Source organism: Myotis daubentonii, chromosome 2 (assembly GCF_963259705.1).
Source record: "Myotis daubentonii chromosome 2, mMyoDau2.1, whole genome shotgun sequence".
NCBI lineage: Eukaryota > Metazoa > Chordata > Mammalia > Chiroptera > Vespertilionidae > Myotis > Myotis daubentonii.
Genome location: NC_081841.1, coordinates 139,017,567 through 139,161,745, shown reverse-complemented (window position 1 = coordinate 139,161,745; position 144,179 = coordinate 139,017,567). Strand labels below are relative to the sequence as shown.

The window sequence follows — 144,179 nt, the reverse complement described above, 5'->3', positions numbered from 1 at the left end:
CTGCTGGAGAGAAAGAGAGAGGCAAATGCTGATCAACAGCTGCCACAGAGGCTATGGATCAGACCTTGCTTCTCAGGCCTCTCTCCAGGCCTGATTCACAGCCCCCTCAGCGGTCAGTGCTGGGTCACCGCGCCTGCAGCCACAGCAGTCAGTGCTGGGTCGCCATGGCATCCCAGCGGTGACTGTAAGACTGACTTCCGGTTGGTCGAGCCTCCGGTTGTGACGGACTCAGGGTTTTTATATATTAGCATTAATGGGTTATTGCTAGAAAGTAGATTACTTTTTTCTTTTTACTTTTTCATTGAGTATATTTGACAAACATTGTATAAATTTAAGGTGTACAATGTGTTACTGTGATACTAATCCCATATAATAAAAGGCTAATTTGCAAATTGTCCCCTCGGGAGTTCAGTGGACCGGGAGTTCGACCACTCGTTATGATGTGCACTGACCACCAGGGGGCAGCGCCGAATGAAGGAAGGCCCCGGCTGGCAGTTGGGGAAAGGAAGGAAGGCCCTGATCAGCCCTGATGGCCGGCCAGGCCTAGAGACCCTACCCGTGCCCAAATTTTGTGCACCGGGCCTCTAGTACAGTGATGGCGAACCTATGACATGTGTGTCAGAGGTGACACACAAACTCATTTTTTTGGTTGATTTTTCTTTGTTAAATGGCATTTAAATATATAAAATAAATATCAAAAATATAAGTCTTTGTTTTACTATGGTTGCAAATATCAAAAAATTTCTATATGTGACATGGCACCAGAGTTAAGTTAGGGTTTTTCAAAATGCTGACACACTGAGCTCAAAAGGTTTGCCATCACTGCTCTAGCATATCATAGTCCCACTAGAGGCCCGGTGCATGAATTCATGCACAGTGGGGTCCAGCTGGCCCCACAATCTGGGTTGCGGGGGCCGATCGAAGCAGGGGCGGGGGGGGGGGCTCAAGGGGAGGGGCCACGGGAAGTTGGCTGGCTAGCCCCACGGGCACTTGGCAGGGCCTGATCGGGGGAATGGGCTGCAGTCTGTTGGCCAGCCAGCTCCAATCCCTGGTCAAACTCCCGGTCGAGGGGACAGTTTGCATATAAGCCTTTTATTGTATAGAGTGCCATTGTAGTGATATTTATCGCATTACTTAATTGTAGTACAATATTTTTATCTATATTCATTACTCTATGCCGGCAATTTTCAACTGTTTTTATCTCACGGCACACATAAACTAATTACTAAAATACTGCAGCACACCAAAAATATATTCTATTATTTTGTCAACCTGACAAAAACCATAGGTATAATTTTGATTCATTTACACCAGACAGTTACTGTGTTGGCTGTTGTCATTTTTTATTTGGCACTCTAAGGGCAAAGAGGTCAGGTTTTGCATGTTTTAAAAATTCTTTGGGCACACAGGTTGAAAATCACTGCTCTGTGCATTGCAGCCATCACCAACCGGTGGTCCGCTGACCACTGGTGGTCTTTGAAGTCAGAAAGGTTGGTGACCTCTGCATTAGAGCTCTGTGGATTATTTACTACTCATTGCAAGTTTGTATCCTTCAACAGCAGCTGTCTTACTCTCCCACCCCCCCATTTCCTGGTAACCACCATTTTACTCTGTTTTTTATAAGTTTGACTATTTATTCTGTTGTTTATTTATTCTGCTGCTGTAACCAGAGAGCCACACCAACAAGGGCTAAATTTGACTTTTTTAAGATTCCACAAAGGAGATAGACAGAACTTGTCTTTCTCTTTCTGACTTATCTTACTTAACACAGTGTGCTGAGGGTCCATTCATGTTGTCACAAATTGCAGGATATCCTCCTTTTCCATGCTTGAATACTATTCCATACTACATGTTTTTTAATTCATTCATCTGTTGATGGGCATTTAGGTTTCCACATTTTGGTAATTGTGAATAATACTGCAATAAACGCAGGAGTGCATATATCTCTTGGAGATCCTGTTTTTATTTTTAATTTTTTTGAAGAACTTCCATATTGTTTTCCATAGTGATTAGACCAATTTTCAGTCACACCAAGAGTGTATAAGGGTTTCCTTTTCATCACACCAAGAGTGTATAAGGGTTTCCTTTTCATCACATCTTTGCCAGCAACAAAGTAAATAATTTGAGGGTTTGAAGATACTCAGTTCCAGATAAAAAGCATTTATCTAGCCCGGCCAGCGTGGCTCGGGTTGAGCATCGACCTATGAACCAGGAAATCACAGTTTGATTCCGGTCGGCACCAATGCCTGGGTTGGGAGCTCTGTCCCCAGTAGGGGGCATATAGGAAGCAGCTGATCAATGATTTTCTGTCATTGATGTTTCTGTCTCCCTCTCCCTTCCTCTCTAAAATCAATAAAAAAATATAAAAATATTTTTTTAAAGCATTCATCTATCTTGTTATTAAATTTAGGCTTTAAGTGGGGAACTTTTTTTCCATGACATATCTATTGTCCATAAACCAGGCATATTGCAAGTCACAGTTGTTGATCTTACATAATGGTGTGGTCGTCGGCATGGATTGGTATTTTTACCCTAATAAAAACTGCTTTCAGTTAAGTTTTTAAACAGAATAGCAGTTAGTTGACATTGCCCTCATCAAATAAAAACAGTTATAACCAGACTTTAAAAATATTATCCTGGATATTGCTAGTTAAAATGGGGAAAGCATTATTTTACAAAGATAAAGCTACATGTTTATAAGATGTATAAGATGTTTATAAGGGAGAAAAGATGTTGGCATCAGGAAGGCCGGGGAGGGCTTGGGGGGGTGGGGGGGGTAAGAGATCAACCAAAGGACTTGTATGCATGCATATAAGCATAACCATTGGACACAAGTCCCTGTGGGGTAGGGGAGGCTGGGGGAAGGTCAAGGGGGGGGGGGAGGGGGAAAGAGACATATGAACTACTCTTTGTAATATTTTAAGCAGTAAAACAAAATTAAAAAAAGAAGATGTTGGCATTCCTGCAGAATTAAAGAGTAGTAGTCATCTCATCAAATATATGCCTTGGGAGAATTCATAATTTTTGTAGCATTTTCCTGAATGAGATATATATTCCTTTATTAAAAGTACAACAATTCAGTATAAAGAATTTTTAAAATAAAGTTATACATTTTATGTTATGGTCTATTTGGAGATTGTTTTATTTTTTCTTACACTATGTCAAGTACGTCTTTTCTTTTGAATAAGGATATACAGAGTGGTTAGGAGCACAGGTTTCAAGTCAACCAGAATTATCTCTTGTTAGCTATACAACCTTCAGTTTTTATTAAAATTTAAGTAATAAGCCCTAACCGGTTTGGCTCAGTGGATAGAGCATCGGCCTGCGGACTGAAGGGTCCCAGGTTCGTTTCCAGTCAAGGGCATGTACCTTGGTTGCAGGCACTTCCCCAGTAGTGTGTGTGCAGGAGGCAGCTCATCGATGTTTCTCACTCTCTTTGCCTCTCCCTTCTTCTCTGTAAAAAATCAATAAAATATATTTTAAAAATTAAAATAAAATAATAAAATAAAATTAAGTAATAAAGTAATAGTATAAATTGCTTATTAAAAGCGTGACACTTGTAACAGTTTTTAATAAAGGGTATAAAATGCCATAAAAATGCCACCATTTATTTCATTTCTTTCCAGTTGACATTTAGGTTGCTTAGAGTTTTTCATTGTTAGAATGCTTCAGTGAGCTTCCTTATGTGTGAGTGTTTTTGCATTTATCCCTGTAAGTTTACTTTCTAGAAGTAAGATTGCCAAAACCAAGCCTGAATATATTTTGTAGATTGATAGTTAATACTCCAGCAATGTCTCCAAGATTAATACTTTTGCTAGAAATAAAGTTAATTTATTAATTGATGTTGGGAATGACTGGCTAATCTTTAGAAAAAAGTAAAACCATAAAAACTGCCTGTTTTTTCATACCCATAGATTAGGCAGACCAACACTGGATTCAGTCATTCTTTTCAGTACTTATTGATCTAATACCAAAAAAATTACATTTCTTTGAATATTAGTGAAGGTAAATGTTAATTTTCTGAATTACCTCTATACTTTTTGCCCATTTTTCTGTTACAGTATTGGATTTGTAAGGGATTTTTGTTAGGAACATTAATCCTCTGTCATATTTGTTATAAATATTTGTCATTTGTTTTTCCTGTGTATATGTTTGTTTTTGTTTTTTGCCATATGCAATAATTCTAATTTGTATGTAGTTAAATTTAACATTATTTTACTTTGTGGGGTTTTTTAAAATATATTTTTATTGCTTTCAGAGAGGAAGGGAGAGAGAGAAAGGAACATCAATGATGAGAGAGAATCATTGATTGGCTGCCTCCTGAATGCCCCCTGCCGGGGGTCGAGCCCACAACACGGGCATGTGCCCTTGACTGGAATGAAACCTGGGGCCCTTGAGTCCGCAGGCTACGCTCTATCCACCGAGCCAAACCAGCTAGGGCAGGGGTTTTTGTTTTTGTTTTGTTTTTAATATCTTTCATCTGAAATTTATATTGATATAAAAACATGAGAGATACTGAGGAGAGGTGAACAGCTTAACTTTTTTCCAAATAATTAGCCAGTCCGTCCAACATCATTTATTAAATGATTTCTCTTCCCCTATAATAGGAAACACCAGGAATCTTGCAGTTGGATCTATTTCTGTACTGTTCTGTTTCAGTCATTTATTTCCCTATCCCTGGATCAGTTGTATACTGTCTTTTTTACCATAGTTATAGAATAAATTTTAATACCTGATAGTACTAGATTCCTCTTTCACTTCTATTTTGTAATTCCCCTGGATATTGGTGCATGTTTAGTTTTCCATATAAGCTTTATAATGATGTGTCAAGTTCCCAAAAGAATCTTAGCAGGTTTTTTATTTTAATAATATTATTTATGTTTTATCGGGTGCGGGGGTTGTATTGTCTACTTCACCCTTCTCTCATCTTTCCTCTAGAAATTTCAGAGCCAAGCATATCACCAAAAACCAGCACTGTCCCACCCATCTCTGCATCAAATCAGCAGAAAGAAAAGAAGAAAAAGAAAAAAGACCCTTCAAAGGGCAGATGGGTAGAAGGCATAACCTCTGAAGGTTACCATTACTATTATGATCTTATCACTGGAGGTAAGCCACGTGTTCATAGAGCTGCGGAGAATGATAACTGACAGTTTATTTTGTCTTTAGACATCTAGTTAATATTGGAATATTTAAACAGTGAAATACTATAACTATACATTTTTGCCACTAAATAGTAAAAAAATTATGTGCCCTTTAAAAAGGTGCCCTTCTCAGAGTGACTCAGTGTCTTAGTTAGTTAAAGCCTTAATATTGGGTTCCTTACAAATTAAAGCTTTATATTTTTCCAATAGAACCTTCTAAAACAATGAGCTACATGTAAATAAAGCATTTCTTGTGGAATAAAGGTATTTCAGATCCACTTCACAAATTGCAGGAGTTTTATTCTGTGGAGGAGATTTTCAATCCAAGAGCATACTGAGAACCAGAAACTGATTTCTTTTTTGTGTAGCTATCTTGATTGACTTAGTAAATTACCCCTCCCCATGAATGTTTTGGATATCAATTTCTAATAAAATGCACAATGGTATCCTACATAATAAAAAGGTAATATGCCAATAGACTGAACAGCAGAACAACCAAACAACCAATCAAATTTAATATGCTAATGATATGCTAAGGCTGTTAAACAGCTCACTGTGATGTGCACTGACCACCAGAGGGCAGACAGTCAACTGGTCAACCAGTTGCTATGACGTGCACTGACCACCAGGGGGCAGATGCTCCAACCAATAGGAGCATCTGGGGTCCGGCTGATCAGGACTGAGTGAGATGAGCGGGACACCCCTGGAGCCCTCCCATGGTTCCTCCCCGGGCCTATCTCACAGGCCACTCCCCTTGGGAGGGTGCCAGACACAGGGCTCATGGAACTGATTGGGTGCGAGCCCGAGGCAGGCACAGTGGGGCCAGGGTGAGTGGGAGTGGCAGGTAGGAGCCGTAGGCAGCGTTGGAATGCGGGTTTCTGCCCAATCCCTGCAGGCCACCCAGAGGGACCCCACCCATGCATGAATTCATGCACTGGGCCTCTAGTTTCGTAATAAAACTATCAAAAACATCTTTCTATTTTTTCTTTAAAATGAAATATATTTGGTATTTTTTATTCCATGTAAATCTGGCATAAATAAATGAATTTGTTATACATTTACTCTTCAAAACCATAAAATTTAGTACCAGAAATAAACAATTAAGTGAGATACAAGGAAGAATTTTAAAGAGCTATAATGTAAGAAAGATGTGATTAAGATTATGTGGGAGCCAGAATAGGAATAAATTGTGATTATGTGGATCTGAGAGATCACCACTGAAATTACTTATGAGCTGATCTACAAGTTAAAATGAGGATGTCAGGAATGATGTCATCATACCGTTTGTATTCCTAGCACTTAACGCAGTGTGCCTGGCATTGTGCAGATACTCCATTGGTATTTTCTTTTAATATATTTTATTGAATTTTTTTTACAGAGAGGAAGGGAGAGGAATAGAGAGTTAGAAACATCGATGAGAGAAATATCGATCAGCTGCCTCCTGCACACCCCATATTGGGGATGTGCCCACAACCAAGGTACATGCCCTTGACCGGAATCAAACCTGTGACCCTTCAGTCCACAAGCCGACGCTATATCCACTGAGCCAAACCGGTTAGGGCTCCATTGGTATTTTGATTGAAAAAGATTGCAGTAGCTTATTATGAGGCTACAGCAGGTATTCCACATAGATAGAACAATATCTATAATAATAAAAGCATAATATGCAAATTGACCAAACGGCCGAACAGCGGAATGACCTTACGGACAAAGCTGGGGCTGCGAAGGCCTCCTCTTGCATGAATTTCGTGCATTGGGCCTCTAGTGACTCTATAAAGGTTTGAGCCCCGACCGGGTGGCTCAGTTGATTGGAGCATTGTCCCTTGCAACCAAACGTGATTTCAGGTTCGACTTCCATTCAGGGCACATACCTAAGTTTCCAGTCTGATCCCCGGTCAGGGGTGTACAGGAGGCAACCAATTGATGTTTCTTTCTCTCCCTCTCTTTCTCCCTCCTTTAAAAATTCAATTAAAGAAACCTTTGGGTGAGGATTTTTAAAATAAAGAAGGCTTGAAAGTTTGGGAAATAGTTATCTGGTAGAGGTAAAGCATAAGGTTCTTTGAAGATAACATGGTAGAAGAGCCTGGAAAAATAGATTTGGGCCATATCATAGAGGACTCAGAAAATGATGGATCCCTTTACTGAGATATGAAATATGGAAACATACTAAGTTTAAGTGGGGTGGTTAATTCATATTTGGATATGTTGAGATTGAGGTATCTATAGAATATTCATGTGGCAATTTTCCTAACTCCCAACTCTAATTCATAATTAGAGTTGGGAGTTAGGAAGATAAATTGAGTCTGGGAGTATAGATAATACAGTAACTTTTAGGAGTATGTGAGACCACAAGAAAAAAAAAAGATAACAAAAGGTAACATGGTGGGTAGTACATATATTAAAGGGATGGATAGAAGAAAGCCAGGGGGAAAAAAGTTAAGACTAGAAGGCAGGAAATGAGATCAGAAAATTAATCATGAAGAAAACCTTGGACTATAAGTAGTAGTAGTATGATCTTTAGAACCATGATCAGTTTCAAACTACATAGAAATATAATGACTCAGTTTTCACTGAGCTGTAAGTGAAGTGCACGTTGTAGTTTAGCAGTGAATCATAGATTATTATATGCTAAGGATTATATGTCTTTCAAATTTATATAGAAACTATTATATCTTTTCTCCCTTCTAGTGTCTATTGCTTGCTTCCTTTTTTCACCATCCTTCTTTATATACTCTTTCTCAGCATACTTGTTTTTAATTCCTGCATACTTCATCTTGTTCATCTTTTGAGTCATTTGTTCTATATCTCACTCTCCCCTCCAAAGATGTCAAAAGGCTATGTCATTCCTTCCAGATTTTTCAAGCCTGAATTTCATGAAGTTTTTAAGAGAAGCCCTACCTGGCTCTAATAATTCCTGTGGAAGTACCAGTAACTTGTAATGATTCTGTCCTTCCTTGGTCATGTAGCATTTATATGTATTGTTCTGCACAATGCTACTGGATGCATGTTGGTTCTTTTTATTTTTCAATTATGTTTTTATCTCTAGACCTTAGTGTTTTGTACACATTGAATAGCTTATAAATTTTTGCCAAAGTGAATTTTTGGAAACTTTTTTAAAAGTAAAAGGATTTTATAAATGCAATGTATTTTTGTTTTAAGCATCTCAATGGGAGAAACCTGAAGGATTCCAAGGAAACTTAAAAAAGGTAACTGAAGTACATTAATAGTGTCTTTGATTTATTCTTTAAAGTGATTGGCTTCTGGGGTTTTGGTAGCATTTTATTAAGCAAATTTACTTTCAAATAAGCCCCTCCTCCCCCAAACTCTTTGTTCCTTTTCTTCTATAATCCTTTCATTAGTAGGCTGGGTAGAGGTTAAAAGTGATGTCTATTCAAAAACTCCATACAGGGTAAATATTACTAGTTGCCGTTCACATGTCCCCTGTCCATCTGTGAAAAATTGTTCCTAGCTTTCAGAGGTGAACATAAACCAAGCTTTCTGGCCATGATCTGTACCACCGCCCCTAACTCCCAGGTTTCGAGAGAAAAGGAAAGAGTGGCTAATTCTGCCTTAGTTATCCAATATATAACTACATTGTTTTCCATCTATGCTGTTTTTTTCGTCTCATTAGGCAGCAGGGAAGGCTGTTTGGGTAGAAGGTTTAAGTGAAGATGGTTACACCTATTATTATAATACAGAAACAGGAGGTAAGTATTACCTTTGATCATCTTAAGAATCTAAAATTATACCTGAAACTGCTTCTTAGCCTGCTAATGAATCATCTAAACTAGGGAATTTTAGTACATACAGTGATAAGCATATTTTCATAAAATGTATTATTTTTTTGTAATTTAGAAAAACACATTAATTCTCATGGAAAAACAAAAGGATTTCTATATATAATATACTGCACTATGCTATGTAATTCTCAATTAATACTGCATTCATAAATTTTAAAAATTGAGTCATTTTTACTTTCTCTACCATTACTGATTTTTATTATGATTATTTTAGAAATATAATCATTACCTTGGAAAGTACCTTAAAGATCAGTCAATTTGCCTTTTCCTTTTTCAAAAAACAAAACTGATGGTGTATTTGCAGTGGCTGAGGTGTCAAATTTTCACTTTTATCAGTTTAATAATGTTCCAGTTATATAAGTATTTACAAAATATGCCTAATTATTAACTAATTATTACATTTTTAAAATTAAAAATTTAATTTCATAAAACTGCCTTTCAAGTAATGGTACTTGATTTCTCTGCAGCTAATATCAAAATAACTATAATATCAGTGTAACTTTGACAAGTATGTGTTTTGTTTAATTCATACTAACCAAAGCCTTCTGCATAGCATTAAATCTTGTAGGAGGAAAAGAAAAGGTCTTTTAACCTTTAAATGGATACCTAGCCTGCCCAATGATAGCAATGGTTTTATCTCAGTTAAGTTGAGATACTGAATCTTTATAGAGATTAAGGAATATATAATGTAACTCTAGAGTAAGAGCTGAATTTAACACACAACTTCTTTCCTTACCAGGTATATGATTGTGGGCAAGTCGTTGAGCCTATAGGTCCTCTTAAGTAAAATAGAGACAATCACTTATTCTGTGGGGTCATGAGAGTCAGGTGTCTATCTAAAATTCCCAGAACAGTGCCTGGTATCTATTTTATATATATATATATACATACACACACACACACACACAAATTACTGTTTATTTCCTGAAGATTCTTTTGTTAGTTATGTAAAATAGAGACCCCAAAAAAAGTAATTTTTTAAAAAATGTTTTTATTGATTTCAGAGAGAAAGGGAGGGGAGAAAGAGAGAGAAACATCGATCAGCTGCCTCCTGCATGCGGGAATGGAGCCCGCAACCCAGACATATGTCCTGACCGGGAATCGAACCGTAACCTCCTGGTTCATAGATCGAGACTCAACCACTGAGCCACACCAGCCGGGCAGTAATGTTTTTATTAGTGCTTGAAAGTATCCTATATTAAAAAGGGATTGTACGTATTGATTTGTCCTCAAAAGTTTTAGTTTATGTCTAGACCAGTGTGATTATTAATAGAGCCCTTTCCACTCTTAAAGCTCTCCCAATTGGACAATAAATTTTAGGATCCCTCTCCCTTTTATTAAACTAAAAATATAGATTGACTGCAAGATAATTAGAAATGCTATCATTTTACTAAAAGCCCAGTAGGCCACTAGGTGGCAGTAGAGTTCAATCAAGGTATTTTCCCTACTAGAAAAATGACAAATTATATTCATTTAGATTTTTACAGTATGATTTCTCTTTGTAAAGATCCTAGGAAATCTTTGTGGTACATAAGTTCCAGGAAATCTGATGTGTGCTCATTATTACATACATTTCCTGAAATCAGTGTCAGTTAAATTGTGGAAATCCTTAGAAAGTATTGTCTAGTTCAGGGGTGGGCAAACTTTTTGACTCGAGGGCCACAATGGGTTCTTAAACTGGACTGGAGGGCCGGAACAAAAGCATGGATGGAGTGTTTGTGTGAACTAATATAAATTCAAAGTAAACATCATTACATAAAAGGGTACGGTCTTTTTTTTTTTTTTTTTTTAGTTTTATTCATTTCAGACGGGCCGGATCCGGCCCATGGGCCGTAGTTTGCCCACGGCTGGTCTTGTTCTTAGGCCTCTTTCCATCAGGGCTGTAGTTGATACATCTAGTGAATCAAGGTTGTTTGAAATAAATTTCTGAAAGATACAAGAGTAAGAGCTAACAGAATTCTTATTTATTATTTTCTTGACCAGTGATGGCATAAAATAGATGCAGAGTTGTCATTTAACGATATAAGTGACGAGAAGCATTATATTGAGAATTACTTCTGAATTGAATTGGTAACCAAATAACATGACTACTTTAATGTGTTGGATAGAATCCAGATGGGAAAAACCTGATGATTTTATTCCACACTCTGGCGATCTGCTTTCTAGTAAAGTCAATGAAAAGTCACTTGGTGCCCTGGAAGAATCCAAATCATCAAATTCACATAGTGATTCTGATGGGGAACAGGAAGAACAAAAAGTAGAGGTCTCTACAGAAACACCAAAGCTAAAAATAAAGTTTAAGGTAGGTGCTGGATTTACTCTTTATAAAAGCTTATCAATTTATAAAAAGCACTTCAGACTTTCTTAAATTTTCTGGTAAAAGATAGACATAAAACCAAGACCTGTATTTTGGAAACTGGATAAAAGCTGTACCATTTATTGTTACCTGTTTGGTAGTAAGACAGTAAATTTATTTTTAGACATCCTAAACTTGAGCTGCGTCATTGAGAGAGAGCTGTCTGAACATGCAAATCAGAATGTCTAGGCTACAAATGTTGAGTATCATTAACAAACTGGTAGTAATTTAAATTTCAGATTGGGTTCAGTAATCTAGGAAAATAACCTTGGAGAACATTAAACATTTAAGTGGCAGACAGAGAAAGAGGAGCCCACAGGTAGAATGAGAAAAGACTGATTAGGAAGGTGTGCAAAGAAGCAGAAGAATTTATCTCAGAAGCCAGAGGACTAGAGAGCATCCAGGATTAATTAGACCTAGAAAAAGGAAAATGTCCATTGAATTTTGCAGTAATGAAGTCCTGGATACCCTTCTAGCAATTTCACAGGAGTTTTGGATGGCAGAATGCAGATTATAGGGGGATGAAAAGTGTTTCATTATGTGGTGTGTATATATAGTTTGAATATGAAATGAAAGTAGAAATTGGGTGATAGGATGTTGGCTACATATTAATCACTAGGGGCCCAGTGCACGAAATTCGTGCACTGGGTGTGTGGGGGTGGAGGGGGAGTGTCCCTCAGCCCAGCCTGCCCCCTCTCACATACTGGGAGCCCTCAGGCGTTGGCCCCCATCACCCTCCAATCGCAGGATCGGCCCCTTGCCCAGGCTGACGCCTCTGACAGAGGCGTCAGGCCTGGGCAGGGGACCCTCATTTCCCCTCATCACTGGTTCTGCCCCCAGCCCAGGCCTGATACCTCTGGCCCAGGCATCAGGCCTGGGCAGGGGACCCCCAGACCCCTCCGATTGCTGGCTCTGCCCCTTGCCCAGGCCTGATGCCTCAGCCAGAGGCGTAGACCCCCATCACCCTCTGATCACCTGATCGGCCCCTTGCCCAGGCCTGACGCCTCCACCAGAGGTGTCAGGCTTGGACAGGGGACCCCCATCACCCCCCGATCACTGGCTCTGGCCCCCGCCCAGGCTTGAGGCCTCTGGCCCAGGAATCATGCCTGGGCAGGGGACCCCCATCTCCCTCTGATCGCTTGCTCCACCCCCCGCCCAAGCCTGACGCCTCTGACCCAGGCTTCAGGCCTGGGCAAGGGGACCATCATATCCCCCCAATCCCCGGCTCAGCCCCCCACCCAGGCCTGATGCCTCGGCCAGAGGAGTTGACCCTCATCACCCTCCGATCACCAATCACCGGATCAGCCCCTTGACCAGGCCTGAGGCCTCCGGCAGAGGCGTTAGGCCTGGGCAGGGGACCCCCAGCTCCCCGCGGTTGCAGGCTCCGCCCCTGCCCAGGCCTAATGCCTCTGGCCTAGGCGTCCGGCCCGGGCAGCGGGGACCCGCAGCTGCAGCGGCCCCGCGATCGTGGGCTCCGCTTTAGGCCCAGGCAAGGGGCCCCCAGCTCCCAGGACTGCCAGCTTCGACCATGCCCAGCTCCCATCGCTGGCTCCACCCCTACTTCCTGCTATCACTGGCCAGGGCGGCAAAGGCACCTGATTCTCTGATCATGGCTGGGGGGCAGGGCAAAGGCGGCCCCAGGGCTGCCTTTGCCCTGCCCCCCAACTCTTAGCTCCCCCCTGGGTTTCCGATCACTGTCAGTGGCAGGGGGCTTCTTCCTGCTTTCCCTTTCGCCTCCCTGCATTGTGCCTACATATGCAAATTAACCGCCATCTTGTTGGTAGTTAACTGCCAATCATAGTTGGCGGTTAATTTGCATATAGCCCTGATTAGCCAATGAAAAGGGTATCGTCGTACGCCAATTACCATTTTTCTCTTTTATTAGTGTAGATGAGAGATTATGGTAGTGATATTTTTGTTGAGAAGGACCCCAAAAGAGAGGTAGAAAGGGAATACTAACAGGGATAGGTAAATAGGTTGGTCTTGAACATGGAATAAACTCATTTTATATAAGACGATAAGGTTTTCATTTTCTTTAAGAAGGTATGACTACGGTATGACTGCGGATGAGTTGGTATCAAGGAGGAAATTGAAAGAGTCATGCCACTTAGTCTCAGTTTACTCATTTATAAAGAAATCAAGATTGCTTGCTGAGGGTGAGGAGCTGTGAAGAGCTTGGCAACATTTATGAATTGAAATAGTCACTGAGCTGGAATGGGAGAGGAAATGAACCAAGATTGATAGGCTGAGTGCCTAGCCGTGGTAGGAAAGTAAAAACAGATTTATACAGTATTAGTGGCCCCGTGCACAAAATTTGTGTACAGGGGCGGGGGGGGGCGGGTGAGGGGGGTGTTCCTCAGCCCAGCCTGAACCCTCTCCAATCTAGGACCCCTCGGGGGATGTCGGACTGCCTATGGGATCAGGCTTAAACCGGCAGTCAGACATCCCTCTTGCAATCCGGGACCACTGGCTCCTAACCACTCACCGGCCTACTCACCCCTCACTGGCCTCCTCGCCCTTAACTGCCCACCCCCGCTGGCCTGCTTGCCCCCAACTGCCCCCCTCACCCCCGTCGACCTGATCGCTCCCAACTGCCCACCCCCCCACCCCCTGTGCCGGCCTGCTAGCCCCCAACTGGCTCCCCCTGCTGGCCTGATCACCCCAACTGCCCTCCCCTCTTGGCCTGATCACCCCTAACTGCCTCTACCTCGGCCCTGCCACCATGGCTTTGTCCAGAAGGACGTGCAGAGGTCTCCCGGTCTAACTAGCATATTACCCTTTTATTAGTATAGATTACTAGTGCTCTTGCTTTTATGACCTTTCCAGAATCACTCAGGAGCCCAGGTGCCAAAGTAAATAAGATACATAGCATTGATCCATGGTTGAGATTGCTGGTCTGAGAGGCAAAGGAATATCGAGGATTCTGGAAAGGGTACTTTGAAGCCACAGCTAGAATCTTGTCATTGCCTAAAATTTCTCTCCCTACCCATAATTCTTGATGGAACTTAGGGCAAGGGATGTATTTAACTTGTAGAGGAACAGCAGTAAAGATCTTATAGTAGTAGCCATCTCACAGTGTTTATAGTCAAGTTTAGGGTAAGCCTGCATTCAACTTGGGACAGAAAATTTCAAGCAAACAAAATATTACAAAATTCAGTTAAACAAGGATGAACTATTTATAAACCTATCATGTATACCATTAGGTTGCTAAATACAGGCATACCTCGTTTTATTGCACTTTGCTTTATTGCACTTCACAGATGTTTCGTGTTTTACAAATTGAAGGCAAGATCCTCCACCAGCAAAAATATTTACAAGACTTACTTTATTGCGGTGGTCTGGAACTGAACCTGCAGTATCTCTGAGGTATGCCTGTATAGTGAAGATCAAAATCATTGATTTTGAAACTCAGCTGAGGCTAAGGAATTTTTAAGTTCTAGAATGATAATAAGAGTTTGAATAGAGAACACGGTGTCAGAGTTGGCACAGTCATCAGTGAATATAGAGTAGTGGCCAGAGGTCATTAGATCATATAAGGAGGAATGGAAGAGAACTGTATAGATGGCAGTATTGTGAGCCTCAGAAGAGGAGATATTTATTGCATGAGAATCAAAGTCAAAATATTTTGTTTTTAGTAAAATAAAAATATTTTATTTCTAAAAAGTTAGGGCCTAGAAGCAGTCAAGATCCTAAGAGAAAGCAGGTGCTGACTCCTAGTTTTATGATACCAATAGCATAAGGGAATGAGCTAATATCCATTCAAAGAATTGCAAACAAAACAGTATCCCAGGACTGCCACCCATAGTTGTGCATTTGCAAAGAAATCCAGTCCATAGTCTACTTGCTAAACTGGGTCACAGGACCTTTTTATCCCAGATGAAGGGGTGCCATAAAACCACCAGCCCTATCTAGGGACAACTATGGGAGCTGCTTGTCCCTCCAGGGTGTGTCTTGTAATTTCACGTAGCTTCCAGTTGTATAGGACACTAAAGTTCTGGTAATGTAGTCAACATAAAGTTAAGACGAATAGGTTAAGGGAGTTCTTTAAATAGATAGTGGGTGTAAAGGGGTCCAGTGACATGGCAGTAAACTCAAAAGGAGCACAGTATAAAGGAAGGTCAATGTTGGATATATAAGTAAGGCAATAAAACACAAAAGAAAAGAGAGGATAAAAAAAGCTAATGTATGTTTTTAATTGTAGAGCATTAATAGGATCATGTCCTGTTTTAAAAAGCAGCTTTGGCTATGGTCTGATATTTTAGATGTGATGAAAAAAACTTACTGACCATTAAAGCTTTTTTATGTACATTTGTTGTGTTATGTGCAAATATAAACTATTAAGAGAGTTAATGTATTATTATTTAGAAACCAATAATAAGATTCCATTAAAGAAATTTTGTTTCTGTCCTAGTAGTACCTTATTTCTTGACTTTGACATTTCAGGTAAAAAATAAAAATAGTGATAAAGTAAATGAAGGCAAGATCCTCCTTTCTGAAAAACAGAAAGAAACAAATATCCAAAAGCAAAATTCATCAGGTTCAAATGAAGAAAAATCCAAAGCTCATAAAAAATCAAACCCATATGGAGAATGGAAAGAAATTAAACAAGAAGTTGAGTCTCAGTAAGTACCTGAAATGTAATCCCACTGTTAGTACAAATATTTTATATCAAATACTTCAATAAGTTATAGTAACTATTTGAAGGATAAAGTACTCATTAAAAGTATAGCTCATTTATTTTATTACTAGAGTGTGTTTTTTTCTAATATTTTAAAATATGAATTGGGTTATTTTAAAAAGGTAGTGATTGTTCTCATTTCTTCCAAAATATGACATTTCTGTTGAGCACACATTCACACAGTAACTCAATTATGCACACATGAGCATTCTCACATTCATGATTATTATTCTATCTGAGAAATAAATATCTGCATAGTCAACAAATGCTGCATATAATACATCTAAAAGCAATAAAAAAGCTCTGTTGCTGTCTTCAAAATGGCTTATGACAAAGTTTTTAAGCCAGTTTAAGAAAACAACAGTTTTATCAATTGAACAAGATCATGGTGAGATGTTACCTGGTTTATATTTCTAGCTTATGTGATCAAGTCAGTTACTGTCTTAGAAGCATTTACACAATGAAAGGAAGATCTCACTTTCAGCTTCACAGATTAGTGTTTCTTAACTGCTTAAAAAAAATCTTCAGGTGGGAAAAAAAAGAATCTTCTAATTACATTAGTTAAGCAGTTATTCTCTAAAACATTGCTTTGAAATGGTAATGAAAGATGACTAATCTAGTGATACTTGAAATTATTTATGTTAAAATTATATTTTAATGAAAAGGTTGAATTTTTTCACAGGTAAAAGTAATGCAAGTTTTGGAACTTTATATACCTGTTCTAATTAGAAATGATTCTCTAGGGGTAACACACCATTAAAATGGCACTAGGATAGATTCCGGTCACCATAGTGGCATAGGTAAATGTAGTACTCCAATCTTTCCACAACCACATCAAAATTACAACTAAACTGCAGAACAACCATCATTCAGAACTGCCTGAAATCTAGCTGAACAGAAGTCCTACAGCTAAGGATATGATGAAGCCACATTGAGACTGGTAGGAGGAGTGGACACCCAGAAAGGCTGGTCCCACTGATAAAAATTGGGAGAGATATCTCAGCTGTGGGGGTCCCCCTGAGGAGTGAGGGGTTCCAGTCCCACACCAGACTGCCCACCAGGTGCTGCTTGTTTGAGAAATTGGGTTCCAGTAACACAGAGAGAAATTATCATAACTTCTGGCTGTAAAAACCAGTAGGGATTGTGGTTCAGTGAGCTGGAGGGCTGCTGGAGTCCCAGGCATTTCTCTTAAAGGGCCAGTGCACAGACTTTCTCAGCTCACTCACTTCTCCAGCACTGGGCCAGCTGCTCAAAAGGCACCAGGGTTATAAGGAACTGAATTGTCTGCAGTCAGGGCAAGAGCTGGAGGGGCAACTTTCTCCCATACAGAAGTGCTGGTAGAATGGTGGCAACAGGAAGGTGTTCCTTTTCTGAGCCCTCCCACCATAGATCCAGTAGGCGAGCACCATATCTGAGTCTCCATCAACCTGGCTGTCACCCTGATCCCTGAGACCCAAGCCCACCCAAATTGTAGGTCCACCCAAGCTGTTTGCAATGGCTTTTCCTTATGAACAACTTGTCTTGGCTCATAACTTCAGACATTACTAAAATTTCTCAAACGAGCAGCATCTGGCGTCTGTGTGCCCCTTACCTCATGCAAAGTTGCCACAGGCCCAGCACTAGCAGCAGCCAGCCTTGGTTCACAGATTGGCCTCACTTCAGCACCTCCAAGCCCAGCACAAGTAGCAGCTATCTAAGAATCACTTTGTAAGTCATGCTGGTGGCCCTGGGGGACAACACAAGCAGCAGCTGACCTTTGCCTGCACTTTCCGGGAGACACCTAAGCCAGCATACCTGGTGCACAGCATCAGACCATGTTGAAGCACCACCCAGCTGCCTCCACAAGAAACACATTCAAGCAGCATACTCAAGAGGCTTCAGAGCCCTACTGAAGTAAGTCTTCTTCCATGGGGTGGGCCTGTGCACAGCTGATCCTCCAAGGTGGTCACAGCCAGTCCTTATAGCTGATAGGCCTAGGGATAAATCCCTCCTGTTGATGTGTCAACAGCAATCAGTGCTCAACTACAACAGGAGGGTGTACACCAAGCATGTCAAACTCAGAGGCTAACTCAGGCCAAATAAACAAGGTTTAAGTTTATGTGGGCCACAAAAAAACAAAAGCTTCAATTTTCATAGAAACGTAGGTTTATTTCAGTAGAGACATGCTAAATACAAAGGGCTGAAATAAATGAGTAATATTTTTTTCTTGAACATATGAATAATAAAATGGCCATAAATACTTAGCAACAATTGAATCTAAAAAACAAATGAACAGAAACAGACTCAGATACAGAGAACATTTTGATGATTGCCATATGGGAGGATGTTGTGGGGATGGGTGAAAAAGATAAAGGGATTAAGAAGTATAGATTCGTGCCTGCCCAATATGGCTCAGTGGTTGAGCATCAATCCATGAACCAGGTCAAGATTCAATTCCTGGTTAGGGCACATGCCCAGGTTGCAGGCTTGATCCCCAGTAGCCAATCGATTCTTATTGATGTTTCTGTCTCTCCCTCTCCCTGAAATCAATAAAAAAAAATATTTTTAAATCCTTTGAGAAAAAAAGAAGTATAGATGGGTATTACAGAATAGTCATGGGAATATAAAGTACAGCCTAGGGCAGTGATGGCGAACCTTTTGAGCTCGGCGTGTCAGCATTTTGAAAAACCCTAACTTAACTCTGGTGCCATGTCACATATAGAAATTTTTTGATATTTGCAACTATAGTAAAACAAAGACTTACATTTTTGCTATTTATTTTATGTATTTAAATGCCATTTAACAAAGAAAAAAACAAAAAAATGAGTTCGCGTGTCATAGGTTTGCCATCACTGGCCTAGGGAATAGTCAGTGATATTTTAATAACTGTGTATGGTGACAGATGGGTACAAGATTCATCAAGATGATCACTTAGTAAGTTATATAATGTCTAATCACTGGCTAGTATACCTGAAATTAATGTATGTCAACTGTAACTGAAAAACAAAAAATGATTTAAAGTAAGATAATTGTTACTATTATGAAACATTGAAATTGTATATATTAAATATTGGGAAATGTGTATTTAATACATATTTAATACAGGTACCATAAGTAAATTATGTATTTTGAAGTTGCAGAAATAATAAACTACATTACTTCAGACCTAAGTCACAGTGACTTACAATAAGAAGATGGTCCTATTATACCAATATCTACTATTCTGCAAAGTTGAGATTTCTCAGATTTTGAGTATTTTTTTCTTGTGATAACTATATTCTAAAGCCATTCTTGTTAAATTTTATTTTATTTTTTTCATTCTTGTTAAATTTTAATCACTAAGCCAGGTTAGTATGTGATGGATTATGTCTGACTCCCTAAGTAGATTAGCCTAATTTCTTAAGGATTTTTTTCCTCTAAAAATAACATACATGTTTATTATAAAAGACTTTTTTAAATGAAGAAAAGCATAAAATATCCTATTTTGTTAAAATTTTATAAATGTTACTTTAAATTGCCATATAATATGTAGTCATTTAGATGTGCATTGATTTTACTCAGCCATTCTCTTTCTGCTGACATTAGGTTATTTCCACATTTTTTTGTTTTTATAACTTACTCTGATTATTATGTAGCTACTAGAGGCCTGATGCATGAAATTTGGGGGCGGGGGGCGGGGGGCTCTCAGCCCGGCCTACGCCCTCTTACAATCCAGGACCCCTTGGGGATGTCCGACTGCCGGTTTAGGCCTAAACTGGTAGTCAGATATCCCTCTTGCAATCTGGGACCCCTTGCTCCTAACCGCCCACCTGCTCGCTCCTTACCGCTTGGCTTGCTGCTCCTTAGCGCTGCCATGGAGGTGGGAAAGTCTCCCGCCACTGCCGCTGTGCTCGCCAGCTGTGAGCCCGTCTTCTGGCTGAGCAGTGCTCCAGCTATGGGAGCACACCAACCACCAGAGGCCAGCTCCTGTGTTGAGCGTCTGCCCCTTGGTGGTGGAGCTGCCCCCTGGAGGTCAGTGCGCATCATAGCAACCGGTTGTTCCACTGTTCTGTCAATTTTCATATTAAGGTTTTATTATATAGGATTTTACTCTGTGCACATTACTGACTATTTCTAGGAATGGAATAGTTGTTTAAAGATTAGGAGTATCATACAAATTTATATTTTATTAGCAGTTTTGAAAGTTCCTCTTCCATTGGACCCCCTCAGCAAAAACTGGCATGTATTCAGTATTACATTGTCCATCCAAAAATGTTGTATCTCTCCTTTTACTCAAGTCATCTTGTATGATTTTATAGTTTTTGTATCTCCTCTATGTAAGTCTCACATTTGCATTTCTTGAATGTAAGCTAGGTAGCCACTTAGTATAGTTGGTTTACTGTTGTAACCCCAGAACTAAAAACAGTGCCTAGCACATAATAGATGCTTAGTAAGTGTGTTTTAAGTACATTAATTAATTTTTAAATTGTGGATTTTATCCATTTCTTATTATTTCTTTAATTAGTAAATATGGTATGAAAAAGCTTGTGTCCCGTTGTGCTGCTGAATTATTTTATTTATAAAACTACTATTCTGAGTTATGAGTTTTCCATGTACAAACTTTTCTGAAAATATTTTGTGATTTTTTTTTTTCTTTTGATTTTGCTCCCTATTTATTTCATTTCCTACTTGCTTTAGTTAGATTTTTTAACCCAGTGTTATATAATAGTGATGACAGTGGGCATTCATGTTTTGTTTCTGATTTCAGTGGAAATGTATCTAAAATTTATATTGAGGATTATATTGACTGTTGATCTTAAGCCTATTATGTTATTTTAATTCTGTGAAGGATGTGTGCTTTATTTCTGGATTCTTCAAGGATTATCAGAAATTGATTTTGATAAATTTCACTAGTCATAGCTTTGATATGGGGAACAGATTGGGAAATGGATGTCTATAGTTTTGTTTTTCTTTGTAAAATGAGTGATATCTTTATCAGGTTTGGATATTTGACTTATGCTAAATAAAAAGTGAGATAGCTTTTCCTTATTTAATGTTCTTGAATAATTTAATAGTTCCTCTGGGATTAGAAAGTTTAATAGAAATTACTAGTAAAAGCTGGTTCTGGAGTTCTAGGAGGGAGGTAATGTTTTTATATCTTTCTTTAGTCTCTTGGTTACTATCTGTGACATTGGGCAAGTTGCCTTATCTCGTTGAGCCTCAATTTTCTCATTTGTAAAAGTTATAGTTCCCAACTAATTTCTAATTTGTGTGGAATACATTAGAAAAGACAAATTAACACATATAGGACCATGTACGCACTTGGCACATAGATCACCTAAGATTTCAACTATTATGTACTGCAGCTGCTGTTTTGGGGGGAAGAGCAGGAGGTTGGGGTTATAGCTTCAACTACTTATTCTTGAGTACTAATCAGTTTCAGTAATCTATATTTTCCCCTAAAATCTTGTATTTCATAAAGACTTTAACATTTAAAACATATGGTAATACAGTAAACTTTCTATAATTTTTGGCATTGCTTTTTGAGATATAATTTTGATTAGAGACTTCAGTCCATTTAAATTTAGAATAATATCTGGATTTACCAGTGCCATCTTATCAATTGTTTTTTGGCTATGTTGTAGTTCCCCTTTTCCTTTTTTCTCTCTTGCTGAATTGATGTGATTATGCAGTGGTATGCTTTTATTCCCTTCTTTTTATACCTCATGAATCTATTTTAGGTTTTTGTTTTGTGATTACCATGATGCTTATATAAAACTTCTTATATATATAAAACAGTTTATTTCACACTGTCTGATAACAACCTCAGTCACAAAAAATACATTTTTACTTCTGTTTTATGTTTTTGATGTCAAAATTTACTTCTTCATATATTGTGTACCTATTAACAAATAGTTTTAGCTCGTCTGGTTTTAATGTATTTGTCTTTTAACCTTTATATTAGAGTTAAGTAGTTAACACACAACCCGAATAGAGTCTTCGTTTATTCTATATGCTTTGTATTTTCTGACTATATACCATTTGGGGGGTATATTTTTATGTTAGTAATTAGCAGCCTTTCAGTTCAGCTTAAAAACTCCTTTCAGCATTTCTTGTAAAGCAGAATAACCTCAGATTTTTTTTATTAGGGTAAGTTTTTATTGCCTTCATTTCTGAAAGACACCTTAACTGGCTAGGTAATCTTGATTAGCATTGTATTCCTTTCAACACTTGGAATATATCATCACATTCTCTTCTGGCTTGCATTGTTTGCTGAGATACTCTCTGGTAGCCTTATGACATTCTCTTGTATGAGTAAAATTTTCTTCACTTGCTGCTTTTAAAATTCTTTCTTTGTCTTAGGTGTTAAACAGTCTCATTAAAATGTGTTTTGAAGATCTTTTTGGATTACAATTTTGAGATGACCTATATTAGCTTCAACTTGATGTACAAATCTCTCCCCACTTTTGGGAAATTTTCACACATTATTTGTAAGTTCTGGGAGGGGCAGGAATTGAGCTGGGCCTCAGGAATTACTGACCAGGCCTGAAACATTGGCAGAATTCTCCATCTTCCACCCCTGATCTCTGTAGAACTCCTTTCTCTAAATAGGGAGGATATGTAGTTCCCAACAGGTTTTATACGTCTAGCCACTAAAAAGTTAAACATAATGATCATTCTGGTCCATGTTAAAAAGCTCAGGGAATGGAGTGATGGGTTTATTATGCTCATGTTAAACAGGTATTGATCTGTGGACTAGTCAACTGAATATTTATAGTAACCATATGGACGGTTGAAGGGCTAGTTCCTTAGTAAAAAGGTGGTAGGCAAACAGCCGCATAGAGTCGTTACTACACTAGGCCATTGACATTCCATGGTTTTCATCTTGTGCTGTGTGAGCCCCCATAGGTCTTGTCAGTCCGTGGCAAAATCATTTTCCATAAATACATCTCACTTATTCACCTATATAACTGTACTGTTAATCATACATAAGCACAAGCATTTCCTTAAACGACACATGTTTTGTGAGACAGGAATAAAAGAATAGATGGGAGTTTTCCTGGTGTGTCCACCTAAATAAGTATTTAGTATCTTAAATAATTTATTTTAAAATAGTTTCCTACTCTAAAATGGCTAACTTCCCACTATTAGAAAGGTGATCTTGGGGCTTTGGTGGACCGACCATTTATGTGAAAGTTTGTCTTAATCTTTGTCAAGTAATGGTTTTATTTTTATTTTCTATTCCAGTGAGGAGGTAGATTTGGAACTTCCAAGCACTGAAAATGAATATTTATCAACTTCAGAAGCTGCTGTTGGTGAGGAACCCAAAGTAGTTTTTAAAGAAAAAACAGTCACTTCTCTTGGATTCGTGGCAGATGGAGTGGCCCCAGTATTCAAAAAGAGAAAAGTGGAAAATGGAAAATCTAGAAATTTAAGACAGCGAGGTGATGATCAATAATTGGAAAAGAGTTTTGGAACAGGATGCAGACTACACATCTTAAAAGCTTCTCTATATTATTTCTAAATACTTTAATGTTAAAAATTTAGATTTATTCTAAATGTATTTTATGTGAATGTAAAATAAATCTTTTTTTACGTGAAATTTATTTTTGTTCCTAAAATGGAAGCCTGCTTACTACCTTGCATTGTATTACAGTGTATTATGTTCAGTGTCTAAAAATGCTAATTGTCATAATATAAGATGCTATGTATCTGTTATTTAAAACCTGGAAAAGCAAGGCCTTTATTCCATTTTTACTCATGTGAACATATTTACCCTGCACTGAAAATGCATTACTTTCATACACTGATATTAACTTTTATCTAAGAAATAAGAATCAGACCCCATAAGAGAAGATTCACAGGCCATTGATAGATTCAGTTCTGAGAATCCTGTCAAAAGGCTGATTTAAGAGGTATATGCACATTGCCTTGTTACTCAACTTAAGGTCAAGGACCAAGAAAAGGACTACAGCTCAATTAGAGTGCAAATTGGACCACAGGTACAAATGAGTGTTTGCCTAGTTCAAAGCAACAACCATTGCTTAAGCATTTTTACTTTGAGCTAGGTATTATACTGTGCCCTGGGGATATAAAAATAAGGCATATCCCTATTCACAACTTCACATTCTAGCATAGTCCTTTCCTTCCAGTCATGTACTCTGTTTAGCAGTCTTATTTACATGTACTGGAAAATCTTTTTTAAGGTTTACTTAAAACTAGGTAGATGAAGGCTTGAACACAAATAGTAATGTCTCAGGCTTCAATAAAAGATTTTAGTGTTCCCTTAGACAAATTAGACATTTCTTGTTTTCTAGTTAAGTTTCTTAAGAAATAGAATATTTCTTATTTAATCAATTTGAAATAGATATTTTCCATTTATTACTCCAAATTCTTAAAATATATTTTTATAAATTGTACAGTATTTAATGTTCGGTAGTAAATATTTGTCTTAAGGTTACTAGTATACATGTAAGAAAATGATAGATTATTAAAAACTTTATGAAAGAGCAAATTAATATTTGGGTGTTTGGTTTTTTTTCTAATATCAGAGTCATCTTAGCATTGGAGAGCAAATATTTGGAGATTTGTTTTTCCACTTGTTCAATTTACTTATTTGGGCATTTCATGAATGTAGAGCATTGTAAAGAAGTATTTAGGTTCTGTATAGCCCATTTGTCATCTAACTAAGTAATGTATCTTGTTGCTTGACTCCTCAATTGGAAAAGATGGTAAGACTATAAATGCAGTACTGCTATATTTTACCCACATTTAGCTTATACAAAATACACAATTGAAGACATTTTTAAAACTGCACCTCACTATGTAAAGTGTTTCTCTTTGATGCATTCTTTTTGTTTTTATTATCCTCACATGAGGATATGGTTATTGACTTGAGAGAGAGAGAGAGAGAGAGAGAGAGAGAGAGAGCTCGATGTGAGAGAGGAACATCAATCAATTGCCTTCCATATGCACACTGTCTGGGGATCAAATCCACAACCTAGGAATGTATATTGACTAGGAATTGAACCCACAACCTTTTAGTGTACCAGACAATGCCCCAACCAACTGAGCAACCTGGCCAGGGCTTTTTGATGCATTCTTTAACTACTTTACCTTTGTAATAAGACAGAAGTTTGAAGGTAAACCTTAAACAAACTGGTTTTAAGGATTGCTTAGAAAAGACTTAAACACAAAAATTTTAGTAAATCAAATTGTAAAAAACTGTAATTTTCTATTTATTTTGAAAGAATAAGAAAACATACCAACTTACCTAGAATTTTTCAAAAGTAAAACATTGGATATGATCAAAATATTTGTATATAGGTATAGATGAGAGGTTATAAAGGTAAAGTCCCAATCCCACCTCCTCCCCCATGACCACTGTGGGTGTTTTTTCCCCCTAAGCATGTTAACACTGGGTATATGTGAGCAACCATTATGACACTTGGATTTATGAAGTCTACTCTCTGGATGAAATATTCAAAGTTGCATGATCCAGACATCCAAAAGTGATTTTTGGTTTTTAATGCGGTTTTTATAAATCCTGAAAACTATACTGAGGGAATAACCCTATCTGATTTTTAAGTATTGTGAAACTATAATAATTAAAATAGTATGGTACTAGTTTATATAAGGGTATCATATAAACTAGAGTGTTTATGGTTGTTACTGTGCCATTACCACACTGACCTCACTATTGTGTTTTTATAGTATACTAGAGGCCCAGTGCACAAATTTGTGCACCAGTGGAGTGCACCTCGGCTTGGCTTGTGGGGATCAGGCTGAAACCGACCCAGTGCAGATTCATTCAGGGCATGTCCGGCCCTTCTCACCCAGTCCCAATCGGAGCTGGCTGGCTGGGAAGGGACTGAGGGAGGTTGACAGGCCAGGGAGGGACCACAGGAGGGCTTCAGGGCGTGTCCGGCCCATCTTGCCCCGTCCCGATGGGCCGGACCCCAGCAGCAAGCTAACCTACCAGTGGGAGCATCTGCCCCCTGGTGGTCAATGTGTGTCATAGTAACTGGACAAATGAATGGTCGGACACTTAGCATATTAGGCTTTTATTATATACTAGAGGCCCGGTGCACGACATTCATGCACTCGGGGGTCCTTCAGCTCGGCCTGTGCCCTCGCAGTCCGGGAGCCCCTGGGGGATGTCTGACTGACGGCTTAGGCCCAGTCCCCAGGGGGAATGGGCCTAAGCCGTCAGTCAGACATCCTTAGCACTGCCACAGAGGCGAGAGAGGCTCCGCCACTGCCGCTGCGCTCACCAGCCGTGAACCCAGCTTCTGGCTGAGCGGCGCTGCCCCTGTGGGAGCGCACTGACCACCAAGGGGCAGCTCCTGCGTTGAGCGTCTGCCCCCTGGTGGTTAGTGCGTGCCATAGCAACCAGTACTGCCATTTGGTCAATTTGCATGTTAGCCTTTTATTATATAGGAATATTTTACTATGCCATATCTAACGTGTAGAACAGTATGATTTGATTCAATCTCTATAGGAAGTAATTTATCAAAATGTCAAAATTTGAAATTTCAGTATCTGTTGACTGTGTTTACTTGGCATTTCCACTTACAGAAATTTATCTTGTAAGTACATGTGAGAAGTGACATGTGTAAGACTAATTGTAGCATTACTCCTAAATCAGACATTAGAAACACCCTAAGGTCTACAAAACTGGCTCATTTAGAAGGAGCTATGTATGTGCTTTTATGGATAGGTCTGTAAGATACATCGTTCGGCCCTGGCCAGTGTGGCTCAGTTGATTGGAAGTTGTCACATGCATGGAGAGGTGGCCAGTTCTATTTCCTGTCCGGGTACATGCCTGGGTTGTGGGTTCAATTCCCAATAAGGGGCATGCAGGAGGCAGCTATAGATGTTTCTCCCTCTCCTTCTCTCTAAAATAAATTTTTAAAACTTTTTTTTTAAAGTATGTTGTTAGGTGCCCTAACCAGTTTGGCTCAGTGCATAGAGTGTTGGCCTGAGAACTCAAGGGTCCCAGATTTGATTCCAGTCAAGGGCATGTACCTTGGTTGCGGGCACATCCCCAGTGGGGAGTGTGCAGGAGGCAGCTGATCGATGTTTCTCTCTCATCAATATTTCTAACTCTCTATCCCTCTCCCTTCCTCTCTGTAAAAACTCAATAAAATATATTTAAAAATAAAAATTAAAAAAAAGTATGTTGTTAGGTAAAAGAAGCAAGATTCATAAAGGAAGAAAAGTGCACTGTTGAAGACAAAAGTTCTAGTGCCAGACTGACTCATTGCTGATCCCTATTTGTTGTACTACTAGATCAGTGGTTCTCAACCTTCCTAATGCCGCGACCCTTTAATACAGTTCCTCATGTTGTGGTAACCCCCAACCATAAAATTATTTTTGTTGCTACTTCATAACTGTAATTTTGCTACTGTTATGAATCGTAATGTAAATATCTGATATGCAGGATGTATTTTCATTGTTACAAATTGAACATAAATTAAAGCATAGTGACTAATCACAAAAACAATATGTAATTATATATGTGTTTTCTGATGGTCTTAGGTGACCCCTGTGAACGGGTCGTTTGATCCCCAAAGGGGTCGCGACCTACAGGTTGAGAACCACTGTACTAGACCTTAGTAAGACTTAGGCAAGTTATTGCATCTCTCTGTACTTCCATTTTTTAATCTGCAAAACATGGATATTTTTACAAAATAAAATAGATGCATAGATACAGAAAATAGACAGTAGAGGGGAGGGGCTTTGGAGGGTTGGGTAAGAAAGGTGAAGGGATTAAGAAAAAAATCATAGACATAGACAATAGTATGGTGATTACCAGAGGGAAGGTGGGGGGGAGATAAATGGTGGCAGAAGGAGATTTGAGTTTGGGTGGTAAACACACAATACAGTATACAGATGATGTATAATAGAATTGCACACTTGAAATCTATATAATTTTAATAACCAATGTCACCCTAATAAATTCAATAAAAATTAAAATAAAACAGACTTTTTTAGAGCAGTTTTAGATTGACAGCAAAATCTAAAGGAAGATAAAGAGTTCCTATATATATACCCCATCCCCACACATGCATACTTTTCCCCACTATCAATATATCTTACCAGATTGGGACATTGGTTATAATTTAGCCAAGCATATAAACTTTTATCTATAAAATCCTATATAATAAAGAGATGATATGCAAATTAACCCTCACGCCCTCACAAGATGTCTGCCTACGACCAGGCCTGCAGGGGGGTTAGTGAGGGACGACCAAACGACTGAACAAGCAGGTTGCAGGGGGGGGTTAGTGAGGGACAACCAAATGACTGAACAGCAGGCTGTGTGGGGCGACCAGGCCGGCAGGGGGGCCTTGAGGGGTGACCAGGCCGGCAGGGGGGGTGGTGCAGTTGAGGGCGATCAGGCTGGTACGCAGAGGCAGTGAGGGGTGATTAGGCCAGCGAGGGGGTGGGGGTTTGGGGGAGGGGAGTTAGGGGCAACAAGGCAGGCAGGCAGGTGAGCAATTCGGAGGCAGCAGTCCAGGATTGTGAGAGGGATGTCCCCAGGTTCGGGCCTAAACAGGCAGGCAGACAACCCCCAAGGGTCCCAGGTTGGAAAGGGTACAGACTGGACTGAGGGCACCCCTCCTCCCATGCACGAATTTCGTGCACCAGGCCTCTAGTAATCTATAAAATTGATGCAAGAAAACTGATTTTCAAAAAAAGTTTGGGAGTAAGTATAACAAATTGAAAAGTGTACTGAAATCCAACCTGGAGCACAAAAGAAATGTGTAAATCTGAATGCATAAAATCCTGAGTTCCAGTTATTAGAGTAAGGCTAGGATCTTGGTTAAGCATCAAAACACATAGTTTGAGTCCAAAAGAAAATGATCTTCAAATCTAGTGAGTAAATGAGTGACCAAGACTAGACTGAAAATGGCCCTGTCTGGTGTGACTCAACATGGTTAGAGTATCAGCCTGCACACCAAAGGGTCAGGGTTAGATTCCCAGTCAAGGGCACGTACCTGGTTACAGGTTCAATCTCTGGTACCAGTCAGGGCACATGTGCGGGAGGCAACTGATTAAGGTCTCTCTCACATCAGTACCTCTCTCTCTCTCTCTCTCTCTCTCTTTCTCCATTCCTCCCTCCTTCCCTCTGTGCTGGGCTGCATATCTGGCGCTTTGGCCAGACTGGTCATGCTGTGCTGTCTGTTCCTAAAACACATAGATAGGAAGGTACTGACATCAGGCCAGGCCTTAAGATATGATCTCATGGCCCCTTCCCAGACGCAGGCCTTCTTTCTCAGAAGGCCCAGAAGTCTCATTCCAAATTTGGGAGACAAAAGACTGGAAAAAGTATAAATAAAGAGAGTTTCCTCCATATTGGGGGACCCAGAATTTGAAAGACACATTTTTCTCTGGTCCTCCACAAAATTTAATAATAAAATGTAACTCTTGCAGTCAGCGCTGCAGTTCGGCCTCTGCTCTGGCAGGGTGCTGTAACTGTAGTCGCTGGCCATGGAAGTTGGCACTGCAGTTCAGCCTCTGCTTCGGCAGGGTGCTGTAACTGTAGTCAGCTGGCCAGCTTAATTCTGAGTCGGTGGTCTATCTCGCTGAGTGAACCCATAACACCTCCTTCTATCTCCCCTCCCTTCCACCCTCTCTAAAAATCAATGGAAAAAATATCCTTGGGTGAGGATTAACAAACAAAAAAGGGTAGACTGAAAATGCATGGGCATTTTGCTTTGAGAGCTTGTTTTATTGTCTTTGAGTATCTTCTTAATATACATAAAAGTAATGCTAATCATGCCTAAAATTTAAAGGCATATTATAACTTGTTACTCCAAAAAGAATCTGTATAATCTATTTCTGAATTTAGAAAACTCCCATAGGACCTCTCCATTCTCCTGAAATTAAACCCATATTTCCTCAAGTATAGCATTAAAAATAAATTTTAAAACTATTATGTAATACTCTTAGCTTTTCTAATTTGTTTTGATACAATAATATTTGTTTCATTGCAAAATACAATATTTTTACTTCATTATGGGCTCTTGTGCTTCAACTAGGACATGACCTCAATTCTGAATTATCACATATAGCCTACCAGTATTATCATGTACTTATTTACATTATAGCTTACAATTCTGTTGCTTAAAAGACAGAGGAAGTCTTCACATTGAAAAACATTATCAGATGCAGTTTTGTCATGAAATCTTTACTGACCTGATTTTTTCACTAGATGGTATGGCTAATAACTGCACAATTGTTAGTAGATGACATTGATAGTATAGTAGTCCGAGCCTTATCTTCAGAGGATATGTTCTAAGTCCCCCAGTGGATGCCTGAAACCAAGGGTAATACCAAACCCTATACATACTATGTTTTTTCCTAGACATACACACCTTTTCACTTAAAAGAGGCACTTTATGGCTTCTTTTATCATTTCTAAATTTTCAGCATAACTACATTTGCTTTTGGGGGCCATTACTAAGTAAAATGGGGATTACTTGAATTTAAGCACTAGAATACAATGACAGTCAATCTGATCATTGAGAAAGCTATGAAGTGACTAAGATGGGTAGCATATACACGTGAATACACTGGACAAAGGGATGATTCACATCCCAGGTGCAGCATGATCACACTACTCAGAACAGCACACAATTTAAAACTTATGAACTGTTTATTTCTAGAATTTTTCATGTAACATTTACAGACTGTGGATGAGTAAAACTGCGAAAAGCAAAACCATAGATAAGGAAGGAAATGCTGTAAAATAGATGACAAATAGGCAGGAGGATTGGTGGCATGTGTACTGGTATCCTGAATCCTAGACTCCATCTTCTTCTTTAACTTAGAAAAATCTTAGTTTTTTGCCTTTATTAATCTGAGCATGGTGAAACAGATTTAAGAGAGTGAGATAATAAATATTCTACCCGGCTGACCTGGCTCAGTGGTTGAGCATCAACCTATGAACCAGGAGGTCACAGTTTGATTCCCAGTCAGGGCACATGCCTAAGTTGCAGGCTCAGTCCCCAATGATGGGCTTGCAGGAGGCAGCCAATCAAAGATTCTCTCTCATCATTGATGTTTCTATCTCTCTCCCTCTCCCTTCCTCTCTGAAATCAATAAAAAATATACATATTAAATAAATAAATAAATAAAATTTCTGTCACTGCTGATATTCAAGCAGAATATTAATGATCATTTATGAAGAATGCTATAGAAATGAAACTAGCAAAACTGGTTGGTTGATTTTTAAGGTAATTTCTAATTGTATCATTTTCAATGATGAAATGTGGAGTAAAAGAATAATGTGAGACAAAATACAGAGAAAAATTCAATTTAGTTGGATAACTAACTGAAATTTAGTGATAAAGCAAAAAGAAACATCACAGATAATCCCAATACTTTTAAACTAGAATGTGGGGAAATCATGATATTATATATAGAAGTGAGGAAATTACAAAGATTTGAGAATAATAAAACACATCAGGATTAGGAATGTCTTTCCAGATTATGTTCTGTTCCTGATAGCAGGGTGCCAGAGAAAACAGAGTGAAAAAGGCAGACCCCTGCTCTCATATAATCTGGTGAGGAGACAGACAAGTGATAGGCAAGTAATAATACACACATTGCCAGTAAAAGCCCTGGAGACCATGAGAGCTCATCCAACAAGCACTGCCCAGATGTCAGCGTCAGGGAAGGCTTCCTGGAGAAAATGATATCTAATCTGGGAACTGAAGAGTGAGCCAGAATTTGCTGGGCCATGAGGTAAGTTATCCTATCTAATAAAAGAAAAACATGGTAATTAGCCGTACGTCTGCTACCCTTCCCATTGGCTAATCAGGGTGATATGCAAATTAATTGCCAGCCAAGATGGCGGCCGGCAGCCAGGCAGCTTGAAGCAAACATGAGGCTTGCTTGCATCAGTGACGGAGGACTCCAACGTTCCCTTCCTGCCTTGCCGGCCTCTGAGCTTGCAGTTTGAAACATTGTTACAAATATAGAAGCTAAACAAAACCCCAGAAACCTGCTTTCAGCCAGCCAGGATCTCAGAGCTGGAGTTGATACAGTGTTTCGATTATAGAACCCAAACAAACCAGATACCTGCTTTCAGCAGCGGAGGCCTAAGAGCTGGAGCAAGCCTCAGAGCTAAAAAAGGCTGGCCCAGAATAAAAAAGAAAAAAGAATAAAAGGAGCGGTTGGGAGCTTCAGTCACCCGCCAGCCTGAAAACAGCCCTCAGCCCCTCACCCAGACTGGCTAGGCACCCCAGTGGGGACCCCCACCCTGAAGGGTGTGTGACCAGCTGCAAACAGCCATCATCCCCTCACCCAGGCTGGCCAGGCACCCCAGTGGGGACCCCCTACCCTGATCCAGGACACCCTTCAGGGCAAACCAGCCAGGCCCGACCCGTGCACCAGGCCTCTATTCTATATAGTAAAAGGGTAATATGCCTCCCAGCACCGGGATCAGTGGAGCCGAGAGGCCTCCCGGCACAGGGATCAGGGTGACATGGGGCAGTGCCCAAACCCCCTGATCGCCCTGCGGCTCTGTGTGTGACAGGCTGCGGAGCCCCAACCCCCTGATCGGCCCTCCTCTGTGTGTGACAGGGTGCGGTGCCCCAACCCCCGCCACACGGGCCCTGCTCTGTGTGTGACTGGGTAGAGCCATAACCTCCCCATCGGCCCTGCCCTGAGTGTGACAGGGTGCGGCGCCCCAACCCCCTGATCCGCCCTGCTGTGTGTGTGACAGGGGGCGGTGCCCCAACTCCCCTATTGGCCCTACTCTGTGAGTGACAGGGGGGAGCTCCTCAACCCCCTGATCGGCCCTGCTCTGTGAGTGACAGAGTATGGAGCCCCAACCCCCCTGATGGGCCCTGCTCTGTGTGTGACAGGGGGTGGTGCCCCAACTCCCCAATCAGCCCTGCTCTGAGCCCGACCAGGGTCTGCACCTAGGGATTGGGCCTGCCCTCTGCCACCCCGGGGTAGGCCTAAGCCAGCAGGTCGTTATCTCCCGAGGGGTCCCAGACTGTGAGAGGGCACAGGCCGGGCTGAGGGACTCCCACTCCCCCCCTGAGTGCACAAATTTTGTACACCAGGCCTCTAGTCTATACTAATAAAAGGGTAATATGCTAATTAGACCAGATAGACTGGACATCCTTCCAGACAAAGCTGCAGTGGCTGCTAGGGTCAAGGAGGGCTGGCAGCAATGCAGCCAGTAGCCCAGTGGCTGGCAGTGGCAGCAGCAGCAGAGTGATGGGGGCGGCACCTTCCCCTCGCCTCCCATAGGAAGCGGGCCTAAGCCATCAGTAGGACATCCCCTGAGGGCTTCCAGACTGTGGGAGGGGGCAGGCCGGGCTGAGGGACCTCTGGGCCTCTAATCCTATACTAATAAAAGAGAAAAATGGTAATTGGCGTACGACCGATACCTTTTTCATTGGCTAATCAGTGAGATATGCAAATTAACTGTCAGCCAAGATGGCGGCTGGCAGCCAGGCAGCTGAGAGTAGGAGGCTTGGTTGCCCCAGCGATGGAGAAAGTCAAGGATCCCCGCAGCTGCGGGGCTCTGAGCTCCTGAAGCAACAACTCCAAAAGATACAATGTTTCAATTATAGAAGCTAAAAGATGGCGGTTAATTTGCATACTCAGGCTCCAAGCAGAGGGAAGCCAAACAGCCCTGAAGCAGCAGGGCAGAGAGGCCTCAGGGCCTGGGATCAGCAGAGTCGAGAGGCCTCCCGGCCCCACGATCAGCGGAGCAGAGAGGCCTCCCGGCCCTGAGATCAGCGGAGGCCAGAGTCGGCCCAGCCCCGCAATCAGGGAGGCGAGAGTCGGCCCAGCCCCGCAATCAGCAGAGCCTAGAGGCCCCCAGCCCCAGTTATCATCCGCCGAGAGGCCTCCCGGCCCCGCAATCAGTGGATCCGAGAGGCCTCCCAGCCCAGGTGATCAGCGGAGTCGAGAGGCCTCCCGGCCCAGGTGATCAGCAGATCCGAGAGGCCTCCCGGCCCAGGTGATCAGCGGATCCGAGAGGCCTCCCGGCCCAGGTGATCAGCGGATCCGAGAGGCCTCCCGGCCCAGGTGATCAGCGGAGTCGAGAGGCCTCCCGGCCCAGGTGATCAGCGGAGTCGAGAGGCCTCCCGGCCCAGGTGATCAGCGGAGTCGAGAGGCCTCCCGGCCCCGGTGATCAGCGGAGCCGAGAAGCCTCCCGGCCCAGGTGATCAGCAGAGCTGAGAGGCCTCCTGGCCCGCGATCAGCGGTTTCGGAGGCCCCGAGATCAGCGGAGCCAAGAGGCCTCCCGGCCCAGGTGATCAGCGGAGTCGAGAGGCCTCCCGGCCCAGGTGATCAGCGGAGTCGAGAGGCCTCCCGGCCCAGGTGATCAGCGGAGTCGAGAGGCCTCCCGGCCCCGGTGATCAGCGGAGCCGAGAAGCCTCCCGGCCCAGGTGATCAGCAGAGCTGAGAGGCCTCCTGGCCCGCGATCAGCGGTTTCGGAGGCCCCGAGATCAGCGGAGCCGAGAGGCCTCCCAGCCCAGGTGATCAGCAGATCCGAGAGGCCTCCCAGCCCAGGTGATCAGCGGAGTCCAGAGGCCTCCCAGCCCCGGTGATCAGCCGAGAGGCCTCCCGGCCCCGGTGATCAGCGGAGCTGAGAGGCCTCCCAGCCCCGGTGATCAGCGGAGTCGAGAGGCCTCCCAGCCCAGGTGATCAGCGGAGCCGAGAGGCCTCCCAGCCAGGTTATCTGCAGCCGAGAGTCCTCCTGGCTAGAGATCAGCGGAGCCGAGAGGCCTCCAGGCCCCAGTTATCAGCGGAGCCGAGAGGCCTACAGGCCATGGTTATCAGCAGCCGAGAGGCCTCCAGGCCAGGGATCAGGGGAGCCGAGAGGCGTCCTGGCCCTGGGATCAGCAGAGCAGCGAGGCCTCCCAGCACTGGGATCAGTGTGACAGGGTGCAGAGCCCCAACCCTCTGATCGGCCCTGCTCTGTGTGTGACAGGGTACAGAGCCCCAACCCCCCTGATGGGCCCTGCTCTGTGCATGACAGGAGTGGCGCTGCAACCTCCCTATGGACCCTGCCTTGAGTGTGACAGGGGGCGGTGCCCCAACCCCCCAATTGGCCCTACCCTGAGGGTGACTGAGGGTGGCATCGCAACCTCCCAATCCGCCCTGCTCTGTGCATGACAGGGGGCGGTGCCCCAACTCCCCAATTGGCCCTGCTCTGAGCCCGACCAGGGGCTGCACCTAGGGATTGGGCCTGCCCTCTGCCACCCGGGAGCAGGCCTAAGCCAGCAGGTCATTATCTCCTGATGGGTCCCAGACTGTGAGAGGGCACAGGCCAGGCTGAGGGACCTCCTCTCCCAACCCGGAGTGCACAAATTTTTGTGCACCGGGCCTCTAGTAAAATATAAAAGAGAAGAGGGTGCCCTGACCAGTTTGGCTCAGTGGCTAGAGCATCAGCCTGTGGACTGAAGAGTCTCAGGTTCGATTCCGGTCGAGGGCATGTGCCTTGGTTGCGGGCACATCCCCAGTGGGGGTTGGGGGGAGGCAGCTGATCGATGTTTCTCTCTCATCGATGTTTCTAACTATCTCTCTCCCTTCCTCTCTGTAAAAAAAATCAATAAAATATGTTTAAAAAAAAAGAGAGAGAGAGAGAAGAGGGTTACAGGACAAGGGACATGTAAAGGTCTGGAGGGGAGGAAGAGGAAGGGCATTTTCAAGGCTCTAAAAGTAGTTTGCATGATTTGGAGTAAAAAGTGTGAAGATGAGACAGATGTACAAAGATGGGCCGGAAAAGCAAGCAGTGACAATGCATTAAGGAACTTATAAGCCATGTTAAGGAAATTGGACTTTTATCTGAAGGCCATGGACAGGCAAGTAAAAGTGTTAATCATTGCTTGGCCAGTGTGGCTTAGTGTTTGAGTGTTGACCCATGAACCAGTAGGTCACAGTTCAATTCCTGGTCAGGGCACATGCCTAGGTTGTAGGCTTGATCCCTGGAAGAGAGGCAGGAGGCAGCTGATCAATGATTCCCTTTCATCATTGATGTTTCTAATCTCTCTCTCCTCCTTCCTCAGGGGTCCTCAAATTTTTTAAACAGGGGGCCAGTTCACTGTCCCTCAGACCGTTGGAGGGCCGGACTATAGTTTTAAAAAAAAAACTATGAACAAATTCCTATGCACACTGCACATATCTTATTTTGAAGTAAAAAAACAAATGTTTTCGGCAGGCCGCATGTGGCCCATGGGCCGTAGTTTGAGGACCCCTGCCCTTCCTCTTTGAAACCAATAAAAATATATGTATTTAAAAGCATTAATCAGTGAAAAGACATAATTAGATTTGCATTTTATAAAGATCACTGGCTGCAATGTACAGCAGGGTTTTTAAATTTAATTTATTTATGTCTTTATATATTATGTATCCCCCAAAATTACAAATTATAGTTGAAAGAAATTAAAGAATACTTAAATAAATAAAGGATATCTTCTATATTCATGGAATGGACAATTCAATGTTAAAACAGAAATGTTCACCAAATTGAATTAGATTCAACACAATCATTATCAAATTTCTAGCTGATCCTAAAATTCATATGGAAATGTAAGTAATTAAGAATAGCCACACTCTAGCGGGTTTGGCTCAGTGGATAGAACATTGGCCTGCAGACTGGAGGGAACTGGGTTCGATTCCAGTCAGGGGCACATGCCTGGGTGATCCCCAGTGGGGGGCATGCAGGAGGCAGCCAATCAATGATTTTCTCTCATCATTGATGTTTCTGTCTCTCTCTCTCCCTTGCTCTCTGAAATCAATAAAAATATATTTAAAACAACAAGAGAAAGGGTAGCCAAAATAATCTTAAAATAGAATAATCAAGTTAAAGGATTCACATGTCCTGATTTCAAAACTTACAAAGCTGCAGTAAACAAGATGAAGATGGTGTGGTGCTGGGATATGCAGAGACAAAAATTATGGAATAGAATTGAGATTACAGAAATAAGTCTTTATTTTTATGGTCATTTGAATTTTCATAAGGGTGCCAAGACCATTCAATAGGGGAAAGAATAGTATTTTCAGCAACTGAATAGCACCATACACAAAAATTAATTTAAAATGAATCATAAATATAAATGTAAAACTATAAAACATGTAGAGAAGAAAACATAGGAATAAATCTTCATATCCTAAAGTTAGAGAAAGCCTTCTTAGACATATGCCAAAAGCACAAGTGATGAAAGAAAACTTGCTTGGTGGAGTACAGGATTCAAGGAATGAAACTGTGTTACATTCAATTGAAAATATTCTTTAGTTACAGATTTACCATGAATACTCTACGCTACCATAATATTTACTTTTTCCCCGGGGTCCCTGTTTTTAGTCCTAAAGATGATGCCCTAACTGGTTTGGCTCAGTGGATAGAGCGTCGACCTGCGGACTGAAAGGTCCCAGGTTTGATTTCAGTCAAGGGCATGTACCTTGGCTGCGGGCACATCCCCAGTAGGGGTGTGCAGGAGGCAGCTGATCGATGTTTCTCTCTCATTGATGTTTCTAACTCTCTATCCATCTCCTTTCCTCTCTGTAAAAAATCAATAAAATATATTTTTAAAAAACAAACAAACGGAGAACCAAGATGGCAGCATAGGTTAACGCCGGAGTTTGCTGCTTTGAACAACTACTTCAAAAGTGAAACCAAAAAACGGAAGGGACATCACCCAGAACCACAGGAACGCTGGCTGAGTGGAAGTCCTACAACTAGGAGGAAAGAGAAACGCATACGGACACTCAGAGGAGGCGCAGTGCTGAAGTCAAATTCTGAGGTGCGGAGTGCGAGGAGCGGGCTGGCGGCGGAGGGCGCGGTTGTTGTTTTCAATCGGGAGGGAGTCGCAGACTCTGGGCACCAGATCCGGGCGAGTCTTTGGGGACCCAGACTCAAACGGGAGAAGCGGGACTGTCTGGCTTCGGTCAGAGCGAGTGCAGCTTTCTCTCTGAGCTTTGCAGCGGGTGCTGGGACTCAGAGAGGCAGAGCCCCTTGGGACAGGACTGAGAGTCGCCATAACTGCTCTCTCCGGCCCACCCTGTTGATCCTGTGCGACCCGCCCCGCCCAAGCCCTGCACAGAGGCCTTTGCCGGATAGCCTCAGGCAAAAGCTAGATTAGCACCTCCCTAGAGGACAGAAGTTCTCTCATTGCTGACACAGCTGATTCTCATAGCCACTTGGCCTGGAGGTCAAACCCTCCCTGGAATTAGCTACAACAATCAAGATTTATCTATAAGACTGCGAACAAAGACCACTAGGGGGTGCACCAAGGAAGCATAACAAAATGCGGAAACAAAGAAACAGGACAAAATTGTCAATGGAAGAAATAGAGTTCAGAACCACACTTTTAAGGTCTCTCAAGAACTGTTTAGAAGCTGCTGATAAACTTAATGAGATCTACACGAAAACTAATAAGACCCTCGATCTTATATTGGGGAACCAACTAGAAATTAAGCATACACGGACTGAAATAACGAATATTATACAGACGCCCGACAGCAGACCAGAGGAGCGCAAGAATCAAGTCAATGATTTGAAATGCGAGGAAGCAAAAAACATCCAACCGGAAAAGCAAAATGAAAAAAGAATCCAAAAATGCGAGAATAGTGTAAGGAGCCTCTGGGACAGCTTCAAGCATACCAACATCAGAATTATAGGGGTGCCAGAAGATGAGAGAGAGCAAGATATTGAAAACCTATTTGAAGAAATAATGACAGAAAACTTCCCCCACCTGGTGAAAGAAATGGACTTACAGGTCCAAGAAGCTCGGAGAACCCCAAACAAAAGGAATCCAAAGAGGACCACACCAAGACACATCATAATTAAAATGCCAAGAGCAAAAGATAAAGAGAGAATCTTAAAAACAGCAAGAGAAAGAAACTCAGTTACCTACAAGGGAATACCCATACGACTGTCAGCTGATTTCTCAACAGAAACTTTGCAGGCCAGAAGGGAGTGGCAAGAAATATTCAAAGTGATGAATACCAAGAACCTACAACCAAGATTACTTTATCCAGCAAAGCTATCATTCAGAATTGAAGGTCAGATAAAGAGCTTCACAGATAAGGAAAAGCTAAAGGAGTTCATCACCACCAAACCAGGATTATATGAAATGCTGAAAGGTATCCTTTAAGAAGAGGAAGAGGAAGAAAAAGGTAAAGATACAAATTATGAACAACAAATATGCATCTATCAACAAGTGAATCTAAGAATCAAGTGAATAAATAATCTGATGAACAGAATGAACTGTTGATTATAATAGAATCAGGGACATAGAAAGGGAATGGACTGACTATTCTTGGGGGGGAAAGGGGTGTGGGAGATTCGGGAAGAGACTGGACAAAAATCGTGCACCTATGGATGAGGACAGTGGGTGGGGAGTGAGGGCGGAGGGTGGGGCGGGAACTGGGAGGAGGGGAGTTATGGGGGGGAAAAAAAAGGAACAAATGTAATAATCTGAACAATAAAGATTTAATTAAAAAAAAAAACAAACATTTTCATTAATAGATCTAAATTTATTTTTTAGTTTCTCTGTAATAATAGTTCAAAAGTAGGTAAACTTAGACTTATCTAGCAACTAACATTTCAGTACTTCATATTATTTAGAAATATCTAGCTATTCAATTTTCTATCATTTCACTTAATGTAGTAAAATTCTAAAGTTTCAAGTTAACAAAGAGATTTATACTATGCTGCTGTAAAAAAAAAAAGAAATAACTCTTACTATTCGCAATAGCACCAATGGACATGGAGAGCATTATGCTAAGCGAAATAAGCCAGTTGGAGAAAGATAAATGTCACATGATCTCACTCATTTGTGGACTATAATGAACAACATAAATTGATGAACAAAAATAGATCCAGAGACAGAAAAACATCAAACAGACTGTCAAATCTCAGAGGGAAGGCAGAGGTAAGAGATCAACCAAAGGACCTGTATGCATGCATATAAGCATAACCAATAGACACAGACACTGGGGTGGTGGGGGCATATCCTAGGACAGCGATGGTGAACCTTTTGAGCTCGGCATGTCAACATTTTGAAAAACCCTAACTTAACTCTGGTGCCGTGTCACATATAGAAATTTTTTGGTATTTGCAACCATAGTAAAACAAAGGCCTATATTTTTGATATTTATTTTATATATTTAAATGCCATTTAACAAAGAAAAATCAATCAAAAAAATGAGTTCACATGTCACCTCTGACATGCGTGTCATAGGTTCGCCATCACTGTCCTAGGAGGAGGGGGAGTCGCCAGGGAGGGGTAGATGGGGAAATAAGGAGACATATGTAATACTTTAAACAATAAAAAAATAAACATTGTAATGTGTACACAGAATTTATATACATTGCTTGAACTTGTCAATGGTGTTCTAAAAAAATCAGTTAAGTATTCATACAATATAATTATTGCTAAAGAGTTAAAAGAAACCTTTTATTCCATTTATATCAATTTAATTTAATTTCTCCTAACAGTTAAGTTAGTTCTATATAAATTTTACTATACTAAGTTATTTCTCTTGCTGACAAATTTTGCAAAAAAGATAGCATGAAGTTACTTGACTAATAAACTCAGAAAAAATCAAAGTATTATTTAATGCTTATGAGTCTAAAGGTATGACTATTTAACCAAACTAAACTCAGAACCAGCTTTAATCCTATGGAATAAAGAGAGAATATGAAAATTGACCGTCACTCTGCCACAAAGAGGTCAGTGCCCACACGGGAGGCAGGGTTTCCGTAACACAAGATGGCTGCACCCACAGTGGAGGCCTACTTCCCATAATGAGCCTTAACAAGTAATCAGCAGGGACCTGAGGCTGTGCCCCTCCTTCCCCCCATGGGGCTTGACAGGGGACCTCAGGCCACACCCCCTGCCCCAGCTCCAGGCCAGGGGACCTGAGGCCACACCCCCTGCCCCAGCTCCAGGCCAGGGGACCTGAGGCTGCACCCCCCATCTGGAAGGGCTTGACAGAGGACCTGAGGTTGTGCCCCCACCCGGCAGGGCTTGACGGGGGACCTCAAGGTGTCCCTGTGCCCCAGTGCTGGGCTGGGGGACTTCAGGCTTCTCCCCTTGCCCTGGGAAGGGGGATCTAAGGCCGCACCCCCCACCCAGCAGGGCTTGACAGGGGACCTGAGGCTGTGCCCCCCCACCATTGGAGCTTGTTGGGGGACCTGAGGCTGCATCCCTCACCCAGTGGGGCTTGACAGGGGACCTCAGGGCATGCCCCCTGCCCCGGCCCGGGCTGGGAAACCTCAGGCTGTGCCCCCCGCCCCAGCACCAGGCCAGGGGACCTGAGGCTATGCCCTTGCCTGGCGGGGCTTGACAAGGGTGAGACTGGCTGGGTCTAAATCTAGCCCAATTGGGGGGGGGCCCTGCTGAGTCTGGGTCTCGTGTGATTTTGAGGCACATGTGGGTGGGCGGGGACTCTGGGTCCCATGGTGTGCCCCAGACTCTGACAGGAGGAAGATTTTCATATACATTTTACTAATTTCCTTTCATCTATGATGCTTCTATTACAGAGAAAGGGCAAATAGCAATATTAAAATATTTCCTCTAATTAATCCCCTTTTAATGTGCACAAATTTTGTGCACCAGGCCACTAGTTTCAAATATTTTCCCAAATCATGTGATTCTGAAAAGCATTTCGGTTAGCCTGTTCTATTTTGTTTTTTAATATGGAATGCTTCATGAATTTGCATGTCATCTTTGTATCAATCTTCTCTGTATCAATCTAATTTTAGTATATGTGCTGCCAAAGTGAGCACAGCCTGTTCTATTTTTTTAAATGTTTCATAACTCAAATGAGTAATTTTTTTATTGATTTAAGAGAGAGGAAGGGAAAAGGGGAGAGAGATAGAAACATCACTGAAGGGCTGTCTCCTGAATGCCCCCTACTAGGGATGACGCCTATGACCCGAGCATGTGTCCTGATGGGAATTGAACCTCCTGGTTCCTGGGTAATCACTCAACCACTGAGCAACACCACCAGGCAGCCTGTTCTATTTTGGAGCATTCTTATATAAGCCCTTATTTGTTTAAACCAGTTTAATATTACAAACTACGATTCAATGGTAGAAATATGCTACACCTAGACTGTACATACTAGTACATAGACACAGATAAGCATAAATAGAGATCTCATAGTTGTCATTTTAAATCTCTAGCCTTTGTGTTCCAGGCACAATTCAAGACTCAGAGGAAAACTGGATCCAGATTATGTTTCTGGTAAATGAACTAATTTAAGCTTCGGTTTGGATGACCAAAGCTTTGTATGCTGTAAAACAAATAACATCGACAACAACATATCTCACTCACGCACATTCATACATTTCCCCCCAAACTATACTTTCAGATTTAATTTGCCAGCTCTAGACGAAATTCATAACCAGTTTCAAGTTACAAACAAAATGCCGCACCTGAGTTGAGACACAGACTCAACAAATAACCGATATAATTCCAGTAATCAAGCCTAGTTGCTAATTGCAACCTCTCAGGATCTTTTTCCTAATGCAACCAATAGGGGACCCTCAAACCAAGTAAATGAGTTCCTCAAGGACCCAACCAAAAGTAACAGAGGAGTGTCCCTGGGGTCTTTACCTACAAGGCTACTTACCAGTAGATGTCTTCTAAACCAAGTACCCACTTTCTCTCACTGCAAAATGAAAGCGCTGTTGGCCAGCCATGCCCAGTCAATGGTGAGCACTGTAGATCTGTCCCTGGAGCAATCAGTCCAGGCAGCTGCTCACACAGAATCTGGAACGACTGCTACCAGCCAGGGGTTGCTGAACTGCAGGCAGAAAACCGACTCAGGACTAAGTCCCAAAAGAATTTCCACTTGTGTTGCAGGAACAGCAAGAGTTTGTTCACCAGACACTAGCAGAGTCAAACACTAGACACAAAGATTACAGTAGAGAAATATTGGCTAATCCTATCTAATAAAAGAGTAATATGCAAATTGACCATCACTCCAACACACAAGATGGCTGCCCCCATGTGGTCAAAGATGGTTGCCTCCATGTGGACACAAGATGGCCACCACAAGATGGCCAGCAGGGAAGGGCAGTTGTAGGTGATCGGGCCAGCAGGAGAGGGCAGTTGGGAGGGACCAGGCCTGCAGGGAAGGGCAGTTGGGAGGGACCAGGCTGGCAGGGGAGGGCAGTTAGGGGCAATCGGGCTGTCAGGGGAATGGTTAGGGAGTGATCAGGCCAGCAGGCAGGTGAGTGGTTTGGAGCCAGTAGTCCTTGATTGTGAGAGGGATGTCCGACTGCCCATTTAGGCCTGATCCCAGTGGGGTCCCAGATTAGAGAGGGTGAAGGCTGGGCTGAGAGACATACACCCCCCCCCTTGTGCATGAATCTCTAGTTTTATTATAAAATAGAGGCCTGGTGCACAGATTCATTCACTGGTGGGGTCTCTCGGCCTGGCCTGGAGGGATCAGGCTGAAACCAGCTCTCAGATATCCCCTGAGAGGTCCCAGATTTCAAGAGGGCACAGGCCAACCTGCGGGATCCCCACTGGTGCATGATCAGGGATGGGGAGGGACCACAGGAGGGCTCCAGGGCATGTCTAGCCCATCTCACCCAGTCCCCATAAGTCAGACCCCAGCAGCAAGCTAACCTACTGGTCAAAGTGTCTCTCCCCTGGTGGTCAGTGTGCATCATAGTGACTGGTCAAATGGTCGAACAGTCAGACACTTAGCATATTAGGCTTTTATATATATAGACTAGGGGCCCGGTGCACGAAGATTCGTGCCCTGTGGGTGGGTCCCTCAGCCCAACCTGCACCCTCTCCAATCTGGGAGCCCTCAGGGGAGCCCTCTCCAATCTGGGAGTTTCTGTCTGTCTTTGCAATCATATGAGTGAATTGTCTGAGACCCCCAACCCAGTTTGGTTTGTTGCTCACAGAATAATAGAGGCATTTTTTTTTTCTTTGCTTCATTGGTAGAGATTTCCTGGAAGTTTTAGGATATCTTCCCTTTAATTTTTCCTATACACTTTGATTTTACTTGTCTCTCACCTTTGCTTTCTCTCCATCCCCCACTGCAACAGTAACTTGCTCCAGGCTCACTTTGCTCTAGTGTCTAGGACAGTGATGGCGAACCTATGACATGCGTGTCAGAGGTGACACACGAACTCATTTTTTTGGTTGATTTTTCTTTGTTAGATGGCATTTAAATATATAAAATAAATATCAAAAATAAAAGTGTTTGTTTTACTATGGTTGCAAATATCAAAACATTTCTATATGTGACATGGCACCAGAGCTAAGTTAGGGTTTTTCAAAATGCTGACACGCCGAGCTCAAAAGGTTTGCCATCACTGCTCTAGGAGATCCATCTGCCACCAAAACTACTATTCCCAGAATTCCTGGTGCTCCTCACGCTCTTGGTTTTCCCTTCCTGCTCTGTCTCTGTCCCACAGCCTCCCACTCTGCCAAGTCCTCCAAGCCACCAGCTCTCCCTCTCTGCTCTCCGTCTGGCAGCCTGGGGAGCCAAGTTCTCCAAGCCACTCCACTCTCCGCCGGCTCTCCCGTTCTGCTCTTCACCTGGCGGCTTGGGGGAGCGACCAAGAGAGCCATGTCCCCCCAAGCTGCTAGCTCTCCATCTGGCACCTGTGTATGCAAATTAACCCACCATCTTTGTCGGGTTAATTTGCACACTCACTCCTGATTGGCTGGTGAGCATAGCAGAGGGATAGTCAATTTACATGTTTCTCTTTTATTATATAGGATGGCACCACACAGGAGAATGGGAAGCATATGCTTAACAGCCTGAACTCCCCAATGACCTGTGGTTTACAGATCATATGAGAGAAGAAATCACAACACACTTGTGGTTCAGGGGCTAGGGGTTCTGTTGGGAATTCATTGATTGGAGGTAAGGTAAAGGTAATAAGTTATTTCTTCCGGTCTTAAAACAGCTCCAGTATCTCTTGGAAAAGTAACCAGGGGGTCATTCCACCTTAGGGCTCAGGAGTTGAAGCATTACTTAGGTCAAGATGTTATCTTTAGCCCTGGCTGGTGTTGATCAGTGGTTAGAGTGTTGGCCCACACACCAAAGGATCTCGGGTTTGATTCCCAGTCAAGGGCAGGTACCTGGGCTGGAGTTTTGATCCCAGCCCTAGTTGGGATGTGTGTAGGAGGCAACCAATCGATGTGTGTCTCTCTCACATCTATGTTTTTCTCTCTTTCTTCCTTCCTCACTTCTACTCTCTCTAAAAATCAATGGAAAAAAAATGCTTCAAGTGAGGATTAACAAAAAAAAAAAAAAAAAAAAAAAGGAAAAAAAGAGATGTTATCTTTAGCCTGCCAGAGGTCAGGACCCTGTGACCATTAGTCAGGTGGGGGCTACTGTCTTCTGCTGCCTCAAGCATTGCTGATTATTTGGGGGGAAAGGTTAGGTCTTTGGGGGTGGCAGTGGTGGGGAGGAGAGGTGATTTCTAGAGCTAGGACTTAAAACAAAATGTAATCAATGTCATAAAGACCCCCAGTTTTACACAGTCACACTTAGACATACTGGGGATTAAGCCTTCAACACATAATTTAGTCCACCATCTAGACCCCAAATATTCAAGTCCATCTCACATGCAAAATAGATTCACTGCAGTCCCAAAAGCTCAAATGCCTGAACCCATTCCAGCATCAGCTCTAAGTCCCAAAGTTCAACTAAATATAATCTAAATCAAGTGTGGAAGAGACTGGAGCTATGATTCATTCTGAGGCAAAAATTGCTCTCTAGCTGTGAACCTGTGAAAACAAATCGTCTGCTTCCAAAATACAATGATGGAACAGGCATAGGATGGACATTACCATCCCCAAAGGGAAAATTTGGATTATTTTTTTTAAGGGCTCATGGATCCCAAGCAAGTGTAAAACTTACCAGGGAAAATTTCATTAGAGTCTTTTAAATTGATTTTTAGAGAAAGAGGAGAGAGAGAGAGAGAGAGAGAGAGAGAGAGAGAGAGAGAGAGAGACATTCATTTGTTATGCCACTCATTTATGCATTCATTGGTTGTTTCTTTTATGTGCCTTGACTGGGGATCGAACTGGTCTGCAACCTTGACATATTAGGACAATGCTCTAACTGAGCTATCCGGCAGGGCCCATTGGGTTTTAAGTCTGGAGAATAATATTCTTTGGCATGATACTCTGTTCTCAGGCCCACTGAGGTGCCAGCCCTACTCCCTCACCTTGGAAGGAAGCTCTGAGCAGCCTGATGCCCGGGGAGCCTGCTGAAACTGAGGAAGGAACAGCTTAACAATAAAAAGACAACCCAATTGAAAAATGGGCAGTGGATCTGAGAAGATATTTCTCTATATGAGATATAAAAGTGGCCAAAAAGCACATGAAGAAAATGTTTAATCTCATTACCCATTTGACAATAGAGAAATGCAAACTAAAACAACAATGAGAATGCACTTCATATAATAGGATGGCTTTAATTATAAAAAAAAGAAATAATAACAATTTTTTTACTGTGGAGAAACTGTAACTTTCCTACATTGCTGATACCATTGCAAAATAGTATAGTAGTTCTGGAAAACAATGTGGAAGTTCTCAAAAAGTTAAACATGCATATACCCACGAGAACTGAAACGCAAAAACTCATAAATAAATGTTCATAGCAGCATGATTCCTTATAGCTAAAAAGTCTAAAAAGTCCTAAGTTCCATGAAATGAGAATGAATAAATAAAATATAGTACACTTATGCAATGGAATATTATCCTATATAATAAAAGGCTAATATGCAAATTGTCCCCTTGGGAGTTCAACCGACCAGGAGTTCAGCCTACTGGGAGTTTGACCACTTGCTATGACGTGCAGTGACCACCAGGGGGTGTTGCTGAATGAAGGAAGGCCCCAGGCCGGCAGCTGGCAACTGGAGGAAGGAAGGCCCCAATCGGCCCTGATCGCTGGCCAGGCGTAGGGACCCTACCCATGCACAAATTTTGTGCACCGGGCCTCTAGTTAGACCATAAGAAGGAATGAAGTACTGATATATACCACAGCATGAATAGACCTTGGAAACATAATGCTAAGTGAATGAAGCCATATGGTGATAGGAGAAGATTTGACTTTGGGTGATGGGCACATGGTGCAGTATCCAGATCTTGTAACATAGAAACCCACACCTGAAACCTATATTATCATGTTGACCAATGTCTCCCCAATAAATTTAACATAAATAAATAAATAATAAGTGGAAAAAGTGAGACACAAAAGACCACATGTGAGACAGAGGGTAGACTATTGATTGCCCAGGTTTGGGAGAAGGGAGTAAAGGTGAGAAGAAATGGGAAATAACTGCTAATAGATACAGGGTTCTTTTTAATATATATATATGTTATGGGGAAGGACCCATATATATGTTTTTATTGATTTCAGAGAGAGGAGGGGAGAGGGAAGGAGAGATAAAAGCATCAAGGATGAGAATCATTGATTGGCAGCCTCTTGCACACCCCCCACTAAAGACTGAGCCCACAACCAGGCATGTGCCCTTACCAGGAATCGAACCATGATCTCCTGGTCATGGGTCTACAGTTAACCACTGAACCACACTGGCCAGGACAGGGTTTTTTTTTTAAATAATGAAAAATTATTCTTTAGCTTTTATATCTTTTAAAATTGAATTTATTGGGGAGACATTGGTTAATAAAATTATATAAGTTTCAGGGTTATAATTCTATAATACATCATCTGCATATTGTATTATATAATCACCACCTAAGTCAGAAAAAAATTTTTAATTGATTGTGGTGATGGTTGCACAGTTCTGTGAATATCAGTATTCAAAAACCAAATTATATACTTTAACTAAGGGAATTACATGGTATGTGAATTACATGTCAATAAAACTATTAAGGTCCTAACTGGTTTGGCTCAGTGGATAGAGCGTCAGCCTGCGGACTGAAGGGTCCCAGGTTTGATTCCAGTCAAGTGCATGTACCTTTGTTGCAGGTACATCCCCAGCAGGGGGTGTGCAGGAGGCAGCTGATCGATGTTTCTCTCTCATTGATGTTTCTAACTCTCTCTCTCTCTCCCTTCCTCTCTGTAAAAAATCAATAAAATACATATTTTTAAAAATAAAATAAATCTATTAGGGCCCAGCTGAATACTCAGTGGTTGAATGTTTACCTATAAACCAGGAGGTCACGGTTGGATTCCTGGTCAGGGTGCATGCCCAGGTTGAAAACTCGATCCCCAGTGGAGGACTTGCAGGAGGCAGCCAATCAATGATTCTCATCATTGATGTTTCTGTTTCTCTCTCCCTCTCCCTTTCTCTCTGAAATCAATAAAAAAGATATTAAATAAATAAATAAATAAATTTATTAGGATTACATACAAAAACAATTATTCTAAAATACAGTTATGAAAATATTTTCAAGTATAAGGTAGTATTATATATGCTTCTTCATATTTAAATGCAAGATCTAGCAGTGGGTATTATTAATAATTATCATATTTTTAAAAACTAATAAATATAAATGAGTTTTACATATTTGCAACACTATAATGTGATATGAAAATACTTACGATTTCCATTGGTAATAAAGTTATTGCTTACATTTGTAAAAAAGAAATACTAAGTTTAGGTACATATCAGTGAAAATAAAGATATATTTTTCTCCATCAAAATTCATGAATTATCCTAATTCAACCCACAAATACTTTGGGGTCTGTGGACCCCAGAGTAATAAATTCTGAACCAAAGAACAAACCAGCTGGAAGGCTATCATAGAAGTCTACGCCAGCATATATATGGACTATATTAGTGATGGAAGGGATGGAGGAAAGTGGGTAGATTGTAACTGTATTTGGGGAACTCAATAGGATTCAGTAATTGAATTTGATGTGAACAGTGATGGAAATACAATGTCTGAGCTGTTGCTTGGATAACCATGTGGACAGTAAGTAATCCATGGAAATAGGAAACAAAATGTGGGACGAGAAGCAGCTTGAGTGAAGTAAGATTGGGTGAAGATAAAGTGTTCAGTTTGGAACAAGTTCACTGTGAACATAAATGAAACAAGATAACTGGATATATATTCTGGAGCTCAGAAGAAATGATGGACCAGAGATACAGATTTGGGAGTCATCAACATCATACCAGGATTGGATGCAATGGCACAGGGAGAACGTGTGAAGAAAGAAGATGGCCAAAACAGGACCAGAATGTGTAAGGGAAAAGCAAAAGATTAGAAGGCTGCAAAGATGATGTAGATGAAGCAGAGTCAGAGAAGTGGTAGGAAAGCCAATAGAGTTATTTGATTCCTACACCATAGAGATTCAGGCTCAGGCACAAGATTATACAGTGTTTATTTTATACACTACATTTGTAACATACTACGCTTTGGGATTCATATGACGTTTGCTTTTATAGTAACTTGTTTTATTTACTGTTTTCTATGTACAATATCATGTTGTCTGTGATAATGACAGTTTTACGATCCCATTTCCAGTTTGGATGCCTTTTATCTCTTCTTCTTGTCTGATTGCTGTGGCTAGGACTTTCAGTTCTATGTTGAATAAGAGTGGTAAAAGTGGACATCCTTGTCTTTTTCTTGTTCTTAAGGGAAATGCTTTTAGCTTTTCCCCACTGAGTATTATGTTGGCTGTAAGTTTGTCATATATGGCCTTTATTAGGTTGAGGTATGATCCCTCTATTCACAGTTTACTGAGATTTTTTGTCAAAAAAGGGTGCTGCCCAACTGGTGTGGCTCAGTGGTTGAGCATTGACATTTGGATCATGAGGTCACAGTTTAATTCCTGTCGGGGCACATGCCTGGGTTGTGGGCTTGGTCCCCAATAGGGGCATGCAGGAGGCAGCCGATCAACGATTCTCTGTCAACATTGATGTTTCTATCTCTCTCTCTCCTTCTGAAATTAATAAAAATATTATTTTTAAAAAGGGTATTGGATTTTGTCAAATGCTTTTTCTGCATCTATTGGTATAATAATGTGATTTTTATCTTTCATTATGTTTATGTGATGTATCACATTTATTGATTTGTTAATATTGTACCAGACTTGCATCCCCTGAATAAATCCCACTCGATCATGGTGTGTGATTTTTTTAAATATATTGCTGAATCCGATTTGCTAATATTTTGTTGAGGATTTTAGCATTTGTGTTCATCAGGGATATTGGCCTGTAATTTTCTCTCTTTGTAGTGTCTTTATCTGGTTTTGGAATTAGGGTAATGTGGGCTTCATAAAAAGAGCTTGGAAATGTTGCTTCCTCTTGAATTTTTTGAATTAGTTTGAGGAGGACTGTTGTTAATTCTTTGAATGTTTGATAAAATTTTCCTGTGACTCCATCCAGTCCAGGACTTTTGTTTGCTGGGAGTGTTTAAATAACTGCTTTAATTTCATCAATTGATATTGGCCTATTCAGGTTTTCTAATTCTTTCTGAATGGGTTTTAGAAAAATTCTTCCAGTATCTTTCTAGGAATTTGTCCGTTTCACCCAGGTTGTCCAGTTTGTTGGCATATAGTTGTTCAAAGTATTTGCTTACAATCTTTTGTATTTCTGTGGTGTCAAGTAACTTCTCTGCTTTCATTTCTGATTTTATTTATTTGGGTCCTCTCTTTTTGTTTTGTAATGTGTTTGGCTAAAGGATCATCAATTTTGTTTATTTTTTTCAAAGAACCAGCTTTTGAACTCATTGACCTTTTGTACTATTTTTGTAGTTTCTATGTCATTTATTCCCACTCTGGTCTTTATTATTACCTTTCTTCTACTTCCTCTGGATTTTTCTTATTGTCCTCTTTTTAATTCATTTAGTTGTAGAGTTAGTTTATTAATGCTTTTTCTTGTTTCTTGAGTAGGTCTGTAATGCTATGAATCTTCCTCTCAGGGCTGCTTTTGCTGTGTCCAATAGGTTTGGGGTGTTTATGTCTTCATTTCATTTGTTTGCAGGAAGTTTTTAAATTTCTTTCTTGATCTCATTGGTAACCCATTCATTGTTTAATAACATGTTATTTAGCCAAAATGTATTTGACTCTGGTTTCTCTTCAGATCGCATAAATCTTTCGCCTTTTACAAAATGTATTTGAGTATTTTTGAGTGGTTTTTAATATTTTTATTTATTTCAGAGAGGAAGGAAGAGGAAGAGAGAGAAATAGAAACATCAATGATGAGAAAGAATCATAGATCCTCTGCCTCCCGGATCGAGCCTGCAACCCAGGCATGTGCCCTGACTGGGAATCAAACTGTGACCCCCTGGTTCATAGGTTGATGCTCAACCACTGAGCTATGCCAGCTGGGCTATGTTTTAGTGTTGTTTTTTTTATTATAGTTGATTTCTAACTTCATGCCCTTGTGATCCAAAAAGATGCTTGGTATGATATCAAACGTCTTGAAATTGTATAGGTTTGTTGTATCCTTAACATATGGTCTAAGAATGTACCACGTGTGCTTCAGAAATATGTATATTGTTGCTTTGGGGTGAAATGTTCTATAAATATCAGTTAGATCCATCTGATCAAGTGTGTCATTTAAGGACTTTGTTTCCTTGTTGATTTTTTGGCTGGAAGATCTCTTCAGTGAAATCAGTGGGGTGTTAAAGTCCCCTACTATGACTATATTGTTGTTGATCTCTCCTTTAAAATCCACCAAGAGTTGTTGTGGTTTATGTATTTGGGTGCTCTGTATTCAGTGCATATATGTTTACAAGGGTTATATTTTCTTGTTGAATCATTCCCTTTAGTATTATGTAATGGCCTTCTTTGTCTCTTGTTATGGCCTTGGTTTTGAAGTCTATTTTGTCTGAGATGAGTATTATTCCCCCCGCTTTTTTTGTCTTTTATTTAGATGGAATATTATTTCCATCCCTTCACTCTGTCTGTTTGTATCTTTTGTTCTGAGGTGGGTCTCTTGTAGACAATCATACTTTGCAAAGTGTTCCTCTGATATTGCCAGTACCCACCTGACCCCATACATAATTACAATATTATTGACCATATTCCCTATGCTGTATTTTACATCCATCCCCATGACTATTCTGTAACTACTAACTAAGAAAACATGGGTCATGTTTTCTTATCCATTCAGTCATCCCACGTCTTTTGACTGGAGCATTTAATCCATTTAAATTTAAGGTTATTATTGATAGGTATTTATTTATTGCCATTTTTATTTTCTTTACGCCTATGATCCTCTCTCTCTCTCTCCTTTTCTTCTTCTCCTTCTTAAAGCAGTCCCTTTAACATTTCTTACATTGCCTGTTTGGTGGTAATGTACTCCTTTAACTTTTTTTTTTTTTTTTGGTCTGGAAGCTTTTTATTTCACTTTCAATTTAGGCTCTTGCTTTTCATTACTTTGCTTATTTCATGCCACTCCCTTATGGTCTGAAGTGTTTCTATTGAGAAGTCAGCTGACATTCTAATGGGAACTCCTTTGTAGATAATTTTCTGTCTCTCTGTTTGCCAGTTTAATTATGATGTGTTTAGGTGTGGGTCTATTTGGGTTCATTGTCATTGTGACTCTCTGTGCCTCCTGAAATTGTGTGACACTTTCCTTCATCAGGTGAAATTTTCTGTCATTATTTCTTTAGACAGGGTTTTTTTGTTCCTTGCTACCTTCTTCCCCTTCTGGTATTCCTATAATGTGGATGTTGTTATGTTTCATGTTGTCCCAGAACTCTCTTAAACCATCTTCCTGCTTTTTAATTCTTTTTTCTATTTGCTGTTCTAATTTGGTATTTATTTCTAAGTTGTCTTCCAAATTACTGATTTAATCCTCTGCTTCATCCAATCTACTTTTAATTCCTTCTATTGTGTTCTTGATTTCAGATATGTCATTCTTCACTTTTGCCTGGTTCTGGTTCATGGTTTATATTTCCTTTTTCATCTATAGTAGACATCTTAGTAATGTGGTGACCTTGTCAATCAATTGTTGCAAAACCGGTATGGCTGAACATCAGATCCTTGCCCTGGCAAAACCTTACCTTCTGTTATGCTATTTTCAAGTTTTAATAATAGGCATATATCTAGGTTTGGCTATCTCAAAGGTTTGACATATGACCTAATGTTACGTAATATTCAGTGCTTATTATTTTTATTTTTTTCATCACTTATTTAAAAAAATAAAAATGCATGGAGATTTCTAGAAGACTAAAATGAAGTTCTTACAAATATATAAATAAAATATCCCAAAGGTTCAGGTACCAAAATCTTCAATCTTGACACACTACACACTATACCATCCCTTTTTATCTTTTTCTTTGTCCTCTGATAATGTCCCCATTACATATTACTTGTTTTTAAACTTTTTTACATTCAATATTATTTTGTATTAGTACAACATAGTGGTTAGACAATCATATACTTTACAAAGTGTACCCCTGATATTGCCAGTACCTACCTGCACTTCTCAGTTTCTTCACCTTTTTCACCCAGTACCCCAATATCCCTTCCCTCTGGCAACCATCGGTCTGTTCTCTATATCTATTTTGTTTATTTCTGTTCTATTTATTTGTTTATATTGTTCTTTAGATTTCACATACAAGTGAAGTCATATAGTATTTGTCTTTCTCTGAGTGATTTATATTCCATTCAGTGATATATTATTTATTGAAGTTGGTTGAATGTATTGATGTAGTTACTGTTTTTATAATGTCAAAGCCCAGGTAAGTTAATTGCAATATAATTTATTTTAGATAAAGTATGCAATTGTGGGTATTACAATTGTATGAGAAAAGAATTAAAACTGCACAGAGGAAAGATATAATGAAGTATTTGTTATGGAATCTACCTTGGACCTGAGTGATGCCTGACTCTCTCCAGTACATGTGACCAAAACCTACAGAAGAGAAAATACAGCATAACATACATGTAAAAGCACTTATAGACTCTTCCTTTTAAAAACTACATTCATGGCTGATTGAATGGCCCAGATACACCCTGTTTTATTGAACTGATAATAATGAGTTTTCTATGATGACTAATCCAGTTTAACAAAACCTTTCTCACTTCCTGCCACTAAAATGTGAGTGGAAGGAATTGGGAGGGATGTACCTGATTTTGGATCTTTTCAGAGCAAATCTAAATTTTTGTAACACTACTATTATTTGCTGGTTTAACATCAAATTTAATAAACGAGCAAGGAGGAGAAAAAGACAAAATATTTCAGCTGTAACGGAGCTCTTTAGAGGTTGTATTGTAGCAATTAGCTTTCAAAACTTCCTTTAAAACATGGCCAAAAACCCAACTGAATTCACAGGTGCTTATGAGAAGGTTGGAACTTGAAGGAATATATAAGGGTTGAAAACAGAGATGTGTGTCATACCTCTTTATTTCCCCTAGCTTGCATTGATTTGAATATATTTACTTTCTAATTTTACATCTTTATAAAAGATAGAGAAATGTATACTTCGAGAAATGTGATTTATAAAATCATCATTATCCCATAATTGAAAACACTGAGTGTTTGGTAATCTGGCAGAATGTGCCCATTAGAAATAACCTGTAGCTCAGGAGACCACAGGGTTGCTATGACAACCAAGCAAAAGAGTTTAATAATAGCTCTCTTTCAAAGCTGGAAAATTGACAGGATGATGAGAGCTCTAAATGCAGTGGCTTCTCATATAAGTGCAAGCAAGCACCAAATACATTTATTTCTTTGTTCAACAAATATTCATCAAACGCCTCTGCTGTGCCTGGCACTATGTTAGAACCTGTGGAAAAGACAGATGTGGTACCTCCCTCCATGATGGAGTTAGTGCAGGAGACAAATAATAAAGAGCAAACAAATCGATAAACTGAGTAATTCCAGCATGTTAGAAGGCCATACAGAAAAGAAAGTAATGGGACTATGACACTAAATAAGCAGTATATATATAGACTGTGGAGAAGAACCCAGTCATAGTATATATTAAAAACCTTGTCGCCCAGCTGGCATGGCTCAGTGGTTGAGCGTCAACCTATGAACAAGGAAATCACGGTTTGATTCCAGGTCAGGGCCAATGCCGGGGTTGTGGGCTCAACCCCCCCTGGGAGGCATGCAGGAGGTAGCTGCTCAATGATTCTCTCATCATTGATGTTTCTACCTCTCTCTCCCTCTCCCTTCCACTCTGAAGTCAATTTTTTAAAAATCTTGGAACATTCCATGATATAATGACAAGACTAGACTTTGGCTCACGATCTAAGGTACCAGTATGCAATTAGTTTTGTTATTTAATCAAAACAAGATCAACTGCCCTTGCCTTTTCTGTACAGCGCAACAGCAGGAGCCCAGGGAGCTCCAGAAGTCTTTCCATGGTGGGAAGCCTGGTGTATGTTGTGTCAACTGCAATAACCCCTGAGATGGTGTTATCATTTTGGCTGCCATGTGATAAAATTTGGCCTGACACATGGTTAAATAGCAATGTCATGTTGCTATTTAACCTAATAGTCTTTCTCCCCTATTCTAAAAGAAGAAATTCCTGAATTTTAACTTTATACATGTTGACTCAAAATAAAACTGTGCCTCCCGTGCACTTTTGCAACAAGGTGTGTCCATTGTAGTTAAGATTTGACCAATGTCACGTGACTGGAAGTGATGTGTACAACTTCCCTTATAGGGAAGTGTCATGCCCTCTCCTATTCTTGATGACTGGAATATGAACATGATGGGGAACCAGCTTGCACCATGTAGACCAGGACAACACTCTGAGGATAGCATAACAGGAAAACAGGAAAAGCCTGGTCTCAGATGACTTTCTAGATCAGTCAACATAATGGATTGAATTTTTCTATCAGGAAAATCTGTCTTATTAAAACAACTACAGGGCCTCTGTATATATAACCATACCTGAATCCTAACTAATGTATAAGGTGAGAGAAAGCATCTGTGGTATCTTCCCTGTATAAAGAAATCCCTGAAGTCACTGAGATTCTAGTTCAGGCTGTGCCTGGAATGAGTGCCATTGCTGGATTTTTTCAGTTACAATGGGCAAAAAATTCATTTTACTTTCTTAAAATCTAAATTAAGGTAATATTGCTTACAACTGAGAGTCCTGGCTGTACTCTTTCTTTAAGGCAAAAACACATCTGTTTTGGAAGAAATACTTTGCCTGAAATTTACAGTAAGTCCTTTTGAACTGTTCCCAGAATTAACAAAGTGTATCCCAAAATAATATTCTTAATTGAGATATGGTGGCTGTAAGCAGCAATTTTAGCTTTGGAAGTAAGAATGTAAAAGTTTGACTCCATTAGAGATAGGTGACACCACACATGGTAGGTTGTTTTAAGAGAAAATATATTTCAGATATAGATGAAATGTTATACAAAACATCTGTTCCCCACTCTTCCTGTGCCTAGGACCACATTGAGTCTCCAAAGTTAAAGATGTGAGGAATGGAAGTTTGATGAAACAGACCCAGGCGACAACTGCTTCAGAGTCAAGGAGGTGGTCCTTCTCCCTATTCTGCATGAAACCTATTGCTTCCATGGTATTCTGAGGTTTGGCAGCTTTTGTGAACAGGATCTTTTGTTTTGTTATTATAAATTTTTTATATTTTTATTAAACTGATTTTTTAAAAAATATATTGATTTTTTACAGAGAGGAAGGGAGAGGGATAGAGAGTTAGAAACATCGATGAGAGAGAAACATCGATCAGCTGCCTCCAGCACACTCCCCACCGGGGATGTGCCCGCAACCAAGTACATGCCCTTGACCGGAATCGAACCTGGGACCCTTCAGTCCGCAGGCCGATGCTCTATCCACTGAGCCAAACCGGTCAGGGCTAAATTGACTTTTATATTATTATTAAATTGATTATTAAACCCTCTAGGTTCAAGAAATAACATTAATTCCCTTGGGATTCTAGTGGTAGTCACATTTTCTATAAATTCTGCCTCTTAATACTATCCTGCTTTATCAAATTTACTAAATAAATGTTCCTTTAAAGTTAATTAGAATAATGAAAAGTATGTAGAAGTTTTTAAACAGGTATGGGAAGAAGAGACTGTCACAAGTGCTCTTACCTTGAGTCTGATGAGCTTCAAAAGTGTCATAAATAATTGAAAATATAAAATTATGAATATATGCCTTTGGGGGAATGGATCAAAAGCTTTCCCCAGAGCCCTGGCTGGTTTAGCTCAGTGGTTAGAGTGTCAGCCTGTGGACCCAACGGTAGTGGGTTCTATTCCCAGTCAAGAACATGTACCTCAGTTGCAGGTCCTATCCCCGGCCCCGGACAGGGCATGGGCAGGAGGCAACCAGTTGATGTATTTCTCTCTCTCTCTTTCTCTCCCTCCCTCACTCCCTCCTTCCCTTCCACCCTTTCTCTAAAGATAAATGGATATCCCCAAGTGATTAAAAAAAAAAAAAAAGCTATTCCCATATTCTGAACAAGATCAGGTACAGATAATTTTTTAATTCCAGCTCAATTAAAAATGATAAAAAGAGCTATTTGATTTTAATCTCTAATCCATATATAGACAAGCTTATTGCTAAATTAATTTCTACTTCATCCTTTTGGAACCATAATGCCATTTATTATTTTAACTAAAAAGAACTTGCAAAAATTTGGACTCTTTGAGCTTTTCAGATTATGGGAACAGATAAAAAAATAATTACGGTTACTCTAAATCTTATAAATAGCAATCCTGCAAACAACATTATATCGAGAATTTGCTAAAAGATGTGATGATTAATTGGAAAACTGAGGCAAGGATGCTTTTCTATCAAAAAGGGATTTCAACACTGCTAGTTATGTCATTCACTGCACAAGCAAGTGTTGCATACATTCAGCAGAAACACCGAATTAAAAAGTCAGAAAGTCTGGGATTTAATACCAGTTTTATTTGTTACTAATCACATACAAATCACTTACCTATAAAATAATGATTAACATCTATTCCCTAATTCACACATATATCACGAAACTAAAATTCTTCCTAAGAAAACCTCTTTGTAAACAAAGATATTACTACCATTTAGCTTAGGCTTTAACTGAAAGGTTGAAAATGGCAACCTGGAGAATTTGTCTTATATAAACTATATGAATAATTTGGATGAATTATCCATTGTCCTTTTTCAACATGAAAAAACAGAAAGCTATCAAAAGAAGTCACTGGTGAAGAAAAAGTTGGAAAAAAAAGAACTACCGAGAAAGGGCTTTGTGTTAAGTACAGTGCTTAGAACAACCCTGATATCAAATGGAACAAAATCTAGCCTTAGGCAACTGAGTATAACTGACCTTTTGAAGGAACACATACTGCTAAGACAAGCATCTTATTTCATCAAAAATAAACAGGAATGTTCTGCAAAATCTTCAAATGGCCCATAAAAATGCCTCCGAATACTTTTTTTTAAAAACTTGCCTGTCTCCCTCTCTTTATTTTCATATGATAGTATATCATTCAAAAATTCTGTTTCCCACCTGAGAGAGCACATGCCTTAGTATTCTGCCACGGTGTATGAAATGTTAGCATTCTGTCACTAGCAAATAGGAATTAGCATGTTATTAAATAAAGATTTAGGAAGCTAATGCTAATTGGGTATAGGTAATTGTATACACTATAAGCATCTGGTCATTTATTATGAATAATGACAACAATATCTAGTACATCTTAAGAGGTAAGCATTTATATTTTCTGGTATTTAACAATGTCAGTTTTATGTGATTTAGTCTACTTCTGGACTTTTCCTTACATAGTGACAGAAACAAAGACTAAAGCATTAATTCACAGAGAAACTCAGAACAGATACAAATACCCTAATAAAATAACCATATATTCCACTGCTTAGGGAAATATTTTAGATGAATATACTTTCACTACTGGCCCCAAAAGCCATCATCCACGTATGTTATTTAACTGTAAACTTTTAATACAAAAATACCTTTAAGCTACTAATAACATTTAGTGACTTACAAAACTGACAATATTTCAGTGCTACACAAAACAATTCTATACTTAAAACTTAAAGTTTTAAAGTTCTTTGCCGGCACTTTATTTTATAGTTGATAGATACAGTAACTACTAATCAATAAAATACTGTCCTTAGCTTATACATATTTTCAAAACCAATATTACCTCACAAAACAGTAAAGAATAATCAAATCTTGCTGACAAATCTTGTAAGCTGAACACCAAAACTATACAGTCAAAATATTTTAAGAATCACAATAACTTTTTAAGACAATGAATAAAAGTTTACACAATCACATCCAATGGACAAAAGGATTGTTCCTCTGAATCAATGAAGCATGTACCAAGTATAGATAAAACACATGAACCTACAAAGCAAGTTACTAGGGTTTTGTTTTTGTTTGTTTTTTAAGTTTTGTAGATGATTAGTGACACTGCTAGAATGGAATTCTTTTTAGATGGAAACTTGGTCACTATTTGCAAATACACATTTTATATTACAAATTTAAAACTGGAATTTCTTTTCCAACAGTAGAATCCTGTGGGGGTTTTTTGTTGTTTTTATACCAGTGAGCTTATGGCCATTCTGTACAGTATTACATTCCTTCACATTATAAATAATCATTCAGTCACATTAAACATATATGCATCTTTTTCCTTCATGAAAGGGGAGGAAATAACTAAAATTTAGCAGATTATATTTAAGTTAGAACACATGTTGTATAAACATACTAGTTTAAAGTTTTGGAATTCTACTACACTGTTCTGAAGAAAAATATATGCTTTCAAAACCCTATCTAGTAATCCCTATCCAGCTATTTTAAAAAATTAAAATTCCAGTTACTGTACTTGTGGCACTAAACAGAATGGAAGGCAAAATTATCATAGTCAAATATAGACATATTAAATAACCAAACAATATTGGATTTTTAGAACAGTAAATTATTAAATAGGTTTATTTTTGGAGTGCTTAAATTACATTAGTATTTCAAATAATACCCTTTCTAAAGAAAACCTGAAATTAATCAACTTTTTTTCAGTAAAGGGAAAGGGTCTATCTTTTAGATACTTTCCAAAGCAATAAAAATACCTTAGTGTTTCAACCTATCTATAACAAACCCTGCTGATCCTGTGCATTTCACTGAGGTGCTACCTGTACCCACAAATCATCATCAGATAAAGAACTTGAACTTCCTGACTCAGAATCTAGCTCACTGAATCCACCTAAATCCCATTCAGTACTAGATTCACTTGGTATTTCCTCTTCCTCAGTGAGGAAACTCTGACCAGGCTCAAGACAGGAAGGATAAACACGAGCTGAGAGGCAGAAAAAGTTGGAATCAAATTGGAAGAGGCCCAATGTGGTACCAATATTAATCCACTGGTCTCCACTAATGTCATACTCATACACAGTCACTCGGTTCTTTTTCCATTGTGGGGTGCGTGAGGTAATCAGCAACAGTTTTTGGTCATGATTGATGATCCGGTAGTTGCTGGTCTCTGACACCAAAGGAATATTATTAATCTGCCTCCATTCTCCTCTGACTGGATTGTAGACCTTCATGACTGGGATGTCACAGATACAATAGATCTCATCATTGAAGACACAGGCTTCCTGAAAGTCATGGCGCTTAAGAGAAACACACTTCAGCCACATATTGTGGTTAGGATCATAGCAGAACATGCGCTTACTGTTGAGAGCATAAAGGTAGTTCTGAATTACCATTAGGTCAAAGGAGATAAAAGAATGGGGTAGTGGAGCCACCAGTGCCCACTGGTTCCTCTGAACACTGTAGCATTCCACTTCCTTCAATTTAAGTCCAGTAATAGGGTCTCGCCCACCCAAGATGTAAATGTAGCCATTGAGGTAGGCCACATCCATGCCCTCACGACAGAGCAAGCGATCTGCAAGTTGCTGCCAACTATTCTGGGCTGGTTTATACACCCAGAGGTCTTTCCTGGGCTGGGCAGCTAGATAGATGTCATGGTCCGGAGAGATACAGACGGCTAAGGTGGTTACAGTTCTAGTGTGAGCAAGGCAGGTCAAAGGTGAGGGCACTTTGTAAATATCCCCGGAATAGGGGTCACAGCACAGAAAGGGATCTCTAGGGTGACCAAAGAAAATCACCATCTTCTTGGCACACGCACCCAACCTCTGGGGTGGATTTTCTGCTGCGTATACAGCAGAGCTGCTGCTGCTGCCGCCGTCTGGCTTTGGCACCACAGACTTGTACATCATGTCACCATATCGCATCTGCAGAGCCCCTTCAATAAGGTCCAGACAGTACTTCTTCACAGTGGTGTTGGTTAGCAGCCCTTTCAGGTAATCCTGATCTTCATCAGCGAAGTGCGTCCAGCGGACACACTTGAAGACTTCCACAGCGCTGGGACCCCGCTCCTTGGGAGCCGCCTCCAACCACTGCATGGCAACGTGACACACTGTCTGCTCGTGCTCTATGTTTAGACAATCCAGGCGCAGGACAGCCAGCAGCTGGGCCAGGGTCAGATCTGCCAGAGTCTCCTCCCGAATCGGACCCATCTGGCTGAGCTGCTTGAAGTTGTGGGCTATGAAGGACTGGGCCTGCGAGCGCAGCTTGCGATGGCCGAAGGCATCGGCGAACTTGAGGATGGCGGTGCAGTTAGCCAGGTCCAGGCGGCGGGCTAGGAAGGAAGCACAGGCTTCCCGCACGTACTCGAGCTGCAACATGTCGGAGGCCGCGTAAAGGCGTTCCACGTTGGCCTCACTCAGCGACACGCGACCGGTGTAGCAGTATTCGACCAGCACCTCAAAGGACTCGGCATCCACGTCATGCATGGTCACGTTCGCCTGCTGGCTCTCGTACATGCCGCCGGTGAACATGCTCTTGAAGTAGGGGCAGGCGGCAGCCAGCACGTTCCGGTTGCAGGAGAAAAGGCGGCCCGTGCCAGGCCCACTGCCAGGCGTCACCACCTCGATGGTCACATCACACAGCAGCCGAGAGTCATAGAAGGACTTGAGCTGAGCCAGCAGGGCTGCAGAGTGGGCCGCGTCCTTCAGCTCCTCCGGGCCCGTGAAGAAGGCCGAAACCGTGGGCTTGTGAATCCTCTTGGGCCGCTTCCCACCGCGGGGACTGGCGAGGCGGCGGGAGCGCGGGGCGTCTTCCCGGGACTGCATGGTGGAGATGGCGGCGGGCGCTGAGGGCGAGAGCGGGCGCTAGGCTAGGGCCGGGCTCCGGCTTCTCCCCACCCTGCTGTTGCGGGCGCAACGATAACGGTGTCTCCGGAGAGGCAACCACACGAGTCCATTTACTTGACTCAGCCCTGTGCCGAGGTGCCACCTGCCTTTACCGCGTAGACCGCGCCAACTCACCCACTTCCAGTTCACGCCCTTCCTCCGCCTCAGCTCGCCCACACGGAACCGCAGGCTGACACGGAAAGCCGCAGCCGCCGCCGCCGCGCTGGCACGGCAGTACCGCTAGGCGTCCAGGAGAACTACGATGCCCAGGTGGCCTTTCGCGCCTCGAGGCATGCCGGGTCCTCCAGACCTACAGGCATAGGCTCATGTACAGAAGCGGCGTGGCATGCCGGGAGTAGTAGTTTCCATAGTATCGCGAGATTTATCTGCCGTTCATTGTTTCAGCTGACGAAATTAAAAATAACTGATTCTTCCCGATTCCGCTTTCATGTTATGGTAGAACTCTGAGTTTGGAATGCAAATTAGGCTCCCGTTCTAGTATTTATTAATTGTTTGCCTTCTCTCTCATAGTGTTCTTCTAAGATTAAATGAGCCCAAGCGCGGTGTTCAGTGGTTGATCGTAGACCCGGGAACCGAGAGGTCACCAGTGCGATTCCCGGTCAGGGCACAAGCCCGGGCTGCGGGCTTGGTCCCTGGTAGCGGGGTGACTCAGTGGCTCTAGAGAGTCGGCCTGAGGACTGAAGGGTCGGGGGTTGGATTCCGTCAAGGTCACATGCCCCGGTTGTGGACTGATCCCCAGTCACGGGCATGCAGGTGGCAACCGATCAGGATGTTTCTTTCTCCTCTCCCTTCCTCTCTCTAATATACATAAAAACATATTTTTAATATACATTTTTCTTGATTTCAGAGAGGAAGAGAGAGATAGAAACATCAGTGATAAGATAGAATCATTGATCGGCTGCCTCCCCTATACCCCTGACGGGATGGAGCCCGCAACCCGGACATGTGTCCTTGACCGCAACCCAACCCGGGACCCTTCAGTCCTCAGTCTGACGCTCTATCCACTGAGCAAAACCAGCTAAGGCTAAAAACATATTTTTAAAAATGAGACAAATTGCATAGGATACATAGGATTCTCTGCGTACATATTTGTTCTTATATATTAGTAGAATAATTAATAAGTACTTGCACAGTTCCTAAAGTTTCCGTGTTTTAGCTTTTCTTATAGCATCTATGAAAAATGAAGTACCCACTCATTTGAAATCATTGGTCTATAAGGAAAAAAAGTTTTTTTAAAATTAATCCTCACCCAAGGATATTTTTTTCATTGATTTTTTTAGAGAGTGTGGAAGGGAAGGGGAGAGAGAGGAACAAACAAACAAAACAAAACATTGATGTGAAAGAAACACATCGACTGGTTGTCTCCGATGGGGGCAGGAGATCAAGCCTGCAAGCAAGTCCTTTACTGGAATTGAATCTGAGACCCTTCAGTCCATAGCCACTGCTCTATGCTCTGAGCCAAACAAGCTAGGACTGGTGTATAGTCTTTTAAGATATCCTCGTTCCCTTAGCAATACTCATTTCAGGTTCCTCTTGTCTTTTCATGGCTTGATAGCTTATTTCTTTTTTGTTAGTGAGTAATACTCTATTATATGGATATACCACAATTTACTTATCCACTTACCTACTAAATGGCATTTTGTTTGCTTTGAATTTTGCAATTGTGAATAAACCTGCTCTAGACACTCATGCACTCTTTTATTTCAGGACATAAGTTTTCAGCTCATTCTGGTAAATACTAAGGAATGTGACTGAAGGATCCTATGGGAAGACTATTTTTAGCTTTGTAAGGAACTGCCTAGAGCAACGGTTCTCAACCTGTGGGTCGTGACCCCTTTGGGGGTCGAATGACCCTTTCACAGGGGTCTCCTAAAACCATCGGAAAACACATATATAATTACATATTGTTTTTGTGATTAATCACTATGCTTTAATTATGTTCAATTTGTAACAATGAAATTGGGGGTCACCACAACATGAGGAACTATATTAAAGGGTCGCGGCATTAGGAAGGTTGAGAACCACTGGCCTAGAGCCATCTCTTGGTTTGGTTTTGTTGCAACCTATTGTTTAAACTTAGTATTATGGGAAACTTTCAACCCACTTTTCAAGGGTGTTCAGAATCCTCACCAATATATGCTTCACCGCTAAGGTGAAAATTCATATTATTATCTCCAAAAAATGCCAAGATTTTACTGAGGACAACTTACAACCCCAATGGTCCATTTGGGACGCTTGGAATTTCCCTAAGCCTGTCTATTTACAAGGTGCCCTCAAATCTCAGTGCTCTAAGATCTGTTCTCATCAATGGTCAGTTTATTTTGCTGGTATGAGGAGGCTGAAAATAAAATATCATCAGTCTACCTCAAACTGTACAGTCTCTTAAAGACTGTCTCTTTTACCATCTAATCTCAGGACTCTGTCCTCACCTGAACGCACCATGTGATCAAGCCATTTCTCCTACCCACCATTCCTACTTTTCTGTGGATTCTCTTTTTCTTCCTTTGGTCTCTATTCTTTTTACCCCTCCCTGCCTCCATGGAAGTACTTTGCCCCCAACTTCCAATAATAAGGACCCTTATTAATTGGTCCTTCCCAACCTGTGAGGGAAGGTCAATGACCTGAGCACCCACCCGAGCAGGTATTCTTTAATCCTTTGTGGAAAAATAGTAAGAAGCAAGGAAAATCCCTGGGCAAGTGGAATAGGGAAACAGACAAGAAAATTCAACAAGCCAATTTGAACAACTTTCAGCCAGCTAGTAAATAGCAAGACCTTATCTCCCCTAACCAAGGACACTTGAGAGCCAATGGTTTATACCTCCCCTCCCTAACCAGAGAATACAGAGCTTAAATCATCCTTGTCTTGGAAATAGAGAACAAAGACTCAATCAATGCCATTTGTGTCAGCTAAACCTAAGGACAAAGAAAGTTGGGGTAACAGATAACAAAAACCCCATTAGAGCCAGACAGGCCCAAGATAAAACTAAAACAGTAAAACAGACCAAAGAATAATCCAAACACTCCCCTATACACTCATTTTGATACACCAGCATATTAAAAACGCACCTGGAAAACTGATAAATATTCTGCTAAAACCCTCCCCTAAGATTCTCACTTGCAGGGGGAAAAAACAAGATAAAACTCCTCAGGACAAAGATTCAGTATGGCTCACTCTAGAGCACTCCCATGCCCCTTTCTGGGCATGAACTTTTTACTTCCTCCTAAACTCTAATGGCCCCAGGAGACTTGCAAGCAGAAGAGCAGTGGGCAGTGGCCGCTCGTCCCAGGTTAACCCCCTGATCCTATTTCCAAGGCCCTCTTTTCTCTGACTTCCCAGTGAGCCAAAGCAACCCAACCTAAGCTCACTTCTTTCCTATAACAATTCTAGAGAGCCAAAGCAGAGCACCGCCTAGGCTCTCTCCTGCTGTTTCTTCTGTCCTACGTCCTTCCTTTGTTTCACTGTCCCCAGCTTTCATAAACATACTCTCAAAATCACATAGACTCATGATCTGAAATATTTCCTATACAAGTTAAGAGCCCACACACTACAGGCCAGTCTCTGTGTGGTAACACCTTGACCTCACTCATATCTACATTTTATTGTTAAAGTCTTTCTGAACCTCCATAAAAATAGGGGAGAATCTAGTAATCAATTCAGACTGATCTTCAGGGTATATTCTCTTGGGACCCATGATTTATAACAACTTGTGCCACTCCTAATGGGTCCCAGAGATCCCACTTTATTGTTTGAAAAGCCAAATGGGCCACTCTTCAAGAGGAGCTTCAAAGAAGTTAGAGCACCTTTAGGCTTACATACAGGCTAACACCTTAGGGCAGTGGTTCTCAACCTTCCTAATGCCACGACCCTTTAATACAGTTCCTCATGTTGTGGCAACCCCCAACCATAAAATTATTTTCGTTGCTACTTCATAACTGTAATTTTGCTACTGTTATGAATCGTAATGTAAATATCTGATATGCAGGATGTATTTTCATTGTTACAAATTGAACATAATTAAAGCATAGTGATTAATCACAAAAACAATATGTAATTATATATGTGTTTTCTGATGGTCTTAGGCGATCCCTGTGAACGGGTCATTTGACCCACAAAGGGGTCGTGACCCACAGGTTGAGAACCACTGCCTTAGGGGAAAGGACTTTTAGAATCCATTCCCACTGTCTTCCTTCAAAAATTGATTGGTCAGCCCTGGCCGGTTTGGCTCAGTGGAGAGAGTGTTGGCCTTTGGACTGAAGGGTCCCAGGTTCGATTCCAGTCAAGGGCACATGCCCAGGTTGTGGGCTCAATCCCCAGTGTGGGGTGTGCAGGAGTCAGCCAATCGGTGATTCTCTCTCGTCAGTTTCTATCTCTCTCTCTCTCTCCCTTCCTCTCTAAAGTCAATAAAAATATATTTTTTAAAAAATTGATTGGTCAAAGGTAAAAGATTGCAGAATACAAAGAGATTAACCTGTCTCTAACTTTAGAAATAGTTTAGAAAATGTTTGGAAGGACTACTCCGGTCTGACTCTAAATGATTGAACACTTTCCACCTTAGTCACTAGCTTCATTAAGGATATGACCAGAAATTAGAGTATTCAAAGTATTTTACAGCCCTATCTGGTTTGGCACAGTGGATAAGCATCAGCCTGTGGGCCAAAGGGTCCTGGTTTGATTCTGGTCGAGGGCATGCACCTCGGTTGCAGGCTCCTCCCCAACCCAGGCTCTGGTCGGGGGCAGGAAGAAACTATGAAGGAGGCAACCAATCGATCTGTTTCTCTCACATCGATATTTCTCTCTGTCTTTCCCTCTCTCTTCCACTCTGTCTAAAAATCAATGGAAAAATATCCTCAGGTGAGGATTTACAAAAACATAATATAAATTAGTGAGGTGATTTCTCTCTGAAATACATACACTAGCTCAACATCACAAGGACTCTGTTGCATTTTGGTCAAATCAAAACAATGCAAATTCAAGACTTTACAACTTAATTTGAAGGAAATAAGCCAAGACAATCTGCTCCCTCTAAAACTTCCATAGGTAGAGATAATTACAGATATTGTAAAGAAAAGGGACATAAGGCTTGATATTAACCAACCTTAAAATGCAAAAGCAAACAGGAGACCAAAAATTCATCTCTCTTAATGACTTTCCTCAGAGAAGCCCTCCTTTTTGGGGGGGACAACTAACTCACTCTTTTAAAAAAGTTTTAAATCACAGTTGATGTACAATATTTTATTAGTTTCAGGTGTACAATATAGCGATTAGACATTTATAGAACTTATGAATTGATCACTCCAATAAGTCTAGTACCCATCTAGACACCATACATAGTTTTTATAACATTATTGACTATAGTTTCTATGCTATACTTTACGTTCCCAGACTATTTTGTAGTTACTAATTTGTACTTCTAAGTCCCTTCACCTTTTTCACCCATCCCTCCAATCCCTCTCCCATCTGGCAACAGTCAAAATGTTTTCTGAATCTATGAGTCTGTCTCTCTTCTGCTTGTTTGTTTGTGTGTGTGTGTTTTTAGATTTGACATATTAGTGAAATCAACAACTAATTCTTATAATGCAAAGCAGAAGAATCATTAATGGATATCTTACCCCTGACACGGGGGCAACAGTTTCACCATTAACACTATTATTCCTCCAGAATGCCTATATTGAATCCCTAACCCCTCATAATTCAGAATGTGACCTTATTTGAAGATAGGGTTTTTACAGAGGTAACCAAGTTAAAATGAGGTATTAGGGTGGGCCGTAACCCAATATGACTAGTGTCCTTATAAAAAGGGGAAGTTAGGACATGCTTAGAGGGAAGATGATGTAAAAAGACATAAAGAAAAAATGGCCATCTACAAGTTAAGGAGAAAGGCCTAGAAACTCTCTCACAGCCTTCAGAAGGAACTAATATCTTGATCTTGGACTTCTTGCTTCCACAAGTGTGACATGATAAATTTATTTTGTTTAAGCCACCCCGTCTGTGGCACATAACAAATGTCAGCCCTAGAAAACTAATCCGGACAGCTTTTCTTTTCCCACTACCCTGCCTGAAGTTGGACATATCATCTACACCTGACTTTCCTTTATGTCAATCTCTTTTTGCCTTACTAGTACTTCTCAGTACGCCTTCCTGTAATCTTCCTGGGCATAGATTTACTTCCTAAAGGAATACCAGTATTTTTTATTTCTCTCCCAAGTGCTTCACCCTTGAAGTCCCTGACTCCATCCTTGTAGCTTTGCCTTTTTATGAATCCCATTGAGCATCAGACGTTTTTTGCTCCTATAAAAAACCCCAAACACTTAAGTACAAACTATGTTAATTAACATTTCTGACTCTCTCTGGGCTGCTCATTCCCCTGACATAAGCCAAAACTGGGAGACTGAACCTCTTGAAGTAGAAATAGACCCTTCCATGAAACTCCCAAGATTACCATAGCATACTTAAAATTAGAAGCCCTCCAAAATTTTCAACCTATGATTCAAAGCCTTATCAATACATCCTGTAATACTCTGACCCCCACAGGAAAGAATCCCAATGGCAAGGGATAGTGCCTAGTCCAACACTTGCAGCCCATAAAATAAATGCAGGTTTCCTTTAGTTTTTAACCCTAATACCATTCTGGCTTATATCCCCATCCAACATCACTCACTTCACAGTCATCAATTTATTTTCCGGTTTTCTTTCTTTCTTTTTTCTTTTTTTCCAATACATTCCCCTTCACCCTGACTAACAAAATCCATTTTGCATTTACATGGAAAAATCAACAATGCTCATAGACTGTCACGCCTCAGGGGCTTATCGCCAAGCCTTAGGGGTTAATTATTTTTCTAGGACCCTAAATGCAAACCTGAGGAATTAACCTTTCCTTGAACCTCTTTCCTTATCTAGTATGTAGATGACCTTCTCTGTTTCCCTGATTTTGACAACTCTTTGCCCACAACAGACATAAAGTCTCTAGAACAACATGCAATTATTTAACCCCATCAAGAGCATGCTGTCTCCCTTGAAGGAAGACTTTGTCCCCTACATGTATTAGCACCATCAATGCCCCATTCCCTGAGAACAAAAGACGACTCTGAGGGTTTCTAGGAGTAGCTGGCTATTGCTGGAACTGGATCCCTAGCTTTTTCACTATTGTCTCTCTCTATATGCCTTGACTAAGAAAACAGCAAATCCTGATTAAGACTCTCCTTCCATGCGTGCATTTCAAACCCTGAAAACTTCTCTATGCTCTTTTCCTGCTTTTGGACTTTCCAGTTACTCATCACCACTTCCCCCTTTTGTATATAAAAGGGAAGGGTATGCATATTCTTGTTTTCAGGATAATTAGAAGCTTTACTCTGCAAACAAACTACTGCAACAATTATAGCTAAGCTGCTACCAGAAAGAATTTTCCCCACTTGGGGATCCCTTTGCTCCTTTCTTGTGAAAGAGGAATTCACTTCATAGCCTAAAATGTTACTATCTTCACCACTCTCAAGCCTCTGGAAAAATAAAACAGGCAAACAACGCTCTTAAATGAGGATTCAGTATGCCCAAAGCCTAGCACTCAGCCGTGATGATCCTTGAATCTCCATCAACATTGATTAGTCCCTTATGAAAAAAATACTGGCAGGCTAATGAGGATTCTTTACAGCGTTTGGTCCTTAGGTGACTCTAATTTCATCTCATCCAACATCCATTCTTAAATACTGCAAAAGGCATATTAAATATGCTCACATTTATCATCAGCAGGTCTGGTTCCCTTCCTCACCACAGCCCTTACATGATCTTCAAATTGAAGATTTGATTGACTGTGAAAGATACCACCAAAAGACCAATCTGGAATCCAAGTGCAAGGGGTCTTACACTATTACAAAACTAAAGGGATACAACATGTACGTACTTTATGTTTCATAATTTAAAAATGCAAGACAATTCTGGTTTGGCATGTAAAGAGCTTGGAAGTCACCACTCTGTCCTAACAACAAGTACAAAGCTGAATGGACTGAAAATCAACAACTTCTTGGATCTGTAAGCGAGGGGAGGACACGGCAAACAGCTGCTCCCAAGATTGGAGAAACAGACAGGAGAATACAGGGAGCCAGACCTTGCCGGAGCAGAGACCCAGAAGCAGGAACTGCCGCAGGAACACGTGCCCAGGAACACATGCTGAGGTAGGAAAACCTGAAATACAAGTGGATGAATTGCTGGAGGCTCAGTGATGACAGCTCTGGAGTTAAAAATTCCAGAGGACCCAGTGATATTCTGAGATTTACCTGCAGGAGCTTGACAAATTCGCACAGTAAACATGGGAGAAAAACTCCCTCACTTTTTCCGAAGGGAGAAAATGGGAAAGACACCATTTTTAAATACGCCAGGACACTCTGTTCTCAACAAGGCATGCCCGCAGGAGAAGCTAGTTAACCAGATCCTAACCTGCTGGGGCCTCCTCAGAGCCCACCTTCCCTCTAGCCTTCCAGGTGGGAGCAGGGAAATACCCAGCTCCACCCCTCCTACCTACGGGGAAGGGAAACAATAAAACAGTTCAGAGGCGTAGGTTACCTAAAGCATTGCCGCACAGCCATGGGACAGTAGAACATGTTCCTCTACCCCACATCTTACCACCGCATTACTAGAGGCCTGTTTACAACAGTTCCTGTTACTGACTGCATCACACCCAACTATCACGAAAACATTAGAAGGCAAAAGCACAATTTGAAAGTACAGAGCAAGCATCAGAACCAGACATGGAAGGGAAGTCGGAATTATCAGACGAGGAATTGAACACAACTATGAACAATAAGCGAAGGATTCTAAAGGATAAAGTAGGCAGCATGTAAGAGCTGATGGGCAATGTAAGCAGAGAGATGGAAAGCCTAAGGAGAACCAAACATAAATTACAATAGAGTTTCTGGTTTAAGATGGCAATTTAGGAAGACCCTTAACTCACCTTCTCCCACAGACACACTAAATTTACATCTGTATATGGAGCAATTTCCTCTGGAAAAAAAAATTAAAAACAGGCGGACCGACCCATTCACACTGGGCAAATGAAAGGGAAATCACATCAAAGTGGGTAGCAAAGGCTGAGACATAATCTGGCCAGAAAGCCCACGCCTGGTGCCGGGACCCACAATGGGAGGAAACTCAACACCTGGGGCTTTACCCTGAGGAGTGAAGGGTTTGTAACTCACATTGGGCATCCCACTGTTAAGACCAGCACCAGAGAGACAAGCCCCCAAACACCTACCTTAGGCCCACAAGACCTGTGGGGCTGTAGTGAACTGAGAAAGAGTTCTTAAAGGGCTTCTGTTGCAAGCTCACCCGCCCCAGGGTGTAACACAAAAACAGCCTTTTGAAAAGTGCCCAGACTTTATGTGAAAGTATTGGTCTGAGGGGCAGGAACCTGCTGGGCAACTCTCCAGGTGTTATATTGTAAATCAGAAGACTCCTTCATCAATATGCCAAATTTATTTGGAGTCCTGTTCATTTTCGCTAGCGCTAGCGGGCCCAGAGGAACTCTTGCTTCTCAAATTCTGGGGCTCAATATGGTGGAAGTCTCTTCAATTTATGTTTTTCAGCTCTCTGTTGTTTATTTGAGATCTTGCTTTTTTCTTAAATTAAAAGTTTGATGTTGCATTTTCATTTCACTGGCTAAAAACATAAAAAGTTTTATAGTTTTCATGGAAATTTTTCTTCCCCTTTTAGATATTTCTGATAAATTAAAAACAAATTTACAAAAAGGTACAGAAGTTTCTCTTTAGATGTTTGATGGAAAATAGCACATTTAGTGTTAGTGACAGAGAGCGAGTCTGGAGCACCTACAGTTGAAAAGCAGAATATATTTTTGCTCCCGCTTATACAAATACATTAAAAGATGAGAACAGGAATGCTTTTCCATATTAAATATTTAAAGCCAGTTGTTTGTTCTGTAACTTTTCTTTAAATGACACTTGTGGATTTTTCACTTGTTAAAAGTCCAATATGTAACTGAAGCCAAGTGAACTATGTACCAGCAACTATTACAGAACTGTAAAACTTCAATGCCCTCCCCTATCTCCACCCCACACAAAAAATAAAGGAAAGAGAAAATATTTCCCCAACACTCCTCAGAGGCTGCTTACCTCCTGGCAAGATAGGAAAATCATATTCACTAAAAAAATACACCGTTGCAAACTTCAAGGCATTTATCTAGCATTCTCACAGAGCTCAAAGTATCACCAAAAGATTAAATGAGGCCCTAGTCAGTTTGGCTCAGTGGATAGAGCACCAGCCTGTGGACCAAAAGGTCCAGGGTTCAATTCTGATCAAGGACATGTGCCTGGGTTGCAGGCTCCTCCCCAGCCTGGGCCCTAGTCTTGCAGGCTCCTCCTCGGCCTCAGCCTTCATCAGCTCATGCAGGAGGCAACCAATTGATGTGTTTCTCTCACATCCCTATTTCTCTTTTTCCTCTCTCTTCCACTTTTTCTAAAAATCAATGGAAAAACATCTTCAAATGAGGATTAAAGGAAAAAAAAAACATTAAGGGAGGAGTGGGGGAAAATGTTGAATCATTCTGAGTTCCCTGTTAGTCACCGAACAAGATACAGAGATATCTTAAGTAAGTAGGGTTGCTCTTCAGTGGGTCATTTGTTGCCCAAGTTGATGACAGCAGGAACTTTAGAACCCCACTTGTTAACAAGTCTGTATTCATTAATCACTTGCATTCACACTAAAAACAAAACCAACAAAAGGGGGAAAAAAAACTGCTCAGTACCAGAGATTGAAGAACCATGTATAGTCTCTTGAAATAAATTTGATTCCTTTAGAAGTCTAATTACTTTCAGTTGCCTTTTTAAAAGAATATATATATACTAGAGGCCCGGTGCACAAAAATTTGTGCACTCGGTGGGGAGGGGGGTCCCGCAGCCCGGCCTGTGCCCTCTAGCACTCTGGGACCCCTCGGGAGATAACAACCTAGGCCTGCTCCCAGGTGGCAGAGGGCAGGCCCAATCCCTAGGTGCAACCCCTGGTCGGGCTCAGAGCAGGGCTGATTGGGGAGTTGGGGCGCCGCCCCCTGTCATGCACAGAGCAGGGCAGATCGGGAGGTTGTGATGCCACCCTCAGTCACACTCAGGGTAGGGCCAATTGGGGGGTTGGGGCACCGCCCCCTGTCACACTCAAGGCAGGGTCGATGGGGAGGTTGCGGCGCCACCCCCTGTCATGCACAGAGCAGGGCCAATCAGGGGGTTGGGGCACTGCCCCCTGTCACGCACAGAGCAGGGCCCATCAGGGGGGTTGGGGCTCTGTACCCTGTCACACACAGAGCAGGGCTAATCAGGGGGTTGGGGCGCTGCCCCTGTCACACAAAGAGCAGGGCCCATCAGGGGGTTGGGTCGCCACCACTGTCACACTCAGGGCAGGGCCGATGGGGAGGTTATGGCTCTACCCCATCACACACAGAGCAGGGCCCGGGGGGGGGGGGGGCGCTGCACCCTGTCACACACAGAGCCACAGGGCTATCAGGGGGTTTGGGCGCTGCCCCCTGTCACGCTGATCCCGGTGCTGGGAGGCATATTACCCTTTTACTATATAGGATAGAGGCCTGGTACACGGGTGGGGGCCGGCTGGTTTGCCCTGAAGGGTGTCCTGGATCAGGGTCGGGGGTCCCCACTGGGGTGCCTGGCCAGCCTGGGTGAGGGATGATGGTTGTTTGCAGCTGGTCACACATCCTTCAGGGTGGGAGTCCCCATTGGGGTGTCTGGCCAGCCTGGGTGAGGGGATGATGGCTGTTTGCAGCTGGTCACACACCCTTCAGGGTGGGGGTCCCCACTGGGGTGCCTGGCCAGTCTGGGTGAGGGGCTGAGGGCTGTTTTCAGGCTGGGGGTGACTGAACTCCCAAACGCTCCTTTTTTCCTTTTTTTTTTTTTTTTATTCTGGGCCAGCTTTAGCTTGAGGCTTGGCTCCAGCTCTTAGGCCTCCGCTGCTGAAAGTAGGTTTCTGGCCTTTGCATACAATGTTGCGATCCTGCTGGCTGATGTCTGGCAGTATTTGTTACAATGTTTGAAACTGCAGGCTCAGAGGCCTGGAGCCGCAGGCGGGGAACATTGGTTTCCTCCGTCACTGAGGCAAGCAAGCCTCATGTTTGTTTCAAGCTGCCTGGCTGCCGGTCGCCATCTTGGCTGACAGTTAATTTGCATATCTCGCTGATTAGCCAATGAAAAGGGTAGCAGTCGTACGCCAATTACCATGTTTCTCTTTTATTAGTGTAGATATTATCCTGTGATTCTACTTGTGTTTCTTCTGCTGCGTTGAAGGTCTAGGATAGTGGTTGGCAAACTGCAGCTTGCAAGCCACATGCAGCTCTTTGGCCCCTTGAGTGTGGCTCTTCCACAAAATACCGACTTTGTTTATCATTTTTAAAAAGTAGCTCTTAGTTTCATCAATCTTTTCTATTGTTTTTCTGGTCTCTACTTCATTTATTTCCACTTTGATCATTGTTATTTTTCTTCTGCTAACTTTAGGTTTAGATTGTTCCTCTTTTTCTAGTTCCTTGACATGTGAAGGTAAGTAATATTTGAGTTCTTGCTATTTCCTTAATATATGCATTTAATACTATAAACATCCCTGCTAGAACTTCTCTTGCAGCATACCATGGCATTTAGTGTGTTGTATTTCCATTTTTATTTATTTTGAGATTTTTTTTATTCCCTTTTGATTTTTTCTTTTTTCTTTGATCTATTGGTTGTTCAGGGGTGTGTTATTTAGTTTCCACTTGTTTGAAAATTTCCAGCTTTACTTTTGTTGCTGATTTCTACTTTCATACCATTGTCCTCTGAAAAGATAGTCGGTGCAGTTTCAATCTTCTTAAATTGCTAATCTTGTTTTGTGGTCTATTACATGATCTATCTTAGAGAATGTTCCAGGTATACTAGAGAAGCATATGTATTCTGCTACCTGGATGGAATGTTCTAAAAATGTCTGTTAAATTCATTGATCTAAGTTATGGTTCCAGTCAAACATTTCCTTATTGATTTTCTGTCTAGATCAGCGGTTCATAACAGTAGCAACATTACAGTTATGAAGTAGCAACGAAAATAATTTTATGGTTGGGTCACAACATGAGGAACAGTATTTAAAGGGCCAGAAGGTTGAGAACCACTGATCTAGATGATCTATTCATTGCTTAAAGTATGGTATTAAAATCCCCTACTATTATTCTATTGTAGTCTATTTTTCCTTTCAAATCTGTTTGTATTTCTTAATATATTTAGGTGCTCCGATGTTAGGTGCACGTATTTACAATTGTTATATCTTCTTGATGAAATGATTTCTTTATCATTATATAAAGACCTTCTTTGTCTCATTACATTTTTTTTGCTTAGAGTCTAGTTTGTATCATGTTAGTATAGTTACCCCTGCTCTCTTTTGGTTTCTATTGCATGGAATTTCTTTTCCCATCTTTTCACTTTGAGCTTGAGTGTGTCCACAAATCTGAGGTGAGACTCTTGTGGGTAGCATATATATTGTTGGTTCCTGTTTTTTCATTCATCCAGTCACTCAGTGCCCTATGATTGATGAATTCAATCTGTTTATCTTTAGAGTAATTATTGATATATAAAGACTTACTAATGCCACTCATTACTTTCTGGATGTATTGTAGTTTCATTGTTTTTTTCTCTCTCTGTTTTTGCCTACCTTTGAAAACTGGTGATTTTCCATGGTGGCATGCTGATTTCTCTTTCTTGAAAATTTGTGAATCTACTCTAGGTTTTTGTTTTATGGTTACCATGAGGCTTACATAATATGTCTTGTAGATAAAAGAGTTCATTTTAAGCTGATAGCAACTTATTTCAACCACATACAAAAATTCCACCCTTTCCCATAATCCCCAATATATTTTTGATGTTATAATTTACTTCTTTTGAAATTGTGCTCTCATTAACAACTTATAGTAGTGTTAATAAAATATAGTTATTGTGACGTTCCTTTAAATTTTATACTATAGTTAAGGGGTACACACAGCCTTATTACAGAACTAGAGTTTTCTAAATCTAACTGTATATTTATTGTTACCAATATGTTGAATGCTTTTGTATGTTTTCATGTCACAAATTTGCATCTGTACATTTCAGCTTAAAGAACTCCTGTCAGCATTTTTTGCAAGGCAGGGCTGGTGTGATGAATTCCCTCAGCTTACGTCTGGGAAATTATTTCGCCTTCATGACTTTTCTAGACAGAATGCTCTTGGCTGGAAAATTTTCTCTTTCAATACTTTGAATATGTCATTCTTGTCTCCCTCAGCCTTTATGTTTTCTGCTGAGAAATCTGTCAATTGACTAATGGGATTCATTTGTAGGTTATAATCTTTATTACTCTAGCTTCATTTAGGATTTTTATCTTTATCTCTGATTTTTGATAGTTTCATTATAATGTATCTTGGAGAAGGTTATTTTGCATTGAGATAATAGAGTGATTATTTTTTAAAATATATTTTTATTGATTTCAGAGTGGAAAGGAGAGGGAGAGAGATAGAAACATCAATAATGAGAGAGAATCATTGATCAGCTGCCTCCTGCACACACCCTACTGGGGATCGAGCCCACAAAACAGGCATGTGCCCTTGACCAGAATCAAACCCAAGACCCTTCAGTCCTTAGGCTGATGCTCTATCTACCGAGCTAAATTGGCTAGGGCAGGGCAATTATTATTTTTGTGAACATAGATGTCCAATTCTCTTCCCAGGATTGGGAAGTTCTCAGCAATTATATGCTTTTTCTTAAAATTTAAAAAATTTATTGATGAGAGAGAGAGAGAGAGAGAGAGAGAGAGAGAGAGAGAGAGAGAGATTTGTTGTTCCACTTATTTATGCATTCACTGGTTGATTCTTGTATGTGCCCTGACTGGGAACTGAACTTGCAACCTTAGTATATCAGGATGATGTTCTAACTAACTGAGCTACCTGGCCAAGGCAGCAATTATCTTCTTAATCAATTGAACCTTTCATCAGTATGTAATGTACTTATTTACTCCTGTAACAATTTTTGACTTAAAGTCTATTTCATCTGTTATTAGTATAGCCACCCTTGTTCTCCGCTGATTACTATTCGCATGGAATACTTTTTTCATTCTTTTATTAATATATTTGTATCTTTGGACTCAATTTGAAGATAGTAGTATTAAAATGATCAAATCAAATTATTAAAACCCTCTAGTGACTTTTTCATTTCAATTATTTCACTTTTCAGCTCCAAAAATTCTATTTGGTTCCATGTTTATAATTTCTGTATCTTTATTGATATTCTCATTTTATTCATATATTATTTTCATGTTTATATCTTTGTTCATGGTTTCCTTTAACTCTTTAATCATATTTAAGAAATTTGACTTAAAGTCTTTGTCTGTTATAACCAATGTCTGGGTTTCCTCAGGCATGGTTTATGCCAATTTCTTTTTTTATGCAAATTAACTATACTTTCCTGTTTCTTTGTATGCCTTGTAATTTTTTATGTTTAAAACTAGACATTTTATAAAATACTATAGCATAGTAACTCTGGAAATAAGAATCTTCCCCCTTCCTATGGTTTTCTATTGTTGATTGTGGAAGTCTGCTGTTGCCTTCTTGTTTAGTGACTTTTCCAAATTATCTTTGCAAAGACTGTGTTCATCATCTTGTGTGCTCACAGAAATCTCTGTTTTGTTATCTCAGTGGTCAGCTAAGAGTCCTGACAGATTTCCTTAAACACTTGTTTCTACAGAAAAAAGAAAAACAATATTCGCCTATTCTTTGCAGATGGACTCTAAGCTAGGCTACTCTTTTTCTTTTCTTTTTTCTTTTTCTTTTTGGATGGTATGGACATTTTAATGATGTTGATTTTACCAATCCATGAACATGGAATATTCTCCCACTTTTTATATCTTCTTCTGTGTCTTTTTTCAACGTCCTGCAGTTTTCTGAGTACAGGTCTTTTACCTCCTTGGTTAAATTTATTCCCACATATCTTAATTTTTTGTTGCAATGGTAAATGGGATTGTTTGTTTAGTTTCTCTTTCTGAAAATTCATTATTTGTGCATAAAAAAGCCATCGTTTTCTGGGTATTGATTTTGTATCCTGCTACATTGCCAAATTCATTTACTAAGGCTAGTAGTTTTTGATGGAGTCTTTAGAGTTTTCTGTGTACAATATCATGTCATCTGTGAATAATGAAAGTTTTACTTCCTCCTTTCCAAGTTGGATGTCTTTTATTTCTTCTTCCTGTCTTATTGCTGTGGCTAAGACTTCCAGTAGTATGTTGAATAAGAGTGGTGAAAGCAAACACCCCTCTTATTCCTGTTCTTAGGGGAAATGGTTTTAGTTATTGCCCACTGAGTATGATGTTGGCTGTAGGTTTGTCATGCATGGCCTTTATCATGTCGAGATATGCTTCCTAGATTCCCAATTTGCTGAGAGTTTTTATCAAAAATGGGTATTGGGCCCTGGCTGGTTTGCTCAGTGGACAGAGCAGGGACCTGCAGACTAAAGGGTCCCAGGTTTGACCCCGGTCAAGGGTACATGCTAACTCGTGTGCTCAGTCCCCATTAGGGAGTGTGCAGGAGGCAGCCAACCAATGATTCTCTCTCATCATTGATGTTTCTATCGCCCTCTCCCTTCCTCTCTGAAATCAATAAAAACAAATTTTTTTAAATGGGTGTTGGTTTTTGTCGAATCCTTTTTCTGCGTCTATTGATATAATCATGTGATTTTTGTCTTTCAATTTGTTTATGTAATGTATCCTGTTTATTGATTTGCAAATATTTTACCAGCCTTGCATCCCTGGAATAAATCCCACTTGGTCATGGTGTATGATCTTTTTAACGTATTGCTAAATCTGGTTTGTTAATATATGTTGAATATTTTAGCATCTATGTTCATCAAGGATAATGGCCTGTAATTCTCTTTCTTTGTACTGTCTTTTTCTGGTTTTGGAATTAGAGTAATGCTGGCCTCATAAAAAAGGCTTAGAAGTGTTCCTTCCTCGTGGATTTTTTTGTAATAGTTTGAGGAGTGTTAGTGTCAGTTCTTCTTTGAATGTTTAGTAAAATTCCCCTGTGAAGCTGTCAGGACCTGAGATTTTGCTTGCTGGAAGTTTTTTGATTACTGCTTCTATTTCATTCATTGTTATTGGTCTATTCAAGTTTTCTGATTCTTCCTGATTTAGTTTTGGGAGTTTGTATTTTTCTAGGAATTTGTCCATTCATCCACATTGTTCAGCTTATTGGCATATAGTTATCCATAGTATTTCCTTATGATTCTTTGTATTTCTTTTTTTTTAATTAAATCTTTATTGTTCAGATTATACAGTTGTTCCTCTTTTTCCCCCCATAGCTCTCCCCTACCCGGTTCCCACCCAACCCTCTGCCCTTATCCCCTGCCACTGTCCTCATCCATAGGTGTATGATTTTTGTCCAGTCTCTTCCCGCACCCCCAAACTCCTTTCCCCCCTGAGAATAGTCACTCCACTCCCTTTCTATGCCTCTGATTCTATTATATTCACTAGTTTATTCTGTTCACCAGATTATTTATTCACTTGATTTTTAGATTCACTTGTTGATAGATGTATATTTGTTGTTCATAATTTGTATCCTTACATTTTTCTTCTTCTTTCTCTTCTTTAAAGGATACCTTTCAGCATTTCATATAATACTGGTTTGGTGGTGATGAACTCCTTTAGCTTTTTCTTATCTGTGAAGCTCTTTATCTGACCTTCAATTCTGAATGATAGCTTTGCTGGGTAAATTAATCTTGGTTGTAGGTTCTTGGCATTCATCACTTTGAATATTGCTTGCCACTCCCTTCTGGCCTGCATAGTTTCTGTTGAGAAATCAGCTGACAGTCGTATGGGTACTCCCTTGTAGGTAACTGACTTTTTTTCTCTTGCTGCTTTTAAGATTCTCTCTTTGTCTTTTGCTCTTGGCATTTTAATTATGATGTGACTTGGTGTGGTCCTCTTTGGATTCCTTTTGTTTGGGGATCTCTGCACTTTCTGGACTTATAAGTATTTCTTTCACCAGGTAGAGGAAGTTTTCTGTCATTATTTCTTCAAATAGGTTTTCAATATCTTGCTTTCTCTCTTCTTCTGGCACCCCCATAATTCGGATGTTGGTGCGTTTGAAGGTGTCCCAGAGGCTCCTTACACTATCTTCATATTTTTTATTCTTTTTTCATTTTGTTTTTCCAGTTGGGTGTTTTTTACTTTTTCGTATTTCAAATCTTTGACTTGATTCTTGTGATCTTCTAGTCTGCTGTTGGGAGTCTGTATAATATTCTTTATTTCAGTCAGTGTATGCTTAATTTCCAGTTGATCCTTTTTCATAACCTCGAGGGTCTCACTTGATTTCTTGAGAGTCTCACTAAGTTTATCGGCGGTTTCTAGAAAATTCTTGAAAAACCTTAAAAGTGTGGTTTTGAACTCTATATCCAGTAGTTTGCTTTCCTCCATTTCTGTCATTTGTGACCTGTTTCTTTACTCTGTATTTTTTATGCTTCCCTGTGTTGATAGAGTGGTTTTCTGTGCTAGGTGTCCTATAGGGCCCAGTGGCTCAGCCTCCCCAATTACCTGAGGTGGACACTCGTATGAGTCTGGGTCCCCAGAGACTCACACGGAACTGGAGTTCAGAGCAGTCAGGAGCTTGAGACTCCCTTCTGATGGAAAAAGACAACCATGTCCTCAGTTTCCAGCCCTTTCCACGTGCACTGCATCCTCAGCTACAAGCCCTTTCCATGTGCACCTCCATACCTCTCCACTTTACTTCTGCACCTCCTCTGAGTCTCAGTGTGCTCTTCTCTTTCCTTCTAGTTGTAGAATTTCCACTCAGCCAGCCTTCCTGTGGTTCTGGATGATGTCCATTTTGTCTTTTAGTTGTATTTTTGAAGTGGTTGTGCGAGGCAGCAATTTCCAGTGTTTACCTATGCTGCCATCTTGGTTTCCTCTTTAGGCTACTCTTTAACACTAAGCCAAAATGCCTCCAGTTCTGCCTTAGCCTTTACTTCCTGCATGTTTAGAGCTAAAAAATCAGCCAGAGATGAAAGCCAATGGTCAGATCAAATACTTTTTGAGCAAGCACCTGGCCCTCGGCCTGTGTGTTGGGCTCTGTATTCCCTGGTATATGCCATTCAAAGCCCTAATTCCCCTAAGAATCTTCCTCCACAGCCTCCTTCCTCCTAGGCTCTGGCTATTCCAAGGCTTTGCTATGTCTTGATCTAGGAGGCTGCTAATGGTATATGCCTTTAAATGCTTTTGTCATCTGTTGCCTGGAAAGGTGCTCCAGCCCAATGCGGGTAAAAACAGAGATCATGCTGATCACTAGGCTGACCAAAATACATGATAAGAAATACCTGATTCATCTGTGTTGACATCAGTTCATTGTCTTTTCTTACTCAAGTTGTAATTTTTCTTATGATACCTGTTATTGTTTGTTGAACATTTTGTCTATAGTACTGTATTAAGACACTAATATTTATTATCTACTTTATGCATACATTGTACTACATGCTATTATACATAATTTTATTTAATGATACTAAGATATCTGAAGATAAGTTTTGCTGAAATTTGTATAATTACTGCACTTCTACACAAGGAACAATTTCGCTTTATACTTTCTACCAAGATTATGTATTAGCCTTTTTTCAACATGCTTTCTTCTTACCTGCAGCCACTCAGTAATCCTCCCAATGAGCTGTCTTTTTCTGCCTCTCTGTGTGGATGCATTCCACCTCCCTGCTCCCCTCCTCCTCTGCCTGTCCCAAGTGGTGTTCTCTGTGAGCTCCCCCCTTGACTACTCCAATTAGAAATGGCCTCTCTCCTCTTTGACCCCAACCCTTTATTGTCTGTGCCATTTATCTGGTAACTAATCCAATATTACCTGGTGGCAGCTTTTGTATTATTAAAATGAAGTGAACTGTCCTTAAGAAAAAAAAGATTGTGTTTTAGGATTTCCATTTTAAATGGAGCTGAGCATAGTAATTAATCTTTCAATTTTATATATTCCAACCTTGGGAAAAAGAGGGTGGAATTCTGTTCAATATTTTACTGAATTGACAGCAGAAACCATATTGTTGACCCACCTCCAAATTTATTAAATTCATCATGAATATATCATAAAAGATGTCCTTCTCTGTGCTCTCTGAACATTGCCATTTCATAAAAATTTACAATATTTAAACAACCAAATTGCTGATTCACAGTTAATGACATACTGATAATAGGGTAAAAACTTAGTAATACCTGCAGGCCAGAAACATATACATGCTCCCCCCTAACACATATAAAATTGGAAATTGGGATATATATGATGCCCCCTCAAAGAAATAAATTACAAAGAAAATAAATAGATAAGATATGTAACCTTAAAGAGGCAAAATAGGTCCCACTCCACAAATTTTCTATTAATTTGATTAAGGAAATGATGTACCTACAGAAATAATTTGGGGGGGGGAGGTGAAATGGCAAAAGTATGTGGCAACCAGAGGATTGGGGGAGAAGTTCCAGGATGGAAGCCTAGGAAAGACTTGACCATATCATTCTGGGCATTGTAGGTCCAGCTCTATACAAAAAAATTGTTCATTCAGCCCTAACCGGTTTGGCTCAGTGGATAGAGCATCAGCCTGTGGACTCAAGGGTCCCAGGTTTGATTCCAGTCAAGGGCATGTACCTTGGTTGTGGGCACATCCCCAGTAGGGGGTGTGCAGGAGGCAGCTGATCGATGTTTCTCTCTCATCAGTGTTTTTTAACTCTCTATCCCTCTCCCTTCCTCTCTGTAAAAAAATCAATAAAATATATATTTTTTTAAGAATTCTCCATTCAGGCCTAATTCTGCAGTGAAGGCAAATGCACCTGCTTCTCACACTGCCTTGACAGTGGTCGTTAAAATCACCCAACTTACTATGTAAATTCTGGATCCAAGCCCATGAAACATTCTTCTCACAGTGATTCATCTTATGAAGATCAGACCACAAGCATGTGTGCTGAATATATCTATCTAGTCCATTTGAAAGTTATATTTTCTAATTATAAGTTAATATATCAGATACTGACTTTTGGACATTTGATTCTTGATGGTTTGGTTAATCTGAGTCAGTACCCAAACCAGAACACATGAAGGTATGGTTATAATTGACTATCTAAACTTCTAACACAAAGAATTAGGCCTGGGATACAGTGACTCTATCAAGCATTCATTGTAAGATTTGTGTGGCTGGACAGCTGATCTTCTCCTTCCATTTTAGTGGGCCATTTTCAATATATATCAATAGTTAAATATATAGATACTAGAGACCTGGTACATGAAGTCATGCATGGGTGGGAGCCTGCGGGGGGGGAGGGGCCGCTGGAGGTTGGGGGCTGATTGGGGGCGGAGCTGGCCAGGGCGAGGAGCTGTGGGTGGTTGGCCAGCCAGCCTCACCCTTGATCAGGATGTTGGGGGCCAATAGAGGGTCGGGCCAGCCAGAAGGGGGTGCTGATTGGACCCAACTCAGGCCGGTTGGCTGCTGCAGTGTGCATCATAGCCACAAGTCATTCCAGTCATTCTGGTCATTGTGCTGTCTGGTTGCTGGGCTTTTATATAGATAGATAGATAGATAGATAGATAGATAGATAGATAGATAGCTGTCTCAAAGGTTTGACATTCGATCAAACGTTGTGTAGGATTCAGTGCTTATTTAGAAGAATAAAAAAGTATAAACATTTCTAGAAGACTAAAATAAAGTTCTTACAAATATGTATATAAAAATACCCTAAGGGTTCTGATGCTAAAATCTGCCATCTTGAGATTACATGCTATATTTTCCTTATCTTTCTCTCTGTCCTCCTGAGAGCATCTCCAATGTGGGTTATTAAAGATGGCTGTCTGTATTTAAGTGGTTACTGTTTTATAATGTCAAAGCCTGGAAGGTAAGCTAATTGCAACATAACTTCTTTTGGATAAGATATGGTACTGCTTACTAGTAAGTATAACAACCCTATGTATAAGAAAAGCATTCAGAACTGCACAGAGAAACAATGTAGTGAAGGATGTATTATAGGATCTACCTTGGAACTTGATGTGCCTGACTCCCCCTAGTACATGTGACCAAAACCTACAGAAGAGAAAATACAGCCTCGCATACATATATCCATCGTTAGAAAATAGACTCTGCCTTTTAAAAACTACATTCATGGGTGGTGGAATGGCCCACATAAACCTGTTTTATTGAAGTAATAATAATGAGTATTCTATGATGATTAATCCAGTTTAATAAAACCTTTCTCAGTTCCTTTCCTACAATGTGGGTGTGGAGGAGGGATAGAGAGGTGTCTTATATTGGGCCTTCTCTATGAAAATCTCAATTTTTGTAAGACTATTATTATTTATTAATTTAACATGAAAATTTAAACAACAGGCAACAAGTAGAAAATATTTAGGATGTAACAGAGCTCTTTAGAGTTTATTCTTTAACAATTACCTTTCAAAACTTCCATAAAAACTTGTATAGAAAACCAAAACAGTCCTGACCGGTTTGGCTCAGTGGATAGAGCGTCAACCTGCGGACTCAAGGGTCCCAGGTTCGATTCGGCCAAGGGCATGTACCTTGGTTGCGGGCTCATCCCCAGTGGGGAGTTTTCAGGAGGCAGTTGATCAATGTTTCTAACGCTCTGTCTCTCTCCCTTCCTCTCTGAAAAAAATCAATAAAATATATTTTTTAAAAAAAAGAAAACCCAACCAAATTCACAGATGTTTGTGGAACAGTGGTGTGCTTGGAAGAAATATGAAAGGGTTAGGAATGGAGATGTGTGTCATATTGTTTTGTTTTTCCTAGCATTAACTGGTTTGAAAAAGATTTGTTTCCTTTCTAATTCTCTGCCATCTTCATAATAGATAAAGAGAAAACCTCTCAATGCCTCTTTATTGTGTGAGAAATGTGACTTGTAATAGCGTCATTATTTCATAATGGAAAATACTGTGGTCTTCTGGGAAAACAAGTACATCAGAATTAACTCGTAGCTCTGGAGACCAGTGGGTTGCTATAACGACCAGGGAAAAACAAAGCACAATAATCCTCAAAGGTTGATAACTCACTAAATGATGTCATTTATAAATGCAGGTGTTTGTCATACAAATGCAAATACCAAATGCATTCATTTATTTCTTCTTTCATGAGTACCAACTCCATGTCTGCCACTATGTTAGGAACTGGTGAAAAAGATAGACATGTTCCCATTTATGATGGAACGCACATTCTAGTGAAGGAGACATTTAATAAAGAGTAAATAAATCAATGCACTAAATAATTCCAGCATGTGAGAAAGGGCCCCTAGGAAATCAAACAATGGGCCCTGATACTGAACAAAGCAGAGAATAGTTGTTTTAGTATAGAATATGGATATATCATAAACTTGACTTTAAGGGTATGTGAGCTTTAGTAAAGCAAAGGAGTAAAGAATAAAGTCTTACAATTTTTATTAATAAAGATAGTTTTTTTTTAAAAAAAAACACTGCTATCTGGAGCATTATTATTATTACTAGAGGCCCGGTGTACAAAAATTTGTGCACACGGGGGGGGGGGGGAGTGGGGTCCCTCAGCCCAGCCTGTGCCTCCTAGCAGTCTGGGACCCCTCGGGAGATAACAGCTTGCTGGCTTAGGCCTGCTCCCAGGTGGCAGAGGGCAGGCCCAATCCCTAGGTGCAGCCCCTGGTTGGGCTCAGAGCAGGGCCCATTGGGGAGTTGGGGCGCCGCCCCCTGTCATGCACAGAGCAGGGCGATCAGGAGGTTGCGATGCCACCCTCAGTCACACTCAGGGTAGGGCCGATTGGGGGGTTGGGGCACTGCCCCCTGTCACACTCAAGGCAGGGTCGATGGGGAGGTTGCGGCGCCACCCCCTGTCACGCACAGAGCAGGGCCAATCAGGGGGTTGGGGCACTGCCCCCTGTCACGCACAGAGCAGGGCCCATCAGGGGGTTGGGGAGCTCCCCCCTGTCACGCACAGAGCAGGGCCGATCAGGTGGTTGAGGAGCTCCCCCCTGTCACTCACAGAGTAGGGCCGATAGGGGAGTTGGGGCACTGCCCCCTGTCACACACAGAGCAGGGCAGATCTGGGGGTTGGGGCGCTGCCCACTATCACCCACAGAGCAGGGCCGATCAGGGGGTTGGGGCGCCGCCACTCTCACACTCAGGGCAGGGCCGATGGGGAGGTTATGGCTCTACCCAGTCACACACAGAGCAGGGCCGATCAAGAGGTTGGGGTGCTGCCCCCTCACACACAGAGCAGGGCCCGTGGAGGGGGGGTTGGGGCGCCGCCCTCTATCACCCACAGAGCAGAGCCTATCAGGGGCTTGGGGCGCCGCCACTCTCACACTCAGGGCAGGGCCGATGGGGAGGTTATGGCTCTACCCAGTCACACACAGAGCAGGGCCGATCAAGAGGTTGGGGTGCTGCCCCCTGTCACACAAGGAGCAGGGCCGATCAGGGCATTGGGGTGCCGCACCCTGTCGCACACAGAGCCACAGGGCGATCAGGGGGTTGTGGAGCTCCCCCCTATCAGGCACAGAGCAGGGCTGATCAGGGGGTTGGGCGTCTTCCCCTGTCATGAACAGAGCCGCAGGGCGATCAGGGGGTTTGGGCGCTGCCCCCTGTCACACTGATCCTGGTACCAGGAGGCCTCGCGGCTCCGCTGATCCTGGTGCTGGGAGGCATATTACCCTTTTACTATATAGGATAGAGGCCTGGTGCACGGGTTGGTGCCGGCTGGTTTGCCTTGAAGGGTGTCCTGGATCAGGATGGGGGTCCCCACTGGGGTGCCTGGCCAGCCTGGGTGAGGGGCTGATGGCTGTTTGCAGCTGGTCACACACCCTTCAGGCTGGGTGTTCCCACTGGGGTGCCTGGCTGTATTCAGGCTGGCGGGTGACTGAAGCTCCCAACCGCTCCTTTTTTTCTTTTTTCTTTTTTTATTCTGGGCCAGCTTTAGCTTTGAGGCTTGGGTCCAGCTCTTAGGCCTCCTCTGCTGAAAGCAGGTTTCTGGCCTTTGTTTACCTTCTGTATTTGAAACAATGTTGCGATCCTGCTGGCTGAAGCCCGGCGGACTAAAGCAGGTTTCTGGGGTTTTGTTTAGCTTCTATATTTGTAACATAGTTGCTTAGAGTTGCAACTCAGAGGCCTGCAGCGGCAGGCGGGGAATGTTGGAGTCCTCCGTCACTGAAGCAAGCAAGCCTCATGTTCGCTTTAAGCTGCCTGGCTGCCGGCCGCCATCTTGGCTGGCAGTTAATTTGCATATTGCCCTGATTAGCCAATGGGAAGGGTAGCGGTCGTACGCTAATTACCGTGTTTCTCTTTTATTAGATAGGACTAGAGGCCCGATGCACAAAATTCGTGCAAGAGTAGGCTTCCTTCCCCCGTTGCCAGCACTGGCTTCCCTCTGGCACCTGGGACCTGAGCTTCCCTCCGGCCCCGGCTTTGTCCAGATGTCCAAAGTGATGTCCAGTCTAATTAACATATTACCCTTTAATTTTTATAGATAGGTAATTATGTCTTGAATTCCTCTTGAATTGAGTGGATTCAACATGAAAATAGGGGTTGTTTGTGTTTTTTTATTGTTTCATAGAAAATATTTAGATGTTGTACAACAACAATCACCATTAATTCCAAAACATTTTCAGTGTTCCCAAAGAAATTCCATACCTATCCATTTCCTCCTAACCCTCCATATGCCCGTCCCCGAGTATTTGGTAACCACTAATCTACTTTTTGTCTTTATGGGTGTGCCTACTCTGGACATTTCACATAAATGGAATCATATAATATATTTTCTTCTGTGATTGGCTTCTTTCACTGAAGTCATGTTTTCAAGGTTCATGCATGCTGTAGCATGGATAAGAACTCTATTCCTTTTAAGGCCAAATATTCCATTGTACTGGTATTGCCGGTTTTTCATCCACTTATCAGTTAATGGCCATCTGGGTCGTTTTTGTTTTGTTTTTCACTTTTTGTTAGTTGTGAATAATGCTGCTACTGGTACACTTTTGTGTACCAGTTTTTTTCTGGACGTATGTTTTTTCAATTCTCCTGGATACATACATATCTAGGAGTGAGAATTTGGGGTCATATGACACTTCTGTTTAATGTTTTGAGGAACTATAAACTGTTTTCCTAAACAACTACACCATTGTACATTCCCACCAGCAGGGTATGAAGGTTTCAGTTTTTTCATAGCCTTGCCAACACTTGTTATTTTTTGTTTTGTTGTTGTTGATATTGTTTGTTTTGGTTTTGAATATAATAATTTGAGTGGGTGTGAAGTGGTATCTTATTGTGGTTTTGATTTGTATTTCCCTACAGACTACTAATGTTTAGTATCTTTTCATGCACTTGATGACTATTTGTATATGTTTTTTGGGAAAATGTCTGTACAAATCCTTTCTTCATTGTCAATTGGGGTTTTTGTATTTTTATTATTGAATTATATGAGTTTTTACATATTCTAGACACAACCCCCTTATCACATATGTCATCTGTCAATATTTTTTCCTTTGCATGGGTTGTCTCTTCCTTTTACTGATATCATATGAAACAAAAAAGTTTAATTTTGATTAAATCCAATATATCTATTTTTTTCTTTTGTTGTGCCACTGACTTTTTCTTTCATTTGCTTTTTTTTTTTTTGACAAATGTCCTGTATGTCAAGCTGTCCTCACAGAGTATATTCTGAAATAGGCCAAATAAAGAAAAGTTCCAATAACTGAGCTTGTCAGACAGGTCAACTACTAACAATTCTCTGGGGATAGGGTTTTTGGGGAACTCCAAGTCCATCCTGTCCCTCCAGTGACTGCCAAGCTGCTGTTTTTCATAGCTAGCTGTGAATTTCAAGACTCACATGGAGCTGCAGATTAAGTGTTTGTTGTTTTTAATATTCATATATTTTAAATTGATTTTAAAGAGAGGAAGGGAGAGGGAAACATTTGTTGTTTCATTAAAAATTTTTTTTATTGATTTTAGAGAGAGGAAGGGAAAAGGATAGAGAGATAGAAACATTGATCAGCTGCCTCCTGTATACACCCCACTGGGATTGCGCCTGAAACCCAGGCATGTGCCCTGACTGGAATCAAACCACAACCTCCTGGTTCATGGGCCAACATTTAACCACTGAGCCATGCCTGCCAGGCAGCTTTTTTTTTTTTTTTTTAAATAAACATGATCTGGAATGTTGCCAGCTTTTAGTTAAATTCCAAAGTTCTACCATATTTATTTTGAGAATTTTTGCTAGTGGTGTCATTGCTTTAAAGAGGAGCAAATTTGGGGGAGGGAGGGTTGTTACGGCACCATTCAGAATGTCTATATCCAGAATTATTGATATACAAGATAACTTGGATAAATCTCAAAAGGTTATATACTGCATGATTCAATTTATATAATACTCTTTAAATAAAATAATTAGGATTACAAACTATGGGTTAACAAGGGCTAGAGAAGTAAAGGCGGCAACTGTGGTTATAAAAGCATAGTCATAAGGGATATATGTGATAGAACTATTTTGTATCTTAATTGTACTGATGTTCTAATTTCATGAGATTAAATATACACACACAAATGAGTGAATGTAGAAGTGATAATATATGAATGTCAATGATTTGTAGCAATGTCAGTGTCTTATTTGTGATATTGTACTATAATTATGCAAGATGTTATCATTGGAGGATTTTGGGTGAAGAGTTTATAAGATCTTTCTCAATTATCCTATATAATAAAAACCTAATATACTAAGTGTTCGGTTGTCCGGTCGTCCGTTCAACCAATCAATGATATGCTAAGGCCATTCAACCACTTGTTGTTATGTGCACTGATCACTAGGGGCAGACAGTCGACCAGTCAACGAGTCGCTATAACTTGCACTGACCACCAGGGGGCAGACACTCCAACCGGTAGGTTAGCTTGCTGCTGGGGTCCAGCTGATTGGGACTGAGAGAGATGGGCTGGAGCTGGACATGCCGTGGAGCCCTCCCATGGTCCCTACCTGGCTGGCCAACCTCCCATGTCCCTCCCTGGCCCCGATCATACACCAGTGGGGTCCCTCAGCCTGGCCTGCACCCTCTTGCAATCCTCAACCCCTCGGGAGATATTGGAGAGCCAATTTCGGCCCTATCCCGCAGGCATAAAAGGCTAATATACAAATCGACTGAACAGCAGAACAACCGGTAGCTATGGTGTGCACTAACCACCAGGGGGCACACACTCAATGCAGGAGCTGCCCCCTGGTGGTCAGTGTGCTCCCATAGGGGGAACACTGCTCAGCCAGAAGACAGGCTCACGGCTGGTGAGCGCAGCGGCAATGGCAGGATCCTTTCGCGCCTCTGCAGCAGTGCTAAGGATGTTCCCTGAGAGCTCCCAGACTGAAAGAGGTTGCAGGCTGAGCTGAGGGACACCCCCCCACAAGTGCACAAATTTCTTGCACTGGACCTCTAGTTACTTATAACTGCATGTGAATGTACAGTAATCTCAAAGTTAAAAAATTTAAAGCAAAAAAATATGGTTGTTCATAATGAAAACTATAAATATGAAAATTATATCACATACTTGTGTCCCGACCCGTGGGACAACAACGGGGGAACGAAGAGACACCCTAGGAGAATGAGACAAACAAGGGACACGAAAGAATGGAGGCAAGACAAGTCCTGATCAAGCCTCCAACTTTATTCTCACCGCGGCAGAATATATACTGTTTTAGGGAAGGAGGGTGGGTAAAGTGGTCTATGGGCAGTAACCTATTACTAGAGATTTATTAGGCTCCTGATGGCTGTGCTTATCAGCGGAGATGTGTGATTTAGCGGCTGTGTGAGGGTAGTTTATCTTTAACTGCTGGCCAATTTGCAAGACATAGGTGGTTTCTGGTAATTAGGAGTTTCTGGAGGAACCAGAAACTTATAGTTTTTAAGATGGCTTTGTCTAAGCCAATATTTCTAATGGCTCCCAACATACTTGAAAGAAGCAATTATTCAAAATATTCTGCAGCTATTTTGAGGTTTTCACAAATACACAAAAGATATTGTAAGTGTCTTTCAAATATATGAGGGTTCCCTGATTAATGTGAAGTCAGCCCAAGAACTGGGCAAGTAACTAAGTTGCGTGGGACCATAGATTATTATGGTCAATAAGCTGGGCTTTGAGGAGTTAATAAATAGATTACATCCACATAGCACTGCAAGAATCATTCAGGCACAGAAAATGCTGGAATGTTGGTATGTAGCCTTACTTTTGTGAGGCACCACTTTCTGAAACATAAAATTCATATAGGTGAGGCAATTTTTGGTATTCTTTTACAATTGAATTGCATAAACATGAGTGTTTCTAAAAATACAGGTATGAATTATGCTGGGATAAGCTAAACAATACAAAGCTTTATTAAGGAGCTCTGGAATATGCTGGAACTTTGTTAAAACTAACTACAGTATATTTCTTATCCTTCATATAACTGAAAATAAAAATTGGATATTCTGTGGTCTGATATCTATTCTGAGAAAATCTCAAGCTATTGCTCATAAAATGTGTCCCCAGCATACTATAACAAACAATTTAACTTAATTTTGTCATACTTACTTTCAAGGCAAAGTGGATACTATATAATGCTTTGTAAAAATGTTTTAGCCATCCTGGCTGGTTTAGTTCAGTGGTTAGAACCAGCATTTGTTATTGGCCCATGGACTAAAAGGTCACAGATTTGATTGCCAGTAAAGGGCATGTACCTCAGTTCCAGGCTCGATTCCTGGTCCCAGTTGAGGTAAGAACTGGAGGCAACCAATCAATATGTTTCTCTCATATCAGTGTTTCTCTATCCCTCCCTCCTCTCTCCCCTCCATTCTCTCTTTTTTTTTTATTTTTATTTTTTATTATTCTTTTTTTTTAAATTAAATCTTTGTTGTTCAGATTATTACATTAGTTACTCTTTTTTCCCACCATAACTCCCCTCCACCCAGTTCCCACCCCACCCTCCACCCTCACTCCCCACCCACTGTCCTCATCCATAGGTGCACAATTATTGTCCAATCTCTTCTCTCACCCCCTCTTCCCCCCCCCCCCCCGCAAGAATAGTCCATTCCCTTTCTATGTCCCTGATTCTATTACAATCGCCAGTTCATACTGTTCATCAGATTATTTATTCCCTTGATTTTTAGATTCACTTGTTAATAGATGTGTATTTGTTGTTCATAATTTGTATCTTTACCTTTTTCTTCTTCTTCCTCTTCTTAAAGGATACCTTTCAGCATTTCATATAATACTGGTTTGGTGGTGATGAACTCCTTTAGCTTTTTCTTATCTGTGAAGCTCTTTATCTGACCTTCAATTCTGAATGATAGTTTTGCTGGATAAAGTAGTCTTGGTTGTAGGTTCTTGGTATTCATCACTTTGAATATTTCTTGCCACTCCCTTCTGGCCTGCAAAGTTTCTGTTGAGAAATCAGCTGATAGTCGTATGGGTACTCCCTTGTAGGTAACTGACTTTCTTTCTCTTGCTGCTTTTAGGATTCTCTCTTTGTCTTTTGCTCTTGGCATTTTAATTATGATGTGTCTTGATGTGGTCCTCTTTGGATTCCTTTTGTTTGGGGTTCTCTGCGCTTCCTGGACTTGTAAGTCTATTGCTTTGACCAGGTAGGGGAAGTTTTCTGTCATTATTTCTTCAAATAGGTTTTCAATATCTTGCTCTCTTTCTTCTTCTGGCACCCCTATAATTCGGATGTTGGTGTGCTGGAAGCTGTCCCAGAGGCTCCTTACACTATCTTCGTATTTTTGGATTCTTTTTTCATTTTGCTTTTCCGGTTGGGTGTTTTTTGTTTCTTCATATTTCAAATCTTTGACTTGATTCTTGCAATCTTCTGGTCTGTTGTTGGGAGTCTGTATAATGTTCTTTATTTCAGTCAGTGTATGCTTAATTTCTAGTTGGTCCTTTATCACAACATCGAGGGTCTCATTAGATTTCTTGAGGATCTCACTACATTTATCAGCGGTCTCACCAGTCTTCTTGAGGATCTCACTGCATTTATCGGCGGTCTCACCAGTCTTTTCAAGGGCCTTATTAAGTTTATCGGCGGCTTCTAGACAGTTCTTTAAAGACATTAAAAGTGTGGTTTTGAACTCTATATCCAGCAGTTTGCTTTCCTCCAATTCTGTCGTTTGTGTCCTGTTTCTTTGTCTTGGCATTTTTTATGCTTCGCTGTATCGATAGAGTTCCTTTCTGTGCTAAGTGTCCCAATTACCTAAGGTAGACACTCTTGGTGCACCCCCTTGTGGGCTTTGTGCACAGTCTTGTTGTAATTAAGCCTTGATTGTTGTAGTTATCACTGTGAGGAATTGACCTCCAGGCCAATTGGCTGTGAGAATCAGCTGTGTCTGCAGTGGGAGAACTTCTGTGCTGGAGACACCCCTCTGGGGCTAGACTTGCTTCGATGGGGCTTTGGTGCTCACTGAGTCTGCCCCCTGAGAGTGTCTTTTATGGTTCCACAGAGCTGCAAACTGGATGGTCCCACTCTGACCTCTGGGCTTCCTGGCTCCTGGATCTCTAGGGAGGTGCTAATCTAGCCTTTGCCTGAGGCTATCCAGCAAAAGTCTCCCTGCAGGGCTTTGGCGGGGCGGGTCCCACGGGATCAACAGGGTGGGGTGAGCAATTATGGCTGCTCTCAGTCTTGCCCTCAGAGGCTCTGCTTCTCAGTGTCCTAGTAATTGCTGCAAGCCCCACATAGAGAAAGCTGCCCTAGGGTTCTGAGCGATTCGAGACAGTCCCGCTTCTCCCGTATGAGTCTGGGTCCCTAGAGACTCACCCGGAGCTGGAGCTCAGAGTCTGAGACTCCCTCCTGATTGAAAACAACAACCACGCCCTCAGCCGCCAGCCTGCTCCGCATGCACTCCGCACCTTAGTATTTTACTTCAGCACTGCGCCTCCTCTGAGTCTCGGTATGTTTTACTCTTTCCTCCTAGTTGTAGAACTTCCACTCAGCCAGCCTTCCTGTGGTTCTGGATGATGTCCGTTCTGTGTTTTAGTTGTATTTTTGAAGTGGTTGTTTGAGGCATCAAACTCCGGTGTTTACCTATGCCGCCATCTTGGTTTCTCTCCCCCTCCATTCTCTCTTAAAAAAATATATATCCTTGGGTGAGGATTGAAAAAAAGTTTTAATGTTTTATCTACTTATCTACTATAAGATCTGAGGAATGGACATACTAAGCAAAATTTAGAGGAATTGCCTATTTAGAGGAATTCTTGTTTTATTTTTTGTTTTGTTATTCATTTATTTATTTTTTAGATTCCACATATAAGTGAGTCCATATGGTATCTGTCTTTCTCTGGGTGACTTATTTCATTTAGCATAATGCCCTCTAGGTCCATCTATGTTGTTGCAAATGTCAAGATTTTATTCTTTTTTTATTGCTGAATAACATTACACTGCATGTGCGTGTGTGTGTGTGTGTGTGTGTATGTGTGTGTATAAAACATCTTTATCCATTCATCTACCGATGGACATCTAGGTTGCTTCCATATCTTAGCTATACTAGTAATGATGCAATAAAATAGGGGTACCTAATATTTTTTAATTAATGTTTTTGATTTCTTCAGATAAATACCCAGAAGTGGAATTGCTGGATCATTAGCAGCTCTATTTTTAATTTCTTGAGGAATCTTTATACTGTTCTCTATATGGCTGCACTAATTTACAATCCCACCAAGAGGGTTCCCTCTTCTCCACATCCTTGCCAGCATTTGTTATTTGCTTATTTACTGACTAGAGGCCTGGTGCACAAAAATTTGTGCACTTGGGGCGGGAGGAGGGCCCCTCAGCCCGGCCTGTGCCCTCTCGCAGTCTGGGACCCCTCGAGAGATAACGACCTGCTGGCTTAGGCCTGCTCCCGGGTGGCAGAGGGCAGGCCCAATCCCTAGGTGCAACCCCTGGTCGGGCTCAGAGCAGGGCCAATTGGGGAGTTGGGGCGCCGCCCCCTGTCATGCACAGAGCAGGGCAGATCGGGAGGTTGCGATGCCACCCTCAGTCACGCTCAGGGTAGGGCCGATTGGGGGGTTGGGGCACCGCCCCCTGTCACACTCAAGGCAGGGTTGATGGGGAGGTTGCGGCGCCACCCCCTGTCACGCACAGAGCAGGGCCAATCAGGGGGTTGGGGCACTGCCCCCTGTCATGCACAGAGCAGGGCCCATCAGGGGGGTTGGGGCTCCATACCCTGTCACGCATAGAGCAGGGCCCATCAGGGGGTTGGGGAGCTCATCCCTGTCACGCACAGAGCAGGGCCGATCAGGGGTTTGGGGCGCCGCCACTCTCACACTCAGGGCAGGGCCGATGGGGAGGTTATGGCTCTACCCTGTCACACACAGAGCAGGGCCCGTTTGGGGGGTGGGGTTCGGGCGCCGCACCCTGTCACACACAGAGCAGGGCCGATCAGGGGGTTGGGGCGCCGCACCCTGTCACACACAGAGCCGCAAGGTGATCAGGGGGTTGGGGAACTCCCCCCTATCAGGCATAGAGCAGGGCTGATCAGGGGGTTGGGGCGCCTTCACCTGTCACTAACAGAGCAGGGCCGATAGGGAGGTTGTGGCCCCGCACCCTGTCACACACAGAGCCGCAGGGCGATCAGGGGGTTTGGGCACTGCCCCCTGTCACACTAATCCCAGTGCCGGGAGGCCTCGCGGCTCCGCTGATCCCGGTGCTGGGAGGCATATTACCTTTTTACTATATAGGATAGAGGCCTGGTGCATGGGTCGGGGCCGGCTGGTTTGCCCTGAAGGGTGTCCTGGATCAGGGTGGGGGTCCCCACTGGGGTGTCTGGCCAGCCTGGGTGAGGGGATGATGGCTGTTTGCAGCTGGCCACACACCCTTCAGGGTGGGGGTCCCCACTGGGGTGCCTGGCCAGTCTGGGTGAGGGGCTGAAGGCTGTTTTCAGGCTGGCGGGTGACTGAAGCTCCCAACTGCTCCTTTTTTTCTTTTTCTTTTTTTAATTCTGGACCAGCTTTAGCTCTGGCTCCAGCTCTGAGGCCTCTGCTGCTGAAAGCAGGTATCTGGGGTTTTGTTTAGCTTCTATATTTGTAAGAATGTTTCAAACTGTAAGCTCAGTGGCCGACAGTGGCATGCGGGGAACGTTGGAGTCCTCCATCACTGAAGCAAGCAAGCCTCATGTTAACTTCAAGCTGCCTGGCTGCCGGCCGCCATGTTGGCTGGCAGTTAATTTGCATATCTCACTGATTAGCCAATTGGAAGGGTAGCAGACGTACGCTAATTACCATGTTTCTCTTTTTTTAGATAGGATAGCCATTCTGATATAGGGTGTCCCAAAATTCATGCAAGATTTGCAATTGAATTGAATTGCAAATCTTGCGTGAATTTTGGGACACCCTATATGAGTGAGGTGATATCTCACTGGGATTGGGCCTAAACCAGCAGTCGCAAATCCCCTGAGGGGTCCTCTATTGGAGTGCTGCAGGCTGGGCGGAGGGAACTGCCCTCTTCCGTGCACGAATTTCATGCACCGGGCCTCTAGTTGTAAATAATGCTGCAATGAACATGGGATTGCAGATATCTTTTTAATAACCTGTTCTCATTTCCACAGTGGCTGTACCAATTTACATTCTCATCAACAGTATTCAAGGGTTCCCTTTTCTCCATATCCTCACGAACACTTATCCCATTTTCTTGATGATAGCCATTCTAAAAGGTATGAGGTAATATCTCATTGTGGTTTTGATTTGCATTTCCCTGATGCTGAGTGGTATTGAACATATTTTCATGTACCTGTTGGCCATTTACATGTCTTCTTTGGAAAAAAAATCTATTCAGTTCCTTTGCCCATTTTTAATTGGATTGCTTGTTTTCTGTTTCTGAGTTGTATGAGTTTGTGATATATTTTGGATATTAACCTCTTATCAAATATACAGTTCACAAATATACAGTTCACAAATATTTTCTCATTCCATAGGTAGCCTTTTCATTTTGTTATGCAGGAGCTTTTTAATTTTTACTTTTGCTGCTTGTACTTTTGGTGTCATATCCAAAAAGATCATTGCCAAGACCAATGTCAAGGAGCTTCTTTCCTATATTTCTTCTAAGAGTTTTATGGTATCAGGTCCTATGTTTAAGTGTTTAATCCATTTCAAGTTAATGTTTGTGAGTTATGTAAGCATGCTCCCTGATTTCAAACCACATTACAAGGCTATATAGTAATTAAAACAGTATGTATTGGCACAGAATAGACATAGATCAATGGAACAGAACAGAGAGCCCAGAAATAACCCCCCCATATATAAGGTCAACTAATATTTATAAGAGAGTCAAAAACGTTAAATGGGGAAAGGATAGTCTCTTCAACAAATGGGGTTGGAAAAACTGGATAAACACATGCAGAAAAATGAGTAGAGCCTGGTTGCATGGCTCAGTGATTGATCGTTGACCAATGAACCAAGAGGTCATGGTTTGATTCTTGGTCAAGGCATATGCCCGGTTTGTGGGCTTGGTCCCTAGTGTGGGGTGTGCAGTAGGCAGCCAATCAATGATTCTCTCTCATCATTGATGTTTCTATCTCTCTCCCCCTCTCCCTTCCTCTCTGAAATCAATAAAAATATATTTATTTTAAAAATAAAAATATAATAAATAAATAAAAATATATTTTAAAAAAGGAAAAATGAGTAGGAACCCTATCTTATAGGGATCTTATTTTAAACACTGGGTTGTGCCTCATCTTTCTCTAAGTATTCTAAGTCTCCTGACAAGCAATTCAGTTAACTGATATCAGTTCTCTTCTCTTAAACATCCACAGAGCCAGTAGACAGCCAATATGGGGGAAAAAGGACCTGAGATCCTAGAAAATCAGAATTGACTATATGAAGAATCTTTGACATTTCAGAAACCTCAAGCATTATTATATCAAACTAGAGGCCCAATGCACAAAATTCATGCAAGAGTAGGTCTTCCTTCCCCCAGCTGCCAGCACCAGCTTCCCTCTGGCACCCGGGACCCAGGCTTCCCTCGCTGCCCCGGCTTCGTCCAGAAGGACATTGGGTCTACTTAGCATATTATGCTTTCACTAGGGGCCCGGTGCACGAAATTCGTGCACTGGGTGTGTGTGGGGAGGGGAGTGTCCCTCAGCCCAGCCTGCCCCCTCTCACATACTGGGAGCCCTCAGGCGTTGACCCCCATCACCCTCCGATCGCCTGATCGGCCCCTTGCCCAGGCCTGACGCCTCCGCCAGAGGTGTCAGGCTTGGACAGGGGACCCCCATCTCCCCCTGATCACTGGCTCTGGCCCCCGCCCAGGCCTGAGGCCTCTGGCCCAGGAATCATGCCTGGGCAGGGGACCCCCATCTCCCTCTGATCGCTTGCTCCACCCCCCGCCCAAGCCTGACGCCTCTGACCCAGGCTTCAGGCCTGGGCAAGGGGACCATCATATCCCCCCAATCCCTGGCTCAGCCCCCCGCCCAGGCCTGATGCCTCGGCCAGAGGAGTTGACCCTCATCACCCTCCGATCACCAATCACCGGATCGGCCCCTTGCCCAGGCCTGAGGCCTCCGGCAGAGGTGTCAGGCCTGGGCAAGGGCCCCCAGCTCCCCGCGGTTGCAGGCTCCGCCCCTGCCCAGGCCTAACGCCTCTGGCTGAGGCATCCGGCCCGGGCAGCGGGGACCTGCAGCTGCAGCGGCCCCGCGATCGTGAGCTCCGCTTTAGGCCCAGGCAAGGGACCCCTAGCTCCCAGGACTGCCAGCTTCGACCATGCCCAGCTCCCATCGCTGGCTCCACCCCTACTTCCTGCTATCACTGGCCAGGTTGGCAAAGGCGCCTGATTCTCCGATCATGGCTGGGGGGCAGGGGCAAAGGCGGCCCCAGGGCCGCCTTTGCCCCTGCCCCTCAGCTCTTAGCTCCCCCCTGGGTTTCTGATCACTGTCAGTGGCAGGGGGCTTCTTCCTGCTTTCCCTTTCACCTCCCTGCATTGTGCCTACATATGCAAATTAACCGCCATCTTGTTGGCAGTTAACTGCCAATCATAGTTGGCAGTTAATTTGCATATAGCCCTGATTAGCCAATGAAAAGGGTATCGTCGTACGCCAATTACCATTTTTCTCTTTTATTAGATAGGATTATTATAGATGGCAACTGTAAGGTTGATTCCAGCTATAATTCAAAACTTCACAGCAATAAATACGCACAGACATTTTCTAAGTTTAGATTGCATTTTGAAATAAAATATGACTTGATTGTTTCTTTAAATTAGAGGTACAATACTATGCAAAATGATTCAAATTTAGAGCAATGTTATTACTCCTTAAATATACATTCAATGGGTGAATTATAGAACAGAGATATTATTTGAGAAAGTACTAGTATATCTTATTATTATCTTGACATATTTAATATCGTAACTGAATTTAAATAAGAACAATTTGATATTTATTAAGTTAGCTCAGTGCTCTGATTTAGAGATTACTTTATCTGAACTAAAAGGGTCAAAATATAATACTAAAAATACAAATAGTAAAAATACCTAATATAATACTAAAAATACAAGCATAATATAATGCTAAAATAATGCTACATATTTTAGTATATGAAAACTTATCATCTGATCATGCATATTTTCTTGGGTTTTATTTTGAACTAAAAACAATTTTTCATTTCCTTTCTCAACTGTATTAAGATGACTTTGCCTCAAGTCAGGCCCTCTCTTTATTCAGAGTTCTTAGCAAGCAGTGCAGTAATTCCAGACTCGGTGACCTAAGGTGCATCACTAAGTTAGAGGACCAAATAAAGCTCAAGCAGAACAATAGCAATTTTACTCTCCGAGTCATATGTTTGAGGTCATGTTCACATTGAAAAAAATGGTGTAGATTTCATCATAAATGCTATGCAGGAGGCTGAGGGCATACTAGAAAGTTCCCTGATTCAGAGACAGGAAACAGTTCTAATTCTGATTTTGCTAATAACTAGCAGTGTGACCATTGGTATATTATTTAAATTTTGTTGGGTTTAAATAAGAAAACAGGGCAATATTCTATTATTCTTAGTGACAAAAAATCAAGAATTATCTAGTGATCAAGCACAATATATAGAAATTCAAGCTATTTAAGGATTATTTAAAAAATAGAAATTATATACACACACACATGTATCTGTCATTGTTGTAATCTAGAATATATGCAGTTCTATTTTACAATAACACTACCAGTCTTAAATATTTTTTCAACTCTTTTCAAGACCCTGTGATTGGTGTTATGAGATATAAAAATGGAGTAAACCCTATCCCTCCTGCTCTCACAAAGCTTACCAGTTAGTAGGTTCACCCTCTCAAGCATCCTTCCCCATGCTGCTCCTTTTCTTTCAGCAGAAAACCATGCAACCTAATTCAAATAAAGAATTAAGTTTAGAGATAAAAGATACCTGAAGTCCAAAACCATACCTATGAACTCATCTCCATTTAGATGGCCTTCCCCTTCTTCCTCCAGGTTTGGAAAAAGAAGGGTCCTGACTCCTGTCCAAGTAAAATTCGGCCACTTGTGCTTTGGTCCATCTCCTCGCTCCCCCTGAACTTCTGAGCTGAGGCCCCTCATTATTCTCTCTAATGAATGTCTTTCTGCCTGAGCCTAGTAAAGTGTTTAAGACTCCTGGTGACCAAAAACACAACCTAGATACTCTCTCCCTCACTAGGTACTGCTTATTCCCTTCCAAAGAACAGCCCACGCTTGTCTCCACTTTCTCATATCTTACCTTGTGAGGGAAGAATTTCCTGTTGGCCCTAGCCGGTTTGGCTCAGTGGATAGAGTGTTGGCCTGTGGACTGAAGGGTCCCAGGTTCGATTCTGGTCAAGGTCACCTGTCCGGGTTGAGGCTTGATCCCCAGTGGGGGGCGTGCAGGAGGCAGCCAATCAATGATTCTCTTTCATCATTGGTGTTTCTATCTCTCTCTCCCTCTCTGAAATCAATAAAAATATATTTTTAAAAAAGATATTACTGTTGACATTGTGCCAGGTTGTACTATTCAATGTCCCACAATCTGGATTTGGCCGATGGCTCCTTCATAGTGTTTTTAACTGTTCCTTCTGGCCACTGTCTTTCCTGTACACTGGAAGTTTACTTTAGTGGCTTAATTAAATTCAGGTTTATCATTTCTGGCAACATATTTTTTAATAAAACATAAATTTGTTGTTGTTGTTGTCGTCATCGTCATCCATACTAATAATAGAGGAATATACAAATTGTCTCGGACGCCATCACAGTAACAGTAACGACCAAACAGCAGGCTGTATGGGGCAACAAGACCGGCAGGGGGGTTAGTGAGGGACGACCAAATGACTGAACAGCAGGCTGTGTGGGGTGACCAGGCTGGCAGGGGGGCAGTTGGGGGCGACCAGCAGGAGGACGGGGCAGCAAGGGACGACCAGGCTGGCGGGGGGCAGCAGTTAGGGGCAACCAGACCGGCAAGCAGGTGAGCAGTTAGGAGTCAACAGTCCCAGATTGTGAGAGGGATGTCAGACTGCCAGTTTAGGCCTGATACCAGCAGTCAGACATCCCCCAAGGGGTCCCAGATTGGAGAGGGTGCAGGCTGGGCTGAGGGTACCCTCCCCTCCCCTCCCCTCCCCTCCCCGCCCTGTGCACAAATTTCGTGCACCAGGCCTCTAGTATTAGAATAAAGGCTATGTACCCTAACCGGTTTGGCTCAGTGGACAGAGCGTTGGCCTGCGGACTCAAGGGTCGCAGGTTTGATTCCGGTCAAGGGCATATACCTTGGTTGCGGGCACATACCCAGTAGGGAGTGTGCAGGAAGCAGCTGATTGATGTTTCTAACTCTCTATCCCTCTCCTGTTCTCTCTGTAAAAAAATCAATAAAATAAAAATAAATTGAAAAAAGAATAAAGGCTATGAGGTCAGACTTTACCTGACCCTTTAGAGGCTGGGTAAACCCATATTTGGCACATGGCTAACTAAAGCTTCATCTCATTCTAATTCATTCTCACTAGGCTCCTGACCCCAAGCAAATGTTTAGATTAAAAATTCTTTACAAAAATACCACCAATGACCTTCAGTTAGAATCAAGTGTTTGTGGTGTGACATGGTTGGCCATACCCTGAAAATGATACAAGAAGGTATATTAATGAGTTGATTTCTATTGTGGGAGACTGGGTTCAATCCAGCAGGGGCCCTCTGCTAAGCCATTCAGAATGCATTTTAGAAATGTCCTTTTTAAAAATGTTTGATGCTGAGGCAAGTATCTACCAATTCCCACTCTCCGTTGCTTAAGGACTGTCCTGGGGTGGAGGGGGCATTTACTTCCCCTTGAACTTCCGCACTGTAGTTGCAGAAGCACTGCCCAAGGTAATGATCCTTCCAAAAAGCCCTGAGTCAGAAAAGCAAAGTTGCCTGTTACCATGGTCTGGAAATGTCTACCATAGATACAGCTGAATTCTGAGGTTGGCTAACAGGATGTGATGTACCACATGCACCAACTAATGTCTCCAATTCAGATCTGACACCTATATTCTCAAACTCATCATAGCAGCACTATCCACTAGGTCAACTGTGAGAGAGACTGCTAATTGCCCCAGTTCATTCTCCTCTTCTTCCTTTTAGTAATAGTGAGCGCTTTTGGGTTCAGGGTGAGTGAGAGGGCTAGGCTGGTAGGTTGCCAAAAGAAGAGAAGGGGTTGGAAAAGAGCTTAGGCATTTAGGGAAAGAACCCTGACACTCTGGAAGCTTAATTTCCAACATTTCTAGAAATACTTGCACTGAGACAGGACTTAATGGCAAGAAAGTGATGAGTGTTCATGTGTGTGTATGTGCATGTGTGTTTTAAAGGCATTCAGTGGGCACATTTGTTTGTGAAAAATCATTTTCCAGCATTATATGGAACCTAACTTTTAGCTGTGAATTTATTGTGGAAGGAGAATTAGAGAGATTTGAAATGACCACATAGCAATAAAGCTTGCATGTTGTTGCAAACTGTCTACACTTGAACATAGGAAGCCTGGACACTTCTGTATTAAAATATATTAGTTTATTAGGTGATTTAATAATAGAACCCCCTGAGTTTTAGCTGAGTACATAGCTATCCATCTAATAACAATAGTTCCCAGGTGACCTTGCAGCTGGATGTGGTGATATGATTAAGTTCTTCCCAGTGCAAAAATGGCAAAAGTGATGTAAAAGTCCACTAAAAAAATTTTTTGTCCTCCATTTTCTCTTTCCCCTTTCTTACAGGCTGCCATCCTATCTAATAAAAGAGAAAAATGGTAATTGGCGTACGACGATACCCTTTTCATTGGCTGATCAGGACTATATGCAAATTAACTGCCAACTATGATTGGCAGTTAACTGCCAACTAAGATTGGCAGTTAACTGCCAACAAGATGGAGGTTAATTTGCATATGTAGGCACAATGCAGGGAGGGTAAAGGGAAAGCAGGAAGAAGCCCCCTACCACTGACAGTGATCAGAAACCCAGGGGGGAGCTAAGAGCTGGGGGGCAGGGCAAAGGCGGCCCTGGGGCCGCCTTTGCCCTGCCCCCCAGCCATGATCGGAGAATCAGGCGCCTGTGCCGCCCTGGCCAGTGATAGCAGGAAGTAGGGGTGGAGCCAGCGATGGGAGCTGGGCATGGTCGAAGCTGGCAGTCCCAGGAGCTAGGGGTCCCTTGCCTGGGCCTAAAGCGGAGCCCACGATCGCGGGGCCACTGCAGCTGCGGGTCCCCGCTGCCCGGGCCGGACGCCTCAGCCAGAGGCGTTAGGCCTGGGCAGGGGCGGAGCCTGCAACCGCGGGGAGCTGGGGGTCCCCTGCCCAGGCCTGACACCTCTGCCGGAGGCCTCAGGCCTGGTCAAGGGGCCGATCCGGTGATTGGTGATCGGAGGGTGATGAGGGTCAACTCCTCTGGCCGAGGCATCAGGCCTGGGTGGGGGGATAAGCCAGGGATTGGGGGGATATGATGGTCCCCTTGCCCAGGCCTGAAGCCTGGGTCAGAGGCGTCAGGCTTGGGCGGGGGGTGGAGCAAGCGATCAGAGGGAGATGGGGGTCCCCTGCCCAGGCATGATTCCTGGGCCAGAGGCCTCAGGCCTGGGCGGGGGCCAGAGCCAGTGATCAGGGGGAGATGGGGGTCCCCTGTCCAAGCCTGACACCTCTGGCGGAGGCATCAGGCCTGGGCAAGGGGCCGATCCTGCGATTGGAGGGTGATGGGGGTCTACGCCTCTGGCGGAGGCATCAGGCCTGGGCAAGGGGCCGATCAGGCGATTGGAGGGTGATGGGGGTCAACGCCTGAGGGCTCCCAGTATGTGAGAGGGGGCAGGCTGGGCTGAGGGACTCTCCCCTCCCCACACACACCCAGTGCACGAATTTCGTGCACCGGGCCCCTAGTGTAACTATAATTCTGGTGGATGTGCTTTGCCCGTGAGGACGAGGGCAGCTCACTAGGAATTGGGGGGAAAATAAGGAAGGCACCTGGGTTTTTATGAACAATCTCATCAGGCAGAACCACCCTGCCAGATCTTCTGAACTGATTGGAGAGAAACAAGTGTCTTTCTTATATTTTTGAGCTTTTTTTTGGTATAAAAGTTTGGCCTATCCTTTAACACTATATCCAAGCAAGAAACGGGAAATAGTTCATAGTCCTTCTTATACATCTCCCTCATCCCCAGACATGCAGCTATAGGTCCAGCCTAATTTCTCTAACCTCTCTTATGTCTGTTCCTTCCTCACCAAGCACACCTGCTACCCCTATTGAATACCACATCATCTTACTGTCTGCACTACAACAGCATTCCTTTACCTGTTCTTGCCCCTAGAGTGTTGCACTGTTAATATAGCCAGATGAAGAGTCTCAATTAAACATATTCAATTATGTCAAGTGCGGGAAGTCATCCACTACCGATATATCATGAGAGTTCACCAACGTACGTGGAAGGCCCATGGACCTTGGGCGTTAGCAGGGCTAATGCCAAGCACCATTGTTCTGTTGAGATAGCAGTGGCTCAAAGCAGTTTCCTGACCTAATAGCCTCAAAGTAAATGTTTACTGAACCCTACTGGCCTTTACTGATCTTTATTGACTTTAGAGACGGTCTGTCTGCTTTACTGAGGGCAAGGTGTATATCTAAATTGAATAAAAAGCGGATAAGGCCAGGTTTCAGTGTGATTCTCCAAGAGAGAGGTCTCCACCTGGCCCCCATGCCTCCTAAATTCATATTTCTTGCGTAGTATTTTCATTTGTGCGTCGGCCCCTCCTTCAGATCCTGAACCCTAGCCATGCAGGTTGCGGCATTCTGGCGCCATGAACAGGATTCTGGAGGAGAAGATTCGCCTGAACGGAAAAAACGAAGTGAAAAAGAAAAAGTGGAAATCCACTGGAAAGGTGGGAAGTTCACCGTGCACAAAGCCTGTGCCAGCTTCGGAGTCACGACTGTAAGTGGACGAAGAACGTTTTGATTCAGCCAGGTTATAATGGGGAAGAATTCGAGTAAAAGGCAAAAACATCATGGTAAATTTTTAGCTTGCATGCTCAAGGATAAAGGAATTAAGGTGTCAAAAAGTACTCTCTTAAATCAGGCTCAAGGAAAACTAATGCCCTTGTCATCTTTAACTATTTGGGCTCTTGTTCAAACTGCATTATGCCCACTTCGTATTGAGGATCAAAAATCTATAACACCTAAGGCCCCAGATCCTCCGCCTCTAGTATGGGAAGGCTCAACAACTAGAGAAAATGAGGCTAACAGTCCTTTTACAAAAGGACTCTTTAATGCTTTGTCTGAAAATTACCACATGACACCTTGGGACTAGCAGCTTTTACCTAAAATGACTTTAGATGCCAGTCAATGCTATGGAGAGCAGAATAGGATAAGAACTATAAACAACAGGCTGAGATCTAGGCCACATTCTGTCTGTAAGTCCCAGGTAATGTAAAACATCTGAAAAATCCATGAAAAGAACTCTGGCCCTGACCAGTTTGGCTCAGTGGCTAGACTCGCGTCAGCCTGTGGACTGAAGGGTACCAGGTTTGATTCCGGTCAAGGGCATGTGCCGAGGCAGCTGATCAATGATTCTCTCTTATGGGTGTTTCTGACTCTCTATCCCTCTCCCTTCCTCTCTGTAAAAAATCAATAAAATATATATATATATTTTTAAAAAGAACTCTGATTTATTACGTCTTATCTATGTGCTATGTGTGCTTCTCTGTGATGGTTGTTTTATCTGTCTTTTTTGTTTGGTTTGATTTGTTCATTGTTAGTCTATTAAGCATGCCTTTAATTTATCCTCGTAGAAAAGAAACAGTAGATGGCCAGGCCATTACTAAATTTCCCCAGAGCAAACAGAATGTGGGGGTGGGAGAGAGAATATGAGCAGTACACAGGGCTGATAACACAGGTCCTAGGAAAATTCCTACGAAGGGAGGTAACTAAACAAGGCCCCAGCCCATTAATTACTAGGTCTTTTGGTGGTCCTGTAAAATGGACACCCACTCTCAGGAGTGTTATTAAAAGTCTCATTTTCACCATGTTTTTTTTTTCCCAGTCTGTCATTTGAAATTTGGATAGATGAGACATTTCTCACAATTTAGGGATGTGTCTGGGATTTCTATACCCACGAAGAGAAAAAGGCTAGCTTAAGAGAAGGCGCGCCCTGCCCAATTCTGAGTGGCCTCTTGGCCTAAGCCCCATCTTTCACGGATGCTATAGAAAAGGCCCCAGACTGTTTTTCTTTAAAAGAGGGCAAAAATGACACAAGGAAAATATACAGGCTGTGTTTGGGCAACAAGATTAGTGTTTCCATAATAATGGGTAATTCTTGAATAATAATGGACCGCTTTCAAGGTTGCCTCACAGGTCCTGGGGGCACTCCTGTTTTTATAAAGAAAAATAAAATAATACTTTAGCATTAAAGCCACTGAAAGTCAGCAAGTTATCTCTGTTACAGAATTTGCTAAAGAAAATGCCTTGGATAATAATAATTGGCTTTAAAATTTCAAAGTTGTTAAAACATAAATAAATAGATGTAACTAAAATGAAGGATTTGTAATAAAGCTTTTCAGTAATAATTATGAATATATTAGTAATGAAAGTCCAGTCACTCAAGCGGAGACTGACTGTACTCTCTGTTAGAGGAAAGGCCAGTTGCCCTTCTCCCTGTAAAAGCAGAGAAGCTGCAGCAATAACCTTAGATGTTATCTCTAAGGAAGAATGTAGCAGTTTAAATCCAAGCGGCTAGAGGCCTGCTCCCTCCTCCCCCGGCCTTTTCTCCAGCCTCATATGCCTATACATAATTTTCCAAAGTCCTTGGTAACTTAAAGAATTTAGAACATTGCTGGATTAAATGATAAACATCTCAATATTCCAACAAGTTTTAAGTTCACCTGGTTTTACCTTTTATTACAGAAAATCTAAAAATGTATTTCTTAAAGGTAAGAATGTGCATAAATGTCAATCTAAGAAATGCTGGCTGTTTACTTTTAATTATCATTGGAAAATTAAGGTTTAGATATTGTATGGTTTTAATAATGGAAGGCAGTACATACATTTTTTTTAAAAAAAAAAAGGAGAAAAAGGTCTGTGCAAGTTGCTGAAGGTATATACAAGTTGATGACATAAAGAAAGAATATTAGAGTGGAAATACTTAATGGAAGGACTAGGCATAGTTATGCATTTTTGAAGGACATGGAAAGAAGGTTTGAAGGCTAATTTAAAAGTGTGAAATTTGTGAGGGTTGCGTATGCAATGAGAAGGAAAAAGGAAATGTTGAAAAAGAGAAATGAGTTCTAAAATTAACTATTTGAAAAAGTTGTAAAAGGGTCATAAAATCTCAGGGAAGTTTAAACAAAGGCTAGACCACTACCCTTATCTTCCCTGCCAAGGACAGAGTAAATGGTTAATACAGAAAGGGAGGGCAGGACAAGGTTTCTGAATACTTCTTAAGCAAAACCAGAGTATTCAGCAGCGGAATTTCAAAACAGGAGCATACATAATGCCTCAGACCGCCACCCAGCCTGCTCTTCAGATTGGCTGGGGGGTGGGGCGGCATCTGTACTTCACGGGTCAAATGTATAAGTTTGCTTACTTTACTTTTTTAATAAATTACTTAATAAATTAGCTTTTCACAATATAATCAAGGTCTCATATAAACTCATTTATATGAGAAGTCAATATTTTATGAGCAATTGGTCCTAGTAAAGTCCAAAGTAAAATTTGCATACATATGCAAATAAGCACTAGCCAAAAAGAATACTGTAGAAAAGTAAACTTAAGCTTAAAAAGAATTTTTTTTAATTAAATCTTTATTGTTCAGATTATTACAGTTGTTCCTCTTTTTCCCGCCATAGCTCCCCTCTACCCGGTTCCCACCCCACCCTCCGCCCTCACCCCTCCCCGCCCACTGTCCTCATCCATAGGTGCACGATTTTTGTTGTAACTCTTGCTGTTCTAACTGCTCAATAATACTAAATTTTATAATACAGTTTGTCTCTGCCAGGTCACAAGCCCACCTCCTTCAGTGCCCAGGCCTCATCGTCCCTCTGACAGACAGCAAGGATCTCTTGGCTTTTTTGTTTTTTATAATTAAATCTTTATTGTACATATTATTACAGTTGTTCTCTTTTTCCCCCCCATACCACCCTCCACTCAGTTCCCACCTCACCCTATGCCCTTACCAACCCCACTGTCTTCATCCATAGATGTATGATTTTTGTCCAGTCTCTTCCCGAACCACCCACACTCCTTTCCCCACCAAGAATTGTCAGTCCACTCCCTTTCTATGCCCCTAATTTTATTATATTCACCAGTTTATTCTGTTCATCAGATTTTTTAAAAAATATATATTTTATTGATTTTTCACAGAGAGGAAGGGAGAGAGATAGAGAGTCAGAAACATCGATGAGAGAGAAACATCGATTAGCTGCCTCCTGCACATCTCCCACTGGGAATGTGCCTGCAACCCAGGTACATGCCCTTGACCGGAATCGAACCCGGGACCCTGAGTCCACAGGCCGACGCTCTATCCACTGAGCCAAACCGGTTTCGGCCAGATTTTTTATTCACTTGATTTTTAGATTCACTTGTTGATAGATATGTATTTGTTGTTCATAATTGTTATCTTTACCTTTTTCTTCTTCTTCCTTTTCTTAAAGAATACCTTTTAGCATTTCATATAATACTGGTTTGGTGGTGATGAACTCCTTTAGCTTTTTCTTATCTGTGAAGCTCTTTATCTGACCTTCAACTCTGAATGATAGCTTTGCTGGGTAAAGTAATCTTGGTTGTAGGTTCTTGCTATTCATCACTTTGAATATTGCTTGCCACTCCCTTCTGGCCTGCATAGTTTCTGTTGAGAAATCAGCTGAAAGTCGTATGGGTACTCCCTTGTAGGTAACTGACTTTCTTTCTCTTGCTGCTTTTAAGATTCTCTCTTTGTCTTTTGCCCTTGGCATTTTAATTATGATGTGTCTTGGTGTGGTCCTCTTTGGATTCCTTTTGTTTGGGGTTCTCTGTGCTTCCTGGACTTGTAAGTCTATTTCTTTCACCAGGTAGGGGAAGTTTTCTGTCATTATTTCTTCAAATAGGTTTTCAATATCTTGCTCTCTCTCTTCTTCTGGTACCCCTATAATTTGGATGTTGGTATGCTTGAAGCTGTCCCAGAGGCTCCTTACACTATCTTCATATTTTTGGATGCTTTTTGCTTTTCCGGTTGGGTGTTTTTTGCTTTTTCGTATTTCAAATCTTGATTCTTGCAATCCTCTAGTCTGCTGTTGGGAGTCTGTATAATATTCTTTATTTCAGTCAGTGTATGCTTAATTTCTAGTTGGTCCTTTATCACATCCTCGAGGGTCTCATTCGATTTCTTGAGGGTCTCATTAAGTTTATTGGCGGTTTCTAGAAAATTCTTGAAAAACCTTGAAAGTGTGGTTTTGAACTCTATATCCAGTAGTTCGCTTTCCTCCATTTCTGTCATTTGTGTCCTGTTTCTTTGTCTCCACATTTCTTTATGCTTCCCTGTGTCGACAGAGTGGCTTTCTGTACTAGGTGTCCTATAGGGCCCAATGGCTCAGCCTCCCCAATTACCTGAGGTAGACACTCTTGGTGCACCCCCTTGTGGGCTGTGTGCACAGTCTTGTTGTAGTTGAGCCTTGATTGTTGTAGGTAACACTGGGAGGGATTGACCTCAGGCCAATTGGCTGTGAGAATCAGCTGTGTCTGCAGTGGGAGAACTTCTGTGCTGGAGACACCCCTCTGGGGCAAGACTTGCTTCAATGGGGCTTTGGTGCTCACTGAGTCTGCCCCCTGAGTGTGTCCTTTATGAATCTGAGGAGCTGCAATCTGGATGGTCCCACTCTGACCACTGGGCACACTAAAAAAGGAGAAATTTTTAAATCTCTTCTGCTACTACTTACAAAGTAAACTAAAAGTTATTATTCAAGCATTAAATCTCACCATTAATGAGACACCATAAGTAAAAAGAAAGTTACTTTTACTTGAGATGTATGCATTGCAATATTGACCAGCATGTCTCTCTCCTCCCTGTTTTTCTGAAAGGCAACCAAGTTGGTTTCTGTTTAAAAGAAAGTAAAAGTTTTTAGCCCTAACTGGTTTGGCTTAGTGCAGTGATGGCGAACCTTTTGAGCTTGGCGTGTCAGCATTTTGAAAAACCCTAACTTAACTCTGGTGCCGTGTCACATATAGAAATTTTTTGCTATTTGCAACCATAGTAAAACAAAGACTTACATTTTTAATATTTATTTTATATTTTCAAATGCCATTTAACAAAGAAAAATCAACCAAAAAACTGAGTTCGCGTGTCACCTCTAACACGCGTGTCATAGGTTCGCCATCACTGGCTTAGTAGATAGGGCTTGCAGACTGAAGGATCCCAGGTTTGATTCCAGTCAAGGGCATGTACCTTGGTTGTGGGCACATCCCCAGTAGGGGGTATGCAGGACGCAGCTGATCGATGTTTCTAACTCTCCCTCTCACTTCCTCTCTGTAAAAAATCAATAAAAAATATTTTTTAAAAAAGAAAGTAAGCCGAAGCCGGTTTGGCTCAGTGGATAGAGCATCGGCCTGCGGACTGAAGGGTCCCGGGTTCGATTCCGGTCAAGGGCATGTACCTGGGTTGCAGGCACATCCCCAGTGGGAGATGTGCAGGAGGCAGCTGATCGATGTTTCTCTCTCATCGATGTTTCTAACTCTCTATCTCTCTCCCTTCCTCTCTGTAAAAATCAATAAAATATATTTTAAAAAAAAGAAGTAGTAAAAGTTTTTAAAAGAAATTCCCTAAATGTGGCTTAGAGATTGCTCTGGGAAAAAAATACCGAGGGAAATGCCCTTCAAATGTCTAGGAACTACAATTAAAAATCAGTGTATTAGGCCTTAAAAAGTAGAAATATGAAAGGATTGCCTTAAGACTTTAAATGACTTTTAGAAATTATTAGAGGACATTAATTAGTTGAGACCTTACCTAAAAATCTCTAAGGGAGAAATGACAAATTTATTCAATATACTTAGAGGTGACTCTAATCCTTCCTCGCCCCGAACATTAACAGATGAAGCTAGGGAGGAGTTACTAAGAATTGAGCAGGCAATCTCCTCAGCCCAAGTAACACAGGTACAGCCTGAATTGCCTTGATTAGGACAGATTAATTCTACTGCAAATAGTCCCACTGAAGTCATCTTCCAAAATTAAAACTCTCCTACTATTATCGAGTGGGTCCACCTAGGGCTGTGGTCGGCAAACTGCGGCTCGTGAGCCACATGCGGCTCTTTGGCCCCTTGAGTGTGGCCATGAAGTTTCAATCACACTGTATGTGCGCGCTGGCACGTGGTATTTTGTGGAAGAGCCACACTCAAGGGGCTGCAGTTTGCCGACCACTGACCTAGGGCATCAATCCTCTAAAACTGTGGTTACATATATAGAATTCATGGTTCAGTTAATATCTCAACTCAGAAAGCACTGCAGGTAGCTTAGAGGAGAAGAACCCCAATATATCTATCTTCCCTTCACTGGGAAGCAATTAGAAATGTTATTTCAGACTGATTTGAATTGGCAAATTGGACTAAGTGTATATTCTGGGGAACTTGGTTGTCACCTACTGAAAAACAAATTACTATAAGTTTTATATTACACCCCTATTATTATACCAAAAAAATACTAGGCAGGAACCTATTCCTGGAGCATTAACTTTTTACTGATGGTTCATCTAATGGTAAAGCTGCTTATCATGCAATGCATTCAGACCGAATCATCCAGGCCAGTCATACTTCTGTGCAAAGAATTGAATTAGAAACTATCAAGGCAGCATTGCAGGATTTCCAAAAGCCTCTTAATATTATTTCTGGTTCTGCCTATGCTGCTGGCCTGGTAAATAGAATTGAGACTGATCAATTAAAATGGCTCAGTGAGCCCTAACTGGTTTGGCTCAGTGGATAGAGCATCCGCCTACGGACTGAAGGGTCCCAGGTTCGATTCCAGTCAAGGGCATGTACCTGGGTTGTGGGCACATCCCCAGTAGGGGGTGTGCAGGAGGCAACTGATCGATGTTTCTCTCTCATCGATGTTTCTAACTCTCTATCCCTCTCCCTTCCTCTCTGTAAAAAAAAATCAATAAAATATATTTTTTAAAAAAATAAATAAAATAAAATGGCTCAGTGACCAAAGTCTATTTATACTATTTAAACAGGTATAGCAAATTGTACAGCAAAGACAATACCCCTTTTATATTACTCTCTAGGGGCCCGGACCATGAAATTCATGCACTAGGGTGGGGGTTCCTCAACCCAGCCTGCCCCCTCTCACATACTGGGAGCCCTTAGGGGATGTCCTCCTGAAGGCTTAGGCCCGCTCCCCGCTCCCCTTGGGAATAGGGCCTAAGCCACAGTCTGGCCTCCCTTTCTGGAAGCCGACTGGGCTGATCAGGGGAAGGCACCAGCCCCATCACCCCGCTGCTGCAGCCATTGCCAGTCACCACAGCCACCAAGGTTTTTTCATCAACATGGACTCCAGTCCCTTCACCATGAAAAAATGACAACTTTCTTTAGGCATTTTCAAAATGTGTCTTTCATAGGATATGACATTTCTTTATTATTTTTTTTTTATCCTCACCTGAGGATGTTTCCATTGATTTTTAGAGAATGTGGAAGAGAAAGAGAAAGACAGAAACATCAAAGTGAGAGGAACACTTTGATTGGTTGCCTCCTGCATGAGCCCTGACCTGGGCCCCGGCCAGGGAGGAGCCTGCAACCTAGGTACATGCCCTTGGTCAGAATTGAACCCAGACCCTGCCATCGGCAGGCCAAGGCATTATCCACTGAGCCAAACCGGCTAGGGCAGGATATGACATTTCTTAGCCCCTCCAGCGGCAGACCTTCATTTTTTTCTCCAGGAGTGTGGTGAAAAATCCTAGATCATCTGTTTGGATTCTTATTACCCAAGTTACTAAGAATATTACCAGTGGCATACAGGAAGCTTAGCCAATGAGGTCAGAAAAGGTGTTTCCTCTTTAGTTCACACCAGTCCCCGGCTCGGCCCCTGCCCAGGCCTAAGGCCTTAGGCTGGGCATTAGGCCTGGGCAGGGGACCCCCAGCCGCTCCTATTGCAGGCTCTGCCCCTGCGCAGGCCTCAGGCCTCTGGCCAGGGCATTAGGCCTGGACAGGGGACCCCCAGCCGCTCCTATCACAGGCTCCGCCCCTGCGCAGGCCTCAGGCCTCTGGCCAGGGCATTAGGCCTGGACAGGGGACCCCCAGCCGCTCCTATCACAGGCTCTGCCCCTGCGCAGGCCTCAGGCCTCTGGCCAGGGCATTAGGCCTGGACAGGGAACACCCAGACCACTCTGATTGCAGGCTTCACCCCTGCCCAGATCTCAGGCCTCTGGCTGGGGCCTTAGGCCTGGGCAGGGGACCCCGAGCTTGCTCAGATCGCAGGCTCCGCCCCTGCCCAGGCCAGAGGGGCGTTAGGCCGGGGCAGGGGACACCCAGTCCGCTCCAATCACTTGCCCAGGCCTAAGACCTCTGGCCGGGGCCTTAGGCCTGGGCAGGGGACCCCCAGCCCGCTCTGATGGCCTGCTCCGCCCCTGCCCAGGCCTCAGGCTTCTAGCTGGGGTGATAGCCGGCTCTGCCTCCCTGGGTGACATCTGGCGCTGCCCGCCCCACCTCCCCGGTCCCCGATCTGCGGCCCGGATCCAACGGGTGGCTTCTGGCGCTGCCCGCCCCACCTATAGTATGCAAATTTAATGGCCATCTTTGTTGGGTTAATTTGCATAGTCTTCTGATTGGCTGGTGGGTGTGGCAAAGGTACAGTCAATTAGCATCTTTGTATTTTATTAGTGTAGATATCAGGACTCATACCACCCTGCCTGGTTCTTTAACAAAAGGAAATGCATATGCTGATCAATTGGTTGCCTTATTAAAACTTGCCACAGAATCTCATTAGCTTTTACATCACCTGCCAAAATGTTGTCTAAACAATTCTCAATCACTGGACAGCTTGCAAAACAGATTATCAAGGAATGTCCCACTTGCATGTTACATCTGCCTCAAGGGCCCAATACAGGAATTAACCCTTGAGGTTTGATAAGGGACCATATCTGGCAAATGGATGTAACACATTATACTCCTTTTGGACGCCTTGAGGCACTGCATGTCTCTAGACACTTTTTCAAAGGTCCTATGGACCACTGCATCTAGAGGGGAAATGGCAAAACAGGTCATTAATCATTGCCTAGCTGCTTTTGCCATCATGGAAATCCCCAAAATTATTAAAACTGATAATGGACCTGCATACACAAGCTGTCATTTCCAGCAATTTTGTAAAAAGTGGAAAATTCGGCACATATGGGAATACCATACAATTCCCAAGGACAGACAATTATAGAACATCAACATCAGTGGCTAAAATCCCAACCTGAAAAACAAAAAGGGGAATAGTGGTGAAATCTCCTGTAAGTAGACTACACCAAAGCCTTAATTACTTTACATTTTTTCACTTGTAATGCTGATGGCAAGACATCTGTGGAATTACACTGGTGTCAGAATAAGCCAAAGGAAAATGGTCTGGTTAAATGGAAAGATCCTGTGTCTGGTTTATGGAAGGGTCCTGACACCTTGTTAACATTTGGTCAAGGATATACTTGTGTATTTCCAGAAAACTCCTCCAAGCCCGTGTGGATTCCTGAAAGGAATATGAAACTTCAACATGGATCAGAAAGAGGAACTGACCAGACTAATGAGGGCCTTGCACCTGGAACTTCATCCTGTACCTGCAGCTGCAGACAATCAACTACTTCAGCCACAAATAGCAGTAGCCCCAAGCAACACGCTGAAGATAAGGAGTGGGAGGAGAACCAGACTGAGGACAAACAGTCCGGAGATGACCTGGGGGATGGTGAAGAAGACGATCCAGAAAACTGAGCGAATTTGTGAGTAGACCAAAACCCCAAACACACCTGAAAACGTTTCCCTTGCCATGCTAGCAGCCATTAGTTGTGCGGTGATACTACCAGGGGCAACTGGGGAAGTATATTGGACTTACGTTCCTGACCCTCCATGGGTAAGACCCCTTACTTGGGTTGATCCCCCGCCTAGTGTAGTCACCAATAATACCAAGCACCTTGGTCATCCAGGGGGACCACGGGTGGGACAAGGAAGTATCTGGGCGAAACATAATTACAGGGGCGTCACCACCCAGCTTCCCTTTTGTATTACACAGAATCCAACTACTGCTCCTCTGTGTGTAGAGGTTTCTGGTTAGCATGGACACCAAAGGAGAGGGAAGCAAAAGCCCAAATACATCTACTCTCACTACTTGCTCCTGGGAGAGGTACAGAAAATGTAACATTACTAAGACATCCCCCCCACTAAGCCATTATGTAAAAAGTTTTATGAATGGCACCCCACTGAGGAAGAAATTAATTGACAAGACTGTTATAGTGACCACCCCACCAGCAGCAAACTTAATAACAGTTTTTCCTTTGTGTATTGGAGCCCCTACAGGTTTGCATATAGTAACAATTGCACCCTAAAATGGAAGGGGACTGCATCCTGTCAATATGTTGAAGCTAATCACTCCATCTCATGGTATGGAGGAGGATTTGTTGGATCTCAATTACAACATGATAATTGGCCCCTACAAAATACAATGGAAATTAACTGCTGCACTTGCACCTATAAAATAGTTTAGTTTTAACTAAAGCTTACATAATTCCTTTCGTACCTTATAGGGAACTCCCAATAAGACAGTATTTGCCACCGCCTGTGTATTTGATCCTTTTGTACTCCTCTCAGGCCCCATTCAGATGCACCTTAATGCAACAAGCCATTTGTATGAGGTGTCACGCATAGGCTGCACCCCATTGTATTAATTCTACATTCCAAAAAGATTCCCTCATGATTTTAAAACCTGCTTTCACTTGGGTTCCTACTAACCTAACCGAGCCTCAGGAATCTCATCAAACCTACCAACTGTTCCATGACCTGGTAAAAATCTAGTAAGACAAAAAAGATTTCTTGGAATGTTAATTGTAGGACTCTTTGATCTAGTATTGTTACTTACTTCTGTGGGAATTGCTGCTTCACCCATGGTACAAACTGTTCAAACTTTTCAGTTTGTACAACAAGTTAAGGAAAATGTAACTAAGACCTTGTCTATACAAAAAAGAATTAACAGCCAGCTGAAATAGAATTATCAGCACTAAAATCTACAGTTTTATGGATGGGCAATAAAATCCACAGCTTAGAGCAAAGAATGTCCTTACAGTGTCATTATAATTTTTCCCAGATTTGTGTTACCCCCGTTCCCTATAACAGTACCTTACACCCTTGGGAATCAATAAAAAATCACCTTCTTGGTGCTTGGGGTAAAGGTAACACAACCCTTGATATTTTAGAATTACAACAGTATATTGTATAATTGTCCCAGGCAAACTTACAAACTAGTTCCTTAGATGCCTGGCAGCAATTTAAAAAGGACATTAAAGAGTTTAATCCCTTTCACTGGATCTCCTTACATTTGCCTCTTAGCATAACCACTATTGTCTGTCTCATTCTTATTCTTATATGTTTATCTCTAGTCTGCAGATGCAGAATGAAGAGTCTTAAAAAGACTCTTCGGATGGCATACACTTTCCAAGACTTATTAAGAAAATAAAAGGGGGAGATGTGGGAAGCCATCCTCTACCAATACTCTCATGAGAGTGCAGCAAGGAACGTGGAAGGCCAATGGACCTTGGGCATTAGCAGGGCTAATGCCAAGCACCATTGTTCTGTTGAGATAGCGGTGGCCCAAAGCAGTTTCCTGACCTAATAGCCTCAAAGTAAATGTTTACTGAACCTTACTGATCTTTACTAATCTTTATTGACCTTAGAGACTGTCTGCTACCTGTTTGCCATGCTTTACTGAAGACAAGATGTGTATCTAAAATTGAATAAAAAGCAAATAAGGCCAGGTTTCAGTGTGATTCTCCAAGAGAGAGGTCTCCACCTGCCCGCCCCCCATGCCTTTTAAATTCATATTTCTTGTATAGTATTTTCATTTGTGTGTTGGCCCCTCCTTCAGATCCTGAACCCTGGCCATGCAGGTTGCAGCAGTCAAGTACCTACTTAAAAATTCTCAGTGAATTCACAAGGAGTCAACTCCTTGGCATGGCATACAAGGTCTTCAAAATCTGATGTTTACCAACTTTTCCAGCTTATTCCCATCCCAAGCTTCCCCACACATCCTAGGATTAGGTCAAATTACATGCTAGTGCCTCAACATTCCCATCTTTGGAACTCTACTGCCTCTGTAGTCTGCTACAATAGGAACTATAATCCTTAACTGAGGTTATTTCACCTGTCTCTCTCCCTCAACATTTTCATCCCCCAACTTCATCTATTTCAAGTGGCTATTTGGAGTCCTGGGCCTCTCTAGAATTATCTGCTAGAGATATCAGAAAATACTGCCTTTTTCTGGGTTTTCTAGGCTGGTAGGATGACAGTCTTTAGAGTCCTGACAAATCATTTTGATGGCCATGTATTACAATCTAGCCAGACAGATGGTATAGCACAGATTGTTTTTTATACCACATTCTCCTGCTTCAGAATTCTACAAGAAGGAACTCTTGAATTTTTACTAGTTACATATTGACCCAAAATAAGGATTCCTCTCCCAAGCACCCTTGCAGCCAGGTGTGGCCATGTAGTTCAGATCTGGACAATATCATGTGACTGGAAGCAATGTGCACTACTTCCTTGTGCACAACCACATCTACATCCTAACTACATATAAAGTCAGAGGAAAACATTGCCCATGATATCTTCTTTGTACAAAGAAAGCCATAAGGTCATTGAGAAAGCCATAAGGTCTGGACCATTTCTATTTGCTAGTTTCCCTGGAAATGAGGAGGCATTTGCTCTCCCCTCCCCCCCCCCAATATATTCCTGAGTAAGATATGTTTGATGTGGGTAACTGCTGCTGTGATGGGGTCCCAGCTTGCACAGAGGCCTGGCCCAGCATAGAGACCTGGATGCAGGGGAATGGCTGCAGCCTGGGAGCATGAGGTCATGGCCCGATACGTGGGTCTAGCACACAGGCCCTTACTGGATTGGGCTGTGAGGCCTGGTGGCCAGGCCTTCCCTTTGCAATTTGGTGCCCTGTGAAGCAGAATTAAGGTTGGGGCCTGCCCTCAGACTGGGTAGAAGGCCAACAGGCCTGCATGTGTACATAGGTGTATGTGGTACTGTAGGTGATGGACGCCCTAGAGCGGTGATTTTCAACCTTTTTCAACTTATGGCAAACATAAACTAATTACTAAACTTCTGTGGCACACCAAAAAAACATTTTTTGTCAATTTCACAAAAATATTCTGAATAATAATAATAGTAATTACCTACCCCGTTTGCTCCAAAGTGACTTAAAAACAAAGAAACAATCGAGCCTGGAAGGTGTGCTCTCTGAAATCAAGAAAAACGTGTGTTGTTTTTTTTAAGGAATCCTGGCTCCGGCCAGTATGGCTCAGTGGATGTAGTGTCAGCCTGTGGACTGAAAGGTCGCGAGTTCAATTCTGGTCAAGGGCACATGCCTGGGTTTTGGGCTCAATCCTCAGTGGGGGGTGTGCAGGAGGCAGCCGATGAATGATTTTCTTTTATCATCAATGTTTCCATCACTCTCTCCCTCTACCTTCCTTTCTGAAATCAATAAAAAATAAATAAATAAATAAAGCAAACACATTAAAATAAATAACCCCTCACCTTCACTCCCTTCTCCCAAAATTGGGCAACTACTAATCTACTCTCTGTCTCTATGAACATTTCAGACCAATGTAATCATACGTGTGGTCTTTTGTGTCTCACTTTTTCCACTTATTTTATTTATATAAATTTATTGGGGTGACATTGGTCAACATGATCTCTCCTCCCTCCCTTCCTCTCTGAAATCAATAAAAATATTTTTTTAAAAATCAGGTGCCTAGGAAAAACCAAGATGGCGGCATAGGTAACTACCTGAAATTGTTGCCTCGCACAACCACTTCAAAACTACAACTAAAAGACAAAACAGACATCATCCAGAACCACAGGAAGGCTGGCTGAGTGGAAATTCTACAACTAGAAGGAAAGAGAAAAGCACTCTGAGACTCAGAGGAGGTGCGGAAGTAAAGTGCAGAGGTACGGAGGAGCATGTGAAAAGGGCTGGCAACTGAGGACATGGTTGTCCTTTTCAATCGGGAGGGAGACACAAGCTTCCGACTGCTCTGAACTGCACTTCTGGGCAAGTCTCTGGGGAGCCAGACTCATATGGGGAGAAATTGGACTGTCTAGCATTGGGCAGAACTTGAGGGCGGCTTTCTCTCAGAGGTGCTTGCAGTGATTACCGCGGAACACTAAGACCCGGGGCCTCTTAGGACAGGGCTGAGGATCAGCCATAGATGTTTGCTCCATTCTGTTGATTCCCTGAGACCTCGCCCCACCCAAGCTGTGCGCAGAGGCTTTTGCATATGAATGGCCTGGCCCTATGCAATCTAAAATTACCTAACAAACTGCAGCTGGGTCAGAGAGACCCAGATCATCCAAAAGAAGGCCCAAGACCCCACAGCAGCTTGCATTGCTTCACAGCTGGGCCTCATCTGGGCACCTCCAAACCCCAAACAAGAGGAATCTGCAGATCTCTCCATAGCTCCTGCTGGGGAGCCTCAGGCAGAGGCTAAATTAGCACCTCCTTAGAGATCCAAGAGCCAGTGTACCCAGTGGTCAGAGTGGGACCATCCAGATTACAACTCCTCAGATCCATAAGGGACACACTCAGGGGGCAGACTCAGTGAGCACCAAAGCCCCACTGAAGCAACTCTTGCCCCAGAAGGGTGTCTCCAGCACAGAAATTCTCCCACAATAGACACAGCTGGTTCTCACAGCCAATTGGCTTGGAGGTCAATTCCTCCCAGTGACACCAACAACAATCAAGGCTTAGCTACAACAAGACTGTGCACACAGCCCACAAGGGAGTGCACCAAGAGTGTCCACCTCAGGTAATTGGGGTGGCTGAGCCACTGGGCCCTATAGGACACCTAGCACAGAAAACTACTCTATCAACACAGGGAAGCATAAAAAATGCAGAGACAAAGAAACAGGTCACAAATGACAGAAATGGAGGAAAGCAAACTACTGGATATAGAGTTCAAAACCATGGTTATAAGGTTTTTCAAGAATTTCCTAGAAACCACTGATAAATTTAGTGAGACCCTTGATAAATCTAGTGAGAACCTCGAGGTTATGAAAAAGGACCAACTAGAAATTAAGCATACACTGACTGAAATAAAGAATAATATACAGAGATCCAACAGCACACTAGAGGATTGCAAGAATCAAGTCAAAGATTTGAAATACGAAGAAGTAAAAAACACCCAACCGGAAAAGTAAAAAGAATCCAAAAATATGAAGATAGTCTAAGGAGCCTCTGGGACAACTTCAATCATACTAACACCTGAATTATTGGGGTGCCAGAAGAAGAGAGAGAGCAAGATACTGAAAACCTATTTGAAGAAATAATGACAGAAAACTTCCCCTACCTGGTGAAAGAAATAGACTTACAAGTCCAGGAAGCACAGAGAACCCCAAACAAAAGGAATCCAAAGAGGGCCACACCAAGACACATCATCATTAAAATGCCAAGAGCAAAAGACAAAGAGAGAATCTTAAAAGCAGCAAGAGAAAGAAACTCAGTTACCTACAAGGGAGTACCCATATGACTTTCAGCTGATTTCTCAACAGAAACTATGCAGGCCAGAAGGGAGCGGCAAGAAATATTCAAAGTGATGAATAGCAAGAACCTACAACCAAGATTACTTTGCCCAGCAAAGCTATCATTCAGAGTTGAAGGTCAGATAAAGAGCTTCACAGATAAGAAAAAGCTAAAGGAGTTCATCACCACCAGTATTGTATGAAATGCTGAAAGGTATTCTTTAAGAAAAGGAAGAAGAAGAAAAAGGTAAAGATAAAAATTATGAACAACAAATACATATTTATGAACAACTGTATCTAAAAATCAAGTGAATAAAAAAATCTGATGAACAGAGGTGACACGCGAACAGAATAAACTGGTGAATATAATAGAATCAGGGACATAGAAAGGGAGTGGACTGACAATTCTCAGGGGGAAAGGGGTGTGGGGTGTGCGGGAAGAGACTGAACAAAAATCTATCAGATGCAACCTTATCATACCATGTGACCAGTAAAATGCAACTTCATTATATGACCTGTATATTTATGGTTCAAGACAGGGCAGTCACACTGAACAGCTATTGTTGTGTTTGCTGTTGTAATTTTGTTGTGGTTGTTGTTAATCCTTATCCGATATCTTTTTTCCCATTGATTTTTAGAGAGAGTGGAAGGGAGGGGGAGGGACAGTGACAGAAACATCGATGTGAGATAGACACATCGATTGGTTGCCTTCTGCATGCACCCTGACTAGGACGGGGACTGAGCCTGCAACCGAGGTATGTGCCCTTGACCAGAGTAGAACCGCCACCCTTCCACAGGCTGACAATCCAACCATTGAGCAAAACCGGCTAGGACTGTTGCCATTTTTTTATTTGACAATCAAAGGGAAAAGAAGTCAGTGTCCCTGACTAAATAGGTATTGTGGCACATCAGTTGAAAATCACTGCCCTATAGGAAAAGAGCTTCTTCACACTGTCTTTCTCTTCCTCTGATGCAGAATTTTATGCTGTGGTTGGATATTTAGAGGACATTATCATGGATGATGAGTTTCAGTTATTAGAGAAATTTCATAGACAAGTACTACCAGGAGTTTGAAGATAGAGAAGAGAATAAATTTATCTACACACCTATTTTTAATGAATATATTTCTTTGGTATAAAAGTATATTGAAGAAGAATTGCGGGAACGGATTCCTGGGTTTAACATGGTGGCTTTCACAACATGTCACAGTACCATAAAGTAGCTGGTGACGTGTTCAACATGCGGTGGCTCATGTTTACAGATTTTCTGGCATTTAAATAAATGTTTCTGGACTACAGAGCAGAAAAAGGCTGGGGACTGGACTTAAGCAGTGGTTGGGTGGTGACTTCATTGTGTAAATTATCCTCTATGCCAGCTTTGCAGAACTATCTGTGGCACTAGGTCCTAGCTCCAGCAATGAGATCATTATGGATATCAGCAACCCAGTGCATTGGAGAGGCTTCAGCCAATGACAAAAGAATACATCTTGGAAAGACTGGCTCTGTTCTGCAACTCTTCATTAACGTTAAGTATTGATGGGTCCACAAAAGAAAATTACCCGACCCTCCTGGAACCTATTTCTCCAGAAAAACCTGTGTTCAGTAACCTGGTACTCCTCCCCAAATAGAAACCTCTTTCAGGGGCTTCTGAGTCGGGCTCCTTTGGAGCAGGTCCACATCCAGCATTCCACCTGGGGGGCCTTCCCCACCATACATGTTGGCGTGTCAACACCCACCATCACCAGCCCTCTTTGTCCTAGCAGGCTTTGCATGAATCGTTTTGAGCATTTACAGCTTCTTCCATGCATCCAAGTTTGAGTCCTCCAGCCTCAAAGGGGTTTTTACTGTTTGGAAGTATTTATCTAAGGTGTTACTCAAACCAGTACCCTGTCTTGAGATTTCTGGAGCATCTATTGTCACAGTCTTGGCTCTAGGCACCAAGTGAAAGATGTCCTTTACCTGAAAGTGAAGCATGGTGGTAACCATGCTTGGTGGGAATTGCTGTTTAATATTTTAACCCTGCTGATTTGGCTTCTGTCATTATTTGCTTGCTAAAGTAATAGAAAAGTTATTTTTATTTTCTGAATTATATAAATCATCCCATTCGATTGAATACCCTATTGATTGTAATTTGAATACCCCATTGGTTGCGGTCATACTGGTTTTAGAAAACACATTCCTCTGTACCTGGAGACCAGGACTTCACAATTACTCTAAATTGCCCAGTGGTTCCAGATAATGTATTTCTGTTGACTCAGTGGTCCCAAGACCCAATGGCTCCAGATAATGTGTTTCTGTCAACTCAGTGGTCCCAAGACCCGAAACTATAATTAATCTTTGTAGATAACTAATTGGCTCAATCTAACTTTTGTAATAAACTGCTTTTTATGCAAACCAGGTTCCTCATTCCTAACCCCGAGATGTAATCAATACCTTTGTGATTTTTCCCTATATAAATCTGGTGTTGCGGTCATTTAACCACTACGAGATTTGGAGAGCAAAATGCCCCCTCGTCGTTCCAGATCTGAAATAAATGTGACTCCTTAATTCGACTTCTTGAGGCGGGGTACATTACAACAAAAGCTCCATGTGAAAATTAATTCCTACTCTTACTTTTGCAGTCCCTGTATCTCCATGTCTTCTGCTGGTCCTGATGTAGCCCCACTGTTTTTAGAACTTTCTTTTAAGCATTTTTGAAAAAAAAATATTTGTATAGATGAATACTCAGGCTAACTTAAGTGGATATAATAGTGGAACTTTCATGATTACCCACTTAAAGATCAAAGTATTATTTGCTGTGTTTTTTGTTAGTGCTATGAAAGCGAAAATGTTATGTTGGCACTCCTACTTTACTGGGCACTAGTGAATGTGTGCTTATGCTGGAGTAGACAACAGGCATCCTTTTCTCCTTTACTTAAAGCAGGGATGGGGAACCTTTTTTCTGCCAAGGGCCATTGGATATTTATAACATCACTAGTAGCCCGGTGCACAAAATTCGTGCACTGGTGTGGGGGCGGGGAAAGGGCCCCTCAGTCTGGCCTTCACCCTCTCCAATCTGAGACCCCTCAGGGAATGTCCAACTGCCTGTTTGTGCCCACACTTTTAACAGATAACAGCTCCATTGTTGTTTCTTTCTTATGCTTAAAACCAGTGGAATTAATACGTATTCAAAGTGTGTATACATTTTGGGGGGACACCCTGTATATCTCTAGTCAGCGGTGAAAGAAACCAACAGCAGATTTGGAACCCCCAGACAGGGAACCTCGCTCACTCCCCACATGTCTCCCCACTTCACTTTCCACATTTGTGGGCAGCAGGAGAATCGTTTTCTCTCATTAATTTGGAAAAGCACCTCCTGTCACCCGCTGCCCGGCAGGAGTGCGCTAGGCCCCAAGCAAGCGAGGCTCAGTCAGGGCAGCCTTCGCTCATGGGTGCTGGCACCTAAAGTTCACATTCCTCCTCTACAGTCGCCCCGACTATCCCACTGTTTCACTGAGAGGATGAAATTCCTCTCCGCCTCTGGGTTCTTGATCTTGAATGCTGACCAAAGGCACCTCAGTGAGGGCCTCCCGCGCCCACCAGGTGTGTCTGTCTGCACCTGCTCCCACCTCAGCACCTGCATTAACCCCCCAGAGGTGATCTAGCTGCACTGGCCACCATGGGAACAGGGCATCACCACTCCGCCCTCTCACTGTCATCTCACAGGTGCCCACCTTCAGCACCCAGAACACCCAGACACTCTCCAAAGGACAGGAGTGCATCAGAGGGGATGTGTGCACATCCTGTGGGGGTGTTAGGCATGCTGGGTTGATGGAAGTGTGGTGGAGAGGCGGGGGGAACTTTTGCGCGCCTTGGTTTGCAACTGTTGCAGGCGCGGGAGGGTGACAGTGTGCTGGGGGATGTTCGCACGCCAGGGGGGGATGTGCACACTGGAGGCCTCTGGCTTTGCAGATCTGCAAACCCCCGTGGTGCGGCCAGGAGGACGTCAGTCTGGCCCGCCACGGTGGCTGTCCCTGCGATCCTGCACCTTCTGGGCCAGGAGGAGGATCTTGTGCAGCCATTCCTGGGCCCTGATGGCCTGCAGGCTCTACTTCAGCTCAGCCTGCAGGCTCCGCTTGGTGCGCTCACAGCTGTCACCACTGCCATGTGGGGAGTACAGGCCGCCCTCTGCTGGCCTGCCTCCCCTGTCCAGAGGCTCTCTGTGCTGCTCACCTGCCCAGAGTGACTGGGGCTGGGCCGAAGCCAGGCATCCTGCCCTGCCCAACCCTGGCTGATCTGCCCCTGTTTGAGCTGCCACCCCGCTGGGAAGGGTCACAGATCCGGGTCCCAGGACTCAGACAGCCTCAAGCACTGCCCCCTGCCCAGCAGAGTCACAGATTCGGGTCCCGGGACCGGGGACAGCCTCAAGCACTGACCCCCACCCGGCAGGTCACGGATCCGGGTCCCAGACCATGGATAGCCTCCCGTGGTGCCCCCTGCCCACCAGGTCATGGATCCGGGTCCGGACCATGAACAGCCTCAAGCACTGCCCCCCGCCTGGCAGGGCCACGGATCCGGATCCCAGACCATGGACATCCTCAAGCACTGCCCTCCGCCCAGCAGGGTCACAGATCCGGGTCCCAGACCGCGGACAGCCTTGCCCGCTGCCGCCCGCCTTCAGTATGCAAATTAGCTGCCATCTTGTTGCTTCATGGTGGGGGTCCCCACTGGGGTGCCTGGCCAGCCTGGAAGAGGGGATGATGGCTGTTTGCAGCTGGTCACACCCCCTTCAGGGTGGGGGTCCCCACTGGGGTGCCTGGCCAGTCTGGGTGAGGGGCTGAGGGCCATTTTCAGGCTGGCGGGTGACTGAAGCTCCCAACCCCTCCTTTTTTTTCTTTTTTCTTTTTATTCTGGGATTTATTAACCTTCTATGGCTGTCACTGGAGCTGAGAGTCAGCTTTAGCTCTGAGGCTCGGCTCCAGCTCTGAGACTTCGGCTGCTGAAAGCAGGTTTCTAGGGTTTGTTTAGCTTCTATATTAGCAACATTGTTTCTTAGAGTTGAAGCTCAGAGGCCGGCAGCAGCAGGCGGGGAACCTTGGCTTCCTCCTTCACTGGAGCAAGCAAGCCTCTTGTTCGCTTCAGCTGCCTGGCTGCAGGCCGCCATCTTGGTTGGCAGTTAATTTGCATATTGCCCTGATTAGCCAATGGGAAGCATGTTGGAGGTACGGTTAATTACCATGTTTGTCTATTATTAGATAGGATTCTTGGGCCTTACCAAATTCTCAACTTAAAAATTAGCCTACACTTGAGGGAAACCAAGATGGCGGCATAGGTTAACGCCAGAGATTGCTGCCTCGAACAACCAATTCAAAGGTACACCTAAAAGACGGAACAGACATCATCCAGAACCACAGGAAGGCTGGCTGAGTGGAAATTCTACAACTAGGAGGAAAGAGAATATCATACCCAGACTCAGAGGAGGCGCAGTGCTGAAGTGAAATACCCTAGGGACGGAACTGAGAGCAGCCATAACTGCTTGCACCGCCCGCCCCGTAGATCCCCAGGGCCCAAGCCCTGCACAGAGCCATTTGCCGGATAGCCTCAGGCAAAGGCTAGATTAGCACCTCCCAAGAGGACAGAAGTTTTCCCACTGCAGACACAGCTGACTCTCACAGCCAGTTGGCCTGGAGGTCAAATCCCCCCAGTATTAACTACAACAATCAAGGCTTAACTACAACAAGACTGCGCACAAAGACCACTAGGGGGTGCACCAAGAAAGCATAACAAAAAAAATGCGGAGACAAAGAAACAGGACAAAATTGTCAATGGAAGATATAGAGTTCAGAACCACACTTTTAAGGTCTCTCAAGAACTGTCTAGAAGCTGCCGATAAACTTAATGAGATCTACAAGAAATCTAATGAGACCCTCGATGTTATGATAAAGAACCAACTAGAAATTAAGCATACACTGACTGAAATAAAGAATACTATACAGACTCCCAACAGCAGACCAGAGGAGCACAAGAATCAAGTCAAAGATATGAAATGCGAAGAAGCAAAAAACACCCAACTGGAAAAGCAAAATGAAAAAAGAATCCGAAAATACGAAGATAGTGTAAGGAGCCTCTGGGACAGCTTCAAGCGTACCAACATCAGAATTATAGGGGTGCCAGAAGATGAGAGAGACCAAGATATTGAAAAAACCTATTTGAAGAAATAATGACAGAAAACTTCCCCCACCTGGTGAAGGAAATAGACTTACAGGTCCAGGAAGCACAGAGAACCCCAAACAAAAGGAATCCAAAGAGGACCACACCAAGACACATCATAATTAAAATGCCAAGAGCAAAAGACAAAGAGAAAATCCTAAAAGCAGCAAGAGAAAGAAACTCAGCTACCTACAAGGGAATACCCATACGACTGTCAGCTGATTTCTCAACAGAAACTTTGCAGGCCAGAAGGGAATGGCAAGAAATATTCAAAGTGATGAATACCAAGAACCTACACCCAAGATTACTTTATCCAGCAAAGCTATCATTCAGAATTGAAGGTCAGATAAAGAGCTTCACAGATAAGGAAAAGCTAAAGGAGTTCATCACCACCAAACCAGTATTATATGAAATGCTGAAAGGTATCCTTTAAGAAGAGGAAGAAGAAGAAAAAGGTAAAGATACAAATTATGAACAACAAACATGCATCTATCAACAAGTGAATCTAAGAATCAAGTGAACAAATAATCTGGTGATCATAATAGAATCAGGGACATAGAAAGGGAATGGATTGACTATTCTTGGGGGGGAAAGGGGTGTGGGAGATGTGGGAAGAGACTGGACAAAAATCGTGCACCTATGGATGAGGACAGTGGGTGGGGAGTGAGGGCGGAGGGTGGGGCGGGAACTGGGAGGAGGGGAGTTATGGAGAGAAAAAAGAGAACAAATGTAATAATCTGAACAATAAAGATTTAATTTAATAAAGAAAAAAGAAAAAAAAATTAGCCTACTATATTTGGTCAAACCTTTAATTAACTCACTCCTAATGCTTGCCAGAGCCAGACCGAATGATTTGAGGGCTTACATGGCCCGAGGGCCAGGTGTTCCCACCCCCACTTATAGCTTGTTAAGTGTTTTGTGCGGGTTTGCTTAAAACTCTTTCTGTATAAATCAGTTCATTAGGTCTTTGGTTGGGGTAGAGCCCTGCAACCCTTCTTCCTGTCAAAATTCTCCTACCAAGAGGGTGTTCGACTGGTCTAGCTCAGCATGAATAGGAGATAGCAAACAACTTTGCTGCTGTGGATGAAAGGGGCCACATGCTAACCTGACAAGCTCAGGAAAGGTCTACATGGCTGTCTTGCAGACTCAGAGACCTAAAGTAACCACAAAGGATGATCTGAAATTAAACTTTAACTAAAAGCAGTTATGGTGGGTAGTCACCTCCTAGGCTGGTATCTTCAATGACAAGGTCAACATTTACCTTAACTGAGCTGTCTTTTTGCATCTATAATAATATACCCTTTGAAATGTCTAGGTAACTTCCCTTTTTCCAGACCCCTTGGGGCACAATCTAATGTGCTGGGCGCCAGGACAGATACCAAAGATTACTTCATTATCATGTTAATTGTTCCTGCACCCACCTAAGTATGTGTCCATCATTTTACTTTTTATCCAATCCCAGGGTTCCCTCCCACCCCCCTCCGCTTTGCTTTCTCCCGCCTCTCTAGTCTATCACCAATGGATTTCATGTAACCCACCTTCTTTCCTTTCCTTTGATTGCAATGTATAAATAGAAATGTAACCCGCCAATCTCCGGAGCATTATCTCAATTCTTAGAGGTTCCGCTTCCTGGCATATGTCGACAGTTTGCTTCAAATAAACTCACAAAATTCTTTATAGGTTTCAATGGTTTTTACGTTAACACTGCTCATCTGTCTGCTTTGATTTAGTACATTGGCTTAGCACACCGATTTTCAACCAGTGTGCCGTGGCACACTTGTATGCCAAAAGAATTTTTAAAACATGCAATACCTGACTAGTCAGGGGCACTGACCTCTTTTCCCTTAGATCAGTGGTTCTCAACCTTCCTAATGCCACAACCCTTTAATACAGTTCCTCATGTTGTGGTGACCCCCAACCATAAAATTATTTTCGTTGCTACTTCATAACTAATTTTGCTACTGTTATGAATCGTAATGTAAATATCTGATATGCAGGATGTATTTTCATTGTTACAAATTGAACATAATTAAAGCATAGTGATTAATCACAAAACAACATGTAATTATATATGTGTTTTCCGATGGTCTTAGGCAACCCCTGTGAAAGGGTCATTCGACCCCCAAAGGGGTCACGACCCACAGGTTGAGAACCGCTGCCTTAGACTATCAGATAAAAAAAATGACAACAGCCACACAACAATAGCCACCCAGTGTGAATAAAAAAATTATACCTATTTTTTGTTAGATCGGCAAAAAATATATATTTTTGGTGTGCTGCAGAATCTTAGTAATTACTTTATGTAATCCATGAGGTAAAAAAGGTTGAAAATTGCTGGCTTAGCACAATGTTTGATAGAATATTACTGATCAGAAAACATGGATGTCACATCTGTAGAAAGAAAAAACATAGTAATTTAATTTCCAAAGTGTACCTTGGTTTTTGTTTAAGTAAAAATAAGAATCTGTATTGATTTTTCACTTGGCTGTTCTGATTTTTAAGGATGAACTATAGGCTATGTGTTTTCTGTACTGATGTGGCACTTATTTAATACTTTTGTACGGTGCGTAAAATTTTAAAAGAAGATATGGTTACAAGCAGCTAAAATTGCTTTGGAAGTGAGAATATAAGTTGTGATTGATGACTTGTTAAAATGATAATATTTTTGATAGATTGGGTTAAATAAAATAGGTTATTAAAGTAAAAAAATAAAAAAGCTACAGGAGATACCTGATGAGGACAGAGGCAAAGTAAAACAGCTAAGAAGCATGCAACATAAAATGATTCCAAGAGTTCATATCTAAAGCAGATTATGGAGATCTCCATATCACACTTCAGGACTACAAAGGCAAGTAAGCTCCAGCCCTGGCCAGGGTGACTCAGTTGGTTGAGCATCATTCCATACACCAAAGCATCATCAGTTCAATTCCTGGTCAGGACACATGCCCGGGTTGCGGGTTGGTTCAATCCCTGGTTGGGATACATGCAGGAGGCAACCAATTGATGCTTCTCTCTAACATCAATGTTTCTCTCTCTCTAAATCAATAAAAATATATATTTTAAAAAAGAACAAAGACAAGTAAACTTTCTTTTAAAGTTCAGGGGACCGACATATTGCTGCAAACTATTTACACTTCCAATTTATGAACATTAAAACAAATTTGTACTGAAATGAGGAATAAAACATAAAACACAATGAATAAGTTATAAATTAAAATTATAATTAATTTCAGGCAAACACTGGTCCCTAGTTTAATGAGCAGTCAGTAGTAAACTACAACTTAAATTTAGTCCTAAACTCAAATTAAACACATTATTTGCAAAAAAAAACCACCCAAGTTATTTGCTAAAATAAGTCTTTTTACCCTTTTGAAAACACCAAAGCCACTTATTATTTGAATTTTTAAAGTATTGAAATAATTAGGATTCTCTAAGGTTTTCAGACTAGAGGCACACAGATATAAAAAAAATTAAGATCATTCTAAATGTTAGAAATAGTAGTCCTGAAAATGACATTGAGCATTTGTTTAAAAATGTGCCAATTAATTATAAAACTGAGATAAAGGCGCTTTTCTGTCAGGAAGGGATTTCAACACTGCTAGTTGTGTCACACAATGCATAAGTAAGAGTTTCACACATTTAGCAGGAACACTAAATTAAGAGATCAGATAGCCTGGGTTCTAGTGCCAGTTTTATTTGTAACTAATCATGTACAAATCACTTATCTTTAAAATAATGATTAACATCTATTCTCTAATTAACAAACATATCACAAAACCAAAATCTTTCCCAAGGAAACCTCTTTGTAAACCAATACATTACCTACTAATTAGCTTATACCTAACTTAAAGGTTGAGAATGACAACTTAAGAGAATGTGTCTTATCGATTGCAGACCTTAATTCTACAGATGGATAATATGGTTGAGATAAGCACTGTCCTATTTCAAGTTTACAAGACAAAGTTAAGCCAAAAAAGTTGGCCAAAAAAATAACACTATAGTGAAATCACTTTCTGCTTCAAAGCAGTGCTTACACACATCCGTTATATCATTGGAACAAGTTAGCCTTAGGCCACTAAAGCATGTTGCTTTATTTCACTTGAAATAATGTTAAGCAGGAATGTTTTGTGGACTCATCAAATGGCCAATCAAAACGACTAAGAAGAAGAAGAAAAAAGACTAAGTATGTTATTTTGTTTTTATCGTTTTTCTCTCCCTCTCTTTTTTTCATTCAAAATTCAATTCCCCATCCCAGAGCACACTCCTCAGTACTCTGTCAGGGTATAAGAAATGTTAGCATTTGGTCACTAGAGAATTAACAAAGAAAGGGAATTAGTATGTTATTGAACAAAAATTCAAGATAATTCTTAGTGGGTATAAAAAAATTGATAGACCATAGGCATCTGTATATGTACACCATTTACCATGTATTATGAAAATCATATGTATGTACAGATGCTCCTAAAAGGTAAGCACTTATATTTTCTTGTATTAGCAATGTCAATTTTGTGCAGTTTAGTTTCTATTTCTGGATTTTCCCTTACACATCATGGTGATACAAAAAAAAAAAATAAATAAATACGAAAAACAAAAATCCAAGACTGGAGTGTTGGTTCACTGAAAAATACAGAACAGACATAAATACCCTAATAAAATAACCATATATATCATTGCTTAGGGAAATATTTTCGAGGAAATATACTTTCACTATTGGCCCCAAATGCCATCATCCACTTGTATTCTTTAACTGTCAACTTTTAATATAAAAATACCTTCAAGCTGATAATCATTTATAGTAACTTACAAAACTGACAGAATATTTCAACACTACACAAAACAGTTCTATATACAGCTTAAAGTTTTAAAGTTCTCTGCTGGCCCTTGATTTTATAATTGGACACAGTAATTACTGATCTCAATAAAATACTGTTTTTAGCTTATACATATTTTTAAAACCAGTATTACTTCACAAAACAGTAAATAATAAATCATTTCCTGCTGAAGAATCCTCTAAGACAAACACCAAAACTATACAGCCAAAATATTTTAGGAGAGCATATTAACTTTTTAAGACAAGGCATGACCAATGGATAAAAAGTACATTACCCAATGATTTGTCCAGTGAAAAGGATTATTTCTCTGATTCAATGAACATGTATCAGGTTATATATGAAAAATATGAATTTATAAATCACCTATTTTTTTAATTTTTTGTTTAAAAGGGTGTTTAAATAATTGGTGACACTACAAGAAAGATGTTTTTTAAAATAAAAAATGGTCACATTTAGCAAAAATACATTTTACATTTCAAAATTAGAAGCTAAATTTCTCTTAAAACAATGAAATCATGATTTATTTATTTTACTTTCAGTGAGTTCTTCCATTCTGCACTATGATCAAAATGAAAGCACTATTCAGTAAGCTTTCTATGTTCATTTTTTTCCTTTGCAAAAGGGAAGAAAACCAACACAAATTTAACAAACTATATTAACTTAGAATGCTAAAGACTACTTTAAAATTTGTTAAATCTATTACTTTCATTATTCTGAAGGAAAAATATAAACTTTCAAAAGCCTATGAAGTTGCTAGTCCAATTTTCTATTCTAAAAATTAAAAAGTTAAACTTCTTGTGGCAGGCACTAAATAGAATTAAAAAGTTAACAGAAGACTTTATTAGATAACCAAAATATAAACAGTACAACTAATTAAAACAATCCACTGGTGCAATGAATAGTTGAACAATGAAAAAAAACACCAAGCATTCTAATGAATTATATAGCTCATTTTCTGCATATTTTAATCTCGACTTTTAACATAGCAAATTATTATATAGGTTGATTTCATGGACTGTTTAAATTTTGTAACGTAAGTAATTCAAACATTAGCCTTTCTAAACCAAATCTGCGGTCCTAGTCAATTTTGTTTTTCAGGAAAAGGAAACTGTATTTTTTAAAGATAGATTACATAGCAGTAGAAACATCTTAGTGTCTCAAAATATTTACAAAGAACCCTGATGATCCTGTGCACTTCGCTGAGATTCAACCTGTACCCAGACTTCATCATCAGAAAAAGAACTTGAACTTCCTGACTCAGAGTCCAGCTCACTGAATCCATCCAAGTCCCAATCATTACTAGATTCACTCCGTGCATCATCTTCCTCAGTAATGAAACTCTGACCAGGTTCAAGGCAAGAAGGATAAACGCGGGCACAGAGGCAAATAAATCCAGAGTCAAACTGCAGAAGACCTAACATGGTACCTATATTAATCCACTGGTCTTCCCTGGCATCATATTCATACACAGTCACCCGGTTTTTTTTCCATTGTGGGGTGGTAGAAGTGATGAGGAGCAACTTCTGGCCATGACTGACAATCTGATAGTTGTGGATCTCTGAGAACAAAGGAATATTACTAATCCTCCGCCATTCTCCCCTAGCTGGATTATAGACCTTCATGACTGGGATGTCACAGATACAATAGATCTCATCATTGAAGACACAGGCTTCCTGAAAGTCACTACGTTTAAGAGAAGCACAGTTCAACCACATATTGTGGCTAGGATCATAGCAGAGCATGCGCTTACTGTTCACAGCATAAAGGTAGTTCTGAACCACTATTAGTTCGAAGGAATAGAAGGAGTGGGGTACAGGAGCCACCAGTGCCCACTGGTTCCTCTGAACATTGTAGCATTCCACTTCCTTCAATTTAATCCCAGTAACAGGGTCTCGCCCACCCAAGATGTAAATGTAGCCATTGAGGTAGGCCACATCCATGCCCTCACGACAGAGCAAGCGATCTGCAAGTTGCTGCCAACTATTCTGGGCTGGTTTATACACCCAGAGGTGTTTTCTGGGCTGGGCAGCTAGATAGATGTCATGGTCTGGAGAGACACAGACAGCTGAGGAGGTGATAGTTTTAGTGTGAGCCAAGCTGGCCAAAGGTGAAGGCATTGTGTAAATGTCCCCCGAGTATGGGTCATAGCAGAGAAAAGGATCTCGGGGATGTCCAAAAAAGATCACCATCTCCTTGGCACACATACCCAGCCTCTGGGGTGGATTTTCTGCTGTGGATGCAACAGAGCTGCTGCCGCCGTCTGGCTTTGGCACCACAGACTTGTACATCATGTCACCATATCGCATCTGCAGAGCCCCTTCAATAAGGTCCAGACAGTACTTCTTCACAGTGGTGTTGGTTAGCAGCCCTTTCAGGTAATCCTGATCTTCATCAGCGAAGTGCGTCCAGCGGACACACTTGAAGACTTCCACAGCGCTGGGACCCCGCTCCTTGGGAGCCGCCTCCAACCACTGCATGGCAACGTGACACACTGTCCGCTCACTCTCGATGTCTAGACTATCCAGGCGCAGGACAGCCAGCAGCTGGGCCAGGGTCAGATCTGCCAGAGTCTCCTCCTGAACTGAGCCCATGCGACTGAGCTGCTTGAAGTTGTGGGCTATGAAGGACTGGGCCTGAGAGCGCAGCTTGTGATGGTCGAAGGCATCGGCGAACTTGAGGATGGCGGTGCAGTTAGCCAGGTCCAGGCGGCGGGCTAGGAAGGAAGCACAGGCTTCCCGCACGTACTCGAGCTGCAACATGTCGGAGGCCGCGTAAAGGCGCTGCACGTTGGCCTCACTCAGCGACACGCGACCGGTGTAGCAGTATTCGACCAGCACCTCAAAGGACTCGGCATCCACGTCATGCATGGTCACGTTCGCCTGCTGGCTCTCGTACATGCCGCCGGTGAACATGCTCTTGAAGTAGGGGCAGGCGGCAGCCAGCACGTTCCGGTTGCAGGAGAAAAGGCGGCCCGTGCCAGGCCCACTGCCAGGCGTCACCACCTCGATGGTCACATCACACAGCAGCCGAGAGTCATAGAAGGACTTGAGCTGAGCCAGCAGGGCTGCAGAGTGGGCCGCGTCCTTCAGCTCCTCCGGGCCCGTGAAGAAGGCCGACACGGACGGTTTGGAAATCCTCTTGGGCCGCCTCCCACCGCGGGGACTGGCGAGGCGGCGGGAGCGCGGGGCGTCTTCCCGGGACTGCATGGTGGAGATGGCGGCGGGCGCTGAGGGCGAGAGCGGCCGGGCTCCGGCTTCTCCCGACCCGGCTATCGCGGGCGCAACAACGGCGTCCCCGAGTACTCGGAGCTGCGGGGGCCGCGCCTCCTTGCCTCCGCCCTGCGCCGCGGTGGTGCCTCCCTTTATCGCGTAGGGAGCGCCTGACTCACCGGATTCCAGCGGATTCCACGCCTCCCTCCACCTCCGCTCGCCGTCACGGCACCAGCCGTTGACACCAAGAGCCGCCACCGCCGCGCTGGCAGGACCGGCCGAGGCTCTGAACTGCGACTCCCAGGTGGCCTTTCGCACCTCGAGGCACGCCGGGCCCTCCGGACCCACGGGCGTACGGGTGAGCGGTAGTCGCGTTGCATGTCGGGAGTAGTAGTTTGAGGAATAACGCGAGGTTTCTCGGGTCAGACTGGCTAACGGAATTAGAAAAGCGGTAATTCTTCCGAATTTGATCGTTTAGCTTTGGCTTTGAAACCAAGAATACAAGCCCCCATTTTATTTTATTTTTTATTTTTATTTTTTTAATATATTTTATTGATTTTTCAGAGAGAGGAAGGGAGAGAGAGAGTTAGAAACATGGATGAGAGAGAAACATCGATCAGCTGCCTCCCGCACATCTCCCACTGGGGATGTGCCCGAAACCCAGGTACACGCCCTTGACCGGAATCAAACCTGGGACCCCTCAGTCCGCAGGCCGACGCTCTATCCACTGAGCCAAACCGGTTTCGGCCAAGCCCCCATTTTAATATGCATTTCTTTCAGAGAATTTTTCCTTCTTTGTAAAATAGGGATAATATTCATAGGATTGTATTTGGATGGAATGAGTCAAATTGCATTGGATATAGGAAGCGTCAATAAATGTTTGATTAGAACAGAAATTGTTAGCTTTCCTTTTAGAACTTTTGAAAAATGAGACACCCCCCCCCTAATTTGAAACCATGAACAATTTTGTAAAGGAAGTCCGGCTTTTCATGTTGCTTCTTTTGAAAGGTTGTGATGGGTATTACAATAGTTTCTATAAGAAACGCTATGCATAGGCTCATTAAGATGTCTTAGACAAAAATGCAGTCCTGGAAAACAGCACTTATAGATGGCCTCAAATATGCAAATCAGGAATATAAATAGATGAGCTAATATCTCACCAAATCAACACTTAATCTCTTATGAAGCAAGATTATTTTCATAGCCTTTTTTTTCATTTATCAATATAATTTCTATTTTCTGAACTAAAATGCTTCCTTTATTAAGTATAACATTTTCGTAGATTTTAAAAATATCATTCTTTTTAAAAAAATATTTATTGAAAGTATTACATATGTCCCCTTTTTTCTCCCCATTGACCTCTTCTAGCCCGCCCCTCCCACCTCCCAGGCCTTTACCACCCTATTATCAGTGTCCATGGGTTATGCACGGTTATTTACATAGCCTCTTAATTTGAGTGTTTTCAAGTTCTCTAATACTATTCCTTTTCCTTTCTAACATTCAGCTGAACATTCTGGAACTATTTATTTTATTTTTATTAAAAACAAAAGTTTTAGCGAGTTTAAACAAGTTTTCTTAAAAATATATTTTATTGATCTTTTACAGAGAGGAAGGGAGAGGGATAGAGGGTTAGAAACATCGAAACATCGATGAGAGAGAAACATCTATCAGCAGCTCCTGCACACCCCCTACTGGGGATGTGCCCTCAACCAAGGAACATGCCCTTGACTGGAATCCAACCTGGGACCCTTCAGTCTGCAGGCCGACGCTCTATCAGCTGTGGGCAAACTACGGCCCTTGGGCCGAATTCGGCCCGCGGGCGTAGTTTGCCCACGGCTGGGACTCTAGCCACTCAGCCAAACCGGTCAGGGCTAAACAAGTTTGTAACGAGAGTTTTAAATTAAAATATTTTAACAAACAGACCTTGTATTGTACAAAAGCACAAGATCCTCATAGCTCAGAGTATTCATACATGACCTGACATTTCTTTTTTTGCTTTTAATTAAATTTATATAGTAGAGCTGATGCTATACAAAAGTACGTGCGCGCACGCGCACGCACGTGCGAATTATCTGTTAGTTGAATTTCCAAAATCAAATACTTAGAGGCTTTTTCTAAATTAGGGAATTTTCATTTAAAAACCATTCTGCTCCTGCTGCTAGTTTTCGATGTGTTACCATTACCTAATGAATTAAATCTTTAGCATTACACGAATAGGTGGAGCAGGAGAATAATTCTCAAATTGTTTTTCTCTCTTTTCCTATTAGCTGAAGTAGGCCTACTGGAAATCCCCCAGGAAAGAGACATTAAACTAAGTGGATCTCTGGGTTCCATTAGATACACCAGAATTAAGTTATTAGTAACACTGATTGCTTTCTCACCTACACTAAATACCAGCCAGGGTCTTAGGATTAATAGAATATTCATCAGCTTTATGCTGATGTACCAAAATGAGATTCATTCTCTTAACTTCATTTGTCCTTGGGTGTGGTTGGCAAATGGCACTAAATGGATTTCTGCTATCTGTCTCCTTGAGTAGGGTGACAAGCTATTTACCCTCTGGGTTGGGGAGGAGAAATGCGTTCATTCTTAAGTGTCCTTGGTTTAGGGAAGATAGGATTTACTAGATGACTGCGAACTGCTTAGCATCTAGATTTTTCAAGAGGGCTATAAACAACTGTTTAACTACTTGTCTCAGTTTCCCGATTCTGCTTTTTCTGGCTTACTGGCCTGTCTCATCCCCGCTTCAGAGACTTCCATCCATTAAAACTTTTAGGAGATGATGAGGGAGGAAGATCTGTCTTCAGTAACTGTATCCTGCTGACAAGGTCTGTGGTCCCCTGCCTATATAAGGCATGGAAGTCTCTTTCTGCCTGATCTAAGGGAGCCAAGGGGATGAAATCAGAGACTGGAATAGAGAGGCTGTTAGATTTTCCAAAGTAGAGATAGTCTGGAATCCCCAAAGCATTATCATCTCAATAGGGAATTGTATCATTCTAGAGATGGTTCCATATATTATTGACTCAATTATTTAGTCCTGAACATAAGTCAGTTTAGTTATATTGTTGAGTCTTATTTCAGGAGGCAGTAATGCAGATGGGCTTTCAAAGTGAGACCTATTGTGTTAACAAGCAATAAGGTATTTAATAAGGAGTATGTCTATGAAAATAGAAGAAAAAAACAAAGGTTAAGAATTACAGCAAAGTTTAAACTGGTTTCTGAGTCTGAAAAATTGTCAGTCAAGGAGGCTTAGAGTTTCTTTTGCTGGAACAAAAGTAAGCAGTGACAATTTAACAGATTTTTTAAATTTGTGATTTAAATATTTCTGGTGATGACATCAGATGTTCAGATAAATTCCATATGGTTGGCATTGCATTAGTAGTTCTTAATAATTCCAAGTCAAAGAACAGGAGAAAAATAAAACATTAGGTTGGAGGGTTGAAGACAACTAGGAGAATTCAGAAATTAATTCAGCTTACAGATGAAAACAATTTTGAACTTTGAACACAATTAACTGCACTAGAGTCCAATGAACATAATCAGGCATTGTGATTTTTATTGAAACACATTTTCTTCTGAAATTATTGTCATTTTCATTAAAGAGACTGTATTAACTCCAGTTTTAATTTTACCTAATTATTTGCATAAATATAACATGAATAGTAATTGACTATATAGGCTCTTTTAAATCTGCTTTGCTGTGATTTCACTTAATAGAATCTTGAAATCGAGCTTCAATCAACCCCTCAGGCCATGGAAGCCAAGCCACACAGTTGCCATCTGGCTTTGCCTGCAATACCTTTAAGTTTGGGTGGATTTTTCAAGTCCTTGAGGTCCCCAAATGTCTTAAGGTTCTTTTGTGTGTGTGCGCCATTTTTAAGGAAAGCAATCTTCGTACCTTACTTGGAAAGACTGCCATCAACCATGTGAATAAAAGTTATCAGGCTATTTGCCTAAAGGGCTTTTATTGGCTTTAAAGTCCATTTTTAATTTTTAATGTTTTTTTGAGTGACATCCAGAGTCCAGGCATGTCTCTTTTGATTATGACATTCTAGTCAGAGACTTGGTTAATAAAACCACAATTGGAACCTGGTTTTATGTGTCCCATTATAAAGAGAACAGATTCTTATTGTATTTATGTAAATGAATATACTGTCATGAAAATAATAGTTACTCATTGAAGAGTTACCAAATTATGGAGGGATTAGGTAGAGAGAAAAATATAAATGCTTCAATATTGTTTATGAGGGTATAATGTACCAAATTATTCTAGGGGGGGAACAAGTTTTCTTATATCTGGAAAACAAAAAGATTTTTAAAAATATGTTTTTATTGATTTTAGAGAGAGGAAGGAGAGGGAGAGAAAGATAGAAACATCAATGAGAGAAAAACATTGATCAGCTGCCTCCTGCATGGCCCTTAGGGTTTGAGCCCTAAACTTAGGCTTGTGCTCTAACTGGGAATCAAACCAGTGATTTTAAAAAAATCAGCAATATTTTGAGCAAAGTCATAAGAATAATAAGTATTCTCAGTTCATTCAGTCCCATATGACAAATTTTTATTTTATTTTATTAAATCTTTATTGTTCAGATTATTACATTTGTTCCTCTTTTTTCTCCCCATAACTCCCCTCCACCGAGTTCCCACCCCACCCTCCTCCCTCACGCCCCACCCACTGTCCTCATCCATAGGGGCACGATTTTTGTCCAGTCTCTTCCCACATCCCCCACACCCCTTTCCCCCCCAAGAATAGTCAGTCCACTCCCTTTCTATGTCCCTGATTCTATTATAATCACCAGTTCATTCTGTTCATCAGATTATTTATTCACTTTATTCTTAGATTCACTTGTTGATAGATGCATGTTTGTTGTTCATAATTTGTATCTTTACCTTTTTCTTCTTCTTCCTCTTCTTAAAGGATACCTTTCAGCATTTCATATAATACTGGTTTGGTGGTGATGAACTCCTTTAGATTTCCCTTATCTGTGAAGCTCTTTATTTGACCTTCAATTCTGAATGATAGCTTTGCTGGATAAAGTAATCTTAGTTGTAGGTTCTTGCTATTCATCACTTTGAATATTTCTTGCCACTCCCTTCTGGCCTGCAAGGTTTCTGTTGAGAAATCAGCTGACAGTGGTATGGGCATTCCCTTGTAGGTAACTGAGTTTCTTTCTCTTGCTGCTTTTAAGATTCTCTCTTTTGCTCTTGGCATTTTAATTATGATGTGTCTTGGTGTGGTCCTCTTTGGATTCTTTTTGTTTGGGGTTCTCTACACTTCCTGGACTTGTATGTCTATTTCTTTCACCAGGTAGGGGAAGTTTTCTGTCATTATTTCTTCAAATAGGTTTTCAATATCTTGGTCTCTCTCATCTTCTGGTACCCCTATAATTCGGATGTTGGTACGCTTGAAGCTATCCCAGAGGCTCCTTACACGATCTTCGTATTTTCGGATTCTTTTTTCATTTTGCTTTTCCGGGTGGGTATTTTTTACTTCTTCGTATTTCAAATCTTTGACTTGAATCTTGTGATCCTCTGGTCTGCTGTTGGGAGTCTGTATAATATTCTTTATTTCAGTCAGTGTATGTTTAATTTCAAGTTGGTCCTTTATCACAACATCGAGGTTCTCATTAGATTTCTTGTAGATCTCATTAAGTTTATCGGCAGTCTCTAGAAGACTCTTGAAAGACCTCAAAAGTGTGGTTTTGAATTCTATATCCAGCAGCCTGCTTACCTCCAGTTCTGTCATTTGTGTCCTGTTTCTTTGTCTCAGCATTTTTTATGCTTCGCTGTGTCGATAGAGTGGCTTTCTGTGCTAAGTGTCCCAATTACCTGAGGTAGACACTCTTGGTGCACCCCCTTGTGGTCTTTGTGCACAGTCTTGTTGTAGCTAAGCCTTGATTGTTGTAGGTAACACTGGGAGGGATTTGACCTCCAGGCCAATTGGCTGTGAGAATCAGCTGTGTCTGCAGTGGGAGAACTTCTGTCCTGGATCTCTAGGGCGGCGCTAATCTAGCCTCTGCCTGAGGCTATCCAGCAAATGCCTCCGTGCAAGGGGGATCAACAGGGCGGGCCGAGCGAGCAGTTATGGCTGCTCTCAGTCCCGTCCCCAGAGGCTCTGCCTCTCAGTGTCCCAGCAACTGCTGCCAGTACCTCAGAGAGAAAGCTGCCCTGGAGTGCCGACCGATGCCAGACAGTCCCGCTTCTCCCGTATGAGTCTGGGTCCCTAGAGACTCGCCCGGAACTGGAGCTCAGAGCCTGAGACTCCCTCCTGATTGAAACAGACAACTGAGCCCTCAGCCGCCAGCCTGCTCCGTACGCACCTCCGCACCTTTGTATTTTACTTCAGCACCGCACCTCCTCTGAGTCTCGGTATGCTTTTCTCTTTCCTTCTAGTTGTAGAATTTCCCCTCAGCCAGCCTTCCTGTGGTTCTAGGTGATGTCCGTTCCATCTTTTAGTTGTATTTTTGAAGTGGTTGTGTGAGACAGCAATCTCCGGTGTTTACCTATGCCGCCATCTTGGTTTCATCCCATATGACAAATTTTTGTTTGTCCTGATTATTCACTAGTATTTCCATGAATCCAGTTATTCCTTAGATTTCCATAAATCTTTATCTATTTGAAAGAGATGACTTGTTTAGAAATCTGTAATTTAAAATCAAGAGTCCTTTACATAAATTTTTCCAAAGATGTAACATATTTGTAAATGTATCAGAGTAAAATAATGACTGTCTATAATTGACAAAACTTAAAACAATGTAGTTATAGACTTGATTATAATGTAATTGATAAAAAAACAACCTGTTTTTTTGTAAGATGTAATATTCCAAGATAACAATTTTTTGGTAATAATAATTATTATGAAATGATATATAAGAATAATACAAAGTTTACATTTTTAGTTTCAAAACACAATCCTATATAATAAAGAGGTAATATGCAAATCTACCCTCATGCTGTAATGCTGTCACAAGATGGCTGCCCTGCCCAGCCCCTCCCCCAACCCCACCCCTGATTAGCCTTGCCCACCCCAATTGAGGGTGGGGGTGGCTAGCCAACCCCCCCAACCCCCCACGGCTCCTCACGAAGGCCAGCCATCCCGCCATGTTTTCCCAGGGATGGGGGTACCCCTGGCAGGCTGCAGGCACGGTGTTGGCTGTCCCTGGCCTAGAGAGTCCAGAAAACCTCAGCAGTGACCAAAGACCAAGACCAAGTGGAAAGGTCCCTGCCGGTGCTTATGGCTCAAAGTGCCAGGAGGAGGTGGAGTGTCTTGAACCTGCAATCCTGGCATCTGCACACCAAGCCTCGGGGCACACCATGCTGGTGGGGCCTGTGGGTGAAAGGGGGAGAGCAGGGAGCTGGGGTGCAGAGCTGTGGTGCGGAGCCTAGAGTCTTCAGGAGCAGCCCGCCTGCCAAGGTTGCTGTGACCTGCACACTCGGGCTTGGTCAAAGCCCCTGGTCAGCTCTGCTGCTTGCCTTCCAGGCGTGGGTAGCCCTGAGCCAGCTGGCGTTGTACTCAGAGAAGCAGCTGTCACTGGGCTCAGTAACATAAGAGAAATCAAAGAGCGGAGAGTAAATATCCTCCCAGACCCTTCTTACACCCCCGGGCGAGGAGGGCTGGGGATGGGGGTAATGGAAAACAGCTGCTGCTTTGCATTTTATAATGAAAAGACTCCTGCTATGTAGAGAGGAGAGCTGATTCGTTTGCAACAACACCTGGCCTGTTCCCTGCCCCATCCCTGAAGCCTGACAGCACCTAGTAAAGATGTGTCCACACAGCCATGTTGGCCTGGCTCCTGGAATGTTGGGAGCAAGTTTGAGCTGCATTGATTAAGAAAAAAAAAAGTAAAGATTGAAAAACACCTCTTTGTACTCAAATGGCACTATAAAATGCAGATTACAGCATCTGATTTTGTCTTCTGTGTTGATTTTGAGGCAGAGCGCAAATAGGTTCAAGGGAAAAGCAGAAGAAAACAAAGGGAAAGGGGGAGGATTCTGCCATCCACAGCATTGAACGTTGCTTTTTGGCGTTTGCCTTTTTGTTATTTTTCCTTCTGTTCTTCAAGTCAGTATATGCCATTTAAACCACTTTATGGTGTTAGGTAATGAGCTAATGCTTCCTCTATTAAGAGCAAGTAGCAGTGGTGGTGGTGGTGGTGGATGTCGGCTGTGCACTAGAGGTGGGAAAGAATGATCCCTTTTCCAAAGTTACAGAGTTCAATCACTGCCTGAGCTTATGCCAAAAGCTTCTGCAGAAAAAGATCACCCCCAAAGTCCCTTCAGGGTGCAGCTCTCTGCAGGACCCATACATGGCAGAGAGGTTTCACGGGTAGTTGGAAAACTGGGCAGTGCACTCCAAAGGTTGGTGTTGTGACAATAGGAATGCTCAACTCTCAGAAGGTGGTGTCTAGGTCTCTAGCAGACTCCCTTCTCTCTCAGGCAGATTGCAACTCCATTGATTTTCACCACCAGATACAATGTGGGCTGCTCTTCCCATCTGTGTTGCTCTGGGTTGGGAATCCCTACATGGAGTCGAAACCCCACGCTCCTGTGTTGAGTTTTGCAGCTGAGATATCCCTTTGCCTCCTCAGCCATCACACATGGGTGTGGGGGACCAGCCCTTTCTGTGTCTCCTCCCATCTTACCAGTCTCTATGTAGCTTCTGTAAATCCTTGTTTATATTTCAGTTCAGCTATCTTTTGCTTGGCTGTACAGGTTAGTTGCTCTATAATCTAGCTTTAAATTGGGTTTGGGGTTGGGA

General features: G+C 42.1%; 3 protein-coding genes and 2 pseudogenes across 5 annotated transcripts in view; 2 read left to right on the top strand and 3 right to left on the bottom strand.

Annotated features, from left to right (window-relative positions):
- WBP4 (WW domain binding protein 4) overlaps positions 1-24,452 on the top strand; it is a 31,642-nt gene extending 7,190 nt beyond the window's left edge. For 2 of the 3 annotated variants that reach the window (XM_059684778.1, XM_059684776.1), the window contains exons 5-10: positions 4,939-5,106; positions 8,301-8,347; positions 8,773-8,848; positions 11,050-11,243; positions 15,741-15,919; positions 23,182-24,452. In XM_059684778.1, the coding sequence (XP_059540761.1) occupies positions 4,939-5,106; positions 8,301-8,347; positions 8,773-8,848; positions 11,050-11,243; positions 15,741-15,919; positions 23,182-23,392 (875 nt within the window). In that variant the 3' untranslated portion in view covers positions 23,393-24,452. The remainder of the gene's footprint in view (positions 1-4,938; positions 5,107-8,300; positions 8,348-8,772; positions 8,849-11,049; positions 11,244-15,740; positions 15,920-23,181) is intronic. The other variant, XM_059684777.1, reaches the window with a different exon arrangement.
- Positions 24,453-41,611: 17,159 nt separating this feature from the next.
- LOC132228957 (U6 spliceosomal RNA) lies at positions 41,612-41,707 on the bottom strand (annotated as a pseudogene).
- A 16,000-nt stretch (positions 41,708-57,707) lies between these two features.
- Positions 57,708-62,259, bottom strand: LOC132228403 (kelch repeat and BTB domain-containing protein 6). Its single transcript, XM_059684746.1, has one exon. It carries the CDS (start codon positions 61,949-61,951, stop codon positions 59,936-59,938), a length of 2,016 nt encoding a protein of 671 aa, XP_059540729.1. The 5' UTR covers positions 61,952-62,259; the 3' UTR covers positions 57,708-59,935.
- On the bottom strand, positions 57,708-135,688 carry LOC132228402 (kelch repeat and BTB domain-containing protein 7). The gene is made up of 2 exons (XM_059684744.1): positions 131,203-135,688; positions 57,708-57,854 (listed from the first exon to the last, which is right to left on the bottom strand). The coding sequence occupies exon 1, from the start codon at positions 135,416-135,418 to the stop codon at positions 133,379-133,381; it is 2,040 nt and encodes a 679-aa protein (XP_059540727.1). The 5' UTR covers positions 135,419-135,688; the 3' UTR covers positions 57,708-57,854; positions 131,203-133,378.
- Positions 122,117-122,593, top strand: LOC132226347 (ADP-ribosylation factor-like protein 2-binding protein; annotated as a pseudogene).
- Positions 135,689-144,179: the final 8,491 nt, after the last annotated feature.

Bases quoted from the DNA above. Each gene is read 5' to 3' on its own strand.
- LOC132228403 (XM_059684746.1), bottom strand. From the start codon at position 61,951: ATGCAGTCCCGGGAAGACGCCCCGCGCTCCCGCCGCCTCGCCAGTCCC.
- LOC132228402 (XM_059684744.1), bottom strand. From the start codon at position 135,418: ATGCAGTCCCGGGAAGACGCCCCGCGCTCCCGCCGCCTCGCCAGTCCC.